Source organism: Pseudophryne corroboree, chromosome 5, assembly GCF_028390025.1.
Source record: "Pseudophryne corroboree isolate aPseCor3 chromosome 5, aPseCor3.hap2, whole genome shotgun sequence".
In the NCBI taxonomy this organism is placed as follows: domain Eukaryota; kingdom Metazoa; phylum Chordata; class Amphibia; order Anura; family Myobatrachidae; genus Pseudophryne; species Pseudophryne corroboree.
In genome coordinates this window covers 627,055,986-627,163,393 of record NC_086448.1, presented here as the reverse complement: position 1 = coordinate 627,163,393, position 107,408 = coordinate 627,055,986, and the positions used below count along the sequence as shown (strand labels likewise).

General features: G+C 48.3%; 1 protein-coding gene across 1 annotated transcript; it reads left to right on the top strand.

Annotated features, from left to right (window-relative positions):
- Window positions 1-28,692: 28,692 nt before the first annotated feature.
- Window positions 28,693-82,304, top strand: TYMS (thymidylate synthetase). The gene is made up of 8 exons (XM_063923566.1): window positions 28,693-28,850; window positions 28,933-29,092; window positions 34,110-34,183; window positions 34,730-34,904; window positions 40,681-40,782; window positions 41,732-41,907; window positions 48,224-48,295; window positions 81,979-82,304. The coding sequence occupies exons 1-8, from the start codon at window positions 28,806-28,808 to the stop codon at window positions 82,114-82,116; spliced, it is 942 nt and encodes a 313-aa protein (XP_063779636.1). The 5' UTR covers window positions 28,693-28,805; the 3' UTR covers window positions 82,117-82,304.
- The last annotated feature ends 25,104 nt before the right edge of the window (window positions 82,305-107,408 follow it).

Genomic DNA, 107,408 nt, shown 5'->3' with positions numbered 1-107,408 from the left:
GTCGGGTTTGGCATGATTTAAAGCATTTTAAAAGTGTTGGCTTTACAACTTCAAACATGATGGTAAAAACATAATACAACATGGTCACTGCATACCTTTTGTGTCTACATAAGAAAGCTGTTGTAAGACCTACATGAGAGGGATCCCTCTGGTCACCTCTACAGTATGCCCCACTCAAGAGCTAGCTAGGGTAAAATATAGCACAAAGTAGCTTAAATATCAATACACTCCCTGCTGCCACATATAGTGACAGGGGGCAACACATTGAAACTGAATGTGGATCATAAGCACATTAGACAGAGCTAGTTCATGCACGATACAAGGACTGAGTACAATGTGCCCAGTCAGATAACCAAATTTGGTGCACACTCTCTCACGGATGGTCTTCAGGTGCCCCAAAAGACAACAAGGGTTATCAGTGGGAAATAACTCCCAATCATCTACTCCGGCATGAGTGCCATAAAAGGGCAGTTCAATCAGACATGTGGATTGCACATGAAAAAAGAAGTAATGGAACAGTGCAAAACAAAATCAAAAGTGTAGCTAATGCCAGTGCAACAAAAGTGTACATTCAAAACACACAGAATAATACATGAACAGAAAATAGCTACACAGACAAAAACCGCTCTTACAGTAAAAACGTTACCAGAATGGGGATTAAATCAAAACAAAGTAAGCACCATATATGGGAGGCTACTAGGTCCATGTATGTGGAGACAAGAGTAAATTGTATTTTATAACCTTCGCTTAATTTTTCCAGCAGATAAGAACATTCCTCCTCTTTTTTTCTGTGGTCAATCTGTAACAAATAATGCCTTCTTCCCCTTATGCACTTTGCAGAAGCATAGGTCAGACGAACATAAAGCAAACAATGATACTGCAGAAATCCTTTTAAAAATGGAATATTTAAGATACATTGCACTTACAATAGATAGCAGGATAAAAGCGTATAATGTACTGTAACTCCAATAGTGGCACACCACAACAGCATAGAAATGAATGGAAAATGGACCTGGCCAGACCTCAAATCTGGATTTAAGGTCACCATGGGAACACCACTTTAGCCTCACGGGTCACTTGGAGTTCAGCTTGGAGTACAAAACTTAACACGCTCCTGACTTGATAAGTTCTTCATCAGAAGTGTAAGAAAAGTTCTCCAGATGTCCCTTTAAATGTCCTAAACAAACAAGGAACAACTGGTGCACATCCCCGCTAATCGGCGTCCTGTATATAAAGCGCATAGTAAGAACTTGTAGGGCCTTATTCAGAGATGGAAGCAGCCGCTGCGTTCCCATGTAGCGGGCACATACAATGGTTCTGCGCGCCGACCATAGTGCATGTGCGCGGCCCTTCACCATGGAGCCGCTTGGAAGGATGTGATCGCATAATGAATGACAGTCGGCGGACACCCGGGGGCAGCATATGGAAATATGGTGGCGGGACCCCTGCCTAAACAGCCAGGCTGCGCAGGCATTGGTTGACCTTTATTTGATGCGCTCACAATTAAATTGCAAACACATTGCGGGGTGGCGCCACACATACTATGTGGCCTTTCTCTGTGCTGGCATGTGAGTATATGGATGCAGAATTTGCAGTGGAAGCAAGATCTACGTCCATCTCTGAATATCCCTCGTAGACCATATGTAAAGTCCGCACATTGCCCTTCCTCAAGGAATAGGGAAAAATTAAAAAAGGCAACCTGTATGAGAAATCTCACTTTCATCAGAAAGAGTGGTAAGGTTGGAAGGCAACCTCGATGGCAAAATGTTAACCCATATACAGTATCTATCTATCTATCTATCTATCTATCTATCTATCTATCTATCTATCTATCTATAAATGTGTCGTCCGACATCCTTGATGCAATCATGTTAAACAGCCCTGCTAGTTGCGCCTAGTTGTGAGCACATTTACTAACGTGGGGCGTCTTTTTGTGCATTTTCCCCAAAAAATGCATTGCTATGTGAATAAGACGCACAAGCAGACTCTGCTGGTTAAAATGATACGTGGCATGTCTATATTCTGTGTGCAACTGCAAACTAAATGCTATGCTACAGTGTTTTCCTGGAAAAACTGTAATGTAGTATTTTGTATGCAGATACTGCCAAAGTCACACACAGAATATAGGCATACAGCATATAATTTGAATCAGCAGCGTCTGCTTGTGCGTCTTATTCACATAGCAATGTGAATAAGATGCATTTTTTACAAAAAGACGCCTAACGTTAGCAGGGATGCATGGGAACCGCCGGCTCACTCACGCCAGTCATCTCACGGTGCATGGCTTATTGAGGTAAACTGTTTGAGGACACATTTATATCGATCTATCTACATATTTTTACAAAGAGAACTATATATGCCATGGACATCATGACTCAGAAATCATAGATGCCGCACCCTCACCCCCATGTAAAAAAAATTAAAATTAAAAATAAATATATATATATATTTAGAGTTTTGTTAGAATCCTTATATGATATATTTTGGTAGACTCCTAATGAGGTGGGTGTGCGTGCATGCTGTCTTCTCTTCCACCTCTCCTGAGGTTTAAATATTTTTTTTCTGCCTGCAGACCAGATACTTTAGAGTGCATATGTGGCTGTCAGCCTATTAGGTTCGCAATCCATGCTCCAGTGTTCTTGCCCTCAAGTGTTCTGATTGACTTCTGTGCTTCTGACTCTGCTTTGTACATGACTAACATCTTGGCTACTGATTTGGCTTTATTTCCGCCATTTGGCTCTGACATACTTGTCCTGACTTCCCATCACACTTGGTGGCAGGGGTATATACAGTTGTGCTCATAAGTTTACATACCCTAGCAGAATTTGTGATTTTCTGGCCATTTGTCAGAGAATATGAATGATAACTCACAAACTTTTCTTTCACTCATGGTTAGTGGTTGTGTGAAGCCATTTATTGTCAAACAACTGTGTTTACTCTTTTTAAATCATAATGACAACAGAAACTACCCAAATGACCCTGATTGGCTGATGAGTGCAAATTTTCCTCCAGTATTTTCTGATAACATGCTGCATTCATCTTGCCATCAATTTAGACCAAGTTTCCAGTGCCTTTGTAGCTCACACATCCCCAAAACATCAGCGATCCACCTCCGTGTTTCACAGTAGGAATGGTGTACCTTTCATCATAGGCCTTGTTGACTCCTCTCCAAATGTAACGTTTATGGTTGTGGCCAAAAAGTTAAATTTTGGTCTCATCACTCCAAATGACTTTGTTCCAAATGGTAAGTATGAATAGTATATAGAACCACAATCTCAACGGCTCATTCGTGAATGCTTGATGACAAGACCCTATAGGTCCCTAGGACTTCAAATTGGCCACTCAGTCAAGCCTTGTAGTGAGACAATTTGCGCATGGAAAATCAGATGCTCAGGTTCAAAGACAAATCACTTAGTAGGCGAACCCTCAATAGATCTGCAAAGGTAGTTTCTGTTGTCATTATGATTTAAAAAGAGTAAACACCGTTGTTTGACAATAAATGGCGTCACCCAACCACTAACCATGAGTGAAAGAAAAGTTTGTGAGTTATCATTCATATATATATATATTTATATATATATATATATATATATATACACACACACACACACACACACACGTATACATATATATGTACTAGGTGATTCATCGCGCCCTACAGGTGCTCTTCACACCGTCATAAGGGGCTATGACCCCTTAACCCTTACACATTCTTGTGGCGTGCAATATTTTTATTATATGGAGTATTACCTCCAATCATAATTGTGTGAGTGGTTGAATAATGGGGGTAATTCCAAGTTGATCGCAGCAGGATTTTTTTAGCAGTTGGGCAAAACCATGGGGGTCATTCCGAGTTGTTAGCTCGTTATTTTTTTGTCGCAACGGAGCGATTAGTCGCTAATGCGCATGCGCAATGTCCGCAGTGCGACTGCGCCAAGTAAATTTGCTATGCAGTTAGGTATTTTACTCACGGCATTACAAGGTTTTTTCTTCGTTCTGGTGATCGTAATGTGATTGACAGGAAGTGGGTGTTTCTGGGCGGAAACTGGCCGTTTTATGGGTGTGTGCGAAAAAACGCTACAGTTTCTGGGAAAAACGCGGGAGTGGCTGGAGAAACGGAGGAGTGTCTGGGCGAACGCTGGGTGTGTTTGTGACGTCAAACCAGGAACGAAACTGACTGAACTGATCGCAGATGCCGAGTAAGTGTGGAGCTACTCAGAAACTGCTAAGAAGTGTCTATTCGCAATTCTGCTAATCTTTCGTTCGCAATTTTGATAAGCTAAGATTCACTCCCAGTAGGCATCGGCTTAGCGTGTGCAAAGCTGCTAAAAGCAGCTTGCGAGCGAACAACTCGGAATGAGGGCCCATGTGCACTGCAGGGGAGGCATATTTAACATGTGCAGAGAGAGTTAGATTTGGGTGGGGTGTGTTCAATCTGCAATCTAATTTGCAGTGTAAAAATAAAGCAGCCAGTATTTACCCTGCACAGAAATAAAAGAACCCACCCAAATCTAACTCTTTCTGCACATGTTATATCTGCCTCCTCTGCAGTGCACATGGTTTTGCCCAACTGCTACAAAAAATCCTGCTGCCATCAACTTGGAATTACCCCCATTGCACGGACAAAGAGCATGCGATGGTTAAGAGGTCGAAGCCACTTGCAACGGCGTGAACAGCGCACGCAGGGCCTGATGAATCACGTGGTAGGTGCTGTGGTTGGGGGAGTGGCGGGTGCGGAGGAGACGCGGATGGGGTCTGGGGGTGCCGCGGGTGGGGGAGGGACGGTTGCAGGGGTGCTGTGGGTGGGTGTGGTGCCGCATGTGGGAGTGCCGTGGATGGGGCCTGGAGGTTCTGCAAGTGGGGGAGGGGCGGGTAATGCTTTTCCTGCTTCTCCTGGAAGCAGCTAAGCTGCTGTCCTCCCTTTGGCAGTGACTCTCCTGGAGACTCGCACAGCAACCAGTAACTATTGTTAGCGCCGGTGTCCCAACACGCCGCATTACAGGGAAGAAGATGCACTCAATAAACTACAGCTCCCAGCAGCCCTAAGGGCTGGAATGCTTCGGTGATAAGGGCTGCTTGGAGAAGTAGTTTATTGAGTGCGTCTACTTCCCTGTAATGCGGCGCGTTGGGACACCGGCGCTAACAATAGTGACTGGCTGGCAGAACTGACTGGCTGAATCAGTGTAAAAGGTGAAAAGATTCAGCGTCCAGACATTACCCTCCGCGATATCAGCCACTCAATCCGTTACATTAGCCATCCCGGGACTTCCAGGCCGTCAGCCCAGGTGCTGTGTTGCGGAGTCAGGGCCCCTGGGGATCTGGGTGCGGCTGTGGCGGAGAGGCACTCCTGTGACATCACACGCAGAGGAGGCTCCGGGGCTCAGAATATGCAGCGCAGGGAGGGCTATGAAAGCCTTCCACTGCGCCACTATCGTACACATCTATGCCGGTCGCCGCAGCACCTTATGTTCCACCTGCGCCGCAGCTTGGGAGTGGGTATTGTTAATGCCAGATGGGGCAGGCGGACTGGCAGCAGGACATAGAACTCTGCAGTAAAAGTTTTTTTCCCCCTATCTACAGCGCAGAGACTTGCTGCAGATGCAGTGGCATACCCTCCAACTATACCTTTTTGGCAGGTACAGTACCTTTTTTTAATGGTCTGTACTGATTTTTCTGCTGCGGGGTACACTGGGCTCCACAAGGATAGACATTGGGGTGTAGAGTAGGTTCTTGATCCGAGGCACCAGCAGGCTCAAAAGCTTTGACTGCTCCCAAGATCCATAGCGCCGCCTCCTCTATAACCCCGCCTCCCTGCACAGGAGCTCAGTTTTGTAGTTGGTGCTGCAGATAGCAGAAAGGCTGCTACTGGCAGCCCTAAGAAGAGCTTTTCTGCTGCGGGGTACACTGGGCTCCACAAGGATAGACATAGGGGTGTAGAGTAGGATCTTGATCCGAAGCACCAACAGGCTCAAAAGCTTTGACCTTCTTCCCAAGATGCATAGCGCCGCCTCCTATATCACCCCGCCTCCATGCACAGGAGCTCAGTTTGTAGTTGGTGCTTGCAGTGCAAGCATGTGACAGGAAGAGCTGCTCACAGCAGCTCTAGAAAGCTTTTTCTGAGGAAAAATTAAGACTACAAGGGCTGCAGCAGAGGCACAGATTGTGCTGGATGTCAGTAGACATTGCAGCTCCATCTCTCCCCCAGCGGCGCTGTACACTCCCGTGCCCTGGTTGCCGGGTACCTACAGCAGGAGGCTCCGGTTTTCTTCCAAGTTAGTCACACACGGCTGGGGCTCTCCGGGATCGCGTGGCCGCACTTCGGGAGGAGGTAAGTGGGACCCGCACTTTATCGCGATCCGGCGCGGCCGGTGGACACTGTGGCAGTACAGGCGATCCCTCTAGATCACCAGGGCATGGGACAGGTCAGGTTTTCTCTCTAAACCTTTTTTACAAGTAGTCCGCAGTACCCGATGGTTTTGCCAGCAGAGGGGATAAGTCTTAGACCTGGAGCCCCTCCCCCAGCCCCAGGGCACCATTTCCCGCAAATGTTCCCGGCCTGGAGCTGCATATCTGTCTCTCCCTCACTCCCTGGCAGTGTCTGCGGCGCCATTATCCCTCAGCTCACTGTTCCTGGGAATGCTTGGGCAAATCCTCCTATGTAAAGCCGCCTGGTTGTCAGTGCTGTGACTTTACAAGACACTTAAGTATTCTACCTGCCTTTTTTAGTCAGTGTTAGTTAAGAAAGAGTGCACTTAGTCAGGGTTTCCTAGTACAATTACCCTGTGATATACATCCAGTTCTTACTGTGTACTGTTATATCTATTGTTATATAGCTGTGTAAGCTAGTCCAGTGCAGTATTATTGTTAGTAATAACCTCTGCATTGTACAGACTGTGACTATTTGTGTGTGCATTTGATAGCTGAGTGGTGTCCATTTCGTGTCTTTCACTCAACCTGCTATCCCTATATTCTATAACCTGAGGGGGCTTGGTGCGTCAGGTTTTATCTAATATAGGATTTTCACAAAGATATACTGTATTACGTATTTTTCTCTGTGATTTAGTCACCATATCTCTCCTTTATCTCTGCTGGTGCTGACTACACTGCGCAGGGGTTTGGGCTAGAAGTATTGTGCTGCTGACAAATTGTACTGTGTTACCTGATACTGCAAGTTATATCATGTCTGCTTCTGAGGGTAACGGTTCTGGGGCTGAACACACTGCCGGTGTTGCTGAAGCCGCAGATACCTATGAGGAGAATACAGCAGCTTTGGGCTCTGGTTCTGGGGGCTCCTTGCCCCCCAGTGGGACGGTGGCAACGGGGGCAGATAATGACCCACCGTGGGCCACTTTTTCCACGTTTCTGCATACGCTAGTTCATAAACTAACACCCCCTATGGGATCCCCAATGCCGGTGCAACCGTTTGTGGTCCCTGCAGCTAACCCGCTGTGGGCGGACGATTTATCTGCTCAAATAAAGAAGTTGAACCAGTCCCTGACTATTAAAAAGTCTGACCGGCGCTCGCCTACGTCCAAGTGGTCCTCTAAGCGAGCGCTTGTCTCCTCACAATCCACTGCTGTCACTGACACCTCGTTGGATGAAGACGGCACTTACACTGACCTCACAGGTTCTGACTCAGATACGGCTGATGGGGAGGGTGGTTCACATGTGGATGTTCCTGATATTTTGGAGGCTATTAAGTTGATTTTATATTTTACGGATGATCCCGAGCCATCCGTTCCTCCTAAGAAACCAGATAGGTTCAAGCATCAGAAGGTGATTAAACAAGTTTTACCTCACTCTGACCACCTAATTGATATACGTCAGGAACCCTGGGAAAACCCGGGTACGAAGTTTGTGCCTCAAAAGAAGATGCTGGCTCGCTATCCCCTCGCGCCGGAGCTGTCTAAGAATTGGGAAACGCCTCCTCCAGTGGACTCAGATGTGGCTAGGATGGTGGTCTCCTCAGCTCTACCGGTCACCACCGTCACGTCTCTAAAAGAACCTATGGATAAACGTGTGGAGGGTTGTCTGAAAGCGATTTACACCCTCACGGGTGCTGCACAAAGGCCCACTATTGCAGCTACTTGGGCTGCAGAGGCCATTGAATCATGGGCCTTGGAGTTAGATGCTGAAATCTCCTCTGACCATGCTAGACAATGCTTGTCTTATATTGTCACAGCTTCGCGTTGTATTAAAGAGGCGGCTTCTGATGACGGTATCCTGGCAGCCAAGGCCTCTACTACGTCAGTCCTGGCTCGCCGGATATTGTGGCTGAGATCCTGGTCTGTGGATCTGGACTCTAGAAAAACCCTGGAGGTACTCCCTTTTAAGGGAGATATTCTGTTTGGGGAGGATTTAAATAAGATTGTGGCTGACTTGGCTACTGCCAAAACTGCCTGTCTGCCAAGTACTGCTCCTTCTGTGTCGAAGGCTAAAGGTACTTCCTTTCGCCCCTTTCCTCCTTCAGGTAAAGCAAAAGGTCAGACGTACAACAAGCAGGCCCGCACTTCCAAACCTGGTGAGCCTAAGCCCAAAAGAGCCTGGGCGGCACGTCAGCCAGCTTCCAAGACAGATAAGCCTGCCGCATGACGGGGCGGGCCTCCCTCTGGGGGATCCCAGGGTGGGGGGCCGGCTTCTAGGGTATACCCAGGAATGGTTGAAGACCACTTCAGATGCCTGGGTACGGGAAGTCGTCACTCGAGGTTACGCCATAGCCTTCAAAAACCAACCCCCTCATCGATTTTGCCAGACAGATGTCCCGTTGGACAAGACAAAGGCAAACACTCTACATTCGGTGGTACAGACCCTCCTGGATACAGGAGTCGTAGTACAGGTGCCTCTTGCGCAGAGGGGCCGGGGATACTATTCTCCGCTGTTTCTAGTCTCGAAACCGAATGGGTCCTCCCGGCCCATTCTCAACCTCAAGGCATTGAAAAGGTTTGTGAAGGTTTCCAAGTTCCGTATGGAAACCCTTCGCTCTATAGTTCTGGCCTTGGAACCAGGGGACTTCATGGTCTCCCTGGATATACAGGATGCTTACCTGCATATTCCTATAGCAGTGTCTCATCAGCAATACCTGAGATTTGCGATTGGCAACTGCCATTACCAGTTTCGGGCGTTACCTTTTGGTTTAACAATGGCTCCGCGAGTCTTTACAAAAGTCATGGCGGTGATGACGGTGGTACTCCACCGTCAAGGGGTCAGGATACTGCCGTATTTGGACGACTTGTTAATCCTGGCAAATTCCCCAGAACTTCTCCTGCGTCATCTAGATGTGACGGTCCGGTTTCTGCAAGCCCACGGGTGGCTCATCAACTGGAAGAAGTCATCCCTGATCCCTGCTCAGAGCATGGTGCATCTGGGAGCACTATTGGACACTCACAACCAGCGGTTGTTCCTGTCTCAGGAGAAAGTCCTGAAACTTCAGGACAGGATTCGTTGCTTCCTATCTCGTCCGCAAGTGTCAATACATTCAGCGATGCAGGTGCTGGGCCTCATGGTGTCAGCATTCGACATGGTGGAGTACGCTCAATTTCACTCTCGCCCTCTCCAGAGGCTGATTCTAGCCAAATGGGACGGCCTGCCTCACCGGATCAGGTCTCAAATGATCTCATTGACTTCGGAGGTCCGTCTGTCGCTGCTCTGGTGGCTCCGGGACCAACAACTGTGCAGGGGCCGTCCGTTCTGGATATCCGACTGGGTCCTGTTGACGACAGATGCCAGTCTAAGAGGTTGTGGCGCGGTGCTGGAGCAACACTCCCTTCAGGGCTGGTGGACCAAGGAGGAGTCCCTCCTCTCGATCAATATTCTGGAGTTGTGGACGGTCTTCAATGCCTTGAACCTAGCCCAGCATTTAATTCAGAATTGTCCTGTTCAAGTACAGTCGGACAACGCCACCACAGTGGCTTACATAAATCATCAAGGCGGCACTCGAAGCCGCCTAGCAATGAAGGAAGTCTCACGGATTCTACAGTGGGCAGAACGCCATCTACCGGCCATATCGGCAATATTCATTCCGGGAGTCCTGAATTGGGAAGCAGACTTTCTCAGTCGTCAGGACGTGCATGCCGGCGAGTGGGGCCTTCATCCAGAAGTGTTTCAACTCCTAGTGGAAAGGTGGGGCCTTCCAGACGTAGATCTGATGGCGTCTCGACACAATCACAAGGTTCCGGTCTTCGGAGCAAGGACAAGGGATCCTCAAGCAGCTTTCGTGGATGCGCTGGCGGTACCGTGGAGGTTTCGGCTGCCGTACGTGTTCCCTCCGGTGTCACTCTTGCCCAGGGTAATTCGGAAGTTCAAGCAAGAAAAAGGAATTCTGCTTCTCATAGCTCCAGCGTGGCTAAGACGGCACTGGTTCTCAGACCTGCAAGGCCTATCGTCAGAGCGTCCAATTTTACTTCCACAACGCCCAGACCTCCTCATTCAGGGCCCCTGTGTCGACCAGGACCTAGCCCGGCTGTCTTTGACGGCGTGGCACTTGAAGCTTCCGTCTTAAGGGCTAAAGGGTTTTCTGAGGCGGTCATTCAAACTATGTTGCGGGCCCGGAAACCGGCTTCGGCTCGGATTTACTATAGGGTCTGGCATTCTTACTTTGTTTGGTGCGCATCTAACGATTATGACGCTTCCAAGTTTAGTATTGCCAAGTTGTTGGCTTTTCTTCAGCAGGGCCTGGACATAGGCCTGCGTCTGGCCTCCCTCAAGGTTCAAATATCTGCCTTGTCGGTGTGGTTTCAGAGAAAATTTGCGACCTTACCTGATGTGCATACCTTTACTCAGGGCGTGTTGCATATCCAACCTCCCTATGGGACATAGGGAGGTTGGATACACAACACGACGCCTGTGGGTCCTCGGGACTTGTCGGTGGGTTTGGAGGGCGTTACAAGAGTCTCCGTTTGAACCTCTTGGTTCAGCTGACCTTAACTGGCTTTCCCTTAATGTGGTGTTTCTGCTGGCTATTGCTTCAGCTAGAAGAGTGTCGGATTTGGGTGCCTTGTCCTGTAGTTCCCCATATCTGATATTTCACCGTGACCGGGCGGTTCTTAGGACTCGGCCCAGCTATCTACCTAAGGTGTTTTCTTCGTTCCACCTTAATCAGGAGATTGTAGTTCCGGCACTTGTTTCTCCTGATCTGTCTCCCAAAGAGCGGTCTTTGGATGTGGTACGGGCTCTCTGTATCTATGTGAAGAGAACTGCTCCTATTAGGAAATCTGATTCTTTTTGTTGTGTTTGGGTTTCTCAAACGGTGCTGGCCTGCTCACAAGCAAACTCTGGCCAAATGGATTAGAATGGTGATTGCACATGCTTATGTGAAGGCTGGTCTCTCTGCTCCTGATCACATTAAGGCCCATTCTACTCGGTCTGTTGCACCTTCTTGGGCGGCCCAACGTGGTGCGACCCTTGGACAATTGTGCAAGGCGGCTATGTGGTCCTCTGTGAACACGTTCATAAGGTTCTATGCCTTCGATACTGCCACTTCCCAGGATGCTTCCTTTGGACGCAGGGTTCCTGTGCCCGCTACAGTGCGTCCCCTCCCATAATGAACTGCTTTAGGACATCCCCTATGTCTATCCTTGTGGAGCCCAGTGTACCCCGCAGCAGAAAATGAGTTTTATGGTAAGAACTTACCTTTGTTAAAACTCTCTGCGAGGTACACTGGGCTCCACAAGGCGCCCACCCTGACCCACTAGGTTCTTTGGGTTGGTATGGCATTAGCCGCTGACACTTCTCCTGTCGGGAGAGTGTGGTGTTTGTGGCAACTGGCAGTTGTAGTCTCTTTTACTTGCTACTGCATTGGGCTGGTTAACAAAACTGAGCTCCTGTGCACGGAGACGGGGTGATATAGGAGGCGGCGCTATGCATCTTGGGAAGAAGGTCAAAGCTTTTGAGCCTGTTGGTGCTTTGGATCAAGATCCTACTCTACACCCCTATGTCTATCCTTGTGGAGCCCAGTGTACCTCGCAGAAAGAGTTTTAACAAAGGTAAGTTCTTACCATAAAACTCGTTTTTTGTGAAGAAAAGTGAAGACTACAAGGGCTGCACAGAGTTTAGATGTCAGGAGACATTCCCTGCTGCAGCTCCATCACTCCCCAGCGGCGCTGTACAATCCCGTGTCCTGGTTGCCGGGTACCTACAGCAGGAGGCTCCGGTTTTCTTCACATTAGACACACACGGCTGGGGCTCTCCAGGATCGCGTGGCCGTGCTTCGGAAGGTGGTAAGTGGGTCCCATTCGCGGGACCCGCTCTTTATCGCAATTCGGCGCGGCCGGTGGGAGACGGGCCGCGCGCGCTGGCGTTGACACTGTGGCAGTACAGGCGACCCCACTAGGCCACCAAGGCACGGGCACAGGTCGGTTTCTCTCATAAACCATTTTATATTAAGCCCATAGTACCGGTGGTTATGTCCAGCAGGGGGATAGGGCTTAGACCTGTAGCTCCACCCCCAGGGTGATATTTACAGTAAATGTTCCCGCCCTGGAGCTGCATATCTCTATCTCCCTCACTCCCAGACAGTGTTTGGGCCCAATTTCTCTCAGCTACACTGTTCCTGAGACTGCTTGGGCAAATCCTCCTTTGTAAAGCCGCCTGACAGTCAGCGCTGTGCCTTTACAAGACACTTAAGTATTCTACATGTCGTTTAGACAGTGATAGTTAAGAAAAAGTGCATTTGGTCAGGGTTATTTGGTACAAGTACCCTGTGATATACATCCAGTCTTTACTGTGCAGTGTATATCTATTGATTACATAGCTATATATAAGCTAGTCCAGTGCAGTATTATTGTTTGTAATAACGTCTGCATTGTACAAACTGTGACTATATGTGTGTGCATTGGCCTTCTGGGTGACTTCCATTTCGTGTCTCTCACTCAGCTTGCTATCCCTATATTCTATAACCTGTGGGGGCTAGGTGCGTCAGGTTTATTATAATATAATATAGGATATTCACAAGATATTGTAATGCGATGCGGTGTCGGATCCCAGCGCCTTAGAGTGGCTCCAGCTGCTGCCTGCCGTGTTTGATGCCAGGGCGGGTGAGGAACTGCCAGGGGAAGGGGGAACAAAGGTGCAAAGTGTACAAAGTGTATTTACCTCCTAACTGCAGGTGGCACCATTGGGTGTTGCCCCTCCTCAGCTGGCGCCCCTGGCGAGTGCCATCCTGGCCAATAGGTAGATACGCCTCTGCTTGGTGGTACTGCAGAAGTACTGGACATGCAAACCTCCTCTTTTCTTGTCAGAGATAGTGCCTTCAAGAAGCTTCAGCTGCACTTCATTGAACATACAGTATAGTGCTAGGGTTCAGTATCCAGAGAATAAACATGTTGAAGCCATTATGAACTGGCCATAGCCTGGTGGTATTAAGATTACACAATGCTTTTTGGGGTGGTAAACTATTATTGTAGGTTCATCAAGGAATACACCTCACTTGTAGATTTCATTAGAGCATTGATGCTGAAGGGTTCAAGTCACAAAGTAGGCCATTTGTGGCCATCATTGCCTTCCTTCTACTGAGGCTTTAATTTCTGCACTCATTCTTAATCACTTGTCTGGCATGGTCGCATGTGCACCAGCAAGTGTTTTATCTGATCTGCTCGCACAGGATGCATCTAGTCAGATAGACAGCGTGTGTGGCTACAGGGAAGAAAAAACTTCCCTCTGCTGCTGCTGCTCTCAGAGGCACCGGAAGGTCCCTCTGCCTCCATGCACCCTCGGGCCCAAGTGTTTATGTGCTGCCATTCAGTGCTGATCTGGTTTGTACCAGCATCCATGCCCATCCCCATTCTACACCAGCCTTCTGCCCATCCCCAATATGTACCAGCCTCTCTTCCTTTTCAATGTCTCAACTCATTATCATTCAGCCTCTCTATTATACATTCTGTCCTGCCCTTGTCAGTACCAGGCTATCTGCTTGTAAAGCCTCTCTGTCTGTGTTAGACATTCTACCCTTTTGCTTACCTGCACCAGCCATTCTGCCCTTTCCCAGTCTGTGCCAACTCTGTCTGTGCCAGCCTCTCTGCCCTTTTACCTGTCTGAATCAACCTATCTGCCCTTTCTTTTTCCTACTTTGTGTCAGTCTCGCTTTACCCTCTTATTATGTCTATACCAAAACCATATTCTACCATCAGGCCCCATCTCCAAATTTCTTCTGTGCCCCTCATACTTTTTCTGTTGCCAGATAACTCCTGCCTCCCCCTTCTCCTTCCACTGCTGTCCCTTTATCTCTAGATAGGGTTACTGACAGTGGTGAACTTCCCATTAGGCATGTGAGGCACGTACCTTTTGGCAGCACTTGTTAGGTGGTGGCACTTGTTGAGGGGCAGCACTTGGATGCTTGTTTTGGCACTGCCATCCTGAAGTGTACCACTAACTGCAAAATATGTCTACTGTACTGTATCATATCCCATACTGAATGGAGTGTAAATGGGGTAAGACATGCACATAATGCCTCTGTAAGCTGTCCTACTTGGTATCCGTTCAGATGGTCGACAATGTTATGGTCGACAGTCATTAGGTCGACCACTATTGGTCGACGTGGACACATGGTCGACACATGAAAAGGTTGACATGAGTTTTTCACATTTTTTTTCTTTTGGGTAACGTCTCCATACTTTACAATCCACATAGACTACGATTGGGAATGGTAACCTGTGCCGAGCGCAGCGAGGCACCTTGCCCGAAGCATGGCGAGCCATGCGAGGGGACGCGGTGCACTAATTGGGGTTCCCCGTCACTTTACGCAGAAAACGACACAAAAACAAACAAACTTTCATGTCGACTATTTTCATGTGTCAACCATTTGACCATGTCGACCAATAGTGGTCGACCTAATGACTGTCGACCATAACATGGTCGACCATTCATACCGGAACCGTCCTACTTAGTAACTAATGGGATCCGGTCTCTAGGTCAACATCATCTAGGCCGACCACTATTGGTTGACAGTAGCTAGGTCGACAGGTCAAAAGATCGACATGAGTTTTTCATAATTTTTTTTAACCTTTTCATACTTAACAATCCACGTGGACTACGATTGGAGCGGTAATCTGTGCAGAGCGAAGTGGTAGCGGAGCGAGGCACCTTGCCCGGAGCATGGCGAGCGAAGCGAGCCATACGAGGGGACGCCGTGCACTAATTGGGGTTCCCGGTCACTCTACAAAGAAAACGACACCCCAAAAAAAATTAAAAACTCATGTCGACCTTTTGACCTGTCGACATAGACCATGTCGACCTAGTTACTGTCGACCAATAGTGGTCGCCCTAGACACTGTCGACCTAGTTACTATCTACCTTCCATACCACACCCGTTAATAATACATAATTTAAAAAAAATCATAGTGGCTTTTTCTTATTATTCTGTTAAATTGGCTATCATGAAATGAGGGCTTATAACCAATGAAAATAATAAAATTAGGCGGGGGCGGCCATTGCTGTTATGCTTAGGCTGCATGGTTTCACAGTCTTACACACACAGCGGGCTGGTGTTTGGCACCCTATCAGCTACGGCATGCCCATACGTGCATTGAAACCTCTGGAGTTCCACTTGGCACACCCTAATTTACCACTCAGTTCTGTATTACTGCTGTCAGACAAGGCCAAAACTAACCTGATGGTTTTGATCATAATATTCAGCAAGAGCATGGTTACAGTATACTGTTAAACTTTCCTTCTTGAACCTCTGTCTTCACCTGAGGGATTTGTAGAACAGTCCATAAAAATTGGTGGCACCAATGACACGAGGAAGCATTGGTGGCTATGTGTGCCCATTTTTTAAATTATGTTTTGGACAATGTCAATACAGAAATACAAATAAAAGATACTATTCTTAAACTACCTCTTGGCTATCTTGTATACATGTAGATGTATTTATATACATACTGATAAATAATCCTAAAATGTATACTGCACAAAAGCAGGATGTCTTGTTAAAAAGTAAAATTAAACAGCATGACAAAAATTTCCAGCATTTGTCTCCCTCTTCAGGCCTCCTGATTTATTACAACTCCATCAAAGTAGCCAACATTTCATTAGATTACAGGATCATTAACCACTAAAATTTGTTTGCATTTGTATGCCACAATAGAGTAGCTATAATTTGCTGTGTTACTATTTAAGTCCAGAGATATTATGCAGAACATTATATAGATATTATACAGATTATGAAATCCTAATTTATTCTTCGCACTATGCCCATGTTGCAGAAGTCCTTTCTCGTCCTCAAAAGAATAAGCTTTGGAAAACTGGAAAAGTCTATATCTGAATAGGATAACTTCCTTCCTAGGAGGCTTTCTCTATGGTTCTGGACTCTAAATGGACTGAGACAACGATCAGACTACCCTCAATTGGCCACAACCCTCCATTCATAAGGTTGCCAAGCTCCTTCTTAGCTGTACTGTTCCCAGCAATTCATCTGAACATATTGGTGATCATTCCGAGTTGTCCGCTCGCTAGCAGTTTGTAGCAGTCGTACAAACGCTATGCCGCCGCCCTCTGGGAATGTATTTTAGTTTAGCAGAAGTGCGAACGAAAGGATCGCAGAGCGGCTAAAAAAAATAAATGTGCACTTTCAGAGCAGCTCCAGACCTATTCAGCGCTTGCGATCACTTCAGACTATTTAGTTCCTGTTTTGACATCACGAACACGCCCTGCGTTCGCCCAGCCACGCCTACATTTTTCCTGGCACGCCTGCGTTTTTTCGAACACTCCCTGAAAATGGTCAGTTGACACCCAGAAACGCCCTCTTCCTGTCAATCACTCTGCGGCCAGCAGTGCGACTGAAATGCTTCGCTAGACCTTGTGTGAAACAGCATCGGCCGTTGTGAAAGAACGTCGCGCGTGCGCATTGCGCCGCATGCGCAGAAGTGCCGCTTTTTTGCCTGAATGCTGCACTGCGACCGAAAACAGCTAGCGAACAACTCGGAATGACCCCCATTATATCTTGGCGATGCCTATTACTGCCCTCATTCAGAAGTATGCTAACACCAAAGACTCATCAGCAGGGGCTTTTGAAGCTTGCCATACTTTAAAACTGGCTTTCTCTATCTCAGCCTGATACATCACAATTCTACTTTGAAGTTGACGCTTCCTCCATAATTGTAAGTACTATTATCTGCCAAAAGAAATCTATAGTATTGGTGATAAAGAAAAACTTTTGGATATGAAATGTGCCCATGTAGAATGGAGATATCTGCTTGAAGGATCCAGATTTCTAGTCAGATTATACACTGAACTGAAAAATGTATTTTCTCTTACGTCCTAGAGGATGCTGGGGACTCCGTAAGGACCATGGGGTATAGACGGGCTCCGCAGGAGATAGGGCACCTAAAAAGAACTTTGACTATGGGTGTGCACTGGCTCCTCCCTCTATGCCCCTCCTCCAGACCTCAGTTAGATCTTGTGCCCAGAGGAGAAAGGGTACAATGCAGAGAGCTCTCCAGAGTTTTCGGTTTTAAAGAATTTTGTTAGGTTTTTTATTTTCAGGGAGTCCTGTTGGCAACAGGCTCCCTGCATCGTGGGACTGAGGAGAGAGAAACAGAGCTGGCTTGTCAAGTTGTTAAGGCTACTGGACACCATTAGCTTCAGAGGGAGTCGGAACACAGGTCTCACCTGGGGTTCGTCCCGGAGCCGCGCCGCCGTCCTCCTCACAGATGCCGAAGATAGAAGCCAGGTGAGTATGAGAAGGCAAGAAGACATCAGGCGGCAGAAGACATCAGAGGTAATAGCGCAGCGGTAAGCTGCGCGCCATTGCTCCCAGTACTCACACACAAGCAGGCACTGAAGGGTGCAGGGCACAGGGGGGGGGGGGGGCGCTCTGGGCAGCAATATTCCTCCTTTTGTGGCAATATAAGCAGGATTAGGCTGTGGCACAGTAAATCCACAAATCCCCCGCCATTTTTTGTATAAGTTTACTGGGACCGAAGCCCGCCATCGGGTGGGCGGGCTTGATCCTCAGCACTAACCAGCGCCATTTTCTCCACAGAAACTGCATGAGGAAAAGCTGGCTCCCTGATCTCTCCCCTGCTGAACCTTCGCAAGCTGGAAAAAAAGAGGAGGGGGGCACTTTGGAACACAGTGAGTGGGAATTAAGGCTATATATATAAAAAGCTCTATCTGGTATATATATTCCAGTGTTTTTAAGCGCTGGTGTGTGCTGGCATACTCTCTCTCTGTCTCTCCTAAGGGCCTGGTTGGGGTTTTGTCCCCTTATAGGTTAATCCCTGTGTGTGTGTGGGGTGTCGGTACGTGTGTGTCGACATGTCTGAGGCGGAAGGCTTCTCCAAGGAGGCGGTGGAGCAAATGAGTGGTGTGTCCCCGTCGGTTGTGCCGACTCCAGATTGGATGGACATGTGGCATATGTTGAATGCAAGTGTGGCATCTTAACATAAAAGGCTTGATAAGGCTGAATTAGGGGGGACATCAGGGGGTCAATCCTCGGATTGGACCGACTCACAGGGCCCGTCGGGGTCTCAAAAGCATCCCTTAACACAAGACACTACTACCGACACGGATTCTGATTGCAGTGTCGACTATGACAAAGTAAAATTGCACCCTAGGGTGACTAAAACCATTCAGTGTATGATTGTGGCAATAAGTGATGTGTTGCATATTGAGGATGAACCCTCGGTCCCTGACACAAGGGTACACATGTTTAAGGAAAAGAAACAGATTATTAATTTTCCCACATCTCATGAATTAAATGATTTATTTGGAAAAGCTTGGGAGACTCCGGAAAAGAGACTGCAGATCCCCAAAAGAATTTATATGGCATACCCCTTCCCTAAGCAGGACAGGGAGATTTGGGAATCATCCCCCACTGTGGACAAGGCCCTGACGCGCTTGTCCAAGAAAGTGGCGCTACCGTCTCCTGACACAGCGGCCCTTAAGGACCCTGCAGATCGCAGGCAAGAAACTACCTTAAAGTGTATTTATTCTCATACGGGGGCTGTGCTAAGACCGACAATTGCGTCGGCATGGGTGTGTAGCGCAATTGCAGCTTGGACAGATGAGCTGACAGATCAATTTGATAATATGGATAAGGATACTATATTCTCAACTCTAGCCCATATAAAAGACGCAGTCTTATTTATGAGGGATGCTCAAAGGGACATTGGATTGCTGGCTTCTAGGGCCAATGCCATGTCTATCTCAGCGAGAAGATCCTTATGGACTCGCCAATGGACGGGTGATGCGGATTCCAAAAAACATATGGAAGTACTACCCTATAAGGGTGATGTATTGTTTGGGGATGGGCTGACAGACCTGGTTTCCACAGCTACAGCAGGTAAATCAAATTTTTTACCATATATTCCCCAACAGCAAAAGAAAGTAACACCCTATCAGATGCAGTCCTTTCGGTCGCACAAGTCCAAAAGAGGTCGGGGATCCTCTTTCCTCGTCAGAGGTAAGGGCAGAGGCAAAAGAGCACCTGCTTCGGCAGGTGCCCAGGAACCAAAGTCCTCCCCGGCTGCTCCAAAACCCACAGCATGACGCTGGGGCTCCCCTGAGGGAGTCCGCACCGGTGGGGGCACGTCTTCGACTTTTCAGTCAGGCCTGGGTCAGATCAGACCTGAATCCCTGGGTGTTGGAAATAGTTTTCCATGGGTACAAACTGGAATTCGACGAGGTGCCCCAGCGGCTTCCACATCGGAAAGGGATGTAGTGTTAGCTGCAATTCAAACGCTGTGTATACAGCAAGTGATAATCAAGGTTCCCCTGCACCAGCAGGGAAGAGGTTACTACTCAACCCTATTTGTGGTCCCGAAACCGGACGGTTCGGTCAGACCTATTTTGAATCTGAAATCCCTAAACCTGTACATAAAAAGATTCAAATTCAAAATGGAATCACTCAGAGCGATAATAGCCAACATGGAGGAGGGGGAGTTTATGGTGTCTCTGGACATAAAGGATGCGTACATTCATGTCCCCATATATGCCCCCCATCAGAAATACCTGAGATTCGCTGTACAGGATTGTCATTACCAATTTCAGACGTTGCCGTTTGGACTTTCCACGGCCCCGAGGATTTTCACCAAGATAATGGCGGAAATGATGGTGGTCCTGCGCAAGCATGGAGTCACAATTATCCCATACTTGGACGATCTCCTGATAAAAGCGAGATCAAGGGAGAAATTGCTGAGCAGTGTGGCACTCTCTCTGAGAGTGCTCCAGCAACAAGGTTGAATTCTAAATCTACCGAAGTCACAGTTGATTCCGACAACTCGACTACCGTTCCTAGGTATGATACTGGATACAGAACAAATGAAGGCCTTCCTCCCAATAGAGAAAGCCCAGCACATCCAGAACATGGTCAGAGACCTGCAAAAACCGAAAAGGGTGTCAGTTCACCAATGCACTCGAGTTCTGGGAAAAATGGTGGCGGCCTACGAGGCCATTCCCTTCGGAAGGTTCCATGCAAGGACTTTTCAATGGGACCTTCTGGACAAGTGGTCCGAGTCCCATCTGCACTTACATCGGAAAATAACTCTGTCCCCAGGGGCCAGAGTGTCTCTCCTGTGGTGGTTGCAAAGTGCTCACCTGCTGGAGGGTCGCCGGTTCGGGATTCAGGACTGGATCCTGGTTACCACGGACGCGAGCCTCCGAGGATGGGGTGCGGTCACACAGGGAAAAAACTTTCAGGGACTTTGGTCAGACCAGGAGTCCTGTCTACACATCAATGTGTTGGAACTCAGGGCCATTTACAACGGCCTTCGACAAGCGGAGAGTCTTCTTCGAAACCTACCGGTTCTGATTCAATCAGACAATGTCACAGCAGTGGCTCATGTGAACCGCCAAGGCGGGACAAGAAGCAGAGTCGCGATGGCGGAAACCACCAGGATTCTTCGCTGGGCGGAAAATCATGTAAGCGCTCTGTCGGCTGTCTTCATTCCGGAAGTGGACAACTGGGAAGCAGACTTCCTCAGCAGACACGATCTCCATCCAGGAGAGTGGGGACTTCATCAAGAAGTCTTTGCAGACATAACACGTCTTTGGGGAACTCCTCAAATAGACATGATGGCGTCACGCCTCAACAAAAAGCTGCGGAGGTATTGTGCCAGGTCTCGGGACCCTCAGGCAGTGGCAGTAGACACTCTGATAACACCATGGGTGTTCAAATCGGTCTACGTGTTTCCTCCTCTTCCTCTCATCACAAAAGTTTTGAGGATCATAAGGCAAAGAAGAGTACAGACGATACTCGTTGTCCCAGACTGGCCTCGAAGGGCCTGGTACTCAGATCTACAAGAGATGCTCACAGGAGATCCATGGCCTCTTCCTCAGAGGGAAGACCTGTTGCAACAGGGGCCCTGTGTATTTCAGGACTTACCGCGGTTACGTTTGACGGCATGGCGGTTGAACGCCGAATCCTAGCGAAAAAGGGGATTCCGGAAGAGGTCATCCCTACTTTAATAAAGGCTAGGTAGGAGGTGACGGTTAAGCATTATCACCGTATCTGGCGAAAGTATGTATCTTGGTGTGAGACCAAGAATGCACCTACGGAAGATTTTCATCTGGGTCGTTTTCTCCACTTCCTACAGACAGGAGTGGATATGGGCCTGAAATTAGGCTCTGTTAAGGTACAGATTTCGTCCCTCTCGATATTCTTTCAGAAGGAATTGGCTTCTCTTCCAGAAGTCCAGACGTTTGTAAAGGGAGTGCTACACATCCAGCCTCCTTTTGTGCCTCCAGTGGCACCGTGGGACCTCAACGTGGTGTTGCAGTTTCTAAAATCACACTGGTTTGAACCGCTTAACAAGGTTGAGTTGAAATTTCTTACTTGGAAGGTGGTCATGTTGTTGGCCTTGGCATCGGCAAGGCGAGTATCAGAATTGGCGGCTTTGTCACACAAAAGCCCTTACTTGATTTTTCATGTGGATCGAGCTGAATTGAGGACACGTCCGCAATTTTTGCCTAAGGTGGTTTCTTCATTCCATGTGAATCAACCTATTGTGGTGCCTGTGGCTACAAGTGACCTGGAGGATTCCAGATCCCTGGACGTAGTCAAGGCCTTAAAGATTTATGTAGCCAGGACGGCTAGAATTAGGAAAACAGAGGCCCTGTTTGTCCTGTATGCGGCCAATAAGATTGGCGCACCTGCTTCGAAGCAGACTATTGCTCGCTTGATCTGTAATACAATTCAGCAGGCTCACTCTACGGCTGGATTGCCGGTACCAAATTCGGTTAAGGCCCATTCCACTAGAAAGGTGGGCTCTTCTTGGGCGGCTGCCCGAGGCGTATCGGCATTACAACTTTGCCGAGCGGCGACTTGGTCGGGGTCAAACACTTTTGCTAAATTCTACAAGTTTGATACCCTGGCTGATAAGGACCTAGCGTTTGCTCAGTCGGTGCTGCAGAGTCATACGCACTCTCCCGCCCGATTGGATGCTTTGGTATAAACCCCATGGTCCTTGCGGAGTCCCAAGCATCCTCTAGGATGTAAGAGAAAATAAGATTTTAAACCTACCGGTAAATCTATTTCTCCTAGTCCGTAGAGGATGCTGGGCGCCCGTCCCAGTGCGGAAACTCTGCAAGACTTGTATATAGTTGTTGCTTACATAAGGGTTATGTTACAGTTGGAATAGGTCTTGGACCGTTACTGTCGTTTGTTCATACTGTTAACTGGTTATGTATGATCCAGGTTACATGGTATGATTGGTGTGGGCTGGTATGAATCTTGCCCTTGGATTGCTAAATCCTGCCTTGTATTGTCCATCTCCTCTGGGCACAGTTCTCTGAGGTCTGGAGGAGGGGTATAGAGGGAGGAGCCAGTGCACACCCATAGTCAAAGTTCTTTTTAGGTGCCCTATCTCCTGCGGAGCCCGTCTATACCCCATGGTCCTTACGGAGTCCCCAGCATCCTCTACGGACTAGGAGAAATAGATTTACCGGTAGGTTTAAAATCTTATTTTTAAATATAACAGAATCAGGAAACAGATGAATATACTGATGATTCTGACATTTTGGAGGACTGGCCTGTATTACACTTAAAGGGCAGTATTAAGATGATATATCACGCCCAATCTCCTTTCTAAAGTGATCCCCGTTATCGCGCATATTGCACCCATAGTAATCAGGTCTAGCTGTGTAAAGGGTTGGGCGCCTCGCTACCCCAGGGGTAGCAAGCTGAAATGATCATACCATGCCTGTCAGCAGAAACAGAATGGGTGTGCAAAGGGGCGGAAAGAATTGAATACCTCCCAAAATGTATTTTTGCAACTACAACAATTCCATAATTTTCCCTCCATACTGGAAAACTTACTAATCAAGATAATTGGGTGGATCTTCTATCTTGGGCAGAATTCTCTCACAATAACCATTTCCACAAGACCTTATTTATACCTTTCTTCATTTTGTATTGAGTTTCCATGTCTCTATTCTCGGCCCTCATTCCGAGTTGTTCGCTCGCAAGCTGCTTTTAGCTGCTTTGCACACGCTAAGCCGCCGCCTACTGGGAGTGAATCTTAGCATCTTAAAATTGCGAACGAAAGATTCGCAATATTGCGATAAGACATCTCTGTGCAGTTTCTGAGTAACTCGAGACTTACTCGGCATCTGCGATCAGTTCAGTGCTTGTCGTTCCTGGTTTGACGTCACAAACACACCCAGCATTCGCCCAGACACTCCCCCGTTTCTCCAGCCACTCCCGCGTTTTTCCCAGAAACGGTAGCGTTTTTTCACACACTCCCATAAAACGGTCAGTTTCCGCCCAGAAACACCCACTTCCTGTCAATCACATTACGATCACCAGAACGATGAAAAAGCCGTGAGTAAAATTCCTAACTGCATAGCAAATTTACTTGGCGCAGTCGCAGTGCGAACATTGCGCATGCGCACTAAGCGGAAAAACGCTGCGAAGAAATTTACCGAGCGAACAACTCGGAATGACCCCCCTCATCGGAAGTTCTAGTTGTGGAACTGCAAATACGTGTGCTAAAGTTAAAAAAAAAGTCTTCTACTTGTCAATTTTTTGCTCAAAAAAGTTGTCAGCTAGTGCCAACTCTTAAAGCTGGGGATTAAGTTTGGCTGGCAACTTAAAAAGTATGAAATTCAATCCAAGATATATCGGCGCATTCAAGATTCTATAGGCCCATACACACTTGACGATAAAATGAGCAACGTAGTTCATTTCAGCCCTCATCAACGACGTCACTCATTATATCGTCAAGTGTGTATGCATCCGACGACCACCGATGCGCGGCCCCGCGGGACGTTAACGACCCTCGCTTATCTGTGGAGCATGTATGCTCAATTTCCACTATGGTCGTTACCGACCAGAGACGTCGTTGAATGTGTATGGTGTGAACGACCAACGACCAAGCCACTGTTCACCAGCCCTGTTCCCAGCTCATTAGTTTAATAAACTGTTCAGCTTGGATGCTTCAACGATGAATGGTCTTTGGTCGTTGGTAGTGTGTATGCTCATGTCGTTTGCTCAGCTGTTCAAGGGAAGTTCAAGGGAAGTCGTTAACGACGTGTGCATCGTCAAGTGTGTATGGGCCTTATGAGTGATCAACCCATTGGCATTCAACCTGAAATAACCTCCCTCTCTACGCAACCTCATTTTTTTAATGTACTTAAGCCTCTAATGATGAATTCTCCACTATATCTAGTTAACCACCAATAATGAAGACCCAACATGATAATTTGTATTATGTCATTCACGTTCATGATTCTACACTTTCTCCAGGGATGATTCAGTTTTTGAAAGATAGAAACGCTACGGCCTGGATAAGTGTGCTTGGGCTAATGCAGTGAACATTCATCTTCAGAAAGGTCCCAGTAATACCTTTTCAGAGTGCCTGGAGTAAACTTTTAAGAGAGGGGATACAATCACTCAATGGACGTTCAGGCAAACTTATCGGTGTCTGGAGCACTACCTGGGGTTTTCTCTGTAGCAATCCATCCTGCAGTTCCATCCTGTTGTTAAGTGCCACCATCTTGGATTGCAGGCCTGATCTTTAAAATGACTGCAACTGCTGATAATTCAACTCATTTAGAGAGCAGGGAATTTAAACCTGAGCAGGCCTATACTGTGTGGTTCCAACTGTTTTACCCCAAACTCTGTTGTTATTATTACAGCCTGGAGATTCCAGTCATTAACTTTCTGTTTCATTTTATTTGTTCTGTCCCATGTGGCATTCACTTTTCTCCAAATTCACTTTGCACATCTGGTCTCACATCCCTTATTGCATACTTCAGTCTATACCTGCCAGCCAAGTCTGGTACCTGCATGGTGTGACTCGAAATCTGTGAGGCTTTAACGCTGAAAAATATACAGTACTGTCACCATCCTTTCTTCTCTGCCAGTGGTGTCACCCTCCTTGGACTTGCTATTTGTACCTGCTCCACTGAGTGTTCAGGGCCAGATCATTAAGTTTGAACCTGCAACTGTTACTCTCTGGTAATCTCCCTCTGCCAGACCCTGGTCTGTGCTTCCTGCTCTCCTTGAGACTTTCACCAGTGTGTACCTGTGTCAAGTTACTTTCTAGCTAACTGGATCTATTTGTTATTTTCTGGGTTTAGACTCTTTGGGTGGAATTCAATTGTTTGAAAAGTTGGTTGGGTGCCTGTTTTTCCTGTCTATTAGATAGGATAAAAACAGACTCTCAACTGACTTTTCAAACAATTGAATACACCCCTTTATGCTTAGACTTCAACTGTTCTCAGCAAGTCAGACTCTGCGTTTGTATCTGGGCTGACCTGTGTGCCTGAAGTTTCCTGGCAAGTATCCCTGTATTCATGTTTTATACAGGGACTACTGCATTTGCCATAGTGCACCTGTTCACTCTCTAGTTTGTGGACTTTAATTACAGTGAGTTCTCTATTTTGCAGTTTGTCTATTTCAGTTACCACAGGGCTTGTATTAGTACTGTATCTCCAACTTGTTGAGGAGTACAGTGATAATGTCATGTCAGAAAAACAGGTTTGGGTTTGATGCACTGCTTGTGGTGGATGTGTTTGGCAAGCGACATCACTACTCATCTTGAACTTCTGTCCTGCCGTTATCAAATGTGGTGCACCAAACCCATTTCCATGATGTTATCACCGTACACCTCGACATGTTGGCAATGAATTTCAGCTGCTGATGAGCCCTTTAGAAGCAGAAATCTGATCACACTACGCATGTTTCCATCAGCCCCACCATCTTTCAACTGCTGTTGGGACAGATGAGGCGCAGTCTAAAGTTGGGTACACACTAGGCGATATATCAGACCGACATATTGGGCACATTGTGTGTACCCACTACTGCGCTCACACGATGGTCAGCAAATGGCAGGGTACAGATGAATGCGTCAGGGAACAATATACTGTGTAATATATCATTCAGTGTGTATGGCACAACTGATGTATCATTACATTGGTCGTCCAGTCAGCCATGTACACACATTGTTTAATGTGTACATGGCTTAATGGCCGCGAGGGGACGCAGTGGTCCACTTGGTGGGAAATTAGAATGAAAAAGCGAAAATTACACACAAGAGGTCTTGTTACCTTACTTACTGAATCACCCTTGTGTGTACATTGCGGAGCAGAGAAGGGACATGCACAAAGCAGGACAGACTTTTTGAACCACCAAAAAGACTGACCGCCACTGTCCCTCAAAGTATTTTTCCTACATAGCAGGGAAAACTATGGAAAAAAATTCTAATAATCGCATCAATATTGGCAAAATATTCAAGCCAGTTTTGACCCTTTTGCTAAATAGACGCCTATATCTCATAAAAAGCTAATACAGTGCATCCGGAAAGTATTCACAGCGCTTCACTTTTTTCACATTTTATTATGTTACAGCCTTATTCCAAAATTGAATAAATTACTTTTTTTCATCAAAATTCTACACACAATACCCCATAATGACAACGTGAAGTTTTTTTGAGATTTTTGCAAATTTATTAAAAATAAAAAACGAAGAAATCAAATGTACATAAGTATTCACAGCCTTTGTCAGGAAGCTCAAAATTGAGCTCAGGTGCGTCCTGTTTCCATTGATTATCCTTGAGATGTTCCTACAGCTTAATTAGAGTCCAGCTGTCGCAAGTTCAGTTGACTGGACATGATTTGGAAAGGCACACACCTGTCTATATAAGGTCCCAAACTTGACAGTGCATGTCATGACACAAACCAAGCATGAAGTCAAATGAATTTTCTGTAGACCTCCGAGACAGGATTGTCTCGAGGCACAAATCTGGGGTAGGGTACAGAAAAATATCTGCTGCTTTGAAGGTCCCAATGAGCACAGTGGCCTCCATCATCCATAAATGGAAGAAGTTCAGAACCACCAGGACTCTTCCTAGAGCTGGACGGCCGTCTAAACTGAGCGATTGGGAGAGAAGGGCCCTAGTCAGGGAGCTGATCAAAAACCCGTTGGTCACTGTCAGAGCTACAGTATTCCTCTGCGGAGAGAGGAGAACCTTCCAGAAGGACAACGATCTCTGCATCAATCCACCAATCAGGTCTGTATGGTAGAGTGGCCAGACAGAAGCCACTCCTTAATAAAAAGCGTATGGCAGCCCGCCTGGAGTTTGCCAAAATGCACTTGAAGGACTCTCAGACCATGAGAAACTAAATTCTCTGGTCTGATGTAATCAAGATTGAACTCTTTGGTGTGAATGCCAGGAGTCATGTTCGGAGGAAACCAGGCACCGCTATCACCAGGCCAATAACATCCCCACAGTGAAGCACTGTGGTGGCAGCATCATTCTGTGGGGATGTTTTTCAGCGGCAGGAGCTGGGAGACTAGTCAGGATAGAGGGAAAGATGAATGCAGCAATGTACAGAGACATCCTGGATAAAAACCTGCTCCAGAGCGCTCTTGATCTCAGACTGGGGCAACGGTTTATCTTCAGCAGGGGGACGACCCTAAGCACACAGCCAAGATATCAATGGGGTGGCTTTAGGGCGACTTTGTGAATGCCCCCCTTGAGTGGCCGAGCCAGAGCCCAGACTTGAATGTAATTGAACATCTCTGGAGAAATCTGAAAATGGCTGTGCACCGATGCTTCCCATCCAACCTGATGGAGCTTGAGGGGTACTGCAAAGAGGAATGGGTGAAACTGCCCAAAGATAGGTGTGCCAAGTTTTTGGCATCATATTCAAAAAGACTTGAGGCTGTAATTGCTGCCAAAGGTGCATCAACAAAGTATTGAGAAAAAGGCTGTGAATACTTATGTACATGTGATTTCTTAGTCTTTTATTTTTAATAAATTTGCAAAAATCTAAAAAAAAAAAACTTTTTTCACATTGTCATTATGGGGTATTGTGTGTAGAATTTTGAGGGATAATATGAATATATTCCATTATCGAATAAGGCTGAAAGATAAAATGTGGGAAAAGTGAAGCGTTGTGAATACTTTCCGGACGCACTGTATGTGTGAACGAGCTATAACATCTGGTATTGATGCCTCACAAATAGACAATCATTTAAAAGCTCTTGTGTAATAGACTGTATAAAAGCATCCCATGAACATTTATACATGCATTCAGTAGCCCTTCTGATTCCTCTTTCTATACATGGTTGATACTTTGTTCTTCTTCCAGTGTTGTCTGATAGTGTGTGACATTTCTGAATATAAAGAAATCTGAAAAGATGGGGAAAAAACAAACCATGTACAGAAGACACTCAGCCACTCCTATTATTAATAATTCTATATGGCTATAGAGGTGCCACTGCCCGGAGATTGGGTAACAGAAGCCACGCCCGGGGGCCGGGTGAGCATTTCGGCGCCAAAGTATAAACTAATTCCTGACAGTACAGGAGGTGTCCCGGCTAGTGCTGCTGTCACGATATAATACAATCGTCCTTCATAGCAGCCGCCATGCCTGTGGTAACGGGGACGCAGCTGTCCGGCATCCGCACGCAGGTAGGTGTGACACAGAAGAGGGGTATATGCGTTAGTTTGGGGTTACCCGCTCACTCAGCTGCTTCTGTAAACGTGTCGGCAGGAGGTGGTGGGAGATGTCCCGCAGGATGAGCCCCGCCATGACGAGCTGCAGTACTTGGATCAGATCCGTCACATCATGCAGCGCGGTTACCGCAAGGAGGACCGGACCGGTACCGGGACCATCTCTGTGTTCGGCATGCAAGCCCGGTACAGCCTGCGAGGTGAGCTCTCCGCTGTTACCGGGGTCTGGCCGGTTGTTACAGGGAAACGTTTTCCTTACACAGCTAGTACTGTGCACGAATCATTCATTCTCTGTTATTACCAAACCTGGTGGTTATTCACTGACCCTGCGCTGGGAATTCTGGGAGTTGTAGTAGCAGAGATACCGAGCTGGAAGGTCCGGGTTGCAGATCCTTAACGGTAGATGCTAAATCAGGGGTGGGCAATCATTTCAGCTGAAGGGCCACTTGACACTTTCCTGTCGGTATCCGAGGGCCGCACACAAAATAGCAGCTCCCCCACGTGCCAAAAATATAGGGACGTGGCTTCATAGGGAAGGGGTGTGGCCAAAAAATAATATAGATACATATTAGGCTGCACAATAGTCTCCATTATTCAAATTATGCCACACAGTAGCGCCACTTACACACATTACGCCAGGTAGAGCCCCTGTCACACATTACGCCAGGTAAAGTCCCCTTTTACACATTACGCCAGGTAGAGCCCCTGTCACACATTACGCCAGGTAAAGTTCCCTTTTACACATTACGGCAGGTAGAGCTCTCTTTTACACAGTATGGAAGATAGAGTACCCTTTTTACACAGTACGGAAGGTAGAGCCCCCTTTTACACATTAACATTTTATTTGGGATAATCATTGCACAGCAAGCAAATTATCCAGTGTCTCATGGCCCCTGGGGAAAGGTGTGACACAGTGACAGAACACGGGTGGTGTGACGCGGTGACAGAACACGTGGGGTGACACGGTGACAGAACATGTGGAGTTGAGTCAGTGACAGAACGCGGGGGTGACACAGTGACAGAACACGCGGGGTGTGACACAGTGACAGAACACGGGGGGGGGGGTGACATGGTGACAGAACACGGGGTGACACGGTGACAGAACATGTGGGGTTGAGTCAGTGACAGAACGCGGGGGGGACACAGTGACAGAACACGGGGGGTGTGACATGGTGACAGAACACAGGGGTGACACAGTGACAGAACATGTGGGGTTGAGTCAGTGACAGAACACGGGGGGTGACACGGTGACAGAACATGCGGGGTGTGACACAGTGACAGAACACGGGGGTGACACGGTGACAGAACATGTGGGGTTGAGTCAGTGACAGAACACGGGGGGTGACACGGTGACAGAACATGCGGGGTGTGACAGAACACGGGGGGTGTGACACAGTGACAGAACACGGGGGTGACACGGTGACAGAACATGTGGGGTTAAGTCAGTGACAGAACACTGGGGTGACACAGTGACAGAACACGGGGGGTGTGACACAGTGACAGAACACGGGGGGTGTGACACAGTGACAGAACACGGGGGGTGTGACACAGTGACAGAACACGGGGGGTGTGACACAGTGACAGAACACGGGGTGTGTGACACAGTGACAGAACACGGGGGGTGTGACAGTGACAGAACATGCGGGGTGTGACACGGTGACAGAACACGGGGGGTGACACGGTGACAGAACATGCGGGGTGTGACACGGTGACAGAACACGGGGGGTGACACAGTGACAGAACACGGGGGGGGGGGGGGTAGGGGTGGTACATCGAGCGTTAAAGATCTCCCCCCTAACCTAAAAACAGTCTGACGCCACTGCCTGCACACACACACATATACACACACACACTCTCACATATATATATATATATATATATATATACACACACACACACACAAATACACTTTCTCTTACTTTTTCCATTAACTTATCTGGCTGGCTGCCAGTGGCAGGAAGGATGGATCTGTAGCAGTTGCTCTTGTCCCATGTAGCTCCGCCCCCTGAGGTCCGTGTAGCCCCGCCCCCTCGTCATCGCATAGCTCCACCCCTTTTTTGACTGACCATGAACACTGCCGTTGTCACTGGAGGCGGGAGGGGGAGGCTACAAGGCAAGAAGATAACAGTGTGGCAGGCGCCGTGCAGCAGCAGGGGAGACAGGCGCCGGCGGCTTGTAGGTACTGCAGAGCAATGACAAGCAGCTCAGCCTGTCTGGCCGCTTGTCATGGCGCACTGGGGGGGAAGTAGTGGGCCGGGTAGGATCGGTTTGCGGGCCGCATCCGGCCCGCGGGCCGTATTTTGCCCACCCCTATGCTAAATCCATGTTGTCTAAGGCACCTTTTACGTCAGGGGGAGGAGTCACAACAAGGGGGAGGAGCTAGGGCAGCGGAATAGCTCCTCTACTATCCACGCCACCAACTGTTACCTTTAGTAACCAGGTAGCGAGCCACCGAGCCCGAAGTGTGGCGAGCGAACTTTTTGGGCACCCTGTTCGGCCGTAGCTCCTCCCCCTGGTGACGTGTCACCTCCCCTAGTGATGTCAGAAGGTCAATTCTTCCGCTCTAATTTAGTACCAACCGAATCTTAACCTCTGAGGTAGAGGCCATTGATGAGTCACATGATCCATTACTTTCCGCCTCAGTTCTGATTGCGGTCACCTGTGATTATGCAGTAGCTAATTGATGGGGACTGATGTAAATGGCCAAATATTCTCTGTGAAGTGCTGCGGAATATGTGTGCACTATATTAAAAAAAAACAAAAAAAAATAGTAATAAAGACAAGGTGTTACACCCCCGGTGACTGCAATCACAAATGAGGTGGAAAAGAGCATTTGTACCTCGTGGAAGGGGTCAAGCTGAATGATCCAATAGCATACTTGCCTACTCTCCCAGTTCTTTGCACCCCTCCTGCATTCCACCCACTTCCCAGAGAAGTGGGCAGAATGTGGAGAATACTACAGGATTCTGAGGAGGGGGCGAGGCCTAATAACTTGTTTACATGCTCTTGCATCATTTGGCTCCGCCCATGTGCAAATACAAGCAAATCGCAGTGATTTCCCAATGAGGGGACAGGGCCTAATGGTGCAATTAGCCTGGCCCCACCCCCATTACCACCTACCTGCTTTTCTCTAGGCATCTCACAGGGAGGAGTTTTTCAAAGTGGGTAAGTATGGTCCAATAGTGACATTGGACGGGATGTAACGTGATGCAATTAGATTGATACATTCTGTCCCTACTCGCTTGCATAGTGGATCAGCAGTGAATAGATGCTATGCGCACGTCATCTAATCTTGGGCAAGAGGGACTTGGATCATGGCCAGGAGCTCCCTGAGTGCTGGCTATGCCCCCACAGTGATGGAAAATGGGGGCGTTGCTTGTAACTCTGGCCACGCCCTCCTAATGTCGGACACAAGCAGGAGGCGTGCATAGCTGTCCAACTTACTACAGTGCAAAGGATGAGAGAGATGGGGGACAGCTCTTATGATGTAGAGATGTCCCAGATAAGTACTGACATATGTTCCTCCGCACCAGGGGTGGGGAACCTTTTTTTTCTACCAAGGGCCATTTGGATCTTTATAAAATCCTTAGGGGGCCATACAAAAATTATCAACTTAAAAATGATCCTGCCCCCAGTAAATATACCCCCAGTCAGTTGTTATGCCCCATTAGATATGCCCCAAGTAACTATGCCCCCAGTCAGTTATGCCCCATTAGATATGCCACCAGTCAGTTGTTATGCCCCATTAGATATGCCCCCTAGTAGCAAACACAATACTCGCCAGCCCCGCTCCTGCTTCCGGACCGTTGCCCTCCGCCTGGCCGCTCGCTCCTCAGAACTATGGGAGAGAAGTCATGACATCTCCCATAACACCGCACAGCAGCACACGCACACTGCCGGAGCTCAGGAGTGAGCTCCTGCCTCCGGCTGCTACTGAGGGTAAGAAGCCAGGCGCCAGCTAGTGACAAAATCTCAGCGTGCACCCGGCTAGGTGAGCCTGGCCGGATCAAGTGGCCCTCGGGCCTGAGTTTCCCCACCCCTGCTCTCCACTCTGGAGCCAGCTTAACAAAGTAAAAATGTGCTGCACAGAAACAAATGTGAATGTTTGATATCAGTACGATATGCCGGGATACCAAAGGTTGCAATGCCAACAGGGGTAAGCTGGGGATGTTTTCCCCACTGCCCATCCCCCCCCCCCCCCCATATCCTCCCTTCCCGCAGCCTACCTAAACCTACACGTGTCCTCTTACAACTTTGCTCCATGCGCTGCACATAACGTGCCTTGTGACTTTTTTTTTTTTTGTGTCCTATTGTATTGCATTTTCACTGCAAAAGAAGGAAAAAAAAGACTTGCAGTGCTACCGAATACTGCTACGGCATGGCGCGACTTGAAGGGCTGTTTAGCATGACTACAGCAAGGCTGTAAGAGGACATATCTGGAATCCTCCCTGTGGGTGCCTGAAGTAGTCCCCCAGTCCTAAACATAACCGAGGCGGTATACTGCACGCGCTGGCTTATCGGGGCTAATAAGATAGCCCCACCCGGCGATACATTACACCCGGCAGCAAGACGGGGTAATTGAATATCCCAGTATGTTCTATAATCCTATAAAATCGTGCCACCTCCACTCATTCACCTGTTTTCACTTATCTCACTCTACAACTCCGCTTTCTTCTCTATTCCGTCAATATAGAGGCACCGTTGCCCATGCTTCTGCACTTACACCTCCCAAATTCACACCACTGCTTGTTCATCCTGTTGCCTCTCATAAAATGTGGTCATCTGTCTCCCAAAAATATGGAAAATGTGTAAACTAATCCTAATACAGCTGAGACGATTACATTCAGTTGATAAGGATCTGATAGCGTTGGTGAGCTTGTGAGACCTGATACAAGAAACATTACCCTGTGCTGGGGACAGCTGTTGCGTTGTCACTGCAGTGACGTTGCAGGATTTTATTTTCAAACGAGCAAAAATCTTGCAACGTTCAAATTGAACTGTGTGTGTTGCGCTTACTGTGCTAGGCGCCATTTTAGTCTGATCTCTGGGTTGTCAAGGCAGTAAATTGCTATTACACCATCTTCTTAATGCCACTCAATTTAGGAAACTGTTTAATATTAAGCAGAGCATTTATGTCTGTAAAATGTATATAGCACTTTCTGATTTAAACTTTTTTTATTTTATTTCATTTTATTCCCCCCCCCCCATTCCCCTCAGATCAATTCCCTTTGCTGACAACAAAACGTGTCTTCTGGAAAGGAGTCCTTGAGGAGCTTCTATGGTTTATTAAGGTATTTTATTGATTGATGTAATAACATCTGCCAGTATTGGTGCTAGATGAATTAAAACTACAACTGTTACATATGTTAGACACTTATTTAAGAGAAGAAAGACCTCAACTATCTGGGGCATTCAATTGGATTGCTAGATGCCCTGTCTAATTCTTTGCCACATGTTCTGAGTTTACTGTGTATTTCAATCTTGAACAATTTAAGTTCTGATGGACAGGTGGGTTCTTCCTGTACTTTAAGGATTTGGCCTAATTGCTTATTAATGCATGAGGAGGGGAGCAAGGCTTAGTGTGGTGGTCTGCGCTATGTGTTTTGGAATTCTTTGTGATGTGTCTTGGTGTATAGAGCTGGAAAGTGGAATGTTTTTTGAAAGGATTCCATATGAACAATGTTCCAATTTGCACTTTGTAATTGTTTATTGGGTACTATTCATTGTATCTGTATATGCAACTTCATCTCAACATTCTGGGGCTTAGATTGATTTTGGTGACAACAATCTCATTCATTATTTTCATTCTCTTTCATTTTTATACTTTGCTCTTTAAGGGTTCTACAAATGCAAACGAGCTTTCTGCAAAAGGTGTAAAAATTTGGGACGCAAATGGCTCTAGGGAATTTTTGGATAAACAGGGTTTCTCTACTCGAGAGGAAGGAGACCTTGGGCCAGTGTATGGCTTTCAGTGGAGGCATTTTGGTGCAGAATACAAAGACTTTAATACAGGTAAATGTGTAACTCCCGATTAAGAGCAGGTTTTCTTTTTGGTTTTATGTTTCTCTGCATTGACATGTATTTCTAAGGGATGTAGCTATGTGACAGACTGTCACAATAACTCCACCTACATGCCGAAGCCTCAAAATACCGACAGTTGGCATGCTGACTAGAAGGGGCTATTGTGTGAATAGAACCTGTGGCCACCAAGCCCGCAAGGGGCTTCGTTCCGCTCCCCTACCCCCACCCCCACCAGCACACTGCGGCCTGGCTCCTGGCGTCAGGGTGCTGACCGCCGAGATCCCAGCCACTGGTAACACAGCCCCAACCCATTTCTAATTGATGAGGGTTTTAATCTGTAATTTTAATTTCTCTGACGTCCTAGTGGATGCTGGGAACTCCGTAAGGACCATGGGGAATAGCGGCTCCGCAGGAGACTGGGCACAAAAAGTAAAAGCTTTAGACTAGCTGGTGTGCACTGGCTCCTCCCCCTATGACCCTCCTCCAAGCCTCAGTTAGATTTTTGTGCCCGAACGAGAAGGGTGCAAGCTAGGTGGCTCTCCTGAGCTGCTTAGAAGTAAAAGTTTAAATAGGTTTTTTATTTTCAGTGAGTCCTGCTGGCAACAGGCTCACTGCATCGTGGGACTAAGGGGAGAAGAAGCGAACTCACCTGACTGCAGAGTGGATTGGGCTTCTTGGCTACTGGACATTAGCTCCAGAGGGACGATCACAGGTTCAGCCTGGATGGGTCCCGGAGCCGCGCCGCCGGCCCCCTTACAGAGCCAGAAGAGCGAAGAGGTCCGAAGAAAGCGGCGGCAGAAGACGTTCCTGTCTTCAAATAAGGTAGCGCACAGCACTGCAGCTGTGCGCCATTGCTCTCAGCACACTTCACACTCCGGTCACTGAGGGTGCAGGGCGCTGGGGGGGAGCGCCCTGAGACGCAATAAAAACGATATAAAAACCTTATGGCTAAAAAAAAATGCATCACATATAGCTCCTGGGCTATATGGATGCATTTATCCCCTGCCAGTTTCCTGAAAAAAGCGGGAGAAAAGGCCGCCGTGAAGGGGGCGGAGCCTTTCTCCTCAGCACACAAGCGCCATTTTCTTTCACAGCTCCGCTGGAAGGACGGCTCCCTGACTCTCCCCTGCAGTCCTGAACACTACAGAAACAGGGTAAAACAGAGAGGGGGGCACTATTGGCAGCTAATATATAAATACAGCAGCTATAACAGGGAGTAACACTTATATAAGGTTATCCCTGTGTATATATATATATATATATATATATATATAGCGCTCTGGTGTGTGCTGGCAAACTCTCCCTCTGTCTCCCCAAAGGGCTAGTGGGGTCCTGTCCTCTATCAGAGCATTCCCTGTGTGTGTGCTGGGTGTCGGTACGATTGTGTCGACATGTATGAGGAGGAAAATGATGTGGAAGCAGAGCAATTGCCTGTGTTAGTGATGTCACCCCCTAGGGAGTCGACACCTGACTGGATGGTAGTACCGGTAATTAAAGAATTACGTGACAATGTCAGCACTTTGCAAAAAACTGTTGACGACATGAGACAGCCGACAAATCAATTAGTGCCTGTTCAGGCGTCTCAGACACCGTCAGGGGCGCTAAAACGCCCGTTACATCACGGAAATGAAGGAGGCATTGAACATTTCTGACACTACAAGTACCACAAAAAAGGGTATTATGTGGGGTGTGAAAAAACTACCAGTGGTTTTTCCTGAGTCAGATGAATTAAATGAGGTGTGTGATAAAGCGTGGGTTTCCCCCGATAAAAAACTGCTGATTTCTAACAAATTATTGGCACTATACCCTTTCCCGCCAGAGGTTAGGGCACGTTGGGAAACACCCCCTAGGGTAGATAAGGCGCTCACACGCTTATCAAAACAAGTGGCGTTACCGTCTCCTGATACGGCCGCTCTCAAGGAACCAGCTGATAGAAGGCTGGAAAATATCTTAAAAGGTATATACACACATACCGGTGTTATACTGCGACCAGCGATCGCCTCAGCCTGGATGTGCAGCGCTGGAGTGGCTTGGTCGATTCCCTGACTGAAAATATTGATACCCTGGATAGGGACAGTATATTAACTATAGAGCATTTAAAGGATGCATTACTATATATGCGAGATGCACAGAGGGATATTTGCACCCTGGCATCTAGAGTAAGTGCGATGTCCATTTCTGCCAGAAGAACGTTATGGACGCGACAGTGGTCAGGTGATGCGGATTCCAAACGACATATGGAAGTATTGCCGTATAAAGGGGAGGAGTTATTTGGGGTCGGTCTATCGGACCTGGTGGCCACAGCAACGGCTGGAAAATCCACCTTTTTACCCCAGGTCACCTCTCATCAGAAAAAGACACCGTCTTTTCAAACCCAGTCCTTTCGTCCCTATAAGGGCAAGAGGGAAAAAGGCCGCTCGTTCCTGCCCCGGGGCAGAGGAAGGAGAAAAAGACTGCACCATGCAGCCTCTTCCCAGGAGCAGAAGCCCTCCCCCGCTTCTGCCAAGTCCTCAGCATGACGCTGGGGCTCTGCAAGCAGACTCGGGCACGGTGGGGGGCCGTCTCAAGAATTTCAGCGCGCAGTGGGCTCACTCGCAAGTGGACCCCTGGATCCTGCAGGTAGTATCACAGGGGTACAAATTGGAATTCGAGACGTCTCCCCCTCGCCGGTTCCTGAAGTCTGCTCTACCAACGTCTCCCTCCGACAGGGAGGCAGTATTGGAAGCTATTCACAAGCTGTATTCCCAGCAGGTGATAATCAAGGTACCCCTCCTACAACAGGGAAAGGGGTATTATTCCACGCTGTTTGTGGTACCGAAGCCGGACGGCTCGGTGAGACCAATTTTAAATCTAAAATCTTTGAACACTTACATAAAAAGGTTCAAATTCAAGATGGAGTCACTCAGAGCAGTGATGGCGAACCTGGAAGAAGGGGACTATATGGTATCTCTAGACATCAAGGATGCTTATCTCCATGTCCCAATCTACCCTTCTCACCAAGGGTACCTCAGGTTTGTGATACAAAACTGTCATTATCAGTTTCAGACGCTGCCGTTAGGATTGTCCACGGCACCACGGGTCTTTACCAAGGTAATGGCCGAAATGATGATTCTTCTTCGAAGAAAAGGCGTATTAATTATCCCTTACTTGGACGATCTCCTGATAAGGGCAAGGTCCAGGGAACAGTTAGAGGTCGGAGTAGCACTATCTCAGGTAGTGCTACGTCAGCACGGGTGGATTCTAAATATCCCAAAATCACAGCTGATTCCGACAACACGTCTACTGTTCATAGGGATGATTCTGGACACAGTCCAGAAAAAGGTGTTTCTCCCGGAGGAGAAGGCCAGGGAGTTATCCGAGCTAGTCAGGAACCTCCTAAAACCAGGACAAGTGTCAGTGCATCAGTGCACGAGAGTCCTGGGAAAAATGGTGGCTTCTTACGAAGCGATTCCATTCGGAAGATTCCATGCAAGAACTTTTCAGTGGGATCTGCTGGACAAATGGTCCGGATCGCATCTTCAGATGCATCAGCGGATAACCCTTCAGATGCATCAGCGGATAACCCTATCTCCAAGGACAAGGGTATCTCTCCTGTGGTGGTTACAGAAGGCTCATCTTCTAGAGGGCCGCAGATTCGGCATTCAGGATTGGATGCTGGTAACCACGGATGCCAGCCTGAGAGGCTGGGGAGCAGTCACACAGGGAAGAAATTTCCAGGGCTTGTGGTCAAGCATGGAAACGTCTCTTTACATAAATATCCTAGAGCTAAGGGCCATTTACAATGCCCTAAGTCAAGCAAGGCCTCTGCTTCAGGGTCAACCGGTATTGATCCAGTCGGAGACATGATGGCGTCCCGTCTCAACAAGAAACTGGACAGATATTGCGCCAGGTCAAGGGACCCTCAGGCAATAGCGGTGGACGCTCTGGTAACTCCGTGGGTGTTCCAGTCGGTATATGTGTTCCCTCCTCTTCCTCTCATACCAAAAGTACTGAGAATCATAAGGAGAGGAGTAAGAACGATACTCGTGGCTCCGGATTGGCCAAGAAGAACTTGGTACCCGGAGCTGCAAGAGATGCTCACGGAGGACCCGTGGCCTCTACCTCTAAGGAAGGACCTGCTCCAGCAGGGACCTTGTCTGTTCCAAGACTTACCGCGGCTGCGTTTGACGGCATGGCGGTTGAACGCCGGATCCTGAAGGAAAAAGGCATTCCAGATGAAGTCATCCCTACCCTGATCAAGGCCAGGAAGGATGTAACTGCAAAACATTATCATCGCATTTGGCGAAAATATGTTGCGTGGTGTGAGGCCAAGAAGGCCCCTACGGAGGAATTTCAACTAGGTCGTTTCCTACATTTCCTGCAAGCAGGATTGTCTATGGGCCTAAAATTAGGATCCAGTAAGGTTCAAATTTCGGCCCTGTCGATCTTCTTCCAGAAAGAACTGGCTTCAGTGCCTGAAGTTCAGACGTTTGTCAAAGGGGTACTGCATATACAGCCTCCTTTTGTGCCTCCAGTGGCACCTTGGGATCTCAATGTAGTTTTAGGGTTCCTAAAATCACATTGGTTTGAACCACTTGCCACAGTGGATTTGAAATATCTCACATGGAAAGTGGTAATGCTGTTGGCCCTGGCTTCAGCCAGGCGCGTATCAGAATTGGCGGCTTTATCCTATAAAAGCCCTTACCTGATATTTCATTCGGATAGGGCGGAATTGAGGACTCGTCCTCAATTTCTCCCTAAGGTGGTTTCAGCGTTTCACATGAATCAACCTATTGTGGTACCTGTGGCTACTAGGGACTTGGAGGACTCCAAGTTGCTGGACGTAGTCAGGGCCCTGAAAATATGTTTCCAGGACGGCTGGAGTCAGAAAATCTGACTCGCTGTTTATACTGTATGCACCCAACAAGCTGGGTGCTCCTGCTTCTAAGCAGACGATTGCTCGTTGGATTTGTAGTACAATTCAACTTGCACATTCTGTGGCAGGCCTGCCACAGCCAAAATCTGTAAAAGCCCATTCCACAAGGAAGGTGGGCTCATCTTGGGCGGCTGCCCGAGGGGTCTCGGCTTTACAACTTTGCCGAGCAGCTACTTGGTCAGGGGCAAACACGTTTGCTAAATTCTACAAATTTGATACCCTGGCTGAGGAGGACCTGGAGTTCTCTCATTCGGTGCTGCAGAGTCATCCGCACTCTCCCGCCCGTTTGGGAGCTTTGGTATAATCCCCATGGTCCTTACGGAGTTCCCAGCATCCACTAGGACGTCAGAGAAAATAAGAATTTACTTACCGATAATTCTATTTCTCGTAGTCCGTAGAGGATGCTGGGCGCCCATCCCAAGTGCGGATTGTCTGCAATACTTGTATATAGTTATTGTTAGAAAAAAAATCGGGTTGTTTATTGTTGTGAGCCATCTTTTCAGAGGCTCCTACGGTTATCATACTGTTAACTGGGTTCAGATCACGAGTTGTACGGTGTGATTGGTGTGGCTGGTATGAGTCTTACCCGGGATTCAAGATCCTTCCTTATTATGTACGCTCGTCCGGGCACAGTATCTTAACTGAGGCTTGGAGGAGGGTCATAGGGGGAGGAGCCAGTGCACACCAGCTAGTCTAAAGCTTTTACTTTTTGTGCCCAGTCTCCTGCTGAGCCGCTATTCCCCATGGTCCTTACGGAGTTCCCAGCATCCGCTACGGACTACGAGAAATAGAATTATCGGTAAGTAAATTCTTATTTTGCCTCTTCCTTTTTTTTATTTTTTTATTATTTAGATTACACAGGACAAGGAGTTGACCAACTGCAGAAAGTGATTGATACAATCAGAAATAATCCTGATGACAGGAGGATCATCATGTGCAGCTGGAACCCCAAAGGTAGATAGGTCTGACCTTTGTTAATGAACAGATATATCAGTGTGACTGGCCATTATGAATTTCCATTTCTAAATCCAATGGTACATGATGACTGTCTGTATTATACACTAGTGCTGCATTCAGATCGCAAATGCCGGATCCTACCCGGTAAGAGAAACGTGTACTTACCGGGTGGGATCAGGCATTTGCGCTCCGTTGCTGGCTTTCCGACCCGGCAATATACCGGGTCGGTTGCCATAGCAGAGGAGGGCGCAGCAGCAGCGGGAGTGGAGGCGGCGCTGGGAGATGAGCTCATCTCCTGCGCCGCCTCTCCCTATGCTGTGAATGGGAGCCGTGTCGCATCGGAACGGCTCCCATTCACACTGCGCCTGACCCTGTAATAACCCTTCTTTTTTACCGGGTTGAATTACCGGGTCAGGCGACCCGCTAATTCTGAAAAGGAGCTTTCACATCGCACACTGACCCGTTTCGATACGGCAATATGCCGTGTCGATACCGGGTTTTTAGTGCAATGTGAAAGGGGTATAGGTAACTGCTCCTTTCTTTGTGTGGTTTATTGCTTACAATTTACCTAAATAAATATTTTAAACGTTCTTAATTTATTTGCTTACTTTCATTTATGGGTTTCTGACAGAGCAGGGAAGTACATGCCTGGAACCCCTAATCCATAGTGCATGATAAGTCTGTCATCGCTTTATTCTTGCCACCATTTTAAGTGAGTTACTGGATAAATTGAAGAAAAAATAAATAAAAAATGTGTGTAATATATATTTGAGATCTGTTCTACTTGTCGTCCTTTTGTACCGGTAAACCTAATGCATGCTGACCCATATATTGTCTACCTAGACAATTTAGATCTGTTATACCACACCCGGCAGTGTCATGTACAAAATATATAATTTATTGCAGTAATGGCATGTGGTCCTAATGTGTTCTATTCCCACTGCAGATGTTTCTGTGATGGCTTTGCCCCCTTGTCATGCCCTCTGCCAGTTCTATGTAATAAACAATGAGCTGTCATGTCAACTGTACCAACGATCGGGAGACATGGGCCTTGGAGTACCATTCAATATTGCCAGTTATGCACTACTAACTTACATGATTGCGCATGTCACAGGACTGAAGGTATCCTGAAGTTTCTTTCTACCATTTTTGTTTGTATTTTGCATTCTTAAGAATCTTCATTAGATTATTATTTTTAGTTTTGTTTTTTTTTAGTTTTTTTTACCCTAGAACATAGTTATAAATGCATTATACATTCGGACCTTTAATGTATACATTTGATGTTGCAATGTTATAGCATTTCCTTATGCATTTTTTTTTTTCTCTGACGTCCTAGTGGATGCTGGGAACTCCGTAAGGACCATGGGGAATAGCGGCTCCGCAGGAGACTGGGCACAACTAAAGAAAGCTTTAGGACTACCTGGTGTGCACTGGCTCCTCCCACTATGACCCTCCTCCAGACCTCAGTTAGAATCTTGTGCCCGGCTGAGCTGGATGCACACTAGGGGCTCTCCTGAGCTCCTAGAAAGAAAGTATATTTTAGGTTTTTTATTTTACAGTGAGATCTGCTGGCAACAGACTCACTGCAGCGAGGGACTAAGGGGAGAAGAAGCGAACCTACCTGACTGGAGATAGCTTGGGCTTCTTAGGCTACTGGACACCATTAGCTCCAGAGGGATCGAACACAGGACCCAACCTCGATCGTTCGGTCCCGGAGCCGCGCCGCCGTCCCCCTTACAGAGCCAGAAGCAAGAAGTTGGTCCGGAAAATCGGCGGCAGAAGACTTCGGTCTTCAACAAGGTAGCGCACAGCACTGCAGCTGTGCGCCATTGCTCCTCATGCACACCTCACACTCCGGTCACTGATGGGTGCAGGGCGCTGGGGGGGGGCGCCCTGAGCAGCAATATTAACACCTTGGCTGGCAAAAAAATCATCACAATATATAGTCCCAGAGGCTATATATGTGAAAAATACCCCTGCCAGAATTCCATAAAAAAGCGGGAGAAGTCCGCCGATAAAGGGGCGGGGCTATCTCCCTCAGCACACTGGCGCCATTTTCTCTTCACAGTGCAGCTGGAAGACAGCTCCCCAGGCTCTCCCCTGTAGTTTTCAGGCTCAAAGGGTTAAAAAGAGAGGGGGGGCACTAAATTTAGGCGCAATATTGTGTATACAAGCAGCTATTGGGAAAAATCACTCAGTTATAGTGTTAATCCCTGCATTATATAGCGCTCTGGTGTGTGCTGGCATACTCTCTCTCTGTCTCCACAAAGGACTTTGTGGGGTCCTGTCCTCAGTCAGAGCATTCCCTGTGTGTGTGCGGTGTGTCGGTACGGCTGTGTCGACATGTTTGAGGAGGAAGGTTATGTGGAGGCGGAGCAGATGCTGATAAATGTGATGTCGCCCCCTGTGGGGCCGACACCAGAGTGGATGGTGGAAGGTATTAACCGACAATGTCAACTCCTTACATAAAAGGCTGGATGACGTAACAGCTGTGGGACAGCCGGCTTCTCAGTCCGCGCCTGCCCAGGCGTCTCAAAGGCCATCAGGGGCTCAAAAACGCCCGCTACCTCAGATGGTAGACAAAGATGTCGACACGGAGTCTGACTCCAGTGTCGACGAGGTTGAGACATATACACAATCCACTAAGAACATCCGTTGCATGATCTCGGCAATAAAAAATGTGTTACACATTTTTGACATTAACCCAAGTACCACAAAAAAAGGGGTTTTATGTTTGGGGAGAAAAAGCAGCCAGTGTTTTGTTCCCCCATCAGATGAGTGAATGAAGTGTGTGAAGAAGCGTGGGTTCCCCCGATAAGAAACTGGTAATTTCTAAAAAGTTACTGATGGCATACCCTTTCCCGCCAGAGGATAGGTCACGTGGGGAGATATCCCCTAGGGTGGATAAGGTGCTCACACGTTTGTAAAAAAAGGGTGGCACTGCCGTCTTAGGATACGGCCACTTTGAAGGAGCCTGCTGATAAAAAGCAGGAGGCTATCCTGAAGTCTGTATTTACACACTCAGGTACTATACTGAGACCTGAAATTGCCTCAGCATGGATAGTGCTGCTGCAGCGTGGTCTGTTACCCTGTCAGATTGTTACCTCGACAGGGATACTATTTGGCTAACCATAGAGCATATTAAAGACGTCGTCTTATATATGAGGGATGCACAGGGGGATATTTGCCGGCTGGCATCCAGAATTAAAGCAATGTCCATTCTGCCAGGAGGGTATTAGGGACCCGGCAGTGGACAGGTGATGCGGATTTTAAAAGCCACATGGAGATTCTGCCTTATAAGGGTGAGGAATTGTTTGGGGATGGTCTCTGGGACCTCGTATCCACAGAAACAGCTGGGAAGAAAAATTTTTACCTCAGGTTTCCTCACAACCTAAGAAAGCACCGTATTATCAGGTACAGTCCTTTCGGCTTCAGAAAAGCAAGCGGGTCAAAGGCGCTTCCTTTCTGCACAGAGACAAGGGAAGAGGGAAAAAGCTGCACCAGACAGCCAGTTCCCAGGATCACAAATCTTCCCCCGCTTCCTCTGAGTCCACCGCATGACGCTGGGGCTCTACAGGTGGAGCCAGGTGCGGTGGGGGCGCGTCTCGGGAACTTCAGCGACCAGTGGGCTCGCTCACAGGTGGATCCCTGGGTTCTACAAGTAGTATCACAGGGATACAAGCTGGAGTTCGAGGTGACTCCCCCTCGCCGTTACCTCAAATCAGCCTTGCCTGCTGCCCTCAGAGAAAGGGAGGTAGTACTGGCGGCAAATTCACAAGCTGTACTTCCAGCAGGTGATAATCAAGGTACCCCTCCTTCAACAAGGCCGGGGTTAGTATTCCACAATGTTTGTGGTACCGAAACCAGACGGTTCGGTGTGACCCATTCTAAAATTGAAATCCTTGAACACTTATATATGAAGGTTCAAGTTCAAAATGGAATCGCTTAGGGCGGTTATTGCAAGCCCAGACGAAGGGGATTACATGGTATCACTGGACATCAAGGATGCTTACCTGCATGTCCCCAATTACCCTCCTCACCAGGAGTACCTCAAAATTGTGGTACAGGACTGTCATTACCAATTCCAGACGTTGCCGTTGGTCTGTCCCCGGCACCGATGGTATTTACCAAGGTAATGGCCGAAATGATACTCCTTCGAAAAAAGGGAGTTATAATTATCCCGTACTTGGACGATCTCCTTATAAAGGCGGGGTCCAGGGAGCAGTTGTTGGTCGGGAAGTGCTACAACAGCACGGCTGGATTCTGAATATTCCAAAGTCTCAGCTGGTTCCTACGACGCGTCTACTGTTCCCGGGTATGGTTCTGGACACAGAACAGGAAAAAGTGTTTCTCCCGGAGGAGAAGGCCAAGGAGTTGTCATCTCTAGTCAGAGACCTCCTAAAACAAATACAGGTGTCGGTGCATCACTGCACGCGAGTCCTGGGAAAGATGGTAGCTTCCTACGAAGCAATTCCATTTGGCAGGTTCCATGCAAGAACCTTGCAGTGGGACCTGTTGGACAAGTGGTCCGGATCGCATCTTCAGATGCATCGGCTGATAACCCTGTCTCCAAGGACCAGGGTGTCTCTGCTGTGGTGGCTGCAGAGTGCTCATCTTCAAGAGGGCCGCAGATTCGGCATACAGGACTGGGTCCTGGTGACCACGGATGCCAGCCTTGGAGGCTGGGGGGCAGTCACACAGGGAAGAAACTTCCAAGGACTATGGTCGAGTCAGGAGACTTCCCTACACATAAATATTCTGGAACTAAGGGCCATTTACAATGCCCTAAGTCAGGCAAGACCCCTGCTTCAACACCAGCCGGTGCTGATCCAGTCAGACAACATCACGGCGGTCGCCCATGTAAACCAACAGGGCGGCACAAGAAGCAGGATGGCGATGGCAGAAGCCACAAGGATTTTCCGATGGGCGGAAAATCATGTGTTAACACGGTCAGCAGTGTTCGTTCCCGGAGTGGACAACTGGGTAGCAGACTTTCTCAGCAGGCACGACCTCCACCCGGGAGAGTGGGGACTTCATCCAGAAGTCTTCCAAATGATTGTACACCTTTGGGAAAGGCCACAGGTGGACATGATGGCGTCCCGCCTCCACAAAAAGCTAAAAAGATATTGCGCCAGGTCAAGGGACCCTCAGGCGATAGCTGTGGACGCTCTGGTAACACCGTGGGTGTACCAGTCGGTGTATGTGTTCCTTCCTCTCCCTCTCATGCCCAAGGTACTGAGAATAATAAGAAGGAGAGGAGTAAGAACTATACTCGTGGTTCCGGATTGGCCAAGAAGAGCTTGGTACCCAGAACTTCATGAAGTGGTCTCAGAGGACCCATGGCCTCTGTCGCTCAGACAGGACCTGCTGCAGCAGGGGCCCTGTCTGTTCCAAGACTTGCCGCGTTTGACGGCATGGCGGTTGAACACCGGATCCTAAAGGAAAAAGGCATTCCGGAGAAAGTCATTCCTACGCTGATTAAGGCTAGGAAAGATGTGACCTAAAAACATCACCACATATGGTGAAAATATGTTGCTTGGTGTGAGGCCAGGAAGGCCCCAACGGAGGAATTTCAACTGGGTCGATTTCTGCACTTCCTACAGTCAGGAGTGACTATGGGCCTAAAATTGGTTTCCATTAAGGTCCAGATTTCGGCTCTGTAAATTTTCTTCCAAAAAGAACTGGCTTCACTGCTTGAAGTTCAGGCTTTTGTTAAGGGAGTGTTGCATATTCAGCCCCCGTTTGTGCCTCCAGTGGCACCGTGGGATTTCAACGGGGTGTTGGATTCCCTGAAGTCGCATTGGGTTGAGCCACTTAAATCCGTTGAGCTACAATACCTCACGTGGAAAGTGGTCATGCTGATGGCCTTGGCGCCGGCCAGGCGTGTATCAGAATTGGCGGCTTTGTCATGCAAAAACCCTTATCTGATTTCATATGGATAGGGTGGAATTGAGGACTCATTCCCAATTCCTTCCTAAGGTGGTATCAGCTTTTCATGTGAACCAACCTATTGTGGTACCTGCGGCTACTTGGGACTTGGAGGACTCCAAGTTACTGGACGTAGTCAGGGCCCTGAAAATATGTTTCCAGGACGGCTGAAGTCAGGAAAACTGACTCGCTATTTATCCTGTATGCACCCAACAAGCTGGGTGCTCCTGCTTCTAAGCAGACTATTGCTCGCTGGATCTGTAGCACGATTCAACTTGCACATTCTGCGGCTGGACTGCCGCACCCTAAATCTGTAAAAGCCCATTCCACGAGGAAAGTGGGCTCTTCTTGGGCGGCTGCCCGAGGGGTCTCGGCTTTACAACTTTGCCGAGCTGCTACTTGGTCGGGTTCAAACACTTTTGCAAGAGTCTACAAGTTTGATACCCTGGCTGAGGAGGACCTTGAGTTTGCTCATTCGGTGCTGCAGAGTCATCCGCACTCTCCCGCCCATTTGGGAGCTTTGGTATAATCCCCATGGTCCTTATGGAGTTCCCAGCATCCACTAGGACGTCAGAGAAAATAAGATTTTACTTACCGGTAAATCTATTTCTCGTAGTCCGTAGTGGATGCTGGGCGCCCATCCCAAGTGCGGATTGTCTGCAATACTTGTATATAGTTATTGCCTAACTAAAGGGTTATTGTTATGAGCCATCTGTAGTGAGGCTCAGTTATATTTCATACTGTTAACTGGGTATAATATCACGAGTTATACGGTGTGATTGGTGTGGCTGGTATGAGTCTTACCCGGGATTCAAAATCCTTCCTTATTGTGTCAGCTCTTCCGGGCACAGTATCCTAACTGAGGTCTGGAGGAGGGTCATAGTGGGAGGAGCCAGTGCACACCAGGTAGTCCTAAAACTTTCTTTAGTTGTGCCCAGTCTCCTGCGGAGCCGCTATTCCCCATGGTCCTTACGGAGTTCCCAGCATCCACTACGGACTACGAGAAATAGATTTACCGGTGAGTAAAATCTTATTTATTTATTTATTAAATCCTGGGAATCTGGATTTGAAAAATGTTCAATCCCTGGGATTGGCTGCATTTCAGTGGCCCTCCCCCACCCTGCCCAAGTCGAATAAAGCGCAATAACCTTACCGGGCGGACACACTTCCGGCACGTTCCTGCAGCTGGGTGACCAGTGCGGCGCTGAGGTCCTGCGGCTGCACAGCATGGTGTAAAGTCAGAGGTCGTGCTGCGCAGCCACCAGATCTCACCGCCGGAGCCAGGGGAGGTGAGCAGAAGAAGTTGGGCAGCGTCTGAGCATCCTGACATATCCAAAAATAGGTTGCTGGCCAATCCCGAAATCCCTGGTATTGGATGCTCCAATACCGGCCAATTTTAGGCCGGGATTGGCCACCCTAATGCCAATCCTGCATTTCTTAGAATTGTTTGAACTCCATCTCTATAATCACCTGCTCATATGCTGTGTATTTTTTCTTTTCATGAATTCAGCCTGGTGACTTTATTCATACACTAGGGGATGCTCACATATACCTGAATCATGTTGAACCGTTACAAACTCAAGTAAGTTTTCCTCTCCATAAACAAAATGATGACCTAAAATTGAACATGTCCTCTTCCCAGCTGCATTGTACATATCTAATGCATTTGTTACTGCATGTGCACAGCTACAGTATTCTCAATGTTTTAAGCTTGTGTTTTTTTTTTTTTTTATATTCCAGTCTATTGCTTTTTGTAGTTCTCACAATATGGGGGTTATCCAATTAGCCGTGATAACGTGGCTTTGCGATATTTTATTGCATTTGTGATAACTTTTCGCAGCTAATTGAATACCAAGTTATTGGCTAAAAGTCTCCATAGGGTTTATCACAAATGTCTCTTCACGATCTCTGAGCAGGTGATAAGCAGTGCAAAAATCTCTATTTTAAGGAAAAAATATGGGGCTTTGGTTCAGAACCCATTGGACACACCCCCTGAATGACTAAATCAGCACTTAGATGTTTTATTCAGTTATATTTGGCTAATATGTCATTTTTGGGGTCAAAAAAAGCAAAGCGACTGAAATTGGGATACAAAGTATGGGACATGGAATTTTTATTTTTTTTTTATGTCCCCTAAAATGACCCAAATGTATACTTATACCCATTTTTATGTACATCAAATTTAATGAGAGCACTTAATTTGCTGAAAAATGTTTTCTATCAATTTTTCACATTAAAAAAACAAATGCATAAAACAGCTATTTGACCCTATTTAATTGCACCAAATAGTTTTATTATGGCCACTATTAGACTTCTACATTGTTTTCCAATATTAATTTGGCTTTTTTGGGGTACACACAGACTTACCCATTTTCTCCTATACTTAATTCTAGCCGGCGGAACCAGAGTGCGCAAATCCCCATTATCGCCATTTTAGAGTAGGATAGGTGCGAAAAATGGGAGCACAAAGTCAGCAGTAAGCTGATTCTTCGGGAGATAAGTGCGATAACATTAGCCGTGATCGCGGATCTCATTATTGCGGTTAATTGGATACCCCCTATGTTGGCTGCTGTCTTTAGTACTTGTCATAGGATTTTAATTACCTACCGGTAAATCCCTTTTCTTGTAGTCCATAGAGGATGCTGGGGTTCCATTTAGTACCATGGGGTATAGACTGGTCCTTTGGGAGCCACTGGCACTTTAAGAGTTTAATAGTGTGGGCTGGCTCCTCTATGCCCCTCCTACCAGACTCGGTCTAGAAACTGTGCCCGAGGAGACGGACATACTTTGAGAGAAAGAAATACAGATAGTGGTTAAATTCACACTGAATCGAAAAAAACCATGCTGACCAGCATGCAACATGGAGAAACCATGTTAACCAGCATGCACCATGAAGAAATCATGCAAAACCGCATGAAACATGAAGAAACCATGTCAACCAGCAGGTAACATAAAGAAATCATGCCACCCAGGATGAAACATGAAGAAATCATGCCAACCGTCGAGCAGATGCCAACAGTGTGACCACCTTCCAAGTTAGAAACTTGACGTCCAACTCCTGTAAAGGCTCGAACCAATCTGATTGCAGGAACTGCAGCACCACATTAAGATCCCAAGGTGCCGCAGGAGGCACAAAGGGTAGCTGGATGTGCAGAATCCCTATCAAGAAAGTCTGAATCTCAGGGAGAGCAGCCAATTGTTTCTGGAAGAAAATGGACAAGACCGAAATCTGGACCTTTATGGAGCTCAAGCATAGGCCCACAACCACACCTGCTTGCAGAAAGAGGAGAAACCGTCCCAGTTGAAACTCCACCGTAGGAAACGTCTTGGATTCACACCAAGACACGTACGTTTTCCAAATGCGATGGTAATGTTTAGACGTTACCTCCGTCCTAGCCTGTATCGGGGTAGGAATTACTTTGTTCGGAATGCCCTTCCGAGCTAAGATCTGGCGTTCAACCTCCATGCCGTCAAACTTAGCTGTGGTAAGTCTTGATAAGTGAATGGCCCCTGTTGCCGAAGAGGAAGAGGCCTCTGATCTTCCAGCAGTAACTCCAGAAGATCTGCGTACCAAGCACTTCTTGGCCAGTCCAGGCCAATGAGGATCGCCTGAACTCTTGTTCTTATTAGCTTGAGAATCCATGGGATGAGTGGAAATGGAGGGAATACATACACCGACTGGAACACCCACGGAGTTACCAGGGCGTCCACTGCCACTGCTTATGGGTCTCGTGACCTGGAACAGTATCTCCGAAGCTTCTCGTTGAGGCGAGAGGCTCTCATGTCTATCTGAGGTACACCCCATCGGCTTGTTACCTTTGCGAATTCCTCCGGGGCGGAGGTCCCATTCTCCTGGATGGAGATTGTGTCTACTGAGGAAGTCTGCTTCCCAGTTGTCCACTCCTGGAATGAAGACTGCTGAGAGCGCCCGCGCATGCTTCTCTGCCCAGAGGAGGATTATTGTCACCTCTGACATTGCAGCCCCGCTCTTCGTTCCGCCCTGCCTGTTTATGTAGGACACCGCTGTGACGTCCGATTTGAACCTGAACGGCTTGATCTCGCAGAAAATGTGCCGCTTGTAGAAGGTCGTTATATATGGCCTTCAGATCCATGATGTTTATTGGAAGGAGAGATACCTGAACTGACAGCTTTCTTTGGAAGTTTTCCCCCTGAGTGACTGCTTCCCAATCCCTGAGACTTGCATCAGTGGTTAGATTAATACAATTCTGAATCCCGAACCTGCGGCCCTCGAGTAGGTCAGACGTTTGCAGCCACCAGAGGAGTGAAATTCGGGCTTTTGGCAACAGGCGTATCTGCTGGTGCATGTGAATGAAGATGAGATCCTGACCATAAGACCAGGAGATCCAGCGGGAAAGACCGCGCAAGGAATCTTCCGTACTGTAACGCCTCTTAGTAGGCAACCATCTTCCCCAGAAGGCGAATGCACTGATGAACTGACACCCGGGCTGGCATCAGGACATCCTGGACCGTTGATTGGATCACCAACTCTTTCTTCACCAGTAGAAACACCCTCTGCACTTCCGTGTTGAGAATCATCCCCAGGAAGGAATGCCTCCTTATCAGCTTCAAATGCGAAATTGGAAGCTTCAGGATCCATCCAAGATCCCGGGACAGTTGATTTGAGAGAGCAACACTCCGTAACAACATCTCCCTGGAGGATGTTAAGGTCGCCCAGATATGGAATTATGTCCACTCATGGTTTGTGGCTGCCATGGCTTTGATGAACACCCCCAGAGTTGTGTAGAAGCCAAGCTCCGTGTTCGGAACTGGAAGTAACATAGTTGTAGTGCAACCCTAGACAGGCCTAGAGGGGCAGCCAGATTGGAATGTGAAGTACGCACCCCTGATATCCCAGGATACCAGGAATTCCTCTACATCTCGAGCAGAGATCACCATTCCCAGACTCCATCCTGAATTGAACACCCACCAGTAGGGAGTCGATGACCCCAGGTTTGAATAGTAACCCCTGTTACGTAAATAAGGTGGAACTGGAATAATGACATTAGTTTGACAAATTATATGATGGCTTCCAGCAGTAGTGCACTTTGTGCCTGAGAAGCTAGTAAGCATGATTTGAATAATCCTGTAAGGTGGGAATACTAGAAATACTAGTCTGCAACCCAACTGTTTCCAGGGGTGGTCTTTAGTATGCCATCTGTCGGGATCCCGGCGCACAGTATACCGGCGCCGGAATCCCGACAGCCGGCATACCGACACTTTTTCTCCCTCGTGGGGGTCCACGACCCCCCTGGAGGGAGAATAAAATAGCATGGCGTGCTACGCACGCCACCGAGCCTGCAAGGGGCTCATTTGCACTCGCCACGCTGTCTGTATGCCGGCGGTTGGGCCCCTGGCGCCGGTATGCTAGTCGCCGGGAGCCCAGCCGCCGGCATACCATACTACACCCGTTTCCAGGAGTCTAGGCAGGATATCGCCCAGATGTGTTATTGAATCTCTTTAGTCTCGCTCCCGCCTGCCTGATCCCCAGGCAGTGAAGACCACCGACAAACCGCAGGGTTTGAAAAAGGCCGAATTTGAAATCTGTCCCTGGGAACCTGGCGGCGTAGGTTTTCTGGATTTCCCCAACGTCCTCTAAAGGAAGTGGAGGAAAATGTGGAATCATGTTCGAAGGAATTGCAGTGTAGGCGTAGGATATAATGTCCTGGTCTGTGCAGCTGCGGAAGGAAGACAAACAGACTTACCCGCAGTTGACATGGATAATCACGTATCCCGTGCGTCCCAACAGGGTATTACCTGTAAAGGGCGGACCTGTCATACCTTACTCTGATTCTGTATCCGCAGTCCATTGGTGTAGCCACCGTCCCCTGTGTGTCGAAACTGCCAGAGCAGTGGTCCCTGCGTTATGCAGGTCAATCTCCTTCATGGCGTCTAGCCGTGAAACCTGTAGAATCCTGTATGTGACATAGAAACAAGTACAAGTCACTTCTACACACAGAATCTAAATCATCACGTAAGGAGCCTGACCACGTTACAATAGCCCCAGAGATGTATGCAAAAGTGGGTCTCCGAGTCACACCTGCAGCTGTGTACAGTATTGGAGATTTGTCTCAATAGCTGATCAGCCTTTATGGAGGTTGTACCAAGGACAGGTAAGACAACCATATTTGACAATTTAGACACTCTATAGAGATGTGGATAATAACTCAGGGTGTACTCAGGTTTTCCCAAATAAGGAGTTTAACGCCCTACACAGTGGGAAGGCATTCATTATATACATATAATAATATTCCTCACTCTAATAGCTTCGAACATATGTTGGAATATATATATATACAGGTTGAGTATCCCATATCCAAATATTCCGAAATACGGAATATTCCGAAATACGGACTTTTTTGAGTGAGAGTGAGATAGTGAAACCTTTGTTTTTTGATGGCTCAATGTACACAAACTTTGTTTAATACACAAAGTTATTAAAAATATTGTATTAAATGACCTTAGGCTGTGTGTATAAGGTGTATATGAAACATAAATTAATTGTGTGAATGTAGACACACTTTGTTGCACAAAGTTATAAAAAATATTGTCTAAAATAACCTTCAGGCTGTGTATATAAGGTGTATATGTAACATAAATGCATTCTGTGCTTATATTTAGGTCCCATCACCATGATATCTCATTATGGTATGCAATTATTCCAAAATACGGAAAAATCCGATATCCAAAATACCTCTGGTCCCAAGCATTTTGGATAAGGGATACTCAACCTGTGTGTGTGTGTGTGTGTGTGTGTGTGTGTGTGTATGTATGTATATATGTATATATATATATATATATATATATATATATGTGTGTGTATATATATATATATATATATATATATATATATATATATATATATATATATATATATATATATATATATATATATATATATATATATATATACACGCAAGTGTACGCTTTCTAGGGTACAGAGTCGGGGTGAGAGGCACAGCAGTGGGATTTGAAACCCCACTTTTCTCAAAACTGTGGCTTCTACCCAGCATGGGATATATTTGAAGCAATATATTCTTAAAGTACACCATATGGAGGCCACCCCAGGGGGATCTGCCACCAAAGCCTGAGATGTGTACAGTTTTGAGCATGGTACAGACTCCCCAGGAGAAGATGTACATTCTGCAGTACAGGACAAAGTCCCTGAAACATGGTAAAGTGAATTACATATACACAGGAAAATGTCAACCCCCCCACAGAATATCTTCAGAGAGTCACAGAGCACAAGAAGCCAGCCACAGCGCGCCCTTCTAGGCTTTTATAAAGATAAAAACCCCGCTGACTAGCGTAACCTTAACAGGGTAGCTAGTACATAATATCACTCCCCCCTTGTTTATAACACCTTTCATCTCAGTGTAGTTATGTGGAGGACAGCGTTCTCTGTCAGCGTGTGTCTGCAGGGAGAAAATGGCGCTGGTTAGTGCTGGATCCGCTCTGAGGAGAAGCTCCGCCCCCTGTAATGGTGCGTCTTCCCGCACTTAGAGATTATACTGGCCTGAGGTAATTCTTGCAGCAAACAGTGGGTTAGCTTTCACGGTCTATGTTTGACCAGTGTAGGGTATCGCGCTGGCCCAGGACGCCCCTCACAGCGCTATACACAGTGTGCCGCTGAGCCTTCCGGAGCGCAGCCTGTCAGAGCTGCGCTCCCACCCTTGTGCCGCCATTCTCGCCGGGGACCCGCTTACCGGGACTCCGGCATCAGATTCACCACTCTTCTTTCTTCTGGCTCTGTTAGGGGGTGGTGACATGCTGCTGGAGTGAGCGGGCGGCTAACGATCATCACCCTCAGGAGCTCAGTGTCCTGTCAGCGGAGATGGGGGCTATTAACCTCAAAGGTTGGATCCTACTCCCCTCACCCTCCTAAGTCCCATGAAGCAGCAGCCTGCCTGTAAAATAACAATCTCTAGAAAACCGTAAGACTAAGAACTCCTAGGAGCTCCCCTAGCTGTGACCGGCTCCTCCGGGCACATTTTCTAAACTGAGTCTGGTAGGAGGGGCATAGAAGTAGGAGCCAGCCCACACTGTTAAACTCTTAAAGTGCCAGTGGCTCCCAAAGGACCAGTCTATACCCCATGGTCCTTAAGTACTATTCACACTAAAATATATTTTGGTGATCCCAAGCTGTTGCAAATGTGGTTTAATGCAACAAATATTCTTTCCATGTTTAGTATAATAACCAGCAACACTGCTGGTCAAGAATTGGAATTCTAAAATGTAAAACAGGCATTTTTTTTTCAGTGTCTATGTAACATCACTTCCTTTGGACAAACACTTCTCTCATGCTGGTGTCATGCTTTGTTAACCTGGCTATGGATTAGCTGGCTTGCTCACTTCCTCCCCAACTGCAAATAGAGAATGAGTCTATCTGTACTAAATGCCAGCACACATTAGTTTTCTATTTCTCCTAATAGAAGAGAGTCTCTTGTGGCAGGCAGTATCATTTACTGGTGCGAACTATTCCTGAACACAGGGACCATCTGGCGCCATCTATGGTCTCATTATTCTTTAGGCAATGCAAGTAAATGATTATGAATTGCATCATTATTACTTTATCTACCAATTCTTCAGTGATGACCCAATATACATGCCCTTGTTATGAGCAAAGGAACAGAAACACCAGTTCTAGTATACATTGTGCTATAGTATAATAAACCCTCTACATTTTTAGTATGTTCCTCGGGAGTTGCCAAAATGTTCACCTATCTCTACCACGCTTAGGGCAATTTGATCTCTATCCCCAACTAAACCAAACCATATGGCTGTAAAGGCTGCATTTTTCTTGACACTGTGTGTGTGTGTGTGTGTGTGTGTGTGTGTGTGTGTGTGTGTGTGTGTGTGTGTGTGTGTGTGTGTGTGTGTGTGTGTGTGATCGATCTAAAAAAAAAAATTATCATACGTCCTAGAATATGCTGGGGTTATCATAGAACCATGGGGTATAGACTGGATCCGCAGGAGACATGGGCACTTTAAGACTTTGAAAGGGTGTGAACTGGCTCCTCCCTCTATGCCCCTCCTCCAGACTCCAGTTTTAGAATTGTGCCCAGAGAGACTGGATGCACTACAGGGAGATCTACTGAGTTTCTCTGAAAAATACTTTTTTTTGTTAGGTTTTTTATGTTCAGGGAGGCTGCTAGCAACCGTCTCCCTGCCTCGTGGGACTCAGGGGAGAGAAGTATGACCCACTTCCAGTGAGTTCAAGGGCTCTGCATCTGGCTACAGGACACCATTAGCTCCTGAGGGTGCTGATCGCTGGGTACGCCTAGGTGCTCACTCCCGCAGCCGGCCGTCACCCCCTTTCAGAGCCAGAAGTCAGAAGACAGGTGAGTAACCGAAGAAAAGAAGACTTCAGCTTCACTGACTGCATTTTCTGAGGTACTGCGCAGCGGGCAGACGCTGTGCGCCGAGCTCCCACACACAGCACTACAGGGCGCGGGGTGGCGCCCTGGGCACCTAAAATTGGCCTCATTATTCCACTGGCAAGAGGGGACATTAGTGCCACGGCACTGTCCTAACCCCCGCCAGTATAAATATCAGAAAAAGCGGGACAGAAGCGCGCCATTAAGGGGGCGGAGCTTCTTGCTCACGGCGCCATTTCCTCTCCGCAGGCTGCAGAGACGCTGGTCCTCCTCACACGGACAAGTACCAGGGGTACAAAACGGGGGGGAGACAGGTCAATTTGTGCAATATATATGTGATTGTAAAAGCGCTTTAGGTCTGAGGAAAATTCTTGGTGATTTCAGACCCATTGATTTAGCGCTATGTTGTGAGCTGGCAAATCCCCTCTGTGTCTCTCTGACAGACTTTACTGTGGGTCTGTCCCCTATATGCCCGGTGTGTCTGTGGGTGTTTGGTGCACGTGTGTCGACATGTCTGAGGCTGAAGGCTCTTCCCAGGAGGAGGCTGTATTAGGTAAACAAATGGCTGCGGGGGTGACCCTGTCGGCACCGCCGACGCCGGATTGGGTAAATGTGTTGAACGCCTTGAATGCTAATGTGGCTCTTATTACTAAGAGGCTAGATAAGTCTGAGTCTCAGACCCAGGCATGGAAGAAATCTGTAGAAGATATGTTATTGCAAAGTCAGGTCCCCTCAGGGTCGCAGAAATGTACACTGACCCAGTTGGCAAACACTGATACCGACACGGACTCTGATTCCAGTGTCGACTATAGCGATTCCAGATTAAATCCAAAATTGGCAAAGAGCATTCAGTACATGATTGTGACGGTTGACAGGTACTACATATACACAATAATGTGGGCGCTCAGAAAAGGTATATTAACAACAGCTGCTGGTTTTGTAAAATATGGATTTTATTAATATTACTCCCGAATAATTTCTAAGTCACTTAGATCTTATATATATCACAATAAAAACAATTATCGGATTAATAAAACATTTAAAAGGACTATTGTCCAAGCGCTCAAAACTTGCTGACAGTCCTGCAGATAAGCTGGTGATTAATATGAATAGTATGCATATGCCGGCTGTTAATAGTCATTAGTGCTTATCACACAATTTTGAGCTCAATACAAATTAGTAGAAGCAGTTCATTGCTTTGTATAGCCTGTTATACTTCACCAAGTCCGGACTGGTTATATAGATCCGATGGTATGTAGCATGTACTGCAGACAGGTCCGCATCTGTATTGTATCTGGAAATGGATCTCGCTCACTCTTGCTGGCTCACGGACAGGCCACTCGGCGGCGGTTCCCCAATGCTGGAGGTTTTTTAAAAATGATGGTGGCCTGCACCTTCTTGTGCCGCTTAGCTGTCGAGAGGAGCACTGTCATACATATCACTGAGGACCCGGCTGTCCCTGATAAAAGGGTCTGTATGTACAAGGAAAGGAAACCTGAAGTGACGTTTCCTCCCTCTCATGAACTGAACACGCTATTTGAAAAAGTCTGGGAAGGTCCTGACAAAGTTTCAGATTCCCAAAAGAATTACGGTCGCTTATCCGTTTCCCTCGGCGGATAGGGAAAAGTGGGAGTCACCCCCCCACTGTGGACAAGGCCCTGTCACGTTTGTCTAAAAAGGTGGCTCTCCTGTCACCTGACACGGCGGCCCTTAAGGATCATGCGGATCGTAAACAAGAAACTACGTTAAAGTCCATTTATGCGACCACAGGTACGCTACTCAGACCTGTTATTGTGTCTGCGTGGGTAAGTAGCGATATCGAAAAGTGGGCAGACAACTTGTCTTCTGAAATAGATACCCTAGATAGGGATAGCATCCTCTTGACGCTGGGTTATATCAAGGACGCTGCAGCATACCTTAAGGAAGCTGCGAGAGATATTGGTCTTTTGGGATCAAAGGCCAGTGCCATGGCAGTCTCAGCTAGACAAGCGTTGTGGATTCACCAATGGAATGCTGATGCTGATTCCAAGAAAAGTATGGAGTCTCTACTATATAAAGGTAAAGCCTTATTTGGTGACGGCCTTGATGATTTGGTATCTACAGCTACCGCGGGTAAGTCATCCTTTTTGCCTTATGTTCCTCCACAACAAAAGAAAACACATCGCTATCAGATGCAGTCCTTTTGGCCCAATAAATACAGAAAGGGCTGAGGTTCTTCCTTCCTTGCTACTAGAGGAAGGGGAAGAGGTAAACTATCACCAGCCTTGTCAGGCTCCCAGGAGCAGAAGTCCTCCCAGGCTTCTGCCAATTCCACAGCATGACGTTGGGGCTCCTAGGCAGGAGTCCGCACCAGTGGGGGCACGTCTAAACTCTTCAGTCAGTTTTGGGTTCGTTCGGACCTAGACCCATGGGTTTTACAAATGTTATCCCAAGGGTACAAGCTGGGGTTTCAAGACGTTCCCCCTCGCCGTTTTTTCAAATCGGCCTTACCAGCTTCTCTTCCGGACAGGGAGGTAGTTTGCGACGCAATACAAAAGTTGTGTCAAAATCAAGTTATCGTCAGGGTTCCCCAGTCACAACAGGGAGAAGGTTTTTATTCGAGCCTGTTTGTGGTCCCGAAGCCGGACGGCTCGGTCAGACCAATCCTAAACCTGAAATCCCTAAATTTCTACCTAAAGAAATTCAAATTCAAGATTGAGTCTCTCCGAGCAGTGATCTCCAGTCTGGAGGAAGGGTATTTTATGGTCTCGGTGGACATCAAGGATGCCTACTTACATGTTCCCATTTATCCTCCGCATCAGGCTTACCTGAGGTTTGCAATTCAGGATTGTCATTACCAATTTCAAACGTTGCCGTTTGGTCTGTCCACAGCTCCGAGAATTTTCACCAAAGTGATGGCGGAGATGATGGTTCTCCTTCGCAAGCAAGGAGTCACGATTATCCCATACTTCTTCAGCAACATGGTTGGCTCCTAAACTTGCCAAAATCGCAGTTGATTCCGACGACGCGGTTGTCGTTTTTGGGAATGATATTGGACACAGAACTACAGAGAGTCTTTCTTCCAGTGGACAAGGCTCTGGAACTTCAGAGTCTGGTCAAACAAATTCTGAAACCAGTAAGAGTGTCAATCCATCAATGCATTCGGTTGCTGGGGAAGATGGTTGCGGCCTACGAGGCCATTCAGTTTGGCAGGTTCCATGCCAGGGTGTTCCAGTGGGACCTGTTGGACAAGTGGTCCGGGTCCCACCTACACATGCACCGGAGGATAATCCTGTCTTCCAAAACCAGGGTATGACTCCTGTGGTGGCTGCACAGCTCTCACCTCCTAGAGGGGCGCAGGTTTGGGATACAGGATTGGATCCTGCTGACCACGGATGCAAGCCTCCGAGGCTGGGGGGCAGTCACAATGGGAGAAAACTTCCAAGGAAGATGGTCAAGTCAGGAAACTTGTCTCCAAATAAATGTTCTGGAGTTAAGGGCCATTTACAACGGCCTTCTGCGAGCGGAACATCTTCGAGATCTGCCCTTTACTGATCCAGTTGGACAATGTAACAGCAGTAGCGCACATAAACCGTCAGGGCGGAACGAAAAGCAGAGCGGCAATGGTAGAAGCCACAAGAATTTTCCGCTGGGCGGAAAAGCATACAAGCGCTCTGTCGGCGATCTTCATTCCAGGAGTGGACAACTGGGAAGTAGACTTCCTCAGCAGACACTATCTCCATCCAGGAGAGTGGGGCCTCCACCAAGAAGCCTTTGCAGAGGTGACAAGTCGTTGGGGAGTTCCTCAAGTAGAAATGATGGCATCTCGTCTCAACAAGAAGCTTCAGAGATATTGTTCCAGGTCAAGGGACCCTCAAGCAATTGCAGTGGATGCACTGATGACACCGTGGGTGTTTCAGTCTGTGTATGTATTCCCTCCACTTCCTCACATTCCAAAGGTTCTAAAGATCATAATAAGAACAAAGATCCGGGCGATCCTCATTGTCCCAGACTGGCCAAGGAGGGCTTGGTATCCAGATCTTCTATGAGTAATTCCTGGAGATCCCTGGTCTCTTCCTCTGCGCGAGGACCTGTTACAACAGGGGCCGTGCGTGTATCAGGACTTACCGCAGCTACGTTTAACGGCATGGCGGTTGAGCGCAACATCCTAGCCCGAAAGGGTATTCCCAGTGAAGTCATTCCCACACTTATTCAGGCCAGAAAAGGGGTAACGTCTAAACATTACCACCGTATTTGGGGAAAATGTTTCTTGGTGTGAATCCAAGGGGGCTCCTACGGAAGAGTTTCGGCTAGGACGTTTTCTCCATTTTCTACAAGCAGGTGTGGGGATGCGGGCCTAAAATTGGGCTCAATTAAGGTATAGATTTCGGCCTTATCGGTTTTCTTTCAGAAACAATTGGCCTCCCTTCCGGAAGTTGAGACTTTCGTGAAAGGCGTGTTGCACATCCAACCTCCGTTTGTGCCTCCAGTAGCACCATGGGATCTTAATGTGGTGTTGCAGTTCCTTCAATCTGGTTTGAACCTTTACGGACGGTGGAGTTGAAGTTCCTCACTTGGAAAGTGGTCATCCTGTTGGCCTTGGCATCTGCAAGGCGGGTGTCTGAGTTAGTGGCCTTGTCTCACAAGAGCCCTTATTTGATCTTCCATGAAGATAGAGCAGAATTGAGGACACGTCAACAATTTCTACCGAAGGTGGTTTCCTCTTTCCACTTGAACCGACCAATTGTGGTGCCTGTGGCTACTGATGCCTTCGCCAAGTCAAAATCTCTGGCTGTGGTCAGAGCTTTGAAGATTTATGTTGCCAGAACGGCTCGGATTAGGAAAACAGAGGCTCTGTTTGTCCTGTATGCTCCCAACAAGGTTGGGTGTCCTGCTTCCAAGCAGACCATTGCACGCTGGATCTGTAACACTATTCAGCAGGCTCATTCCACGGCTGGATTGCCGTTACCGGAATCGGTGAAGGCCCATTCTACTAGAAAGGTGGGCTCATCCTGGGCGGCTGCCCGGGGGGTCTCGGCATTGCAACTTGGCCGAGCAGTTACTTGGTCGGGGTCAAACACATTTGTAAACTTCTACAAGTTTGACACCTTGGCCGATGAAGACCTTAAGTTTGGTCAATCGGTGCTGCAGAGTCATCCGCGCTCTCCCGTCCGTTCTGGAGCTTTGGTATAACCCCATGGTTCTATGATGACGTATGAGAAAATAGGATTTTAATACCTACCGGTAAATCCTTTTCTCTTAGTCCGTAGAGGATGCTGGGCGCCCGTCCCAGTGCGTACTGTATCTGCAGTTATTTGTTGTGGTTACACACATGTTGTGTTACGTTGTTGTCAGCATGTTGCTGCAATTGTTCATGCCGTTGGCTAGTGTGTTCTGTTGAATGCCACATTCTGCGGCATGCTTGAGGTGTGAGCTGGTATGAATCTCTCTCCTTAGTTTAACAATAAATCCTTTCCTCGAAATGTCCGTCTCCCTGGGCACAGTTCCTATAACTGGAGTCTGGAGGAGGGGCATAGAGGGAGAAGCCAGTTCACACCCTTTCAAAGTCTTTAGAGTGCCCATGTCTCCTGCAGATCCCATCTATACCCCATGGTTCTATGATGACCCCAGCATCCTCTACGGACTAAGAGAAAAGGATTTACCGGTAGGTATTAAAATCCTATTTCTCTAACGTCCTAAGTGGATGCTGGGGACTCCGTAAGGACCATGGGGAATAGCGGCTCCACAGGAGACTGGGCACATCTAAAGAAAGCTTTAGGACTATCTGGTGTGCACTGGCTCCTCCCCCTATGACCCTCCTCCAAGCCTCAGTTAGATTTCTGTGCCCGACGAGAAGGGTGCACACTAGGGGCTCTCCTGAGCTCTTTGTGAAAGTTTTTAGTTTAGGTTTATTATTTTCAGTGAGACCTGCTGGCAACAGGCTCACTGCATCGTGGGACTAAGGGGAGAAGAAACGGACTCACCTGCGTGCAGAGTGGATCGGGTTTCTTAGGCTACTGGACATTAGCTCCAGAGGGACGATCACAGGTTCAGCCTGGATGGGTCCCGGAGCCGCGCCGCCGGCCCCCTTACAGAGCCAGAAGAGCGAAGAGGTCCGGTGAAATCGGCGGCAGAAGACGATCCTGTCTTCAGATAAGGTAGCGCACAGCACCGCAGCTGTGCGCCATTGCTCTCAGCACACTTCACACTCCGGTCACTGACGGTGCAGGGCGCTGGGGGGGCAGCGCCCTGAGACGCAATAAATCGATAAAAACCTTATATGGCTAAAATAAATGCATCACATATAACTCCTGGGCTATATGGATGCATTTAACCCCTGCCAAAACATACAAGAAAACGGATGATAAGGACGCCGAGAAAGGGGCGGAGCCTATCTCCTCAGCACACTGGCGCCATTTTCCCTCACAGCTCAGTTGGAGGGAAGCTCCCTGGCTCTCCCCTGCAGTCACTACACTACAGAAAGGGGTTAAAAAAGAGAGGGGGGCACAAATTAGGCGCAGTATAAACAATACAGCAGCTATAAAGGGAAAAACACTTATATAAGGTTATCCCTGTATATATATATATAGCGCTCTGGTGTGTGCTGGCAAACTCTCCCTCTGTCTCCCCAAAGGGCTAGTGGGTCCTGTCCTCTATCGGAGCATTCCCTGTGTGTGTGCTGTGTGTCGGTACGTTTGTGTCGACATGTAGGAGGAGAAAAATTATGTGGAGACGGAGTAGAGTGTCTGTAATAGTGTTGTCACCCCCTAGGGCAGGGGTGTCAAAGACAAGGCCCGCGGGCCAAATCCGGCCCGCCAGACCTCGTCTGATGGCCCGCGGTGCCGCCGCCATGAAACCCCCTTCTCCCGAGTGCCCAGCTCGGGGGGGGCGGGGTTTCGCGGAATGACGCGATTGCGTCGTGACGTCACGGCGCAAACGCGTCATTCAACGAAACCCCGTCGGAGGAGGGAGAAGGGAGCCGCGCAGACGAGGAGGGAGAGGCGGCTGAAGAGCGGCGAGAACCGCTTCAAATGTAAGTCAGCCCCTCTCCCTTCCTCTCTTTCTCTCTCTCTCCCTCCTTCCACCACCTGCCGCAATGTGTAAAATGGGGACCTGTGCCTGCCACAATGTGTAAAATGGGGACCTGTGCCTGCCACAATGTGTAAAATGGGGACCTGTGCCTGCCACAATGTGTAAAATGGGGACCTGTACCTGCCGCTATGTGTAAAATGGGGACCTGTGCCTGCCACAATGTGTAAAATGGGGACCTGTACCTGCCGCTATGTGTAAAATGGGGACCTGTGCCTGCCACAATGTGTAAAATGGGGACCTGTGCCTGCCACAATGTGTAAAATGGGGACCTGTGCCTGCCACAATGTGTAAAATGGGGACCTGTACCTGCCGCTATGTGTAAAATGGGGACCTGTGCCTGCCACAATGTGTAAAATGGGGACCTGTGCCTGCCACAATGTGTAAAATGGGGACCTGTGCCTGCCACAATGTGTAAAATGGGGACCTGTACCTGCCGCTATGTGTAAAATGGGGACCTGTGCCTGCCACAATGTGTAAAATGGGGACCTGTACCTGCCGCTATGTGTAAAATGGGGACCTGTGCCTGCCACAATGTGTAAAATGGGGACCTGTGCCTGCCACAATGTGTAAAATGGGGACCTGTGCCTGCCACAATGTGTAAAATGGGGACCTGTACCTGCCGCTATGTGTAAAATGGGGACCTGTGCCTGCCGCAATGTGTAAAATGGGGACCTGTGCCTGCCACAATGTGTAAAATGGGGACCTGTGCCTGCCACAATGTGTAAAATGGGGACCTGTACCTGCCGCTATGTGTAAAATGGGGACCTGTGCCTGCCACAATGTGTAAAATGGGGACCTGTACCTGCCGCTATGTGTAAAATGGGGACCTGTGCCTGCCGCAATGTGTAAAATGGGGACCTGTGCCTGCCGCAATGTGTAAAATGGGGACCTGTGCACTATAAAAGGGGGCACATGGCTGGGCACTATAAAAGGGGGCACATGGCTGGGCACTTTAAAAGGGGGCAGATGGCTGGGCACATATAAGGCAGGTGGAGCGGTAAATTTTGGATAGACCTACAGATACAACCGGCCCTTTGATGGGGACCAAACTGCTGATGCGGCCCCCGATGAATTTGAGTTTGACACCCCTGCCCTAGGGGGTCGACACCTGAGTGGATGTACTGTTGAAATTGCGTGACAGTGTCAGCTTTGTATAAAAGACAGTGGTTGACATGAGACAGCCGGCTACTCAGCTTGTGCATGTCCAGACGTCTCATACAGGGGCTCTAAAGCGCCCGTTACCTCAGATACAGACGCCGACACGGATACTGACTCCTGTGTCGACGGTGAAGAGACAACCATGATTTCCAATAGGGCCACTCATTGCATGATTGATGCAATGGAAAATGTTTACACTTTTCTGATAATATGAATACCACCAAAAAAAAAAAAAAGGGTATTATGTTTGGTGAGGAAAAACTTCCTGTAGTTTTCCTGAATCTGAAAAATAAAATGAGGTGTGTGATGATGCGTGGGTTTCCCCCCGATAAAGTTATTGGCAGTATACCTTTTCCCGCCAGAGGTTAGGGTGCGTTGGGAAACACCCCCTACAGGGGATAAGGCGCTCACACGCTTGTGAGAACAAGGGCTCTACCCTCTCTTGAGATGGCCGCCCTTAAGGATCCTGCTGATAAAAAGCAGGAGGGTATCCTAAAATGTATTTACACACAGTGTTATACTGCGACCAGCAATCGCCTCAGCCTGGATGTGCAGTGCTGGGTTGGCGTGGTCGGATTCCCTGACTGGAAATATTGATATCCTAGATAAGGACAGTATATTATTGCCTATAGAGCAATTAAAAGATGCATTTCTATATATGCATGATGCACAGCGGAATATTTGCCGACTGGCATCAAGTATAAGTGCGTTGTATTCTACCAGTAAAGTGGTCAGGGATTCCAAACGGCATTTGGAAGTATTGCCTTAAAAAAGGGGATGTACCCTAGGTCGCCTCTCAAAATAAGACGCCGTATTATCAGGCGCAGTCCTGGTTGGCAAGCGGACAAAAGGGTTCCTCTTTTCTGCTCGTGACAGAGGGAGAGGAAAATGGCTGCAGAGATCAGCCAGTTCCCAGGAACAGAAACCCTTTTCCGCCTCTGCCAAGCCCTCAGTATGACGCTAGGGCTTTACAAGTTCAGGCACGGTGGGGGCCCGTTCTCAGTGAATTTCAGTGCGCAGTGGGCTCACTCGCAAGTAGACCCCTGGATCCTTCAGGTAATATTTCAGGGGTGCAAATTGGAATTCGAGACGTATTCCCCTCGCCGTTTCCAAAAGTCTGTTTTACCGACGTCTCCCGCTGACAGGGAGGCAGTTTTGGAAGCCATTCACAAGCTGTATTCCCAGCAGGTGATAATTAAGGTACCCCTCCTGCAACAGGGAACGGGGTATTATTCCACACTATTGTGGTACCGAAGCCAGACGGCTCGGTGAGACCGATTTTAAAATCTAAAATCTTTGAACACTTACATACAGAGGTTCAAATTCAAAATTGAGTCACTCAGAGCAGTGATTGCAAACCTGGAAGAAGGGGACTACATGATGTCTCGGGACATCAAGGATGCTTACCTTCATGTCAAAATTTACCCTTCTCACCAAGGGTATCTCAGGTTATGGTACAGAACTGTCACTATCAGTTCAGACGCTGCCGTAGGGAGGGTCCACGGCACCCCGGGTCTTTACTGAAGTAATGACCGAAATGATGATATTCCTTCGAAGGAAGGGAATTTTAGTTATCCTTTACTTGGACGATTCCCTGATAAGGGTAAGATCCAGGGAACAGTTGGAGATCGGTGTAGCACTATCTCAGGTAGTGTTGCGGCAGCACGATTGGATTCTCAATATTCCAGATTCGCAGCTGGTTCCGACGACTTGTCTTCTGTTCCTAGGGATGATCCTGGACACAGTCCAGAAAGAAGGTGTTTCTCCCGGAGGAAAAAGCCAGGGAGTTATCCGAGCTAGTCAGGAACCTCCTAAAACCAAACCAAGTCTCAGTGCATCAATGCACAAGGGTTCTGGGTAAAAATGGTGGCTTCCTACGAAGCAATCCCATTCGGCAGATTCCACGCAAGACTTTCCAGTGGAACCTACTGGACAAATGGTCCGGGTCGCATCTTCAGATGCATCAGCGGATAACCCTGTCACCAGGGACAAGGGTATCCCTCCTGTGGTGGTTGCAGAGTGCTCATCTTCTAGAGGGCCGCAGATTCGGCATTCAGGACTGGGTCCTGGTGACCACGGATGCCAGCCTGCGAGGCTGGGGAGCAGTCACACAGGGAAGGAATATCCAGGGCTTATGGTCAAGCCTGGAGACATCACTTAACATAAATATCCTGAAGCTAAGGGCCATTTACAATGCTCTAAGCTTAGCAAGACCTCTGCTTCAAGGTCAGCCGGTGTTGATCCAGTCGGACAACATCAAGGCAGTCACCCACGTAAACAGACAGGGTGGCACAAGAAGCAGGAGGGCAATGGCAGAAGCTGCAAGGATTCTTCGCTGGGCGGAAAATCATGTGATAGCACTGTCAGCAGTATTCATTCCGGGAGTGGACAACTGGGAAGCAGACTTCCTCAGCACGACCTCCACCCGGGAGAGTGGGGACTTCACCCAGAAGTCTTCCACATGATTATAAACCGTTGGGAAAAACTCGACAGGTATTGCGCCAGGTCAAGGGACCCTCAGGCAATAGCTGTAGACGCTCTGGTAACACCGTGGGTGTACCAGTCAGTGTATGTGTTCCCTCCTCTGCCTCTCATACCCAAGGTACTGAGATTGATAAGATGGAGAGGAGTAAGCACTATATTCGTGGCTCCGGATTGGCCAAGAAGGACTTGGTAACCGGAACTTCAAGAGATGCTCACGGAGGATCCTTGGCCTCTACCTCTAAGAAGGGACCTGCTCCAACAAGGACCCTGTCTGTTCCAAGACTTACCGCGGCTGCGTTTGACGGCATGGCGGTTGAACGCCGGATCCTGAAGGAAAAAAGGCATTCCGGATGAAGTCATCCCTATCCTGATCAAAGCCAGGAAGGATGTAACCGCAAAACATTATCACCGCATTTGGCGAAAATATGTTGCGTGGTGCGAGGCCAGTAAGGCCCGACGGTGGAAATTCAACTGGGTCGATTCCTACATTTCCTGCAAACAGGAGTGTCTATGGGCCTGAAATTGGGGTCCATTAAGGTTCAAATTTCGGCCCTGTCAATTTTCTTCCAAAAAGAACTAGCTTCAGTCCCTGAAGTTCAGACGTTTGTAAAAGGGGTACTGCATATACAGCCTCCTTTTGTGCCTCCAGTGGCACTTTGGGATCTCCAATGTAGTTTTTTGGGTTCCAAAAGTCACATTGGTTTGAACCACTTAAATCTGTGGAGTTAAAATATCTCACATGGAAAGTGGTCATGCTGTTGGCCCTGGCCTGGGCCAGGCGCGTGTCAGAATTGGCGGCTTTATCCTGTAAAAGCCCTTATCTGATTTTCCATTCGGACAGGGCGGAATTGAGGACTCGTCCTCAGTTTCTCCCTAAGGTGGTTTCAGCGTTTCACCTGAACCAACCTATTGTGGTGCCTGCGGCTACTAGGGACTTGGAGGACTCCAAGTTGCTAGACGTTGTCAGGGCCCTGAAAATATATGTTTCCAGGACGGCTGGAGTCAGAAAATCTGACTCGCTGTTTATCCTGTATGCACCCAACAAGCTGGGTGCTCCTGCTTCTAAGCAGACTATTGCTCGTTGGATTTGTAGTACAATTCAGCTTGCACATTCTGTGGCAGGCCTGCCACAGCCAAAAATCTGTAAATGCCCACTCCACAAGGAAGGTGGGCTCTTCTTGGGCGGCTGCCCGAGGGGTCTCGGCTTTACAACTTTGCCGAGCAGCTACTTGGTCAGGAGCAAATACGTTTGTAAAATTCTACAAAATTGATACCCTGGCTGAGGAGGACCTGGAGTTCTCTCAATTGGTGCTGCAGAGTCATCCGCACTCTCCCGCCCGTTTGGGAGCTTTGGTATAATCCCCATGGTCCTTACGGAGTTCCCAGCATCCACTAGGACGTCAGAGAAAATAAGAATTTACTTACCGATAATTCTATTTCTCGTAGTCCGTAGTGGATGCTGGGCGCCCATCCCCAGTGCGGATTGTCTGCAATACTGGTACATAGTTATTGTTACCAAAAAAAAAAAAAAAAAATCGGTTATTGCTGTAGTGAGCCATCTTTTTTAGATGCTCCTCTGTTATCATGCTGTTAACTGGGTTCAGATCACAAGTTGTACAGTGTGATTGGTGTGGCTGGTATGAGTCTTACCCGGGATTCAAAATCCTTCCTTATTGTGTACGCTCGTCCGGGCACAGTATCCTAACTGAGGCTTGGAGGAGGGTCATAGGGGGAGGAGCCAGTGCACACCAGATAGTCCTAAGGCTTTCTTTAGATGTGCCCAGTCTCCTGCGGAGCCGCTATTCCCCATGGTCCTTACGGAGTCCCCAGCATCCACTACGGACTACGAGAAATAGAATTATCGGTAAGTAAATTCTTATTTTTTTTTTTTTAGTTTTTTTTTTTTTTTATAGTACGTCAGTTTGGCTTCCCCAATAGAAAAATCTGTGTCTAAAATATTTACTAGAGTACAGTGTTTAGCGCCTCCACCAAATCGGGTGTCTTGTGCTCAAACAATTATATGGTGGGCTAATCTATGCAAATAGAATAATCATCATAGATCCTGATAAAAACATGTTGTAAAAATTTATATGCAACACTATATTCTACAAATAAGAACGTATACCCTTTTGAAGCACTGTGAATGCACAGTGTGGTAAGACCAGCCGTCCAAGGGTTTTTTAAGGGATCAGACTTTACCACCCATCTGAACTAAACCTGTCTTTTCTGGATTTTATTTTATTTTTTTAAACTGTACCGTATCTAAAGTTCTCTTTATCTTGTAATTTACGCCTCTAACAATACAAGTAACCAGACAATCGTCCTCACCCCCACCATGAAAGGTTATTTAAAAGATTGCAATATTCGAGGTGCATATTCTTTACCCCCCCCCTACATACTACCACTATAAACCTTTCCATACACAAGCTAGCATAATGCCTATCCTAAGCTTACACCCAATGGCACATTTTTATTTTTCTCTGACGTCCTAGTGGATGCTGGGAACTCCGTAAGGACCATGGGGAATAGCGGCTCCGCAGGAGACAGGGCACATCTAAAGAAAGCTTTAGGATCACCTGGTGTGCACTGGCTCCTCCCCCTATGACCCTCCTCCAAGCCTCAGTTAGATTTTCTGTGCCCGACGAGAAGGGTGCACACTAGGGGCTCTCCTGAGCTCTTTGTGAAAGTTTTAGTTTAGGTTTATTATTTTCAGTGAGACCTGCTGGCAACAGGCTCACTGCATCGAGGGACTAAGGGGAGAAGAAGCGAACTCACCTGCGTGCAGAGTGGATTGGGCTTCTTAGGCTACTGGACATTAGCTCCAGAGGGATGATCACAGGTTCAGCCTGGATGGGTCACCGGAGCCGCGCCGCCGGCCCCCTTACAGAGCCAGAAGAGCGAAGAGGTCCGGAAAAATCGGCGGCAGAAGACTTTCCTGTCTTCAGATAAAGGTAGGCGCACAGCACCGCAGCTGTGCGCCATTGCTCTCAGCACACTTCACACTCCGGTCACTGAGGGTGCAGGGCGCTGGGGGGGCAGCGCCCTGAGACGCAATAAATCGATAGAAAACCTTTTATGGCTAAAATAAATGCATCACATATAACTCCTGGGCTATATGGATGCATTTAACCCCTGCCAAAACATACAAGAAAACGGATGATAAGGACGCCGAGAAAGGGGCGGAGCCTATCTCCTCAGCACACTGGCGCCATTTTCCCTCACAGCTCAGTTGGAGGGAAGCTCCCTGGCTCTCCCCTGCAGTCACTACACTACAGAAAGGGGTTAAAAAAGAGAGGGGGGCACAAATTAGGCGCAGTATAAACAATACAGCAGCTATAAAGGGAAAAACACTTATATAAGGTTATCCCTGTATATATATAGCGCTCTGGTGTGTGCTGGCAAACTCTCCCTCTGTCTCCCCAAAGGGCTAGTGGGGTCCTGTCCTCTATCAGAGCATTCCCTGTGTGTGTGCTGTGTGTCGGTACGTTTGTGTCGACATGTATGAGGAGAAAAATTATGAGGAGACGGAGTAGAGTGTCTGTAATAGTGTTGTCACCCCCTGGGGGGTCGACACCTGAGTGGATGTACTGTTGAAATTGCGTGACAGTGTCAGCTTTGTATAAAAGACAGTGGTTGACATGAGACAGCCGGCTACTCAGCTTGTGCATGTCCAGACGTCTCATACAGGGGCTCTAAAGCGCCCGTTACCTCAGATACAGACGCCGACACGGATACTGACTCCTGTGTCGACGGTGAAGAGACAACCGTGATTTCCAATAGGGCCACACATTGCATGATTGAGGCAATAGAAAAAGTTTACACTCTTCTGATAATATAAATACCACCAAAAAAAGGGGTATTATGTTTGGTGAGGAAAAACTTCCTGTAGTTTTCCTGAATCTGAGAAATAAAATGAAGTGTGTGATGATGCGTGGGTTTCCCCCCGATAACAATTGATAATTTCTAAAAAGTTATTGGCAGTATACCTTTTCCCGCCAGAGGTTAGGGTGCGTTGGGAAACACCCCCTAGGGGGGATAAGGCGCTCACACGCTTGTAAGAACAAGGGCTCTACCCTCTCTGGAGATGGCCGCCCTTAGGGATCCTGCTGATAGAAAGCAGGAGGGTATCCTAAAATGTATTTACACACATACTGGTGTTATACTGCGACCAGCAATCGCCTCAGCCTGGATGTGCAGTGCTGGGTTGGCATGGTCGGATTCCCTGACTGGAAATTTGATATCCTAGATAAGGACAGTATATTATTGCCTATAGAGCAATTAAAAGATGCATTTCTATATATGCATGATGCACAGCGGAATATTTGCCGACTGGCATCAAGTATAAGTGCGTTGTCCAATTATACCAGTAAAGTGGTCAGGTGATGCGGATTCCAAACGGCATTTGGAAGTATTGCCTTAAAAAAGAAAGGGGATGTACCCCAGGTCGCCTCTCAAAATAAGACGCCGTATTATCAGGCGCAGTCCTGGTTGGCAAGCGGACAAAAGGGTTCCTCTTTTCTGCTCGTGACAGAGGGAGAGGAAAATGGCTGCAGAGATCAGCCAGTTCCCAGGAACAGAAACCCTTTTCCGCCTCTGCCAAGCTCTCAGTATGACGCTAGGGCTTTACAAGTTCAGGCACGGTGGGGGCCCGTTCTCAATGAATTTCAGTGCGCAGTGGGCTCACTCGCAAGTAGACCCCTGGATCCTTCAGGTAATATTTCAGGGGTACAAATTGGAATTCGAGACGTATTCCCCTCGCCGTTTCCAAAAGTCTGTTTTACCGACGTCTCCCGCTGACAGGGAGGCAGTTTTGGACGCCATTCACAGGCTGTATTCCCAGCAGGTGATAATTAAGGTACCCCTCCTGCAACAGGGAACGGGGTATTATTCCACACTATTGTGGTACCGAAGCCAGACTGCTCGGTGAGACCGATTTTAAAATCTAAAATCTAAAATCTTTGAACACTTACATACAGAGGTTCAAATTCAAAATTGAGTCACTCAGAGCAGTGATTGCAAACCTGGAAGAAGGGGACTACATGATGTCTCGGGACATCAAGGATGCTTACCTTCATGTCAAAATTTACCCTTCTCACCAAGGGTATCTCAGGTTATGGTACAGAACTGTCACTATCAGTTCAGACGCTGCCGTAGGGATGGTCCACGGCACCCCGGGTCTTTACTGAAGTAATGACCGTAATGATGATATTCCTTCGAAGGAAGGGAATTTTAGTTATCCTTTACTTGGACGATTCCCTGATAAGGGTGAGATCCAGGGAACAGTTGGAGATCGGTGTAGCACTACCTCAGGTAGTGTTGCGGCAGCACGATTGGATTCTCAATATTCCAAAATCGCAGCTGGTTCCGACGACTTGTCTTCTGTTCCTAGGGATGATCCTGGACACAGTCCAGAAAGAAGGTGTTTCTCCCGGAGGAGAAAGCCAGGGAGTTATCCGAGCTAGTCAGGAACCTCCTAAAACCGAACCAAGTCTCAGTGCATCAATGCACAAGGGTTCTGGGTAAAAATGGTGGCTTCCTACGAAGCAATCCCACTCGGCAGATTCCACGCAAGACTTTCCAGTGGAACCTACTGGACAAATGGTCCGGGTCGCATCTTCAGATGCTTCAGCGGATAACCCTGTCACCAGGGACAAGGGTATCCCTCCTGTGGTGGTTGCAGAGTGCTCATCTTCTAGAGGGCCGCAGATTCTGCATGCGGGACTGGGTCCTGGTGGCCACGGATGCCAGCCTGCGAGGCTGGGGAGCAGTCACACAGGGAAGGAATATCCAGGGCTTATGGTCAAGCCTGGAGACATCACTTCACATAAATGTCCTGAAGCTAAGGGCCATTTTCAATGCTCTAAGCTTAGCAAGACCTCTGCTTCAAGGTCAGCCGGTGTTGATCCAGTCGGACAACATTACGGCAGTCACCCACGTAAACAGACAGGGTGCCACAAGAAGCAGGAGGGCAATGGCAGAAGCTGCAAGGATTCTTCGCGGGGCGAAAAACCATGTGATAGCACTGTCAGCAGTTTTCATTCCGGGAGTGGACAACTTTGAAGCAGTTTTCCTCAGCACGACCTCCACCCGGGAGAGTAAGGACTTCACCCAGAAGTCTTCCACATGATTATAAACCGTTGGGAAAAACTCGACAGGTATTGCGCCACGTCAAGGGACCCTCAGGCAATAGCTGTAGATGCTCTGGTAACACCGTGGGTGTACCAATCAGAGTATGGGTTCCCTCCTCTGCCTCTCATACCCAAGGTACTGAGATTGATAAGATGGAGAGGAGTAAGCACTATATTAGTGGCTCCGGATTGGCCAAGAAGGAATTGGTAACCGGAACTTCAAGAGATGCTCACGGAGGATCCGTAGCCTCTACCTCTAAGAAGGGACCTGCTCCAGCAGGGACCTTGTCTGTTCCAAGACTTACCGCGGCTGCGTTGACGGCATGGCGGTTGAACGCCGGATCCTGAAGGAAAAAGGCATTCCGGATGAAGTCATCCCTATCCTGATCAAAGCCAGGAAGGATGTAACCGCAAAACATTATCACCGCATTTGGCGAAAATATGTTGCGTGGTGCGAGGCCAGTAAGGCTCGACGGAGGAAATTCAACTGGGTCGATTCCTACATTTCCTGCAAACAGGAGTATCTATGGGCCTGAAATTGGGGTCCATTAAGGTTCAAATTTCGGCTCTGTCAATTTTCTTCCAAAAAAGAACTAGCTTCAGTCCCTGAAGTTCAGACATTTGTTAAAGGGGTACTGCATATACAGCCTCCTTTTTGTGCCTTTAGTGGCACTTTTGGGATCTCCAGGTGGTTTTTGGGTTCCAAAAGTCACATTGGTTTGACACACTTAAATCTGTGGAGTTAAAATATCTCACAGAAAAAGTGGTCATGCTGTTGGCTCTGGCCTGGGCCAGGCGCGTGTCAGAATTGGTGGCTTTATCCTGTAAAAGCCCTTATCTGATTTTCCATTCGGACAGGGCGGAATTGAGGACTCGTCCTCAGTTTCTCCCTAAGGTGGTTTCAGCGTTCACCTGAACCAAACCTATTGTGGTGCCTGCGGCTACTAGGGACTTGGAGGACTCCAAGTTGCTAGACGTTGTCAGGACCCGGAAAATATATGTTTCCAGGACGGCTGGAGTCAGGAAATCTGACTCGCTGTTTATCCTCTATGCACCCAACTAGCTGGGTGCTCCTGCTTCTAAGCAGACTATTGCTCGTTGGATTTGTAGTACAATTCAACTTGCACATTCTGTGGCAGGCCTGCCACAGCCAAAAATCTGTAAATGCCCACTCCACAAGGAAGGTGGGCTCATCTTGGGCAGCTGCCCGAGGGGTCTCGGCTTTACAACTTTGCCGAGCAGTTACTTGGTCAGGAGCAAATACGTTTGTAAAATTCTACAAATTTGATACCCTGGCTGAGGAGGACCGGGAGTTCTCTCATTGGGGGCTGCAGAGTCATCCGCACTCTCCCGCCCGTTTGGGAGCTTTGGTATAATCCCCATGGTCCTTACGGAGTTCCCAGCATCCACTAGGACGTCAGAGAAAATAAGAATTTACTTACCGATAATTCTATTTCTCGTAGTCCGTAGTGGATGCTGGGCGCCCATCCCAAGTGCGGATTGTCTGCAATACTGGTACATAATTATTGTTACCAAAAAATTCGGGTTATTGTTGTAGTGAGCCATCTTTTCGAGAGGCTTCTCTATTATCATGCTGTTAACTGGGTTCAGATCACAAGTTGTACAGTGTGATTGGTGTGGCTGGTATGAGTCTTACCCGGGATTCAAAATCCTTCCTTATTGTGTACGCTCGTCCGGGCACAGTATCCTAACTGAGGCTTGGAGGAGGGTCATAGGGGGAGGAGCCAGTGCACACCAGGTGATCCTAAAGCTTTCTTTAGATGTGCCCGGTCTCCTGCGGAGCCGCTATTCCCCATGGTCCTTACGGAGTTCCCAGCATCCACTACGGACTACGAGAAATAGAATTATCGGTAAGTAAATTCTTATTTTTTTTACCTAGAAAAAACAAAATCCCAACAGCTGCAACTAACACCCACCTAACATAAAACAATATATTCTCCTCGAATAGCTTGATCCTATGCTCCAGTGTTTGCCACTTGGGGACAAATATTCTTTATTGCCATGAGCTCTTCACTAATATACATATTGGTGACTTAAAGTAAATGTATCTTTGTCTCTACACTCCATGTTTGAATCCCATAGGGTCGGATAAATTCTATTAGCATATCTATAAATATCATTAAGCCACCTTTGTATTAGTCATGGCTACTGTGAGCCTCTATTCTAGTTTGTAGAATTTTAATTCCTATTTCTCTGACGTCCTAGTGGATGCTGGGAACTCCGTAAGGACCATGGGGAATAGCGGCTCCGCAGGAGACTGGGCACAAAAAGTAAAAGCTTTAGACTAGCTGGTGTGCACTGGCTCCTCCCCCTATGACCCTCCTCCAAGCCTCAGTTAGATTTTTGTGCCCGAACGAGAAGGGTGCAAGCTAGGTGGCTCTCCTGAGCTGCTTAGAAGTAAAAGTTTAAATAGGTTTTTTATTTTCAGTGAGTCCTGCTGGCAACAGGCTCACTGCATCGTGGGACTAAGGGGAGAAGAAGCGAACTCACCTGACTGCAGAGTGGATTGGGCTTCTTGGCTACTGGACATTAGCTCCAGAGGGACGATCACAGGTTCAGCCTGGATGGGTCCCGGAGCCGCGCCGCCGGCCCCCTTACAGAGCCAGAAGAGCGAAGAGGTCCGGAGAAAGCGGCGGCAGAAGACGTTCCTGTCTTCAAATAAGGTAGCGCACAACACTGCAGCTGTGCGCCATTGCTCTCAGCACACTTCACACTCCGGTCACTGAGGGTGCAGGGCGCTGGGGGGGAGCGCCCTGAGACGCAATAAAAACGATATAAAAACCTTATATGGCTAAAAAAAAAATGCATCACATATAGCTCCTGGGCTATATGGATGCATTTATCCCCTGCCAGTTTCCTGAAAAAAGCGGGAGAAAAGGCCGCCGTGAAGGGGGCGGAGCCTTTCTCCTCAGCACACAAGCGCCATTTTCTTTCACAGCTCCGCTGGAAGGACGGCTCCCTGACTCTCCCCTGCAGTCCTGAACACTACAGAAACAGGGTAAAACAGAAAGGGGGGCACTATTGGCAGCTAATATATAAATACAGCAGCTATAACAGGGAGTAACACTTATATAAGGTTATCCCTGTATATATATATATATATATATATATATATATATATATATATATATATATATATATATATATATAGCGCTCTGGTGTGTGCTGGCAAACTCTCCCTCTGTCTCCCCAAAGGGCTAGTGGGGTCCTGTCCTCTATCAGAGCATTCCCTGTGTGTGTGCTGGGTGTCGGTACGATTGTGTCGACATGTATGAGGAGGAAAATGATGTGGAAGCAGAGCAATTGCCTGTGTTAGTGATGTCACCCCCTAGGGAGTCGACACCTGACTGGATGGTAGTAATTAAAGAATTACGTGACAATGTCAGCACTTTGCAAAAAACTGTTGACGACATGAGACAGCCGACAAATCAATTAGTGCCTGTTCAGGCGTCTCAGACACCGTCAGGGGCGCTAAAACGCCCGTTACCTCAGATGGTCGACACAGACCCTGACACGGATACTGAATCCAGTGTCGACGGTGACGACACAAACGTAATGTCCAGTAGGGCCACACGTTACATGATCACGGCAATGAAGGAGGCATTGAACATTTCTGACACTACAAGTACCACAAAAAAGGGTATTATGTGGGGTGTGAAAAAACTACCAGTGGTTTTTCCTGAGTCAGATGAATTAAATGAGGTGTGTGATAAAGCGTGGGTTTCCCCCGATAAAAAACTGCTGATTTCTAATAAATTATTGGCACTATACCCTTTCCCGCCAGAGGTTAGGGCACATTGGGAAACACCCCCTAGGGTAGATAAGGCGCTCACACGCTTATCAAAACAAGTGGCGTTACCGTCTCCTGATACGGCCGCTCTCAAGGAACCAGCTGATGGAAGTCTGGAAAATATCTTAAAAGGTATATACACACATACCGGTGTTATACTGCGACCAGCGATCGCCTCAGCCTGGATGTGCAGCGCTGGAGTGGCTTGGTCGGATTCCCTGACTAAAAATATTGATACCCTGGATAGGGACAGTATATTATTAACTATAGAGCATTTAAAGGATGCATTACTATATATGCGAGATGCACAGAGGGATATTTGCACCCTGGCATCTAGAGTAAGTGCGATGTCCATTTCTGCCAGAAGAACGTTATGGACGCGACAGTGGTCAGGTGATGCGGATTCCAAACGACATATGGAAGTATTGCCGTATAAAGGGGAGGAGTTATTTGGGGTCGGTCTATTGGACCTGGTGGCCACAGCAACGGCTGGAAAATCCACCTTTTTACCCCAGGTCACCTCTCAGCAGAAAAAGACACCGTCTTTTCAAACCCAGTCCTTTCGTCCCTATAAGGGCAAGAGGGAAAAAGGCCGCTCGTTCCTGCCCCGGGGCAGAGGAAGGGGAAAAAGACTGCACCATGCAGCCTCTTCCCAGGAGCAGAAGCCCTCCCCCGCTTCTGCCAAGTCCTCAGCATGACGCTGGGGCTCTGCAAGCAGACTCGGGCACGGTGGGGGGCCGTCTCAAGAATTTCAGCGCGCAGTGGGCTCACTCGCAAGTGGACCCCTGGATCCTGCAGGTAGTATCACAGGGGTACAAATTGGAATTCGAGACGTCCCCCCTTCGCCGGTTCCTGAAGTCTGCTCTACCAACGTCTCCCTCCGACAGGGAGGCAGTATTGGAAGCTATTCACAAGCTGTATTCCCAGCAGGTGATAATCAAGGTACCCCTCCTACAACAGGGAAAGGGGTATTATTCCACGCTGTTTGTGGTACCGAAGCCGGACGGCTCGGTGAGACCAATTTTAAATCTAAAATCTTTGAACACTTACATAAAAAGGTTCAAATTCAAGATGGAGTCACTCAGAGCAGTGATAGCGAACCTGGAAGAAGGGGACTATATGGTATCTCTAGACATCAAGGATGCTTATCTCCATGTCCCAATCTACCCTTCTCACCAAGGGTACCTCAGGTTTGTGATACAAAACTGTCATTATCAGTTTCAGACGCTGCCGTTTGGATTGTCCACGGCACCACGGGTCTTTACCAAGGTAATGGCCGAAATGATGATTCTTCTTCGAAGAAAGCCAGGGAGTTATCCGAGCTAGTCAGGAACCTCCTAAAACCAGGACAAGTGTCAGTGCATCAGTGCACGAGAGTCCTGGGAAAAATGGTGGCTTCTTACGAAGCGATTCCATTCGGAAGATTCCATGCAAGAACTTTTCAGTGGGATCTGCTGGACAAATGGTCCGGATCGCATCTTCAGATGCATCAGCGGATAACCCTATCTCCAAGGACAAGGGTATCTCTCCTGTGGTGGTTACAGAAGGCTCATCTTCTAGAGGGCCGCAGATTCGGCATTCAGGATTGGATGCTGGTAACCACGGATGCCAGCCTGAGAGGCTGGGGAGCAGTCACACAGGGAAGAAATTTCCAGGGCTTGTGGTCAAGCATGGAGACGTCTCTTCACATAAATATCCTAGAGCTAAGGGCCATTTACAATGCCCTAAGTCAAGCAAGGCCTCTGCTTCAGGGTCAACCGGTATTGATCCAGTCGGGCAACACGACCCCCCCCCGGGGGAGTGGGGACTTCATCCAGAAGTCTTCCAAGTGATTGTAAACCGTTGGGAAAAACCAAAGGTGGACATGATGGCGTCCCGTCTCAACAAGAAACTGGACAGATATTGCGCCAGGTCAAGGGACCCTCAGGCAATAGCGGTGGACGCGCTGGTAACTCCGTGGGTGTTCCAGTCTGTATATGTGTTCCCTCCTCTTCCTCTCATACCAAAAGTACTGAGAATCATAAGAAGGAGAGGAGTAAGAACGATACTCGTGGCTCCGGATTGGCCAAGAAGAACTTGGTACCCGGAGCTGCAAGAGATGCTCACGAAGGACCCGTGGCCTCTACCTCTAAGGAAGGACCTGCTCCAGCAGGGACCTTGTCTGTTCCAAGACTTACCGCGGCTGCGTTTGACGGCATGGTGGTTGAACGCCGGATCCTGAAGGAAAAAGGCATTCCAGATGAAGTCATCCCTACCCTGATCAAGGCCAGGAAGGATGTAACTGCAAAACATTATCATCGCATTTGGCGAAAATATGTTGCGTGGTGTGAGGCCAAGAAGGCCCCTACGGAGGAATTTCAACTGGGTCGTTTCCTACATTTCCTGCAAGCAGGATTGTCTATGGGCCTAAAATTAGGATCCATTAAGGTTCAAATTTCGGCCCTGTCGATCTTCTTCCAGAAAGAACTGGCTTCAGTGCCTGAAGTTCAGACGTTTGTCAAAGGGGGTACTGCATATATAGCCTCCTTTTGTGCCTCCAGTGGCACCTTGGGATCTCAATGTAGTTTTAGGGTTCCTAAAATCACATTGGTTTGAACCACTTGCCACAGTGGATTTGAAATATCTCACATGGAAAGTGGTAATGCTGTTGGCCCTGGCTTCAGCCAGGCGCGTATCAGAATTGGCGGCTTTATCCTATAAAAGCCCTTTCCTGATATTTCATTCGGATAGGGTGGAATTGAGGACTTGTCCTCAATTTCTCCCTAAGGTGGTTTCAGCGTTTCACATGAATCAACCTATTGTGGTACCTGTGGCTACTAGGGACTTGGAGGACTCCAAGTTGCTGGACGTAGTCAGGGCCCTGAAAATATGTTTCCAGGACGGCTGGAGTCAGAAAATCTGACTCGGTTTATACTGTATGCACCCAACAAGCTGGGTGCTCCTGCTTCTAAGCAGACGATTGCTCGTTGGATTTGTAGTACAATTCAACTTGCACATTCTGTGGCAGGCCTGCCACAGCCAAAATCTGTAAAAGCCCATTCCACAAGGAAGGTGGGCTCATCTTGGGCGGCTGCCCGAGGGGTCTCGGCTTTACAACTTTGCCGAGCAGCTACTTGGTCAAGGGCAAACACGTTTGCTAAATTCTACAAATTTGATACACTGGCTGAGGAGGACCTGGAGTTCTCTCATTCGGTGCTGCAGAGTCATCCGCACTCTCCCGCCCGTTTGGGAGCTTTGGTATAATCCCCATGGTCCTTACGGAGTTCCCAGCATCCACTAGGACGTCAGAGAAAATAAGAATTTACTTACCGATAATTCTATTTCTCGTAGTCCGTAGTGGATGCTGGGCGCCCATCCCAAGTGCGGATTGTCTGCAATACTTGTATATAGTTATTGTTACAAACAAATCGGGTTGTATTATTGTTGGAAGCCATCTTTTCAGAGGCTCCTACGGTTATCATACTGTTAACTGGGTTCAGATCACGAGTTGTACGGTGTGATTGGTGTGGCTGGTATGAGTCTTACCCGGGATTCAAGATCCTTCCTTATTATGTACGCTCGTCCGGGCACAGTATCATAACTGAGGCTTGGAGGAGGGTCATAGGGGGAGGAGCCAGTGCACACCAGCTAGTCTAAAGCTTTTACTTTTTGTGCCCAGTCTCCTGCGGAGCCGCTATTCCCCATGGTCCTTACGGAGTTCCCAGCATCCACTACGGACTACGAGAAATAGAATTATCGGTAAGTAAATTCTTATTTTAACTACATAATGACAGTGATCATCATATGATAACTTGAAGCTACCCACCTAATAGTACACATTAATAAAACCTTTTAAGTTTCAGCTCCCATCCTTGCTGGGGCAGGGTTGAGGCGTTCTGTGTATTGATGCAATTCTTCCTCTCCTCAGCTACCACTTCCACCATGGCTTTTTAAAGCATAGCATGTGGAAGTTGAAGTACACTTATGAAACGCAGCGATGCATTGATTTTAATACTCGAGCGGGTGCTGCTGCCATGCCAACCAGAGGATAATATCGCTGTCCCTTTATAATGCAAAGGTTTAGGTATAAATGTCAGAGGCATGGCTCTTGGTGGTGTTTTCTCCCTACCACAACTACGTAACGAAATCTCTGCTGGACATATGGTCTAGCCACTTCTCCAGGAAATGCCCTGGATTAGTTTCCTCCGGCTTGTCTCGTGGGCCCACACTTATTACAAATGGGGTTTCAGTCCTCTTGACGTCTAACTATGAAGGCCCTTTCAGAGGATACACAGAGCCAGATCCATGTCCTCTGTATGAAAACAGACTGCCTTGAAAGAGGGAGCCCGAGTCTTCACCCCGCAGCTACGCTCCAAAGTCAGTTAGTTGGGCCGCTTCTCATGCTCCTTGATTTAGCAGGCTCTGCAGAATCCGAACAGACACCTCAAAGGTACTGCAGCTACTCCTAACTTGGGTTTAGTCCCACGAATCTAACTGGAGGACATCTGAACGGACTTCAACGGCACTTTCTCCCAATGGCAGTGTTACAGGGGTGATTACTGACAATATTTAGTATATTCTCCTAAATGTGCTACTCCATGCTCATCCAGCCTACACCACCATATTTCTGAAATGTTTACAATATACCATTTTATTACAGAGTAAGACCATGATATATGCTCTTTAGATATATGTATTATCCTTCTTACCCTCCCTCCCTTACCATGCAGCACTGTCCTGATACCCATTTCACACCTGCAGCTACGGTATATCCTGGATTTATGCACATAAACATACATCAATCTGGGATTACTGCATGTGTGAAGGAAGTCCCGGGTCCATGACCCTGCTCCTGACCAGAGAGCTTTTATGACTGCAAATTCCCTGAATCGCATGTCTGAAAGTGGCATAACAGGCATAAGCGTTTCAAAGAAGCATCTTTTAGATATGCAATATAAATGGCTTTGTTCTGCAAGAGCAATAGGTTTTGAAAATGAAAATGCTTGGAAAGTTACTCAGACATGGGGGAAAGAAGAGGAGCTGCATTACATAACTATCAGGGGAGCACTTGGTTTTCTCTCTCCCTACCTGTCTCTTGCCTAATTTAGAAGGGAAGCAAATTATAATGATAGCTGCCATGGAGGATGTGAAGTGCATCAGAATGTTACTTATGTATAGATAAATGTTAATACATAAATGATGTGGAGCTTTTAATGGTTAATTTTTATTTTTTTTCCAGCTACAAAGAAAACCCAGACAATTCCCTAAACTGAAAATCCTACGGACTGTGGAAGACATTAATGATTTCAAAGCTGAGGATTTTGAGCTTGAAGGCTACAACCCTCACCCCACTATAAAAATGGAAATGGCTGTATAATGTAGCTGTGTATTTTCCATTAGTATTCAATGTAAATATTATAAAAAATAAAAAAAAAGTTGCTTAGTGTTGTATTAGCTAAATTTTAAGCTTGTGTATAGTGAGGTTGCAGATGTTCACGTTAATAAAGTGCATTAAGTTGTGATTATAAATGTCATTAAACAATGGAATCTTAACAGCTATTTTAATTATTTGGTTTGCTTTTGTATTTTTAGTGGAAAAAAAAATTTCTACCACTTTTAGACCTAAATCCCATCTCTGAGCCAGGTTAATGAACACTGGGGGTAATTCCGAGTTCATCGCAGCATCAAATTTTTTAGCAGTTGGGTAAAACCATGGTGGTCATTCTGAGTTGTTCGCTCGTTGCTGATTTTCGCTATATTGCGATTAGTCGCTTACTGCGCATGCGAAAGGTTCGCAGAGCGCATGCGGTTAGTTATTTAACACAAAAGTTAGGTATTTAATCACGGCATAACAAGGATTTCTCTGACGTCCTAGTGGATGCTGGGTACTCCGTAAGGACCATGGGGATAGATGGGCTCCGCAGGAGACTGGGCACTCTAAAAGAAAGATTAGGTACTATCTGGTGTGCACTGGCTCCTCCCTCTATGCCCCTCCTCCAGACCTCAGTTAGAATCTGTGCCCGGCTCGAGCTGGTTGCACACTAGGGGCTCTCCTGAGCTTCTAGTAAAGAAAGTATTTGTTAGGTTTTTTATTTTCAGTGAGATCTGCTGGCAACAGACTCACTGCTACGAGGGACTTAGGGGAGAGAAGCGAACCTACCTGCTTGCAGCTAGCTTGGGCTTCTAGGCTACTGGACACCATTAGCTCCAGAGGGATCGAACACAGGCCCAGCCTCGGTCGTCCGGTTCCGGAGCCGCGCCGCCGTCCCCCTTGCAGAGCCAGAAGCAAGTAGAACGTCCTGGAAATCGGCGGCTGAAGACTCCGGTCTTCATTAAGGTAGCGCACAGCACTGCAGCTGTGCGCCATTGCTCCCTATGCACACCACATACTCCGGTCACTGATGGGTGCAGGGCGCTGGGGGGGGGGGGGGGGCGCCCTGGGCTGCAATTAGAGTACCTTACATTGGCAAACAGCACATAATATAGTTTAAAAAAACTATATATGTGCAAAAATCCCCAGCCATAATATAAATATAAGAGCAAGAGAAGTCCGCCGAGAAGGGGGCGGGGCTATCTCCCTCAGCACACTGGCGCCATTTCCTCTTCACAGCTCCGCTGGAAGACAGCTCCCCAGGCTCTCCCCTGCAGTTTCCAAGCTCAAAGGGTAAAAAAAAGAGAGGGGGGGCGCTAAATTTAGGCGCAAACTGTATATGTAAAGCAGCTATAGGGAAAAATCACTTTGTGTTAGTGTAAATCCCTGATTATATAGCGCTGTGGTGTGTGCTGGCATACTCTCTCTCTGTCTCCCCAAAGGACTTTGTGGGGTCCTGTCCTCAGTCAGAGCATTCCCTGTGTGTGTGCGGTGTGTCGGTACGGCTGTGTCGACATGTTTGATGAGGAGGCTTATGTGGAGGCGGAGCAGGTGCCGATAAGTGTGATGTCACCCCCTGCGGGGTCGACACCAGAGTGGATGGATATGTGGAAGGTTTTTACACGACAGTGTCAACTCCTTGCATAAAAGGTTCGATGACATAACAGCTGTGGGACAGCCGGCTTCTCAGCCAGTGCCTGCCCAGGCGTCTCAAAGGCCATCAGGGGCTCAAAAACAATGCAAACAAGGGTAGTATTGATGACTCTGTGCGCAAAGTACTGCTGCTGGCTTACATGTGCCCTTATGAGGTTTCCTTCACCCCTCACCACAGTGATACAATAAAAGATTTTTGAGCAAATGACTTAGCCTGCGCTGTACGGATGAAGTCCTAGTCACGACAATCTTCCCAAACTTCAACTTACGTCACACTCAGTTCCACCATAGGGAAATGAAACAAAAGTAATAATAGTGAAGTCTGTTTTAATATAATGTCTATAAAATAATACAATTAAAATGTTGTATACACAATAAAAAGTCAATTATAACACCAATTGGCTCCTGGTGCAAGGTAAATGCAGGGAAATTACCGGAGATAAATGGAACAGACTTCACTATTATTACTTTTGTTTCATTTCCCTATGGTGGAACTGAGTGTGACGTAAGTTGAAGTTTGGGAAGATTGTCGTGACTAGGGGCTCAAAAACGCCCGCTACCTCAGATGGCAGACACAGATGTCGACACAGAGTCTGATTCCAGTGTCGACGAGGACGAGACTAATGTACATTCCACTAGGGCCATCCGTTGCATGATTACGGCAATGAAAAATGTGTTGCACATTTCTGACATTAACCCAGGTACCACTAAAAAGGGTATTATGTTTGGGGAGAAAAAGCAACCAGTGGTTTTTCCCCCATCAGATGAGTTGAATGAAGTGTCTGAAGAAGCGTGGGCTTCCCCCGATAAGAAACTAGTGATTTCTAAAAAGTTACTGATGGCGTACCCTTTCCCGCCAGAGGACAGGTTACGTTGGGAGACATCACCGAGGGTGGATAAGGCGCTCACAAGCTTGTCAAAAAAGGTGGCACTGCCGTCTCGGGATACGGCCGCCTTAAAGGAGCCTGCGGATAGAAAGCAGGAGGCTATCCTGAAGTCTGTATATACACACTCAAGTACTATACTGAGACCTGCAATTGCTTCAGCTTGGATGTGTAGTGCTGCAGCAGCTTGGTTTGATACCCTGTCAGAAAATATTGATACCCTCGACAGGGATACGATTTTGCTAACCATAGAGCATATTAAAGACGTCGTCTTATATATGAGAGATGCACAGAGGGATAGTTGCCGGCTGGCATCTAGAATTAATGCAATGTCCATTTCTGCCAGGAGAGTATTATGGACTCGGCAGTGGACAGGTGATGCGGATTCTAAAAGGCACATGGAGGTTTTGCCTTACAAGGGTGAGGAATTGTTTGGGGATGGTCTCTCGGACCTCGTTTCCACAGCAACAGCTGGGAAGTCGACATTTTTGCCTCAGGTTCCCTCACAGCCTAAGAAAGCACCGTATTATCAGGTACAGTCCTTTCGGCCCCAGAAAGGCAAGCGCGTCCTTTCTGCCCAGAGGCAGGGGTAGAGGGAAAAAGCTGCACCATACAGCCAGTTCCCAAGAACAAAAATCCTCCCCTGCTTCCACTAAGTCCACCGCATGACGCTGGGGCTCCACTGGTGGAGCCAGGTGCGGTGGGGGCCCGTCTCCGGAACTTCAGCGACCAGTGGGTTCGCTCACAGGTGGATCTCTGGGTTCTACAAGTGGTATCTCAGGGATACAAGCTGGAATTCGAGACGTCTCCCCCTCGCCGTTACCTCAAATCAGCCTTGCCAGCTACTCCCCAGGACAGGGAGGTAGTACTGGCGGCAATTCACAAGCTGTACCTCCAGCAGGTGATAATAAAAGTTCCCCTCCTTCAACAGGGACGGGGTTACTATTCCACAATGTTTGTGGTACCGAAACCAGACGGTTCAGTGAGACCCATTCTAAATTTGAAATCCTTGAACACTTATATAAGGAAGTTCAAGTTCAAAATGGAATCGCTCAGGGCGGTTATTGCAAGCCTGGAAGAGGGGGATTACATGGTATCACTGGACATCAAGGATGCTTACCTACATGTCTCCATTTTCCCACCTCACCAGGTGTACCTCCGTTTTGTGGTACAGGACTGCCATTACCAATTCCAGACGTTTGGCCTGTCCACGGCACCGAGGGTATTTACCAAAGTAATGGCCGAAATGATGATACTCCTTCGAAAGAAGGGAGTTATAATTATCCCGTACTTGGACGATCTCCTTATAAAGGCGAGGTCCAGGGAGCAGTTGTTGGTCGGAGTAGCACTATCTCAGGAAGTGCTACAACAGCACGGCTGGATTCTGAATATCCCGAAGTCGCAGCTGGTTCCTACGACGCGTCTGCTGTTCCTGGGTATGATTCTAGACACAGAACAGAAGAAGGTGTTTCTCCCGGAGGAGAAGGCCAAGGAGTTGTCATCTCTGGTCAGAGACCTCCTAAAACCAAAACAGGTGTCGGTGCATCACTGCACGCGAGTCCTGGGAAAGATGGTAGCTTCTTACGAGGCAATTCCATTTGGCAGATTCCATGCACGGATCTTTCAGTGGGATCTGTTAGACAAGTTGTCCGGATCGCATCTTCAGATGCATCGGCTGATCACCCTGTCCCCGAGGGCCAGGGTGTCTCTGCTGTGGTGGCTGCAGAGTGCTCATCTACTCGAGGGCCGCAGATTCGGCATACAGGACTGGGTCCTGGTGACCACGGATGCAAGCCTCCGAGGTTGGGGGGCAGTCACTCAGGGAAGAAACTTCCAAGGACAATGGTCGAGTCAGGAAGCTTCCCTACACATAAATATTCTGGAACTAAGGGCCATTTACAATGCCCTAAGTCAGGCAAGACCCCTGCTTCAAAACCAGCCGGTGCTGATTCAGTCAGACAACATCACGGCGGTCGCCCATGTAAACCGACAGGGCGGCACAAGAAGCAGGATGGCGATGGCAGAAGCAACAAGGATTCTCCGATGGGCGGAAAATCACATGATAGCACTGTCAGCAGTGTTCATTCCGGGAGTGGACAACTGGGAAGCAGACTTCCTCAGCAGGCACGACCTCCACCCGGGAGAGTGGGGACTTCATCCAGAAGTCTTCCAGCTGATTGTAAATCGTTGGGAAAGGCCACAGGTGGACATGATGGCGTCCCGCCTCAACAAAAAGCTAAAAAGATATTGCGCCAGGTCAAGGGACCCTCAGGCGATAGCTGTGGACGCTCTAGTGACACCGTGGGTGTACCAGTTGGTTTATGTGTTCCCTCCTCTTCCTCTCATACCAAAGGTACTGAGGATAATAAGAAAGAGAGGAGTAAGAACTATACTCGTCGTTCCGGATTGGCCAAGAAGGACTTGGTACCCGGAACTACAAGAAATGATCTCAGAGGACCCTTGGCCTCTGCCTCTCAAACAGGACCTGTTACAGCAGGGGCCCTGTCTGTTCCAAGACTTACCGCGGCTGCGTTTGACTGTATGGCGGTTGAACGCCGTATCCTGATGGAATAGGGCATTCCGGTTGAAGTCATTCCTACGCTGATAAAAGCTAGGAAGGATGTGACAGCAAAACATTATCACCGCATATGGCGAAAATATGTTGCTTAGTGTGAGGCTATGAAGGCCCCAACAGAAGAATTTCAGCTGGGTCGATTTCAGCACTTCCTACAGTCAGGAGTGACTATGGGCCTAAAATTGGGATCCATTAAAGTCCAGATTTCGGCCCTGTCTATTTTCTTTCAAAAAGAACTGGCTTCACTGCCTGAAGTTCAGACGTTTGTTAAGGGAGTGCTGCATATTCAGCCCCCTTTTGTGCCCCCAGTGGCACCTTGGGATCTCAACGTTGTGTTGGATTTCCTAAAATCACATTGGTTTGAGCCACTTCAGACCGTGGAGTTGAAATATCTCACGTGGAAAGTGGTCATGCTTTTGGCCTTGGCTTCGGCTAGGCGTGTGTCAGAATTGGCGGCTTTGTCATGTAAAAGCCCCTATCTGATCTTCCATATGGACAGGGCAGAATTGAGGACTCGTCCCCAATTTCTCCCTAAGGTGGTATCAGCGTTTCATTTGTACTAACCTATTGTGGTGCCTGCGGCTACTCGGGATTTGGAGGCTTCCAAGTTGCTGGACGTAGTCCGGGCCCTGAAAATCTATGTTTCCAGGACGGCTAGAGTCAGAAAAACTGACTCGCTGTTTATCCTGCGTGCACCCAACAAGCTGGGTGCTCCTGCTTCTAAGCAGACTATTGCTCGCTGGATCTGTTGCACGATTCAACTTGCACATTCTGCGGCTGGACTGCCGCATCCTAAATCAGTCAAAGCCCATTCCACGAGGAAGGTGGGCTCTTCTTGGGCGGCTGCCCGAGGGGTCTCGGCTTTACAACTTTGCCGAGCTGCTACCTGGTCGGGATCAAACACGTTTGCAAAATTCTACAAGTTTGATACCCTGGCTGAGGAGGACCTTGAGTTTGCTCATTCGGGGCTGCAGAGTCATCCGCACTCTCCCGCCCGTTTGGGAGCTTTGGTATAATCCCCATGGTCCTTACGGAGTACCCAGCATCCACTAGGACGTCAGAGAAAATACGAATTTACTCACCGGTAATTCTATTTCTCGTAGTCCGTAGTGGATGCTGGGAGCCCGTCCCAAGTGCGGATTGTCTGCAATACTTGTATATAGTTATTGCTTAACTAAAGGGTTATTGTTATGAGCCATCTGTTCAGTGAGGCTCAGTTGTTATTCATACTGTTAACTGGGTATAGTTATCACGAGTTGTACGGTGTGATTGGTGTGGCTGGTATGAGTCTTACCCTGGATTCCAAATCCTTTCCTTGTAGTGTCGGCTCTTCCGGGCACAGTTTCCCTAACTGAGGTCTGGAGGAGGGGCATAGAGGGAGGAGCCAGTGCACACCAGATAGTACCTAATCTTTCTTTTAGAGTGCCCAGTCTCCTGCGGAGCCCGTCTATCCCCATGGTCCTTACGGAGTACCCAGCATCCACTACGGACTACGAGAAATAGAATTACCGGTGAGTAAATTCTTATTTTTTCATAGTTCAGGTGATCGTAGTGTGATTGACAGGAAGTGGGTGTTTCTGGGCGGAAACTGGCCGTTTTCTGGGCGTGTGTGTAAAAACGCTGGCGTTTCTGGGAAAAACGCGGGACTGTCTGAAGAAACGGCGGAGTGTCTGGGCGAACCCTAGGTGTGTTTGTGACGTCAAACCAGGAACGAAACTGACTGAACTGATCGCAATGGCTGAGTAAGTCTGAAGCTACTCAGAAACTGCTAAGTAATTTCTATTCGCAATTCTGCGAATCTTTCGTTTGCAATTCTGCTAAGCTAAGATACACTCCCAGAGGGCAGCGGCTTAGCGTGTGCAATGCTGCTAAAAGCAGCTAGCGAGCGAACAACTCGGAATGAGGGCCCATGTGCACTGCAGGGTGGGCAGATATAACATTTGCAGAGAGACTTAGATTTGGGTGGGTTATTTTGTTTCTGTGCAGGGTAAATACTGCCTGCTTTATTTATTTTTACACTGCAATTTAGATTTCAGTTTGAACACACCCCACCCAAATCTAACTCTCTCTGCAAATGTTATATCTGCCACACCTGCAGTGCAAATGGTTTTGCCCAACTGCTAACAAATTTGATGCTGCGATCAACTCAGAATTACCCCCACTGTTTCAACCCGTGTTGCAGCTGTTCATTCCCTTTTCTCTGACGTCCTAGTGGATGCTGGGAACTCCGTAAGGACCATGGGGAATAGCGGCTCCGCAGGAGACTGGGCACAACTAAAGAAAGCTTTAGAACTACCTGGTGTGCACTGGCTCCTCTCACTATGACCCTCCTCCAGACCTCAGTTAGAATCTTGTGCCCGGCTGAGCTGGATGCACACTAGGGGCTCTCCTGAGCTCCTAGAAAGAAAGTATATTTTAGGTTTTTTTATTTTACAGTGAGATCTGCTGGCAACAGACTCACTGCAGCGAGGGACTAAGGGGAGAAGAAGCGAACCTACCTGACTGGAGATAGTTTGGGCTTCTTAGGCTACTGGACACCATTAGCTCCAGAGGGATCGAACACAGGACCCGACCTCGATCGTTCGGTCCCGGAGCCGCGCCGCCGTCCCCCTTACAGAGCCAGAAGCAAGAAGTGGTCCGGAAAATCGGCGGCAGAAGGCCTCGGTCTTCAACAAGGTAGCGCACAGCACTGCAGCTGTGCGCCATTGCTCCTCATGCACACCTCACACTCCGGTCACTGATGGGTGCAGGGCGCTGTGGGGGTGGGGGGGGGGGGGGGGGAGCGCCCTGAGCAGCAATATAAACACCTTGGCTGGCAAATCATCACAATATATAGTCCCAGGGCTATATATGTGATAAATTACCCCTGCCAGAATTCCTAAAAAAAGTGGGAGAAAAGTCAGCCGAAAAAGGGGCGGGGCTAACTCCCTCAGCACACTGGTGCCATTTTTTCTTCACAGTGCAGCTGGAAGACAGCTCCCCAGGCTCTCCCCTGTAGTTTTCAGGCTCAAAGGGTTAAAAAGAGAGGGGGGGCACCAAATTTAGGCGCAATATTGTGTATACAAGCAGCTATTGGGGGAAAAATCACTCAGTTATAGTGTTAATCCCTGCATTATATAGCGCTCTGGTGTGTGCTGGCATACTCTCTCTCTGTCTCCCCGAAGGACTTTGTGGGATCCTGTCCTCAGTCAGAGCATTCCCTGTGTGTGTGTGCGGTGTGTCGGTACGGCTGTGTCGACATGTTTGAGGATACGTGGAGGCGGAGCAGATGCCGATAAATGTTATGTCGCCCCCTGTGGGGCCGACACCAGAGTGGATGGATAAGTGGAAGGTATTAACCGACAGTGTCAACTCCTTATGTAAAGGGCTGGATGACGTAACAGCTGTGGGACAGCCGGCTTCTCAGCCCGCGCCTGCCCAGGCGTCTCAAAGGCCATCAGGGGCTCAAAAACGCCCTCTACCTCAGATGGCAGATACAGATGTCGACACGGAGTCTGACTCCAGTGTCGACGAGGTTGAGACATATACACAATCCACTAGGAACATCCGTTGCACTCGGCAATGAAAAATGTGTTACACATTTCTGACATTAACCCAAATACCACAAAAAAGGGGTTTTATGTTTGGGGAGAAAAAGCAGCCAGTGTTTTGTTCACCTATCAGATGAGTGAATGAAGCGTGGGTTCCCCCGATAAGAAACTGGTAATTTCTAAAAAGTTACTGATGGCGTACCCTTTCCCGCCAGAGGATAGGTCACGTTGGGAGATATCCCCTAGGGTGGATAAGGCGCTCACACGTTTGTCAAAAAAGGTGGCACTGCCGTCTTAGGATACGGCCACTTTGAAGGAGCCTGCTGTTAAAAAGCAGAAGGCTATCCTGAAGTCTGTATATACACACTCAGGTACTATACTGAGACCTGCAATTGCCTCAGCATGGATAGTGCTGCTGCAGCGTGGTCTGATACCCTATACAGGGATACTATTTTGCTAACCATAGAGCATATTAAAGACGTCGTCTTATATATGAGGGATGCACAGAGGGATATTTGCCGGCTGGCATCCAAAAGTTAATGCAATGTCCATTCTGCCAGGAGGGTATTAGGGACCTGGCAGTGGACAGGTGATGCTGACTTTAAAAGGCACATGGAGATTCTGCCTTATGAGGGTGAGGAATTGTTTGGGGATGGTCTCTGGGACCTCGTATCCACAGCAACAGCTGGGAAGAATTTTTTTTACCTCAGGTTCCTCACAGCCTAAGAAAGCACCGTATTATCAGGTACAGTCCTTTCTCTGACGTCCTAGTGGATGCTGGGACTCCGTAAGGACCATGGGGATATAGCGGCTCCGCAGGAGACAGGGCACAAAATAAAAGCTTAAGGATCAGGTGGTGTGCACTGGCTCCTCCCCCTATGACCCCCCTCCAAGCCTCAGTTAGATTTTTGTGCCCGGCCGAGAAGGGTGCAATCTAGGTGGCTCTCCTGAGCTGCTTAGAATAAAAGTTTAGTTAGGTTTTTTTATTTTCAGTGAGTCCTGCTGGCAACAGGCTCACTGCATCGTGGGACTAAGGGGAGAAGAAACGGACTCACCTGAGTGCAGAGTGGATCGGGTTTCTTAGGCTACTGGACACTAGCTCCAGAGGGACGATCACAGGTTCAGCCTGGATGGGTCACCGGAGCCGCGCCGCCGTCCCCCTTACAGAGCCAGAAGAGACGAAGAGGTCCGGTGAAATCGGCGGCAGAAGACATCCTGTCTTCAGACTAAGGTAGCGCACAGCACCGCAGCTGTGCGCCATTGCTCTCAGCACACTTCACACTCCGGTCACTGAGGGTGCAGGGCGCTGGGGGGGGAGCGCCCTGAGACGCAATATAACAGAATACCTTAGGTGGCAAAACAGAATACATCACATATAGCTCCTGGGCTATATGGATGTATTTTAATCCCCTGCCATTTTACACAAAAAAGCGGGAGATAAGGACGTCGTGAAGGGGCGGAGCCTATCTCCTCAGCACACAAGCGCCATTTTCCCTCACAGCTCCGTTGGAAGGACGGCTCCCTGACTCTCCCCTGCAGTCCTGCTTCAGAATCAGGGTAAAAAAGAGAAGGGGGGGCATTGTTGGCAGCAAATAACAATAATTAACAGCAGCTATAAGGGAATAACACTTATATAAGGTTATCCCTGTATATATATATAGCGCTGGGTGTGTGCTGGCAGACTCTCCCTCTGTCTCTCCAAAGGGCTAAGTGGGGTCCTGTCCTCTATCAGAGCATTCCCGGTGTGTGTGTGCTGTGTGTCGGTACGCGTGTGTCGACATGTATGAGGAGGAAAATTATGTGGAGGCGGAGCAGTTGCCTGCGTTGGTGATGTCACCCCCTAGGGAGTCGACACCTGACTGGATGATTGTATTTAAACAATTAAGTGATAATGTCAGCAATTTGCAAAAAACTGTTGACGACATGAGACAGCCGGCAAATCAGTTAGTGCCTGTCCAGGCGTCTCAGACACCGTCAGGGGCGCTAAAACGCCCGTTACCTCAGTGGGTCGACACAGACCCTGACACAGATACTGAGTCTAGTGTCGACGGTGACGAGACAAACGTAATGTCCAGTAGGGCCACACGTTACATGATCACGGCAATGAAAGAGGCATTGAACCTTTCTGACACTACAAGTACCACAAAGAAGGGTATTATGTGGGGTGAGAAAAAACTACCAATATTTTTTCCTGAGTCAGAGGAAATAAATGAGGTGTGTGAAAAAGCGTGGGTTTCTCCCGATAAAAAACAGCTAATTTCTAAAAAATTATTAGCATTATATCCTTTCCCGCCAGAGGTTAGGGCGCGTTGGGAAACACCCCCTAGGGTAGATAAGGCGCTCACACGTTTATCTAAACAAGTAGCGTTACCGTCTCCTGATACGGCTACCCTCAAAGAACCAGTTGATAGAAGGCTGGAAAATATCCTAAAAAGTATATACACACATACTGGTGTTATACTGCGACCAGCAATCGCCTCAGCCTGGATGTGCAGTGCTGGAGTCGCATGGTCGGATTCCCTGACTGAGAATATTGATACCCTGGATAGGGACAATATTTTGTTAACTATAGAACATTTAAAGGATGCATTATTATATATGCGTGATGCACAGAGGGATATTTGCACCCTGGCATCAAGAGTAAGTGCTATGTCCATCTCTGCCAGAAGAGCGTTGTGGACGCGACAGTGGTCAGGGGATGCGGATTCCAAACGGCACATGGAAGTATTGCCATATAAAGGGGAGGAGTTATTTGGGGCTGGTCTATCGGACCTGGTGGCCACGGCAACGGCTGGAAAATCCACCTTTTTACCCCAGGTCACTCCACATCAGCAGAAAAAGACACCGTCTTTTCAATCTCAGTCCTTTCGTTCCCATAAGTACAAGCGAGCAAAAGGCCACTCCTTTCTGCCCCGGGGCAGAGGAAGAGGAAAAAGACTGCACCATGCAGCCGCTTCCCAAGAGCAGAAGCCCTCCCCTGCTTCTGCCAAGTCTTCAGCATGACGCTGGGGCTTTACAAGCAGACTCAGATATGGTGGGGGCCCGTCTCAAAAATTTCAACGCGCAGTGGGCTCACTCGCAAGTGGATCCCTGGATTCTACAAGTAGTATCGCAGGGGTACAAACTGGAATTCGAGGCGTTTCCCCCTCATCGTTTCCTGAAGTCTGCTTTACCAAAGTCTCCCTCCGACAGGGAGGCAGTTCTAGAAGCCATTCACAAGCTGTATTCCCAGCGGGTGATAATCAAGGTACCCCTCCTGCAACAAGGAAAGGGGTATTATTCCACGCTGTTTGTGGTACCGAAGCCGGACGGCTCGGTGAGACCAATTTTAAATCTGAAATCCTTGAACACTTACATAAAAAGGTTCAAATTCAAGATGGAGTCACTCAGAGCAGTGATAGCGAACCTGGAAGAAGGGGACTATATGGTGTCTCTGGACATCAAAGATGCTTATCTCCACGTCCCGATATACCCTTCTCACCAAGGGTACCTCAGGTTTGTAGTACTAAACTGTCATTATCAGTTTCAGACGCTGCCGTTTGGATTGTCCACGGCACCTCGGGTCTTTACCAAGGTAATGGCCGAAATGATGATTCTTCTACGAAGAAAAGGCATTTCAATTATCCCTTACTTGGACGATCTCCTGATAAGGGCAAGATCCAGGGAACAGTTAGAAGTCGGAGTAGCACTATCTCAGGTAGTGTTACGTCAGCACGGGTGGATTCTAAATATTCCAAAATCGCAGCTGATTCCAACGACACGTCTACTGTTCCTAGGAATGATTCTGGACACAGTCCAGAAGAAGGTGTTTCTCCCGGAGGAGAAGGCCAGGGAGTTATCCGAGCTAGTCAGGAACCTCCTAAAACCAGGACAGGTCTCAGTGCATCAGTGCACGAGGGTCCTGGGGAAAATGGTGGCTTCTTACGAAGCGATTCCATTCGGAAGATTCCATGCAAGAACATTTCAGTGGGATCTACTGGACAAATGGTCCGGATCGCATCTGCAGATGCATCAGCGGATAACCCTGTCGCCAAGGACAAGGGTGTCTCTCCTGTGGTGGCTGCAGAGTGCTCATCTACTAGAGGGCCGCAGATTTGGCATTCAGGATTGGATCCTGGTAACCACGGATGCCAGCCTGAGAGGCTGGGGAGCAGTCACACAGGGAAGGAATTTCCAGGGCCTGTGGTCAAGCTTGGAAACGTCTCTTCATATAAACATTCTGGAACTAAGGGCCATTTACAATGCCCTAAGTCAAGCAAAACCTCTGCTTCAGGGTCAGGTGGTGTTGATCCAATCGGACAACATCACGTCAGTCGCCCACGTAAACAGACAGGGCGGCACGAGAAGCAGGAGGGCAATGGCAGAAGCTGCAAGGATTCTTCGCTGGGCGGAAAATCATGTGATAGCACTGTCAGCAGTATTCATTCCGGGAGTGGACAACTGGGAAGCAGACTTCCTCAGCAGACACGACCTTCACCCGGGAGAGTGGGGACTTCACCCAGAAGTCTTCCACCTGATTGTAAACCGTTGGGAAAAACCAAAGGTGGACATGATGGCGTCACGTCTGAACAAAAAACTGGACAGATATTGCGCCAGGTCAAGGGACCCTCAGGCAATAGCAGTGGACGCTCTGGTAACGCCGTGGGTGTACCAGTCAGTGTATGTGTTCCCTCCTCTGCCTCTCATACCAAAAGTACTGAGAATCATAAGAAGGAGAGGAGTAAGAACTATACTCGTGGTTCCGGATTGGCCAAGACGGACTTGGTACCCGGAACTTCAAGAGATGCTCACGGACGAACCGTGGCCTCTACCTCTAAGAAAGGACCTGCTACTGCAGGGGCCTTGTCTGTTCCAAGACTTACCGCGGCTGCGTTTGACGGCATGGCGGTTGAACGCCGGATCCTGAGGGAAAAAGGCATTCCAGAAGAAGTCATCCCTACTCTGGTCAAAGCCAGGAAGGACGTAACCGCAAAACATTATCACCGCATTTGGCGTAAATATGTTGCGTGGTGTGAGGCCAAGAAGGCCCCTACAGAGGAATTTCTACTGGGTCGTTTCCTTCATTTCCTGCAAACAGGACTGTCTATGGGCCTAAAATTAGGGTCCATTAAGGTTCAAATTTCGGCCCTGTCGATTTTCTTCCAGAAAGAACTGGCTTCAGTACCTGAAGTTCAGACATTTGTAAAAGGGGTGCTGCACATACAGCCTCCTTTTGTGCCTCCAGTGGCACCTTGGGATCTCAATGTGGTGTTGAGTTTTCTAAAGTCACATTGGTTTGAACCACTTTCCACTGTGGACTTAAAATATCTCACATGGAAGGTGTCGATGCTGTTAGCCTTGGCTTCAGCCAGGCGTGTGTCAGAATTGGCGGCTTTATCATATAAAAGCCCTTACTTGATATTTCATTCTGACAGGGCGGAATTGAGGACTCGTCCTCAATTTCTACCTAAGGTGGTTTCTGCATTTCACATGAACCAACCTATTGTGGTACCTGCGGCTACCAGGGACTTAGAGGACTCTAAGTTGCTTGACGTTGTCAGGGCCTTGAAAATATATGTTTCCAGGACGGCTGGAGTCAGAAAATCTGACTCGCTGTTTATCCTGTATGCACCCAACAAGCTGGGTGCTCCTGCTTCTAAGCAGACGATTGCTCGTTGGATTTGTAGTACAATTCAGCTTGCACATTCTGTGGCAGGATTGCCACAGCCAAAATCAGTAAAAGCCCATTCCACAAGGAAGGTGGGCTCATCTTGGGCGGCTGCCCGAGGGGTCTCGGCTTTACAACTTTGCCGAGCAGCTACTTGGTCAGGGGCAAACACGTTTGCTAAATTCTACAAATTTGATACCCTGGCTGAGGAGGACCTGGAGTTCTCTCATTCGGTGCTGCAGAGTCATCCGCACTCTCCCGCCCGTTTGGGAGCTTTGGTATAATCCCCATGGTCCTTACGGAGTCCCAGCATCCACTAGGACGTCAGAGAAAATAAGATTTTACTTACCGATAAATCTATTTCTCGTAGTCCGTAGTGGATGCTGGGCGCCCATCCCTAGTGCGGATTGTCTGCAATACTTGTATATAGTTATTGTTACAAAAATTCGGGTTATTATTGTTGTGAGCCATCTTTTCAGAGGCTCCTTTGCGTTTATCATACTGTTAACTGGGTTCAGATCACAAGTTGTACGGTGTGATTGGTGTGGCTGGTATGAGTCTTACCCGGGATTCAATATCCTTCCTTATTATGTACGCTCGTCCGGGCACAGTATCCTAACTGAGGCTTGGAGGGGGGTCATAGGGGGAGGAGCCAGTGCACACCACCTGATCCTTAAGCTTTTATTTTGTGCCCTGTCTCCTGCGGAGCCGCTATATCCCCATGGTCCTTACGGAGTCCCAGCATCCACTACGGACTACGAGAAATAGATTTATCGGTAAGTAAAATCTTATTTTCAGCTTCAGAAAAGCGAGCGGGTCAAAGGCGCTTCCTTTCTGCACAGAGTCAAGGGAAGAGGGAAAAAGCTGCACCAGACAGCCAGTTCCCAGGATCAAAAATCTTCCCCCGCTTCATCTGAGTCCACCGCATGACGCTGGGGCTCACAGGTGGAGCCAGGTGCGGTGGGGGCGCGTCTCGGGAACTTCAGCGACCAGTGGGCTCGCTCACAAGTGGATCCCTGGGTTCTGCAAGTAGTATCACAGGGATACAAGCTGGAGTTCGAGGCGACTCCCCCTCGCCGTTACCTCAAATCAGCCTTGCCTGCTGCCCTCGAGGAGAGGTAGTACTGGCGGCAATTCTCAAGCTGTACTTGCAGCAGGTGATAATCAAGGTACCCCTCCTTCAACAAGGAAGGGGTTACTATTCCACAATGTTTGTGGTACCGAAACCAGGCGGTTCGGTGAGACCCATTCTAAAATTGAAATCCTTGAACACTTATATACGAAGGTTCAAGTTCAAAATGGAATCGCTCAGGGCGGTTATTACAAGCCTGGACGAAGGGGATTACATGGTATCACTGGACATCAAGGATGCTTACCTGCATGTCCCCATTTACCCTCCTCACCAGGAGTACCTCAAAATTGTGGTACAGGACTGTCATTACCAATTCCAGACGTTGCCGTTGGTCTGTCCACGGCACCAAGGGTATTTACCAAGGTAATGGCCGAAATGATGATACTCCTTCGAAAAAAGGGAGTTTTAATTATCCCGTACTTGGACGATCTCCTTATAAAGGCGAGGTCCAGGGAGCAGTTGTTCGTCGGAGTAGCACTATCTCGGGAAGTGCTACAACAGCACGGCTGGATTCTGAATAGTCCAAAGTCGCAGCTGGTTCCTACGACGCGTCTACTGTTCCTGGGTATGGTTCTGGACACAGAACAGGAAAAAAGGGTTTCTCCCAGAGGAGAAGGCCAAGGAGTTGTCATCTCTAGTCAGAGACCTCCTAATACAAATACAGGTGTCGGTCCTGGGAAAGATGGTAGCTTCTTACGAAGAAATTCCATTCGGCAGGTTCCAGGCAAGGATCTTCCAGTGGGATCTGTTGGACAAGAGGTCCGGGTCGCATCTTCAGATGCATCGGCTGATATCCCTGTCTCCAAGGGCCTGGGTGTCGCTGTTGTGGTGGCTGCAGAGTGCTCATCTTCTAGAGGGCCGCAGATTCGGCATACAGGACTGGGTCCTGGTGACCACGGATGCCAGCCTTCGAGGCTGGGGGGCAGTCACACAGGGAAGAAACTTCCAAGGACTATGGTCAAGTCAGGAGACTTCCCTACACATAAATATTCTGGGACTAAGGGCCATTCACAATGCCCTAAGTCAGGCTAGACCCCTGCTTCAACACCAGCCGGTGCTGATCCAGTCAGACAACATCACGGCGGTCGCCCATGTAAACCAGCAGGGCAGCACAAGAAGCAGGATGGCGATGGCAGAAGCCACAAGGATTTTCCGATGGGCGGAAAATCATGTGTTAGCACTGTTAGCAGTGTTCATTCCCGGAGTGGACAACTGGGAAGCAGACTTTCTCAGCAGGCACGACCTCCACCCGGGAGAGTGGGGATTTCATCCAGAAGTCTTCAAAATGATTGTACACCGTTGAGAAAGGCCACAGGTGACGTGATGGCATCATGCCTCAACAAAAAGCTAAAAAGATATTGCGCCAGGTCAAGGGACCCTCAGGCGACAGCTGTGGACACTCTGGTAACACCGTGGGTGTACCAGTCGGTGTATGTGTATCAGCTTTTCATGTGAACCAACCTATTGTGGTGCCTGCGGCTACGTGGGACTTGGAGGACTCCAAGTTACTGGACGTAGTCAGGGCCCTGAAAATAGATGTTTCCAGGACGGCTGGAGTCAGGAAAACTGACTCGCTATTTATCCTGTATGCACCCAACAAGCTGGGTGCTCCTGCTTCTAAGCAGACTATTGCTCGCTCTCTGGATCTGTAGTACGATTCAACTTGCACATTCTGCGGCTGGACTGCCGCACCCTAAATCTGTAAAAGCCCATTCCACGAGGAAAGTGGGCTCTTCTTGGGCGGCTGCCCGAGGGGTCTCGGCTTTACAACTTTGCCGAGCTGTTACTTGGTCGGGTTCAAACAATTTTGAAAAAGTCTGCAAGTTTGATACCCTGGCTGAGGAGGACCTTGAGTTTGCTCATTCGGTGCTGCAGAGTCATCCGCACTCTCCCGCCCGTTTGGGAGCTTTGGTATAATCCCCATGGTCCTTACGGAGTGCCCAGCATCCACTAGGACGTCAGAGAAAATAAGATTTTACTCACCGGTAAATCTATTTCTCGTAGTCCGTAGTGGATGCTGGGCGCCCATCCCAAGTGCGGATTGTCTGCAATACTTGTATATAGTTATTGCCTAACTAAAGGGTTATTGTTATGAGCCATCTGTTAGTGAGGCTCAGTTATATTTCATACTGTTAACTGGGTATAATATCACGAGTTATACGGTGTGATTGGTGTGGCTGGTATGAGTCTTACCCGGGATTCAAAATCCTTCCTTATTGTGTCAGCTCTTCCGGGCACAGTATCCTAACTGAGGTCTGGAGGAGGGTCATAGTGGGAGGAGCCAGTGCACACCAGGTAGTCCTAAAGCTTTCTTTAGTTGTGCCCAGTCTCCTGCGGAGCCGCTATTCCCCATGGTCCTTACGGAGTTCCCAGCATCCACTACGGACTACGAGAAATAGATTTACCAGTGAGTAAAATCTTAATTTTTTCACACTGCATGTTGGACCTGGGTTATTCCAGAGTCCTTGGCTTTCACACTGCACTTGTGTCTACCCTGCATGTCAATTAGGAGTCATTAAAATTGGACGGTCATCGGCGTGGCATGGCAGCAGAGACGGGTGGACGTGTGGAGCTGGAGCTCCTGCTCTGGCCCTACATAATAGCCCCGTTTGTGCCCCCTGGATGACCCACGGCCCACCACTCTCCCAACTGGGGTCCCCCTGCTCCAGCCTGTGGGGTCTGCGGAGCCGGCAGACACCTCCTGTGTCTGCGGGTCGGAGTGAAGCCGGGGCCGCTGTTCTCTGGATCCGGGGCGGAGGCTGCTGCTGCTGCTGCTGCTGCTGCTTACGGACCCCGCGCGGCTGAGATTACCTGATCCGCCAGCTATCCGGGTCCTCCGGGCTCCCCTAGTCTTCACTCGACTTCCTCTCCCGCCCGGGGAAGCGTCTCTGCCGGCTTGTACCTCCAGGACCTGCGGCCTGCCTTACAACCGGAAGCCGGGTTCCGACGCCAGCTCTGAGGTGAGCTCCGGGAGTGCTGTATCGCCTGTACACTCCTGCCCTCTTTCCTTTGCCTGTCACTGCTGCCCCTGCCTCACCAAACGAGCCCTCTGGTGCCTCTGCCCGGCGCTGATCACCCGCTCCTGAAGCCCGGGATCTCACGCTGGCAGTGCCCCTGCCGCAGCCCTCCGGAGCACGAATTATAAGCTGGCTGAGGGCCCAGACACTTACATTGGCCCTGCATATATTTCTACCCCCTCGCAGGCTCTTGCCTCTCCTGGTGCCCGTGAGGCCCCCCTCGCTGCGACCTGACACCACTTTCTTGCTGCCTGACCTTAGCGTTGCCCTGGTCACTGGCTGGTCCGTGACCGGGCCTCACCTCTGCTGACCCTGGATAGGGGTGGATAATTTGGGAGCAGTATCCCGTTTCCTGCAACCTCTGCCCCTGGCTGTTTGGCTCCCTCCTTGGGCCACGTGGGCCTTTCTTTCTACCAAAGCTCCCCAGCCCTGTCTCACCCACGCTTCTTTGTTGACCACTTCATGACACTTCTCTAAAACTCCCGCCCTACCCTCCGGTCCTGAGCTATACTGCTGGAGCGCCTTCTCTACCTCCCATTTTGCCGACTGCCCCATTTCCGTCTGTCCAAGATGCCCAGAGGTGGTCAAAAATCACAGGGGTCTGACCTCACGCCATTCCTTACTAAAAAATGGACCCCAGCCAGGAGCAGGCCCGATGCTTCTGAACACTCCCACGGCCTCTCCGACCCTGAAGACGATCTCACACCCCTTACCCGCAAGGACTTTCTCTCCCTCCTCAAGGAGCTATGGGATGTTAAGACCTCTGTCCAAGCTCTCCACTCCCTGAAGTCCGATATTGCGGAAATTGTCTCCAGAACTGATCAACTTGAAAGGCGGGTGGAGGAGGTGGTGACGTTCCAACAATCGGTCGAGACCGACTTCCATCAGATCCGCCAAGATGTTGCCCAATTGCGGGAGGAGCATGAAGATCAGGACAATAGGGCAAGGAGAAATAATCTGAGGATTCGGGGTATTCCTGAAGAGATTGAAACGGCCCATCTTGCTCTTTACCTTAAGCGCCTCTTTACCCAACTATCACCTGACACCCCTGAAGACTATCTCCTTCTGGACTGAGCACATCGAGCCCTCCGGCCTCGTTCCCAAGACTCTTCCCAGCCCAGGGATGTCATTCTTCGAATGCATTATTTCACTGCGAAAGAGGCCGTTATGAGAGAAGCCCGGCGACTGGGATCTTTGTCCTTTCAGAATGTCTCCCTACAGCTCTTCCAAGATTTATCCCCGCTTACTCTGGCCAAACGTAGGGACTTTAAACCCGTCACTTCTCTGCTCTCCCAACATAACGTCAAGTATCGCTGGGGTTTCCCCTTCCGCATCCTGGTATGGCATCAAGGAAAGCTGCTCACGGCTAGAAACGCATCCGAGGCCCAATCATTGCTCTCCAAGCTAGGTATTCACACCAATGAACAGGACCTTTCTACTACACGCCTACCTCCGCGGACACAGCGGAAGCCACCTCCGCCTCCCCGTTCGGAGTGGTTTACGGTTCCAGCTTCTGCGGCTTCTCCGGCTCCGCCTCCAGTCCCCTGATTGAACTTCAAGTTTCCTGATTTGTTATCTTGTATCTTCGTTTGTGTCGACCTTTACCGGTCGTACTCCCTAGCCGGGGAGCTGTTTACCTTTTAGATTTACCATGTTCTGATTTCCCAAACCCTTAGTCGGTTTTCAACTGTTGTGTTGCTAGCCTTTGTTACAATGTGATAATCTGTTTTTTTCCATGTTTTGTTTTTCTCTTCTATTTTTCTCTGGTACTAGCGGTCCATCTGCACTTCGATCCTGTCTTTTCTCTCTAGCTTTTTCCCTCAGGTTTTTTCAGGGATCTGCTTCCTACACGTTGCTACGTGCTCTGTGATGCATCGTCTGGATGCCTTGCTGCGCCCCCTTGGGGCTTATAGCACTTTTGCTGACCTAGGTGCCTTTCTGATACCTAGTATCCCTTCCCCCTGTCAGCAACACTGGTCCTGGCCTCTACCGCCGGATGACCAACTACCCTCCCCTCCCTTCCGGTTTTCTTCCCTTCCTCCCTTCTTCCTGACCATGCTTTCTTACGCCTTGTATCTCTCTTATCTACTTCCCTACTTCCTTATGCTACTTCCAGGGATCTATACTCTTTCTATCTTGCCTACCTCTTTGCTGTTTGCCCATGGGTCTCCAGGTACTTTCTTTTAATGTGAAGGGGCTAAACAGCCCCCAAAAACGAGGAAAGTTTTTGCGTCTCTTAAACTCCATAAGGGCGATCTGGTCTTTCTCCAGGAGACTCATTTCTTACATAAGTCCCACCCTACACTGCACTGTAAACCATACCCTGATTCTTTCCATGCTTGTGATTATTCGGCCAAAAAACGGGGGGTTGCGATCCTATTTGCCTGTCACCTCACCTTTTGAGCTTGTTGATTCCCACGTCGATAAGGAGGGCCGGTTTCTTATCTTGGTGGGGAAACTTAACAATAAATTATGCACTTTAGCTAACATTTACACCCCTAACCGACATCAAGAGTTATTTTTTGCCAAATTGGATACCCTCCTTACTCCAGTCCGACAAGGGGACCTCATACTCGCAGGGGATTTTAACTCTGTTCTAAACCCAACTATAGACCGCTCTGCCTCCCCGTCGGACTCTCTCGTTCTAGGTCCCTCCTCCGTCTCATGCGATCCCAGCTTCTCTATGACTCCTGGAGGATAAGAGATCCCTCTGCGCGTGACTACACCTTTTATTCTTCACCTCATAATTCCTACTCTTGCATCGATATGGTCCTGCTCAGTCACGAACTTGCCCTGAATCTCCATGCTGCCCATATTCATCCATTAATCTGGTCTGACCATGCCCCTATCTCTTGCGACTTCTCGGGCCTACTTTCTCGCCCTCGTCCCATGACATGGCGTCTTAACGACTCCCTCCTTCACAACCCGGAGATACGCTCTCATCTTCGAGTCAAGCTCTCAGACTACTTTGCCCTGAACGACTCCCCAGACATTTCTAGGTCCACTCTCTGGTTGGCACACAAGGCAGTGCTCTGTGGCCACATCATTAGCCTGGCCTCTAAGGCCAAAAAACGGTCTCTCACCCAGTTTAACAAACTTTCTATTAAACTCCACACCCTTGAGGCCCAGCATAAGACATCCTCTGAATAGGCTATTTTGTCTGAACTCCGTACAGTCAAAGCGGAACTCGATCTCCTCCTCTCCAGACAAGTGGCTAAACGTCTTAAATGGCTTCACCAGTCTTTTTATGAGAAGGGGGATAAAGCAGACAAAATCCTGGTGGCACGACTCCGATCCGTGAGGGCCAAAACTAATATCTCTATGAGAGACCCCCACAATCAGGTAGTTCATGACCCTGCTGCCATTAGGGCCGCCTTCCAATCCTACTACGATGACTTGTACAACCTACCACCCCCCACGACTGCTTCATCCTCTCCATCTCACTTTGACCTGGTCTCTCATTTTCTCTCTGCTTCCAACCTGCCTAAACTTCCTCAGGACGCCATGGATCATCTTAACAGTGAGATCGCGGTGGAAGAAATTGCCCAGACTATACTCATGCAAAAAATCAGTAAATCCCCTGGCCCGGATGGGTTTACAGCTCTTTACTATAAAATTTTTTCCGACTTTCTCTCCCCCACCTTCAGTCCCTGTTTAATAGGATTATCCATGGCGACTCTTTTCCTCCTGAGATGTTAGAGGCTAGAACTGTGGTGATCCCTAAGGAAGGCAAGGACACCCTTAACTGTGCTAGTTACTGACCTATCTCCCTCCTAAACTTGGACTTAAAAATATTTGCTAAAATCCTGGCCAACCGCCCTAACCCATATCTCCCTTCCCTTGTCCACTACGACCAAGTGGGGTTTATTCCAGGCCGCCAGGCGAGGGACAACACCAGACGTGCTATCGATCTTATTCATATCTCTAACTCCAGGGGGTCCCCTACTATCATGCTCTCCTTAGATGCTGAAAAAGCTTTCGATCGGATCTCCTGGAGTTTTCTGAGAGCCGCCCTGGAGGCCTATGGCTTGTCTGGTGTCTTTCTCACTGGTGTCCTAGCACTATACTCCACCCCCTCCGCCACAGTCTTAATCAACGGCGTCCCGTCTGCCCCGGTCCACATCTCTATAGGTACACGTCAGGGATGCCCCCATCACCATTAATATTCGCCCTCATTATTGAACCGCTCGCCTCTCAAATTAGAGCTCATCAGGGTATACATGGTATACAAGTAGGCTGTATCGATCCTAAAATCTCCCTCTTCGCTGATGACATTCTACTTTCCCTGACTCAGCCGCTTATCTCACTCCCAAATTTATTCTCAGTCCTCCAATCGTATAGCCTTATATCAGGCTACAAGATTAATTATTCCATATCAGGCTATGCTGCTTCATGTCCCCCACCGGGAAGCCAAATCCCTACGCACCAACTTCAATTTTAAATGGCAGCCTACAAAGATCAAATATTTGGGGATTTATTTGACCTCCCTCTTCTCACCAAAACACTCGCTGACTTAACGTCCTGGAACAGTCTCTTCATTTCGTGGTTGGGTAGGATCATAGCGGTTAAAATAAGTATAGGCCCCAAATGGCTCTATCTTTTTCAGACCCTCCCTGTGGCTGTCCCGGCCTCCTTCCTTCGTAATATTCAGCGAGCCCTTGTTCGTTTTATCTGGAATCTCAGACCCCCCCGCATCGCTGCCAACACTCTGGAAAGACCGACCTCCGCTGGCGGTAGGGGTCTTCCCGATATCAAACTCTATTACCTAGCCTCCCATTTCTCCCATATTGTCACCTCTTATGCTCCTCCTGGGTCCGTCTCCTGGTTGGATATCGAATCAGCCTATGTCAACCTTCCAGACCTGACCCCCTTGTGGGGTTTGTCCTCTACCTCCCAGCCCCCAACGTCCAAACTACTCCCCACTATAAATGTAATCTTAGAATTTGGGACTCTCACTCTCTGAAGATGGGTCTTACCACCACTCCCTCACCCTTGACCCCTATCTGGAAGAACCCTCTGTTTCCTCCTGGATTCTCGATTACGAGGTTCTGTGCATGGACACTGTTGAGCTTTAAATTCCCGATTGATTTTGCCGATCGAGGTCAATGGTTGTCCCTATCTGATCTCCAACAGAAGACCCCTTCGCACACACTTAATCCCTTTCAATTCGTCACTTTTTAGGTTCCTTGCCCTCCTCTGCTTTGCTCTGTGACCTTACCCCCTTTGAAAGTCTATGTAAAAACTCCCACCTCTCCAAAGGCTTAATATCCCAATTTCTCTAACGTCCTAGTGGATGCTGGGAACTCCGAAAGGACCATGGGGAATAGCGGGCTCCGAAGGAGGCTGGGCACTCTAGAAAGATTTAGGACTACCTGGTGTGCACTGGCTCCTCCCACTATGACCCTCCTCCAAGCCTCAGTTAGATTTTGTGCCCGGCCGAGGTTGGATGCACACTAGGGGCTCTCCTGAGCTGTTAGAAGAAAGATAGTCTTAGGTTTATTATTTTCAGTGAGACCTGCTGGCAACAGGCTCACTGCAGCGAGGGACTAAGGGGAGAAGAAGCGAACTCGCCTGCTTGCAGCCGGATTGGGCTTCTTAGGCTACTGGACACCATTAGCTCCAGAGGGATCGACCGCAGGCCCAGCCTTGATGTTCGGTCCCGGAGCCGCGCCGCCGTCCCCCTTACAGAGCCAGAAGCAAGAAGATGGTCCGGAAAATCGGCGGCATGAAGACATCAGTCTTCACCAAGGTAGCGCACAGCACTGCAGCTGTGCGCCATTGCTCCTCTCACACTTCACACTCCGGTCACTGAGGGTGCAGGGCGCTGGGGGGGGCGCCCTGAGGCAGCAATAAAAACACCTTGGCTGGCAAAAATACCTCAATATATAGCCCCAGGGGCTATATATGAGGTAAATACCCCAGCCAGATTCCATAAAAAAGCGGGAGAATAGGCCGCGGAAAAGGGGCGGAGCTATCTCCCTCAGCACACTGGGCGCCATTTTTCCCTCACAGTTCCGCTGGAAGGAAGCTCCCTGGCTCTCCCCTGCAGACTACTCTACAGAAAAGGGTAAGAAAGAGAGAGGGGGGGCATTTAATTTGGCGCAGTATATAGTTTATATTAAAAAGCAGCTATAAGGGACATAACTCAGTTAGTCCCTGCCTTATATAGCGCTCTGGTGTGTGCTGGCATACTCTCACTCTGTCCCCCCAAAGGGCTTTTGTGGGTCCTGTCCTCTATATTGAGCATTCCCTGTGTGTGTGGAGTGTGTCGGTACGGCTGTGTCGACATGTTTGATGAGGATAATGAGGTGGAGGCGGAGCAGATGCCTTTAGAAGGGATGTCACCCCCTGGGGGGCAGACACCTGAGTGGATGTGCTTATGAAAGGAAATGAGTGCACGTATAGACTCATTACATAAGAAATTTGACGACATGCCGACTGCGGGACAGCCGAGTTCTCAGCTCGTGCCTGTCCAGGTGTCTCAAAAGTCTTCAGGGGCTCTGAAACGCCCGTTATCTCAGATGGCACAAGTAGATGTCGACACGGATACTGACACCAGTGTCGACGACGAGGAGTCAAATTTAATGCCCATTAAGGCCATTCACTGCATGATTGAGGCAATGAAAGAGGTGTTAAATATCTCTGATTTACATCCAGGTACCACAAAAAAGGGTATTATGTTTGGGGAGAAAAAACTACCTGTAGTTTTTCCCCCGTCAGATGAATTAAATGAAGTGTGTGAAGAAGCGTGGGCTTCCCCTGATAAGAAATTGGTAATTCCTAAGAAGGTACTAATGGCGTTCCCTTTCCCGCCAGAGGATAGGTTACGTTGGGAAACACCTCCTAGAGTGGCTAAAGCG

What these genes read in the sequence shown, in the direction of transcription:
- TYMS (XM_063923566.1), top strand. Translation starts at nt 28,806, where the DNA reads ATGCCTGTGGTAACGGGGACGCAGCTGTCCGGCATCCGCACGCAG. An exon ending in AGCCCGGTACAGCCTGCGAG is followed by an intron (nt 29,093 to 34,109) that starts GTGAGCTCTCCG and finishes CATTCCCCTCAG; the next exon opens with ATCAATTCCCTTTGCTGACA. An exon ending in ATACAAAGACTTTAATACAG is followed by an intron (nt 34,905 to 40,680) that starts GTAAATGTGTAA and finishes TTTATTATTTAG; the next exon opens with ATTACACAGGACAAGGAGTT.